The sequence below is a fragment of the Dendropsophus ebraccatus genome, chromosome 1 (genome assembly GCF_027789765.1).
Source record: "Dendropsophus ebraccatus isolate aDenEbr1 chromosome 1, aDenEbr1.pat, whole genome shotgun sequence".
NCBI lineage: Eukaryota > Metazoa > Chordata > Amphibia > Anura > Hylidae > Dendropsophus > Dendropsophus ebraccatus.
The window spans coordinates 21,362,623-21,466,554 of NC_091454.1; the positions used below are offsets into that span (position 1 = coordinate 21,362,623).

At 44.7% G+C, this 103,932-nt stretch overlaps 5 protein-coding genes across 9 annotated transcripts in view; 1 reads left to right on the top strand and 4 right to left on the bottom strand.

The window, feature by feature from the left end:
* Window positions 1–138, bottom strand: part of LSM11 (LSM11, U7 small nuclear RNA associated) — a 5,071-nt gene extending 4,933 nt beyond the window's left edge. Inside the window, exon 1 of the mRNA XM_069953363.1 lies at window positions 1–138. This exon is cut by the window's left edge and continues 240 nt beyond it. Within this exon, the coding sequence (XP_069809464.1) occupies window positions 1–109 (109 nt within the window). The 5' untranslated portion in view covers window positions 110–138.
* A 5,479-nt stretch (window positions 139–5,617) lies between these two features.
* ADAM19 (ADAM metallopeptidase domain 19) lies at window positions 5,618–54,886 on the bottom strand. 3 transcript variants are annotated; one of them, XM_069953376.1, is made up of 22 exons: window positions 54,678–54,886; window positions 47,689–47,792; window positions 47,296–47,366; window positions 36,812–36,890; window positions 27,516–27,592; window positions 26,479–26,662; window positions 23,031–23,096; window positions 20,392–20,463; window positions 19,866–20,032; window positions 18,382–18,466; window positions 18,098–18,237; window positions 15,814–15,991; window positions 15,397–15,486; window positions 15,090–15,285; window positions 13,944–14,052; window positions 12,888–13,089; window positions 12,633–12,710; window positions 10,949–11,057; window positions 10,704–10,854; window positions 9,306–9,366; window positions 8,769–8,960; window positions 5,618–6,858 (listed from the first exon to the last, which is right to left on the bottom strand). In XM_069953376.1, the coding sequence occupies exons 1-22, from the start codon at window positions 54,772–54,774 to the stop codon at window positions 6,784–6,786; spliced, it is 2,583 nt and encodes an 860-aa protein (XP_069809477.1). In that variant the 5' UTR covers window positions 54,775–54,886; the 3' UTR covers window positions 5,618–6,783. The 3 variants fall into 3 exon arrangements, with proteins under 3 accessions (XP_069809477.1, XP_069809486.1, XP_069809495.1); XM_069953385.1 differs by lacking the exon at window positions 54,678–54,886 and adding an exon at window positions 51,524–51,558; XM_069953394.1 differs by lacking the exons at window positions 47,296–47,366; window positions 47,689–47,792; window positions 54,678–54,886 and adding an exon at window positions 40,193–40,268.
* An 8,495-nt stretch (window positions 54,887–63,381) lies between these two features.
* Window positions 63,382–68,126, bottom strand: SOX30 (SRY-box transcription factor 30). Of its 2 annotated transcripts, XM_069953407.1 has the most exons (5): window positions 68,005–68,126; window positions 66,446–66,664; window positions 65,908–66,049; window positions 65,649–65,747; window positions 63,382–63,764 (listed from the first exon to the last, which is right to left on the bottom strand). In XM_069953407.1, exons 1-5 carry the CDS (start codon window positions 68,078–68,080, stop codon window positions 63,503–63,505), a joined length of 798 nt encoding a protein of 265 aa, XP_069809508.1. In that variant the 5' UTR covers window positions 68,081–68,126; the 3' UTR covers window positions 63,382–63,502. The 2 variants fall into 2 exon arrangements, with proteins under 2 accessions (XP_069809508.1, XP_069809518.1); XM_069953417.1 differs by lacking the exon at window positions 65,649–65,747 and having other exon boundaries at window positions 68,005–68,125.
* Window positions 68,127–75,822: 7,696 nt separating this feature from the next.
* THG1L (tRNA-histidine guanylyltransferase 1 like) lies at window positions 75,823–82,296 on the top strand. Of its 2 annotated transcripts, XM_069953439.1 has the most exons (6): window positions 75,823–76,091; window positions 77,669–77,845; window positions 79,342–79,511; window positions 80,906–80,994; window positions 81,518–81,625; window positions 82,037–82,296. In XM_069953439.1, exons 1-6 carry the CDS (start codon window positions 75,919–75,921, stop codon window positions 82,196–82,198), a joined length of 879 nt encoding a protein of 292 aa, XP_069809540.1. In that variant the 5' UTR covers window positions 75,823–75,918; the 3' UTR covers window positions 82,199–82,296. The 2 variants fall into 2 exon arrangements, with proteins under 2 accessions (XP_069809540.1, XP_069809532.1); XM_069953431.1 differs by lacking the exon at window positions 75,823–76,091 and having other exon boundaries at window positions 77,763–77,845; window positions 79,346–79,511.
* Window positions 82,297–84,418: 2,122 nt separating this feature from the next.
* Window positions 84,419–89,757, bottom strand: NIPAL4 (NIPA like domain containing 4). Its single transcript, XM_069955641.1, has 6 exons — window positions 89,661–89,757; window positions 87,457–87,696; window positions 87,099–87,155; window positions 86,690–86,780; window positions 86,276–86,436; window positions 84,419–85,367 (listed from the first exon to the last, which is right to left on the bottom strand). Exons 1-6 carry the CDS (start codon window positions 89,755–89,757, stop codon window positions 84,754–84,756), a joined length of 1,260 nt encoding a protein of 419 aa, XP_069811742.1. The 3' UTR covers window positions 84,419–84,753.
* Window positions 89,758–103,932: the final 14,175 nt, after the last annotated feature.

A 103,932-nucleotide genomic window follows, 5' to 3' on the forward strand; every position in this document is an offset into this window, starting at 1 on the left:
CCGGGAAGGGGAGCGGGGTGCTGGGGCAGTACAGGGCCAGCAGGGGGTCAAACGCCTCCGAGGTGACATCCAGGCTGCACGCCGGCACCTCGTCCTCTTCCTGGGCCATGGGGTCACGTGACGAGGCGGCCTGGGCCTTTCCTGTCTCGGCTTCCCGCCGCCGCTCTCCTTCCATGTAGCTGTAGTACCTGAGAATGGACACGAGATGGCGCCAACGCTCCACAGTAGATGCGTCTATTTATGTATTTATCCAAGTGGATTGAAATGGCGCATTTAAATGTCTCTAAAGTTTGAAAACAAATTATGTCTTTTAAAGTGGATCTGATACAGAATAATGGTGGTTAAAGGCAACAGACAAGCTGAAATGTGATAAGGCAAAATAGTTTGTCTTTATTGATGCCCTCTAAACAGTGTATGTGTTCCATGCTAGTTATAACAGTGTACTCCTACTAGGGATGCCCACAAAACAATGCATTCCTACCATTGATGCCCCCATAAGTGTATTCCTACCTGTGATACCCCATAATAATATAATGTAACAGTATAATCACACCTGTGATACCCCATAATAGTGTATTTATAGGTATAGGTGGTTAGAGTGGTCTATAGCTGTTGGGAAATTATCACTCCCATCATGCAGTAATAGTTACAGACCGTCAGGCCATGCTGGGAGTTGTAGTTTTGGTGGAAGTTGAGAGCCGCAGGTCGGACATTATTGGATAAGAAGGTGACAGATTCATCTGGGCTGTAGAGTTCCATGCAGACTGTGACATCCAATGTACAGTACCTCTTTGTGTTACTTTTATATTCATGACCCTCTTATCCAGACCAGATCACGCTATACCCCGCTTCCTCAAAAATAAGACAGTTTCTTATATTAATTTGACCCCAAAGATGCGCTAGGTCTTATTAGGGGATGTCTTATTTTTTTCTATGAAGAAGAATTCACATTTATTGTTGATAAGAAATGTTCATATCTACTGTACAGTCTGGAGGCAATTTCCCACAGCAGTTCCAGGACCACTTGTACAGCATGGATAATATAGCAGCTTCCGGCCACCAGGGGGAGCTCACCCACAGCACACTCATACAGCACAGCAGAGACAGCGTAAGGTATGGTGACAGGATAACAGCAGACTGTGTGCAGCTCTACATCAGGCAGTAGGGGATGGCGGCAGGCGATGGGCCCCTTGATGCCTTGCCTGCACAGTTACAAGTGACGGCCAGGGAGGAAAACTTTAGGATTGGCGGCAGGTGACGCTCTTTATGTCCTGCATGGCAGCGGTGAGCCAAAAAGAATCACAATTGCGTGCCCTGATGTTCCGTTCAGCAGGCATCCTCTTCCAAGTAAAAACTTTGCTAGGTCTTACTTTCAGGGAAGGCCTTATATTCAGCAAAACCTCTACTAAGTCTTGTTTTCGGGGAACAGGTATTATGCTTAGCAGCGAGGCCCCTATAGAAGAATATCAATGTCACTTTGGGTGTTCTTCCCAAAGGTTTCACCGTTTATAAAGATCAAATAGAAAGACAAATGTGTAAATTTGTTAAATATCTTTATTAAATTTCCAAGAAAATTTGCCACAACGTTGCTGTTCTGTCCCGTAACTAAACGTGTGTGTAAAGCGTCTTGAGGATATGTGCAAAATAAATTACCTGCAAGAAGAGAGGTAAAGAAATACCAGAGTGCAATGTACTGAAGGAAACACTGAGGAGACTACCAGGATATCCCCTCCCCCCATATCACCATCATCAGCGGGGGAGGTCCATAGAGCCAAGATGTTATCGACCCCGACTCTATATAGGGAGTGGGGAATAAGTCGCTGCCATTTAACCCCCCTCTCAGCTTCCTGGACCCCTATGAGGGACACTGACAATACATTTATTTACACCTGAATTTTCAGGATTTAACCCAAACCGTATAGCGAATTCCCCGCTAGACCGACCCGACTGTCCGGTCTTATTTACGGCACCATTTTAATTTTTTTCATACAACTTCATTTAAAGGGGGTTTTCCAGGAATACATGAATGGCCTATTCCTGGAGAAGCCCTAATATGCCCCCTGTCCATTTATATACATAACCTGCAAAGTATCATAGAAGAGAAACCTGTCTACAGGACCTTAAAGAGTTAAAAAAAACAATTTATTAATTCATGAAATGTCTTAATAGTAAAGCTGTGTGACAACCAATACAGATAGTGGTCACTCGGCTTTCTATAATCCTGAATGGCTGAATCTGGCTACATATGCAGTAATGATAAGGGAGATATATATGCACGGACATGTAAGGGAGAGTGTTGTGGGCATGCTCTGTCGCTGTGCAGGGAGACGGAAGGGGAGCTGTCACTAAGAGGGCCCTTACCTTTCATTGTAAATCTGCCTGGGAGAAGTGATCTCTACAGAACAGGAAGTGTGGGCAGACGGCGGGAGTGTTGTGGGCATGCTCTGTCGCTGTGCAGGGAGACGGAAGGGGAGCTGTCACTAAGAGGGCCCTTACCTTTCATTGTAAATCTGCCTGTGAGAAGTAATCTCTACAGAACAGGAAGTGTGGGCAGACGGCGGGAGTGTTGTGGGCATGCTCTGTCGCTGTGCAGGGAGACGGAAGTGGAGCTGTCACTAAGAGGGCCCTTACCTTTCATTGTATGTCTACCTGTGAGATATCTGATGAGAAGTGTCAGCTTACTGCAAGGCTCAGCGGCCTGTGGGAACACTTTATTTTTGCAATGTGCAATTGCACTTTATTATAGATAAGGGGGAAAATTAAAAAAAAACAACAACTTTACCTGATAAAATATTTTACTAAAAAATAAATTAGCTACTATTTCATGTGTTCTTGTCCCTTTCCCCATCATTATATCTGATCACTATGATTACTATTTCCCCCCCCCCCAGATGGGGGTGACCGTGTGTGTGTGTGAGGGGGGGGGGTATAAAAGGAGTTATCCAGGTTAAGAAAAAGATTTTCTTGCAAAAACAGCACCACCCCATAATCAGGATGCGTGTGGTATTACAATTCAGCTCCGTTCACCTTAACTGAACTGAGCTGCAATACCGCACCTAAACTGAGGACATTAGTGGCGCCGTTTCTGGAAGTGAGTGGCGCTGTTTTTCTAAGCCTGGATAACCCCTTTAATGGGACACTACTATGTGATCGACTCAATCGGCAGCTGATCGTTCAATTCTCATGTTTAAAATTCTTCGGCCCACACATGCCTTGGTCGCCTGACATGCTTTGTAAACGAGCGCCGATCTACACTACCTAGATTTACAGCTCCAGTCGTGTAATATGGCCTTAAAGGGAAAACCATTGAGAATCATAAACAAATTAAGGTGCATGTGACTTATATCTCCTATAGGGGGACAGTGAATGGGGGGGGGGGTCACATATGGCTGAAACCTGACAATCACTAAAAATTCAGGCCCTAGCCTGAGGCGGCTTATACCCCCGAGAACAAGGTGCACATTATAATACATCTCCCTATTGACCCTCATGTATAAAAGCAACTAGCCTGCTTCCACATGAGGCCCACACACTGCCACAGTAGTGCAAACCACCTGCAATCCATATGACCAGTCCCTAACAATGGAGGCGATACGAGTAGCACCGTTTCGGGTTGACATCCGGCTGCTGAGAGACCCAGCTCTGTCACATTTATATTACACATAGCAAATAACATAAGACTAAAAAATAACCAAAAATAATAATAATAATAAAACCAGACCTCCAGGGTCTAAAAATTGTGCAAAATAATCCCCCAAAAAACAGATATTTCTTCCATCAAAAGCTACGGAAAAATAAACATATTACTCTCATGATGTTCCAGTATTGTGGTACCGCAAGGAATTAAAGGGGTTATCCAGCTATTTCTTTTTACTTATAGAAAGTTATATAAAGTAGATTTGTAAATTACTTCTATAAAATAAAAAAATAAAAATCTCAAGTCTTCCAGTACTTATCAGCTGCTGTAGGTCCTGCAGAAAGTGGTGTAATCTTTCCAGTCTGACACAGTGCTCTCTGCTGCCACCTCTGTCCATGTCAGGAACTGTCTAGAGCAGCAGCAAAACCTTTCTTGCTCTAGACAGTTCATGACATGGACAGAGGTAGCAGCAGACTGGAAAGAATACCACTTCCTGCAGGACATACAGCAGCTGATAAGCACTGGAAGACTAGATATTTTTTTTATAAATTACAAATTTATATAACTTTCTGACACCAGTTGATTTGAAAGAAAAAGATTTTTCGACGGAGTACCCGTTTGAAGAGATTAAAAACACAGCTACTTTCTTGCAAAAACAGCACCACCCCTGTCCTCAGGTTGTGTGTGCTATTACAGCTCCGCTCCCATTTACAGTGATGGATCTGAGCTACCATCGCCCACTTGTTACTACTGCAAAACTTACACATATAGCGGGTATCTAAATATTTCCAGCATTTCTAAGAATAACCGCTCTAGATCAAGTTGCATTGAAACCATGCCATGCTGGGAGTTGTAGTTTTCCACTAGCTTGTCATGGGAGTCAATGGCTTGGGATCCTACAGCGGTCACATACCTTGACACGGTGGGGGTTGTAGTTTCTCAGAGCTGAAATATGAGCACAGGGATATCATATACTGCAGGGGGAGGGAACCTTGGCTGTCCAGCTAATGCAAAACTACAACTCCCATCATGCCTGGACAGCCAAAGCTAAAGCTTTGGCTGACCAGGCATGATGGGAGTTGTAGTTTTGCATTAGCTGGACAGCCAAGGTTCCCTCCCCCTGATATAGTGACTTCTACAAAGTCCTGGATAAATGGACTTTTACCACTGTAGGATTCTGAACTCAATCTCTTTCAATGTGTAAGGCTAGGTTCACACTGTGTTTTTGCAATCCGTTTTTTGCAAAAAAAAAAACTGATGCATTTGTGTGCATCCGTTTTGATCCGTTTTTCCATTGTAAAAAAAAAAAAAAGACGTATCATAACGGATCCAATTTTTTTAACGGACATAAAATTTGTGTCAGCTACGTTTTTGTGTCAAAAAAAAAAGGGATCCGTTTTGATCAGTTTTTTTTTACAATAGAAGTCAATGGAAAAACGGATCAAAACGGATGCACACAAATATATCCGTTTTTTTGCAAAAAAACGGATTGCAAAAACACACAGTGTGAACCTAGCCTTAGGCTGCGTTCACACTACGTTTTTGCAATATGTTTAGTTTTTTTTGTTTTTTTTGCAAATTGTGTACATCCGTTTTGATCTGTTTTTACATTGACTTCTATTATTTAAAAAAAACGGATCCTTTTTTTTTTTAAGGCTGGGTCCACACTACGTTTTTTTTCATCCATTTTTGCAAATAAACGGATGCAGTTGTGTGCATCTGTTTTGATCCGTTTTTCCATTGACTTCCAGTATAAAAAAAAACCAAAAAAAACGGATCAAAACGCATCCTTTTTTAAAACGTACACAAAAACGTGGCTGACCTTACTTTTGTCTAAGTTAAAAAAAAAGGATGCGTTTTGACCCGTTTTTTTTTTTTTTTTTTTTTTTTTTTTTTTAGTCAATGGAAAAATGGATCAAAACGAATGCACACAAATACATCCGTTTTTTCCATCTGTTTTTTTTTTTATGCAAAAACGGATGAAAAAACGGATTGCAAAATTGTAGTGTGGACCTAGCCTTACAGACATAAAAATTTGGTTAACCAGCCGCATCCTCCATCCTTATACAATTCTGCTGAGGTCTGCTCATATACCAGTGTATCACGCTTGCATTACTGATCCTGTGTAACGTCCAGAGCTGCATTCACAATTCTGTATTTTATTATAGTAGGTAAACTGGCAATAATAACCAGCAGAATTGCGAGTTCAGCTCCGGCTTATAACACAGGGTTAGTATAACGCAACAAAAATACTGTATTTTGTATGTAGGTTACATCTATACAAATTACAAATCTTAAGGCCCTATTACACCAACAGATCTGACGACAGATTACCTGCCAAAGATTTGAAGCCAAACCCAGGAACAAACTATAATCAGAGATCAGGTCATAAAGGAAAGACTGGATTTCTCCTCTTTTCAAATCCACTCCTGGCTTTGGCTTCAAATCTTTGGCAGATAATCTGTCGTCAGATCTGTTGGTGTAATAGGGCCTTTAGGATGAGAAAAAAAAACACAGCTACTTTCTTGCAAAGACAGCACCACCCCTGTCTTCAGGTTGCGTGTGGTATTACAATTCAACTCCATTTATTTCAATGGAACGGAGATGCAATACTGCACCCAAACTGAAGATGAGTGGCGCTGTTTGTGAAGGGAAGCGGCCATGTTTTTTTTTTTTTAAGCCTGGACAACCCCTTTAAGGGCTACAGTCATAAAAACTGGGTGCGTTGACATAATTGCCTCCGGATACACATCACTAATATATATATCAGTATATATCGGCAGATTTCCATGCCTGAGATAATTCTCTACTTATTCTCTTTCAATACAATCTGCTTGGGATAGTAGCATAGCCATATCTGAAGAGACACCTAACCTTCTATCAGCTATTGTTCCCTGTTATCAGCCATTTCAGGCAGCGGAGAGGCTACTGTAGTGTTCTTCAATGGGATGACTGACAGGGAGACTACAGACATATCCCTGCTGCGATGACCAATACTTCATCTCCAGTTCTGAGAACCCCCTAGTAACATTTCTATAGGCGGAAATGGTACTGGCAGCGTGTCAGGTATCGCTGCCCATGGAGAGGTTCACGCTGTCATCTTTCTAGGACATGATGTCACAGATCATCCACAGATGTCCTCTTCTTCACTCCTTGGCCGTCGGTCTCTTCCTGCTTGGGGGTATAGGGGGAGGGGGAGTTTTTCTAGGGGGCTGTAACACCTATAAAATGAGGACAGTCAGATTAGTCACAGGAAATACTTTTATTAATATGCAAGGGGTAGTTCACAAATAAAAAAAACTCCAGTCTTCCAGTACTTATCAGCCACTGTATGTCCTGCAGGAAGTGGGGTTTTCTTTCCAGTCTGCTGCCACCTCTGTCCGTGACAGGAACGGTCCAGAGCAGTAGCAAATCCCCATAGAAAACTTTGCTCTCCAGACTGCAAAATAATACACCACTTCCTGCAGGACATACAGCAGCTGATAAGTTCTGGAAGAATCAAGATTTTTTTAAATAGAGGTTTATTACAAATCTCTGGCACCAGCTGATTTAAAAGAAAAAAAATTGGTGAACTACCACTTCAATTCATCTATAGGCAAGTCAAATGTTATAAAACATTTAAAGCAAATCTAGCACAGACCTTGCACATATGGACTTTTTGGTAAGGGCAGATCGGTGTCGCCACACTGAATCTAGACCTGTCACGCTTTTGAAAATCTGAGATCCGGTTGAAAAGATATGACCGGAATTCCTTGTCGTGCACTGGGGGAGGTCCCAGCACCCATAATGCACCACTTTCCCTGCCCGTTCGTAACGCCACCTAATGAATATGCAGGAGGCCAGGAGTGACATCACTGATTCAGCCTCTTGCATACATATTTAATAGGTAGGTGGCATCACAAGAGGGCACTGGGGGGTGCTGGGACCACTTCAACTGCACCAGACTAGGTCACTGGCATACTCTCCATGGTGGCAATGGACTTCTCTACACAGGTGTAAAGGGTAAATTTTGCAGTTTTCATACCTTATTTTATATTATACATCAGGGGTGTCAAACTCAAATACACAGTGGGCCAAAATTAAAAAATTGGACAAAGTCACAGGCCAACCTTGATATTTAATGAAAATGCATGTGCAGTTTCTGGCAGTGCCTATCCTAAAGTAATTGTCCCCGCATGGTAGTTACCCATTATATCCCTCAAACAGTAGGTAATCCCATATTGTGCCACATGTAGTAGCCCCCCCGCTCCCAATAGTGCCCCACATACTAGCCAGGCCTACTATTAGAGCCCCACATAGTAGTCAGTCCTCCCAATAGTGATCCATATAGTAGCCAACACACCTAATCGTGCCCAATATAGTAGCCAGCCCTTCCAATAGTGCCCAATATAGTAGCCAGCCCTCCCAATAGTGCCCAATATAGTAGCCAGCCCTCCCAATAGTGCCCAATATAGTAGCCAGCCCTCCCAATAGTCTCTTATATAGTAGCCAGCCCTCTCCCATAGTCTCTTATATAGTAGCCAGCCCTCCCAATAGTCTCTTATGTAGAAGCCAGTCCCTAAAATAGTCTCTTAGATAGTAGCCTGCGGCCTACGAGATTATAATATGGGCGGTCTGAGCAGCCATCCGGACCACCCATATTATAATATGCTGCAACGTCAGGAGGGCCAGATTTAACACAGCAATGGAAAAGTGTGGCGGGCCAAAAATAACTTTTTACTGGAAAAAGCAGTTTTCATACCTTATTTTATATTATACGTCACGTAAAATATAAAATAAGGTATGAAAACTGCTACATTTACCCTTCACACCTGTGTAGAGAAGTCAGAATGCAAAAAAAGGGGGGGGCAGTGTCACTTTAAAGTGATTATCCAGGAAGCAGAAAAGATTTTAGATGTTCTGCTTCCTCCCACTGGCCGAAATATATTGTCCAAGACTAAAGGGGGGCTGGTGCACGTGACCATAGTCACCCCCACATGTGATGTCCACTAGCTGCCTGATGTTGTGGCGACATTGGACATCACATGCAGGCGTGGTTTCGCACCTAACACAACCAAGGACAGGTGCGGAGGTGTATCAGGGACAGAGTAGCCATGATTTTATAATCCTGCATTTTATATGTCGTCTGTACCTTAGGGGGTGGATGAGTTGGGGGAGGTGGCGGTGGTCTGCTCGGCGGAGGAATTCTTGTTTGAGTATTTTTCATTGTTCCACCCTCTAGCGGCTTGCTGACTGGGTGGTGACCACCATGCTGATCCTTGGATGAGGACCTTTGTTCACTCGTTCCATTACTGGACTGTAAATTGATCGGGCTGTTCGGACACTGCAGAAAAACAGCATATCGTCCGTTATTAGAAACTGCCAAGCTGCATAGACACATGGCCATAATGTGTATATAGTGTGACATCGGACCACCATCATACATGCGTAAAAATGTAAAATGGTAGACATTAAAGGAGATTTATCCAACATGGTGTAAAGTGAAACTGGCTTAGTTGCCCCTAGCAACCAATCAGATTCCACCTTTCATTCCTCACAGACTCTTTGGAAAATTAAAGGTGGAATCTGATTGGTTGCTAGGGGCAACTGAGCCAGTCTCACTTTACACCATGTTTGAAAAATCTCCACCTATTGTTTCTATACCATAATAAGATGGCGGACAACTTACCACCTGAATATGGGGTCTGGGTCTTGAGGTAGAATCAAGTCTTGCTTTCTCTCCACTCTCACTTGTAAAGTTTAAAAAAAAAAGGGGGGGAAATATGAATGACAAGCAAATACATGCCAACCATCTATAGCTTATACCAGGGGTAGAGTACCTTGGCTCTCCAGCTGTTGCAAAACTACAACTCCCATCATGCCTGGACAGCCAAAGCTTTAGCTTTGGCTGTCCAGGCATGATGGGAGTTGTAGTTTTGCAACAGCTGGAGAGCCAAGGTTCCCTATTATATGTAGAAAATAGCACGTTACATTTAAGCAAAAAGAAAACAGATGTGTTTCCTTTCTTCTTAAAACTTATTCAGGATTAGAAAAAAAAACACAGCTACTTTCCGGCAACAACAGCGCCACCCCTGTCCTCAGGTTGTGTGTGGTATTACAATTCAGCTCCATTCACTTCAATGGAACATAGCTGCAATACCACACCCAAACTGAGGAGAGGAGTGGTGCTGTTTGTGGAGGAAAGCTCGGATATTCCCTTTAAAGAGTGGGTTCTCTTGTACAACCTATAGATTTCAATTGAACAGGGTTTAATAAATGAAAAGAAACATGTTCATGCTAGCCTAAGGCCGGGTATACATTTGTCTGGTTATCCAGCACCATTACTGATGGGGACAACGGATCTCAGTTCAGGTCATCAGGCTGACAGCCAAAGCAAATGCAAAAATGCATCCTGAGTGTAAAAGCAGCCAAAGGGGTATTCCCAAGTGATGTCATACTGCAAGGATATGCCATCAATGTATGATTGGAAGGGGTCCTTCCTTTGGGATCTCTGCTGAAAAACATGGCCACTTTCTGCCAGAGACAGCAGCACTCTTGTTTCCAGTTTGGGTGCAGGTTTTGCAACTCTTCTTCATTGAAGTAAATAGAGCTTAAAGGGGTACTCCAGGCCGGGGGGCATTTTTAAGGATCGCCGGGGAGGGGGTGGAAATTAAAGCCGGAGGTCACTTACCTCCTCCGTTCCAGCGCCCGGATCACGCCGTCTCAAGGCAGCTCTGCCATTCAGCGGCCGAGGCGGGACCCCGCTATGGCCACTGATTGGCAGAGCTGCCTTGAGACATCATGTCTCATGCGGCAGCTCTGACCAGGAAGCGGCTGCGGGACGAGAGTACCGAGCGGCGTGATCCGGGCACCGTCACTGGAATGGGGTACCCCGGAGTACCCCTTTAATTGCAAACCACACCTGAACTGGAGACAAGACCCAAGCTGTTGCTGGAAGAAAGTGGCCATGTTTTTCTAACACTGGATAACCCCTTTAAGGGGACCCCACGTTGGTATAGCAATGCATCTTATTCTGCGTTCTCCCTGTACAGCTTCATGGCCAGCAGCCATGTAATACTGTGCCTACCTCTTGTGCAGAGATCCTGCTACAGCCACGTTGTCCGGATGGAGGAATCTTTTTAAGCAGCCATGTCTGTGGCGGTATGCGACCAGCATGACTATAAACCCAGCTAGTAATGATAGAGGAATAAAGATCCAGAAGGCCACAGACTGAGAACCTGGCAAATACAGAGTCAAAATCAAGAGTCAGTAATCTGGAATACAGTGTATACCCATCTAATCATAGGAAATATGCCGCCTTATAGGACTTACCATCCGCAGGCACCGGCCCACTGTCTATGCTGCCGCCATCACCTGACTGGTTACAATAGGGAGGCTTCCATCCAGGGAGACAATGGCAGTTCTGGTTATTATTGCAAATCTGTGGGTCATATAGTATGTATGGGTTAGAAAAAGTTAAAGGGGTACTCTGGCAAAAACAAAATTCTTTTAAGTCAACTGTGAAAAAAGTTATATGGATTTGCAGTTTACTTCTATTTTAAAATCTCCAGTCTTCCATCACTTATCAGCTGCTATATGTGCTGCAGGAAGTGGTGTATTCTTTCCTGTCTGACACAGTGCTCTCTGCTGCCACCTCTGTCCATGTCAGGAACTGTCCAGAGTAGGAGAGGTTTTCTATGAGGATTTGCTACTGCTCTGGACAGTTCCTGTCATGGGCAGAGGTGGCAGCAGAGAGCACTGTGTCAGACTGAAAAAAATGCACCACTTCCTTCAGGACATACAGCAGCTGATAAGTACCGGAGGACTGGAGACTAAGACTGGAGAGTCATTTATTACAATCAGATAGATCTGTCCACAGAGGACAATATTAAAGGGTAGTCCAGATCTAGAAAACCCTGAGCGTCTTTCCTCCAAACACAGCGCCACACCTGTCTACAGGCTGTATGTGGTATTGCAGCAGTCTAACTTACTTTAAAAATAGCTGCGCTACACTACCACACACAATCCATGTACAAATGTGGTGCTGTTATAGGAAGAAAGCAGTCACCTGCCTAATGATGAAAACTCTTAGACATATACTAAAACATGGAGCAACTACAAGTGCAATTTTTTGTTACGTCTGCGGTGGTGCTGTAGGAATACGAGGGTCCCTCTCACGTTGAAAACTTTTGACATGTCCTAGAGACATGTCAAACGTTTTGTTTGGTCAGGGTCTGGGTTTTCCACCCCCACTGGTTGTTAGGTAGAGCTGGGAGAAGCGCATGGCTAAGAGCTTCACTTCTCAGCTCAATGCAGGAAAGGGGCTGCATAGCCTTACAATAGAGATCATCTCAGGGAGTAAAACTCTTAGCTAAACACTTCTCCTGGTTCACTGTAGTGATCAGTGAAGTCTAACCATCCAGACCGAGGCTAATGAAAACTTTTCACATGTCTCTAGAACACAGGTATCAAACTCAGGCCCTCCGGCTGTTACACAACTACAATTCCCATCATGCTAAAGCTTTGACTGTCCAGGCATGATGGGAATTGTAGTTTTGCAACAGATGAAGGGCACCTTTGCTCTGGAACATATTAAAAGTATCTTAAAGTGACAGACCTATTAGCTGGGCAGAGTTCAGCGACACCATAGACAATGAATAAAGCCTTGGCTGCAGTGGCCATGCCCGGGTGCTGAGCGATCGGGGTTTGGAAGGTCGGGTCCCCAACAATCTGCTTGTTATTTCCTATCTTATGGGGAGAATACCCCTTTAACAAACTGTGTATACTATTGTCTATTTGATAGTGAAGAGTTTAGCCTATGAGCCAGTTACACAGGGGCATTTGTGTCTGTATTTCCATCGCAAGTCCCAGCCCTGATGACCTGACCTGACAGTTCCCAGTATGGGTCAGTAGGCCCGGGGTCAGGCCATGACTCGCGGCTATAAAACAGATGCAAAATTTCATCTGTCTTACACCAATGTGGAACCGGCCTAAGAGAGAGACCAGAGATACTCACCCCATGCCCATTGCATTTCTTAGCACACTCATCCACTTGCAAGAATGAAATATTTTTGCACTGTCCTTCAAAGCAAATCTGGGGAAAAAAAGAAAAGACAATTATAAGATCTGTATTGATGCAGATAGCGAGCTCAGCATCACCACAGTGATGGCATATACGGCATATGCCTGACATGGGGAGGGGGGGGGGGTGCGTTTTATGAAATGCAATAGACAGAAGATATAGGGTACAGTGAGTATTAGAGTATCTGACCTGGTTCTCGCCGCACTTAGTACCAGACAGGACCAGACCTGGATCCATCATATCCTCCTCTTCGGTTATTCTGTAAACATGTGTCCCCCTGCAGAGGATGCGTCTCCCCTGCACGCTGATAGTGGTGTCTATTGCAACCGCGCTGTGTTCTATGGGCTTATAGGCAGGGCTTAGGCACTGGATCTTCCCACACTTGGCATGTCTAGAAAGAAGAGACAATACGACCTATAGAAACTGCTCAAATCCAGGAACGCTGCGGGTACTTTACTAGTAGTAAAGAAACCATTCCTCTTACCCACCATTCAGGCTTAAAGGTGTACTCTTTAAAGCCAATGCATTTATCTTGTCATATTTTGCAAAGTTATAACTTTGCAATTCACCTTCATAAAGTTTTATAACTTTTCTGGTAGTTTTGTACCCTCTGTATTAAGGGTGGGTAACCTCGGCTCTCCAGCTGTTGCAAAACTACAACTCCCATCATGCCTGGACAGCCAAAGTAGTTTTGCAACAGCTGGAGAGCAGAGGTCCCTTACCCCTGCCCTACAGTATATTATCTGGCCGAAGCGCTGTAGTGCACAGAGCTGTGACATGGTCTCTCTACTGCCCCCTCAGGCCATGTTGGGATTGCTACAGTGTCACCTGCCAATGCTATTTTTCACCTTTGCTACATCTTATTTGCAGGCATGTAGCAGAGCTTATCTGCTCCAGCGATCCTCTGTAGACGGGATGTAGCAGAGTTGAAAAATGGTAATATAACATATGTCCACATATAAGAGGCACTCACACATACACTGTGATGATGTCCTCTTGCAACATTGCTAGTTCATCATCGTACTTTACCTACTAACTCAGGGGTAGGGAACCTTGGCTCTCCAGCTGTTGCAAAACTACAACTCCCATCATGCCTGGACAGCCAAAGCTAAAGCTTTGGCTGTCCAGGCATGATGGGAGTTGTAGTTTTGCAACAGCTGGAGAGCCAAGGTTCCCTACCCCTGTACTAACACATCCTTCTTCATGTAGTCCTGTATCACTTGCATTACTACATTACCCACTCACTTGGCTTCACATTTCCTGTATTCACCGTTCATATCTCGCCCGCAGTTTCCGTACTGATCGCCAGCCGAATTTATCCTTTCAAAGCAAATATCTGGCGCGATGCTCGCTCCTGTACAAACACAATGCATGTGTCAGGTATATAAATACATAAAATGTAATATTGCTATGCTGGAGGAGATTAAACATGGTGTAAAGTAAGGAGGGGGGAGCTTGATAAGGGGTAAAAGAGACATTTTTTCTCTGATAAAATATATTAGACATTATGGGGGAGACTTATCAAATATGGTGTAAAGTGAAACTGGCTCAGTTGGGGAAAATAAAAGGTGAAATCTGATTGGTTGCTAGGGGCAACTGAGCCAGTTTCACTTTACGCCATGTTTGATAAATCTCCCCCTCCATAACCCTGTTAAACATACTGCCCACCTACTTTTTGACCACCGTGTGTGTGTATTATACATATATATGTATATATATATATATATATATATATATATAATTGTTGCAGTGAAAGGGAGCAGAGCGGCACACCGCCCCAGCAACCGTATGGCGGCAGGCCGGACAGTGGAGCAGAGCTGCATGCCTCCCCAGCAGGCATACGGCAGCAGGGCGGACAGGACCAGGGGCGGACGGGGAGCAGAGCAACACACCTCCCGGCAGGCATATGGTGTTGGGGCAGACTGGGAGCAGAGCGGACGGGCCAGGGGAGCAGAGCGGACGGGCCAGGGGAGCAGAGCGGACAGGCCAGGGGAGCAGGAGGTGCGTAGCAGGGGAATAGAGAGGCAGCAGAGCGGAGGGGCCAAGGGAGCAGAGAGGCGATACGGTAAGCGAATTCTATGTCGCAGGAGTTCATTCCATCATTTCCCTGAAAGGGGTCAGTGATTTGATCAATACCCTAGGGAAATGATGGAACGGTGTGGTCATTTCATCATGTCACTGCAATATGTATATATATATATATATATATATATATATATATATATATATATTGCACCAACATAATACATGGCCCTGCATCATTGTACTCGTATCGCTATGTGCAGTAGTGCAGCTCAGCTCTGCTCAGTCTATAGTTGCACACAGGAGCTGCAGTACCGCACACGAGGACAGTATCCTATACTGTACGCATCTCTCCATGACGTGACTCACCATTTCCCCAGAGCTGCCGGCACTGTTGCTGGTGTGTAAGGCATCTCCCGTTGTAGCAAAAAGCTTCTCCGTTTTGGCAAGATGTCCCGTCCAGCTGGAAGGAGTTAGGAGGACACTCGGGAGAACGTCCGGTGCAGTACTCTGGAAGGTCGCAGGATCTGGAGGTCTTCCGACATGGGAATCCAGGTGGCCTCAGCTAATGAGGAATTTTACACATTAGGATTAGGCTACATGTGTTTCCTATAAGGCCCCTGGCATCTACACACCATAAATATAACCGTAGTGTCAGACGGAAGAGATGTCTTACTCTGCATTGATGGCAGCATGTCCCGTGGGCACATTCGGCACCTGGCAGTAGCGTGCACGTGGTGGCATTGCAGCATGGGTTATCGCATTGCTACAAAAAGGAGAGAGAACCATGTAATGTCTATGGATTCATGGTCTTCATCCGCAGCTTGATGTCATGCACTTTGATGATAAATATTCTACCATTTTGTGTACACAGCTCCCAGCTTGCAGTAGTTGCAGTAATAAAAGCATATAGATCTGAATAGGACAGGGATGGAAAATCTTCGGCCCTCCAGCTGTTGCAAAACTACAACTCCCATCATGCCTGGACAGCCAAAGGCTGTTGTAGTTTTGCAACAGCTGGAGGGTCGAAGGTTTTCCATCCCTGGAATTGGAGCTGTGCACAGGAACCACTTACACATACACCAATACATACCTCAAGATCCCCGCAGTCACACTGCTCTCCCTCCTCCAAGAAGCCATTCCCACAGCGCGCTCCTCCATAAAGCGTCTTGGTGTCGGGGGTGTTGCTGAGGCACATCCCTCCTCCTGAGCGTAAGAAGCGATCCAGCTCCCGTCTATTACAGGCGTTGAACACTTTGGGAAAAGGATGCCTGAAAACAGCATAGAAAATAATCCGACCTTGTCAATGATTTTTGCTGTCAATCTCTTCTTCTATCAAGGCCCAATGCTATGTCATACCCATAATCACTGGCAGTGGACAAACAGAGGCCTTATTTCTCAGGATGTACCACCCATGAGGATTAGTAAACAATTCGATGCCCTTCTCTACCTGCAGGGGGCAGCAAGCAGCTAGAATTGTTTAGTAATATGTTCAGGGGGGTTTAAAGGGGTGTACTCTGTCAAAAATCTTTTTCTTTCAAATCAACTGGTGTCAGAAAGTTATATAGATTTGTAATTTCCTTGTATTTAAAAAGTCTTCTAGTACTTATTAGCTGCTGTATGTCCTGCAGGAAGTGGTGTATTCTCTCCAGTCTGACACGGTGCTCTCCGCTGCCACCTCTGTCCATGTCAGGAACTGTCCAGAGCAGCAGCAAATCATCATAGAAAACCTCTCCTGCTCTGGACAGTTCCTGACATGGACAGAGGTGGCAGCACTATGTCAGGCTGAAAAAATACATAATTCCCAGCAGGACATACAGCAGCTGATAAGTACTGGAAAACTGAAGATTTTTAACTAGAAGTAAATTACAACTCTATAAAACTTTCTGACACCAGCTGATCTGAAAGAAAAAGTATTTTGCTAGAGTACCCCTTTAAAAACTAATTGGTCAGTAGTCACTAGAGATGAGGGAATTTGAGCACACTTAGGTCCATTCAAACCAGAGCGTGTGGCTTTAGCTGAAAGTTGGATGCAGCCCTAGGGAGTCCTGGAAAACATGAGTATGGCCTATGGGAGTATCCATGTTTTTGTGGCAGCCTTAAGGCTGCATCCAACTTCTTCCACCATCGGTAATCAAATGCCGCACAATCAGGTTCAAACGGCCTGCACTGCTCTAGTAGTCGCACACTTAAAGTGTCCCAGTCACTTAAAAAAAAAAAAAAAATTGACATTCAGACCAACTGATCACATTTTTTTTTTTTTTTTTTTAAAGTGACAGGGACATATCAGACTTTAATTGACGCTATGCTCACACCCAGTATTTTTGCTCAGTATTTTGGTCCTCATAATGCAACCAAAACCAGGAGTGAGTTGAAAAAACAGAAAGGCTCTGTTCACACACTGTTGAAATTTAGTGGATGGACTGCAGTACCAACGGATGATCTTCATTTCTGCTGAATTCGGAATTCACCACTGCACACAATGGCTTCGGACGCACGCTCCATTGTGTGACAAGTCAGTTTTCATGGAATCCCGGCCGGAGCATATACCATGTGCATACACTTCGGCTGGTATTCCATTCATTACAATGGAACGTGTGTTTTGTATAAATCATGGCCGTTGTTGCAAATTGCAACAACGGCCGTGATTTATCCAAAACATACGTTGTGTGAACATGGCCTTAATGTGTATACCCAGTTTATCTCGACAGGATCAACCAAGCATCTAATTTGTATTGTGGCCCCCAACTTTACACCTATAGAAAATGTCAGGGGAGAGAAGGATGAGGCATGTTGGATTTTAACGCTCAGTCCCTCTCTTGTCTCCTGGGTCGATAAGCTGCCAAAGATGTCTGACAGTGGCTTTCCCCTCTTTCCCTATTCCGAATACATGTATGGTCAACCAGGATGAGCGTGTGTGTGTAAGGTGGTGGGACCAGCTAATATGTATGACCAGCTTTACTAAGCAGGCTTTAAAGGGCTTATCCAGTGCTACAAAAACATGGCCACATTCTTTCAGAGACAACATGACTCTTGTCTCCAGTTCAGGTGTGGTTTGCAATTAAAGGGGTTTTCCAGCGCTACAAAAACATGGCCACTTTCCCCCTACTGTTGTCTCCAGTTTGGGTGGGGTTTTAAGACTCAGTTCCATTGAAGTGAATGGAGCTTAATTGCAAACTGCACCTGAGCTGGAGACAACAGCAGGGGGAAAAGTGCCCATGTTTTTGTAGCGCTGGATAACCCCTTTAAGCTCCATTCACTTTAATAAAACTGAGCAACAAAACCCAGCCCAAGCTGGAGACAAAAGTAGTGCTGTCTCTGCAAGAAAGTGGTCAATTTTTTGTAGCGCTGGATAACCCCTTTAAATAGTTACTCACCCAGTAGCAGCAGCCATGATGCATCCGCCATCTTCTGGTTTGGCTGTGCAACAACCGGCAGAGTCATGGCTCATTCCGAAATTATGTCCCATTTCATGGGCCATAGTGGCTGCGACTCCGATTGCATTGTCTGAATGATCCTGCAATGACATAAACAAGTTGTACTGAATACACAAAATAACGCAGAGGGAAGAAGATTGTATATATAGATGAGCCGGGCAGCGGTAATGGGTACACGTAATGCCAGTATACATAGGAATTAAGTGGTCATTGAATACGCTTACCATGTTCACCCCTCCAGACTGGAAGGAAGAGCACATCGCCTGTAGCGGAGCCAGTCCAATTGTTGTACCATGGAAAGTGCGCCCTCTGCAGGATGGAGGGAAATGTTACAAACAAGGCAGGAAATAGACAATTGCCTTCTTCTATATTCACCAGATTGCAATCCTAGGGTAGTGATCGTCTCAAAGAAGATGGCAAATATACATAATACATGGCAGAACAGAAAATCTGGTCTGGATAAGAGGGTAACTAACAAACTGATGACAAGTTCTTTCTCCACTGTCTTGGCGTTAAAATCCTATGCATAAAGTCATGTCCCCTTCCTCAAAACATTTCATGACGCCCCCATGTGCTAAAATTCTTTGCATTACAATGTAGCATGCTAGGGGGGGTTACGGCTCTTAGACAGGGATGCCAAAGCTATTATGTAAGCGGGGAAGTTTCCTTACTTTGGACTAAAGCTATATAAGAGCCCAGCAATGACACAAACATTCGGCAGTATGACGTGCATCTATTCTATAACTCATCACCTATTATTCATATAACCCCAACCTATTCCATAGAGATGTACACAGAACACATCTGTATACGGCTTAATTAAAGGAGTTATCCAGCGTTAGAAAAACATGGCCACTTTCTTCCAGAGACAGCACCACTCTTGTCTCCAGTTCGGGTGTGGGTTGCAATTAAAGAGTCACTGTCGTATTTTTTTTTTTGCAGAAATCAATAGTCCAGGCGATTTTAAGAAACTTTGTAATTGGGTTTATTAGCCAAATCTGCCATTATCTGCATGTAAAAAGCCTTTTCCCAGGTCCCCCCCTCCTTCCTCTTTTTCATCCACTCTGAAAAATCAGAAAATTGTGACTTGTTGCAGGAGACGTCCCCAGTCTGCTCTAGGGAGAGGGGAGGAGGAAGGAGGGAGTTAGCCGGCAGCAGAAAGCAGATAACAGAGGATTACAGGCATGGAGCTGGGTGACAGCTGTAATCCGAGCTCAGACAGGTCACTGGTGATGGTCAGAACAGATAACGGGTGAGGGATTTGTAGATTAACTCTTTGTTGTCCTGTTTTGGTCTTCTCTTTAGCTCTCTCCATAGGAGAACAATGAAGACAGGGGGGAGAGCTTCAAACTGCTTTTTCATGATAAAAATGCATTTTTCGGATCATAAACCCAATTACAAAGTTTCTTAAAATCGCCTGGACTATTGATTTCTGCAAAAAAAAATTTCACGACAGTGACACTTTAAGCTCCATTCACTTCAATGGAATAAAGTTACAGAACCTGCACCCAACCTGGAGACAAGAGTGGTGCTGTCTCTAGAGGAAAGTGGCCATGTTTTTATAGCGCTGGAAAATCCCTTTAAAATCTTTTTTTTTTTTTGGTTGGGTATCTTCAGTGTTTGATCGGTTTTGCCATATGGTCCATACTTGGACCCTAAATGACACTGAGAACTGTACAATTGAGGTCACCTTCATACTTATCCTTACGTTATGAGCTGTGCATTGTCGTGTGGCGTCTTCAACAGGATCTTTCGTCTCCAGGACAGGAAGGCACGTAAGGTGACGTATGGATTCTCGGACACATTGCACTTATCTCCCGCTGTCCAGACCTCTAATCCAACCAGAGCAATACGGATCTTCAGAGCCCTGTAAAACTAGATGGAGGGCTGATATCAGTATAAGGATTAGAACGACAGCCATGTTCTTAGTTATATACACCCAGGACATATATGCTGTAGGGGCCATCGGGACAGCTCAAGTCTTCCCCAATAGAAACTGAATGGGACTGTCTATATTCTTATAATATTATATAAGAGGGACTATCTAGGCCTTGTAATATTATATGAGAGTATGAAACCAGCTGGTTGAATGAACAAGCAGTGGCCATCCCTGTGCCTTATATATGGCAGATATGTGGCGGTATAGGCAGACACATTGAGTGGTTTGTATCCTAGCTTATTAGATGGTGATAATAGTAGTCATATGTTTTGTGTGTATTTATTACGTCTTGTACCTTATCTATATAGTTGGTCACTTCCAGCATCTTGCGCTGAGTTCGCTCCAAGTCGAGGTCGTGTTTCTGGTACTGGATGTGAGAAAACAACAATCAATGTAAATGAAATATATAGAGATCATAGACATGGCTGTCGAGTCTAGCAGGTATGTATGAGTATGGATTACAGAGGCTGGACTGTCTGGATTCCTGCATGTACTGAGAGATGGAAAAACCTCAGATTCATATGAATATTCACTTAGCTTTCCTGTATGAATACCGCCATGGGACTGCCATGACACTATATGCTAGGGTAGTAATGGAGTACAAGTAAAGTAATAGTACTAGAGTAGTAGTCGTACAGCAAAGTAGTAGTGCAGTGGAGTAGATATAGTATTGGAGTAGTAGTATAGCAGGGAAGTAAAAACAGAATAGCAGCAGTGCTGTAAAGCAGAAGAATAGAGAAGTAGGAGTAGTAATAGAAGTAGTAAAGCTGAGTGGCAATAGTAGAAGGGGTGAGGATGAGTAGACGAGAATTACAGTAAAACAATAGTAGAAGAGGAGTAGTAGAGTACAGGAGTAGTAGTAGTAGTAGTAGTAGTACTACAGTAGAATAGTACAAGAGTAAATTGTAGTAGTAGAAGAGCAGAAGTGTACAAGTAAATCAGTAGTGGAGAAGTAGTAGTGTAAAGGAGTAGTAGAATAGCATTTCAGTAGTAGAGGACCAGTACATTGGAGGAGAACGAAGACGAGGAGGTGTATAGATGTAGAGAAGTAGTAGAGTAAAGGAGTAGTAGAGTTTCAGTTTAATAGTAGAGGCCCAGTACATTGGAGGAGGACGAAGAGGAGGATGAGTATAGATGTAGAAAAGTAGTAGAGTAAAGGAGTAGTAGAGTAAAGGAGTAGTAGAGTATCGGTTCAATAGTAGTAGTAGAGCAGTACAGAAGAGGAGCAGTAGAGTAGATGTAGAGATGTAATAGAGTACAGGATTAGCAGAGTAGTAATAGCGTAGTACAGTAGAACAGAAGTAGAAGAGGAGCAGTAGATTAGAGGAGTACTAGTAGAATAGATGTATAGAAGTAGTAAAATAGTAGTAGGGTGTAGTAGTACAGGAACAGTACAATAGAAGAGAAGAATAGTTGAAGAGGAACAGTAGAGGAGAGTAATGTAAAGTATTAATAGAGTACATGATTAGTAGAGGAGTAGTACAGTAGGATACGGTAGAGGAGTAGTACAGTACAGGAGTAGTACAGTAGGGTACGGTAGAGTAGAACAGTAGGGTACGGTAGAGTAGAGGAGTAGTATAGTATAGGAGTAGTACAGTAGGGTACAGTACAGTACAGGATTAGTACAGTAGGGTACGGTAGAATAGAGTAGTACAGTACAGGAATAGTACAGTAGGGTATGGTAGAATACAGTAGTACAGTACAGGAGCAGTACAGTAGGGTACGGTAGAGTAGAGGAGTAGTATAGTATAGGAGTAGTACAGTAGGGTACAGTACAGGATTAGTACAGTAGGGTACGGTAGAGTAGAGGATAGAGGAGTAGTAAAGTATAGGAGTAGTACAGTAGGGTACGGTACAGTACAGGAGTAGTACAGTACAGGATTAGTACAGTAGAGGAGTAGTACAGTAGGGTACGTTAGAGGAGTACTACAGTACAGGAGTAGTACAGTTGGGTACGGTACAGTACAGGAGTAGTACAGTAGGGTACGGTAGAGTAGAGGAGTAGTACAGTACAGGAGTAGTACAGTAGAGGAGTAGTACAGTAGGGTACGGTAGAGTAGAGGAGTAGTACAGTAGGGTACAGTAGAATAGAGTAGTACAGTACAGGGGTAGTACAGTAGGGTACGGTAGAGTAGAGGAGTAGTACAGTAGGGTACGGTAGAATAGAGTAGTACAGTACAGGGGTAGTACAGTAGGGTACGGTAGAATACAGTAGTACAGGAGTAGTACAGTAGGGTACGGTAGAGTAGTACAGTACAGAAGTAGTACAGTAGGGTACAGTAGTGTAGATATTAGTACAGTAGGGTACGGTAGAGTAGGGGAGTAGTACTGTAGGGTATGGTAGAGTAGGGGAGTGGTACAGTAGGGGAGTAGTACTGTAGGGTACGGTAGAGTAGGGGAGTAGTACTGTAGGGCACGGTAGAGTAGGGGAGTAGTACTGTAGGGTATGGTAGAGTAGGGGAGTGGTACAGTAGGGGAGTAGTACTGTAGGGTACGGTAGAGTAGAGAAGTGGTACACTAGGGTACAGTAGAGTAGAAGTAGAGAAGAATAGTAGTAGTATGGGAGTAGTACAGTAAAGTAGTAACTGAGTGGAGTAGTAGAGTGGTGTGGTAGTAAAGTAGTAGTAGTACAGTAGAGTAAAGTAGTAGAATATTAGAATAATAGCAGAGTAGCACAGGAGCAGGAGTAGTAAAACAGTAGGAGTAGAGTGGTGGGGGTAGTATAGTATTAGAGCAGTAGAATACAATAGCAATACAGTAGCGTAGTAGCGTAGTAGCAGTAGTAGTAGTAGAGCAGAGTACAGCAGAATAGAGTAGTGTAGTACTAGAGTAGTAGTAGTAACATGTAACCATATGATATAAGATTATATATCAGAAAATTATTATATAAGGATTATATAAAATCACTCAGTAAGTAACACCAAACTACTTTACCTCAGCGTAGTCAGCGACCAGGTAAAGCTCCACACACCTGTCCCCCTCCGCATCTTCTCTCCTCACCTGCAGGATACACAAGAGCTCTGCTTCCATACTGTGGTAATTATAGGAATTTAAAGATGTACAGGAACAGGCCATGAATATCACAGCACGGGTGACGGATCGCTGATGTCATGTGTGTGATGGATGGCAACACCAGTCCCTGAACTGTCCTATATAACATTTGTATAGTGTCCTAGTGTGTGTGTGGGTATGTATGGGGCCCTGCAGCCTTGAGTTATTATATAGCCATATGTTTAGAGAACTGCTCAGTGACCTTTATATTCCTATAATTTACTGTAAGGGGGAGATGATCCCTTATAAATAATCCACGTAAAGTCATCCAGGGAATACAAGAATCTGTCCGCTTTCACTGTTACAGTATAAATAATAGTCCACTATAGTGTACAGGGCGTACATCACTTCCAGCCCGCAGAGAGAAGACTTAGCCGAGGACATGGAATAACACAGGACGGACAGATGTTCCATCTCTGAAGTATACAAGATCAGAGATCTCCTGGATCCGCCCAGTACGGATGACTCCAAACATCTGCACCAGATGGCGGCCTCACCAGGGGGATGTGATGTGTATGGACACATCTGCAATGTGTGACATCCATATAACAGACATCTGCTTCACGCATCCATCTCTCGGGAGCGTAATGTGAGGAAGAAACTATTTTGACGGAAATCATGACATCCAGGGGTTTATGCGTGTTAAGTCTTACAATAACATTGGCTGCTACTATGGTATAGGCCTGGGTTTTGGCGTGTTTAACTAGTAATTAAAGGGATTATCCAGCGAAAATCTTTTTCTTTCAAATTAAATGGTTTCAGAAAGTTATATAGATTTGTAACTTACTTCTATTTAAAGATTTCAAGTCTTCCAGTACTTATTAGCTGCTGTATGTCCTGCAGGAAATGTAGTTTTATATTCAGTTAGACACAGTGCTCTCTGCTGCCACCTCTGTCCATCTCAGGAACTACCAACAAAACACAGTAATCACTGAACTCAAGGAGAACAGTGAAAAAAACTCCAATGAAGTACTCAAGAGTCTCCACTGATGCCCCCAAAAATTTAAATATGCAAAACAATAGTACATGGAGTCTCGGTTGCGAGTCTCAAAACACGGGATAGCCAGATATCTCTAGCCTGTTGCCACGGGGTGCCTTCATGATGGGGAGAGCACCACACCACCCTGATAAATAGCCCCTTAAGTCCCACTCGTTGCGAGTATTGGAACATAAATCTCGCAACCGAGACTCCACGGACTGTTTTGCATATTTAAATTTTTGGGGGCATCAGTGGAGACTCTTGATTGAGTACTTCATTGGAGTTTTTTTCACTGTTCTCCTTGAGTTCAGTGATAACTGTGTTTTGTTGGTTGATTTGTCATTGCCCCAACTAGCCAGAATCCTGCTCCACACTGACGAGGGGCAAATACCCCGAAACAGCTGTCTGTGGTTAGAAGCCTGCCTTGGCAAGCCCTTGTCATGACACAATACTCATACCTTGCGTTAGACATTGAGGAAAAGGGGCCACCCTGGTATTTCCCTATTTATGTTCCAATACTCACAACCGAGTGGGACTTAAAGAGTCACTGTCGTATTTTTTTTTTTTGCAGAAATCAATAGTCCAGGCGATTTTAAGAAACTTTGTAATTGGGTTTATTAGCCAAATCTGCCATTATCTGCATGTAAAAAGCCTTTTCCCAGGTCCCCCCCTCCTTCCTCTTTTTCATCCACTCTGAAAAATCTGAAAATTGTGACTTGTTGCATCAGATGTCCCCTGTCTGTTCTAGGGAGGGGGGAGGAGGAAGGAGGGAGTTAGCCGGCAGCAGAAAGCAGATAACAGAGGATTACAGGCACGGAGCTGGGTGACAGCTGTAATCCGAGCTCAGACAGGTCACTGGTGACTGTCACAGGAGATTTCCCGTGAGGGATTTGTAGATTAACTCTTTGTTGTCCTGTTTTGGTCTTTTCTTTAGCTCTCTCCATAGGAGAACAATGAAGACAGGGGGGAGAGCTTCAAACTGCTTTTTCATGATAAAAATGCATTTTTCGGATAATAAACCCAATTACAAAGTTTCTTAAAATCGCCTGTACTATTGATTTCTGCAAAAAAAAAATTCACGACAGTGACACTTTAAGGGGCTATTTATCAGGGTGGTGGGGTGCTCTCCCCATCATGGAGGCACCCCGTGGCAACAGGCTAGAGATATCTGGCTATCCCATGTTTTGAGACTCGCAACCGAGACTCCACGGACTCTTGTTTTGCATGTCAGGAACTGTCCAGAGCAAATCCCCATAGAAAACCTCTCCTGCTCTGGACAGTTCCTGACATGGACAAAGGTGGCAGCAGAGAGCACTGTGTCAGACTGGAAAGAATACACCACTTCCTGCAGAACATACAGTAACTGATAAGTATGAGAAGACTTGAAATTTTTAAATAGAAGTAAATTACAAAACTATATAACTTTCTGAAACCAGTTGATTCGAAAGAAAATATTTGCGCTGGATAACCCCTTTAAGGAGGACAAGTATTCTGCTACCCTGATGTTTCGCCAAAACTGGCTACATCAAGGGAGACAAGTAGAGATACCGCATTTGGGGAAATGTTGGGATAACAACGTTCATCCCAAATCATTAAAGGGATTATCCAGGATTAGAAAAAGCACAGCTACTTTCTTGCAACAACAGCGCCACCCCTGTCATCAGGTTGTGTGTCGTATTACAATTCAGCTCCATTCGCAATTCTGCAAACCGCACCCAAACTAAGGACAGGAGTGGTGCGGTTTTTGGAGGAAAGCGGCCATGTTTTGCTAAACCTGGATAATCCCTTAATCCCTATATAGTGTTGAAGGCGGCAAATGAGGTTATGGCTACCAATAAAATACAGATATGTGCAGTGTCTATAGCAGGGGTAGGGAACCTTGGCTCTCCAGCTGTTGCAAAACTACAACTCCCATCATGCTTGGACAGCCAAAGCTTTAGCTTTGGCTGTCCAGGCATGATAGGAGTTGTAGTTTTGCAACAGCTGGAGAGCCAAGGTTCCCTACCCCTGGTCTATACAAATCTAGGGTTCACTACTGTAACACTACACACCTCTGGTTTTATTGGTGCATGCTCTGTATTACAGTAGAGGTAGTAGTATGCATATATAGGGGACGTCCTGGTGCACCCTTCCACCTGATCTGACACAGATGTATAGAGACGCAGCTACATGGTAAATGTCACAGTGCAATGCCTAGTGGGTATCGTGCATGGATCCCATTACAGTAATACCATGTTCAATACTTAGACAATTGCATCTATTCAAGACCGATGTCAGATCAGGCTGGTGTTTATGCCCCAACAACCCCTTTAAAGCACCTATAGCATATAATGCAGATTGCACCACACTTACCCGATGGTGAGGAGGAAGATGATGGTCCGTGAAGTTGGAGACGGGTCTCTTAGAAGAGTCTGTGTGTCCACATTTGCCTTTCTCTATTTGCAGATACTCGGCTCTGTAGATAAGATGTCTGTCCCCATCTCCCAGCAATGGTTCCAGAACATAGCTTGTTCCGTCGCTGAGTGTAATAAGACCCCTGCGGACACAAGGCCGGACATTTACTCATAGATAGGTGAAGTGATTAAAGGGAATTTCTCACTAGGTTTATGCCACCTTAAATGAGGGCAGTATAAACTAGTGACAGAAATGCTGAACAGATCAGTGTATTACTTACATCATTCTGTTCTGCCGTTCTCCTAATATGCAGGAGAATAGGATTCTTGCCACACCCTTCATCTGCTGATTGACAGTTGACTGCCTATACACAGCATGGATAGATAACTGCCAATCAGCAGCTGTGGGCGGAGTTTTCTGCTTCTCATGAATATCCAGGACTACTGAGCACATGCACATAATGGAGAGGACTACTTATTGTCCATGTTATTCAGGAGGATATCTCTGGATCAGCTGCACAGAACAACGTAAGTGATACATCATTCTGTTCAGCTTCTCTGTCACTAGTTTATGCTACACTTAGATAGGACAGCCTAAACCTGCTGACAGACCCTTTAAATACATAAATATCACATTATGTAAATTATACATTATATAGACAACATCCCTAATTCATTGAATGCAATCCCTTAAAATGACACTCCACTGAGAAGATGCAATGGATCGCAACAAAAAAAGGAAAGGTAGCAGCTATTTCCTGACCAAAAACATAACGAAGAGCTCATTTTCTGAATTTAATTCTGTGACCTGACAATTTCAGGCAATTCTTCATTCCAAAATCGTTTCAATTCAAGTGTCCCAAATCTTATAGGTGGTGGCGCTGTTGCTTTTGTCTCTATGGAAAAAGCCTGTTACTGGCAAAGTGGTGAAAAGTGGTACTGCAAGTGAGATTCAGTACATTTATAACATAGTCTTGCATTACTTTCTTTTGTCACCTTATTCCTGAGCAGGTGCTGACGGCCACGCTGGAGTCGTTCTGTCCGTGCACAGCTCCGTGGTAATAGCAGTGGTCCTAGGAAACCAGAGACATCATCTTCACATTTATAATTTACTTTACGGAAAGTACATGAAACATTTAAGTGGAAGACGGAAATGCAGAACACGGACGGAATCTGGGACGTGTAAACCCGGCTTTCTACAGAGTATGGGCACAAGCTGTAGCTAGTCATGTCATACTCCTGTCGCTTGGGTCAGATATATACTAAAGCCACCGATAAGATAGCATTGTTTGCTGTCCCAATTGTAGCTACACATGAATCTTAAAGGGATTATTCAAGCTTAGAAATACATGGCTGCTTTCTTCCAGAAACACCACTCCTGTACTCAGGTTGGGTGGGGGTTTTGCAGGTCAGTTCCATTGAAGTGAATGGAGCTGAATTGTAGTACCACATACAACCTGAAGACAGAGGTGGCGCTGTTTTTGCAAGACAGTAGCTGTGTTTTTTCTATTACTGGATAAACTCTTTATAGGGATTCTCCAGGATCTTAATATCAGATAATATGGGCTATAACAATTAAGGCCCCGTTCCCACTGAGCAAAGCTAGCGGAATTCCGCGACGGAATTGTCCGCTGCAGAATGCCGTTAGCCTCCCGCTCATAATGGGAGTCTATGGGAGGCGCGCGCTCCTGCCCTGTCCGCGCTGAAGAATGAACATGTTCATTCTTCAGCGCGTACAGAGCAGGAGCGCGCGCCTCCCATAGACTCCCATTATGAGCGGGAGGCTAACGGCATTCCGCGGCGGACAATTCCGTTGCGGAATTCCGCTAGCTTTGCTCAGTGGGAACGGGGCCTAACTGTGCAATAAAGTTACCATATTGTTCTGGTCCCTGTCACCCCACTCCTCCACGCACGCTGACATTACATCCATGTGACTATATCTATGACACTACTCAGTAGTGGAGGGTATCAGGACCCAGAACCCCTTTAAAGAAGTCTTCTCCAATCCCCTGATCTGGGTTTTAATATATATACCTAGGGGGCGATTTATCAAACATGGTGTAAAGTGAAACTGGCTCAGTTGCCCCTAGCAACCAATGAGATTCCACCTTTCATTTTTCAAAGAGTCTGTGAGGAATGTAAGGTGGAATCTGATTGGTTGCTAGGGGCAACTGAGCCAGTTTCAATTTACACCCTGTTTGATAAATCTCCCCCCTAGTATATAAATTTTTTTTATTAGTCTTTGTTGTGCCATTCCTCTGTTATTCCTCCTGGAAATATATGAATAAACTGACAAATGGGTGTTACCATTCTACTTGACAACAGGGTGTATCCCTACACACACACAGAGAACATTCCACAGATGGATCGGCTCGAGATCTGGGGGGATCTCTTTTCCCTGTCCCTTATTCCAAAACAATATATGCAGTGTGGCCCCCGGGGCATTATCCTGCTCATAGAGGCCATCGCCATGAAGGGGGCACTTGGTCTGTACAGGTAAGTGTTTTGGTGCGTTTACACGCAGCGATTATCGTTTGAATTTTCGCGATAACGATGGCATTTGAGCGATAATCGGCTCATTTAAACACAGCGAACGATCAAACAACGAGTGAGAAATCGTTCATCATGGTCTTTCAACATGTTCTCAAATCGTTGTTGGCTGAAAATTTGCAGATCACTTTGTCTAAACAGTCTTTCACAGATTCCCCCGAAGTGTGAGATGGGCTTCAGCGATCTTAAAACGATCGCAATAACGATATTTTTCAAAATATTTAAAAACAGGCATAACAATAATAACGAATTTTTCTAACGATTAATCCCTTCGTCTAAACACTGATCGTTTTAAAAATCGTTGCTTCCAAATCGTTAAACGATCGATTGGGCATTATGCTGCGTTTACACGGAGCGATAATTCGCCCAATCGATCGTTTAACGATTTTGAAGCAACAATTTGGTTCAGGGTTTACACGAATAAATCGTTAGAAATATCGTTAAAAGTTTTTAAGATCACTTAAGCCCATCTTTCACATAGGGTGAATCTGTGAGACTGTTTACACAAAGCGATCTGCAAATTTTTTGCGAACGACCAACGACGATTTGAGAATATGTTTAAAAATCAAAATGAACGATTTCTCACTCGTCACTTGATTGTTCACTGTGTTTATACGAACCGATTCTAACTTAAATGCGATCGTTATAGCGAAAATTCGAACGATAATCGTACCGTGTAAACGGAGCATTAGGCTTGCCAATTTTGCCTGCTTCCGCCTAATGACAGGCCCCACTGTCACCCAATATCAGTCTTATTCACGTCACCCATCGGTGGTTTTTATGTTCTGGTTGATCTATATATATATATACAGTGGTACCCTGGTTTAAGAGTAACTTTGTTTAAGAGCGTTTTGGTTTAAGAGCTCACAGTTTTTCAAAATTGTGACTTGGTTTAAGAGCATTGTTTTGGTTTAAGAGCTCCCTGTACTAGATGGGAGTGCGAGTTGGGGAGGGACATGGTCTATATAGCGGGGTATACAGAACTGTACTCTGACCCAGGAAGTCTCCCTCACCTTCCAAATCATAGCAGATCCACTTCAGGCTGGGGCTTACATCAGAGGACAGGACTGTGGAGGTAATCTTTTCATAGCTGTAACCCCTCTCTCCCCGGACAGAGAGCGCTGCATGTATGTGCCCACATCTGTACTGCTCAGTCCTTCATGCTCCCTGCAGTGTCTGTCAGTCCTGATGAGTCCATGCTGAACACACACCCCTTCCCCATTACTGTCATGTGACCACACAGACCTCTGACAGCAGCCCTGCTTCTCTATTCTAGCCTGTTGTACTACGCTACTGCATTATGGGGATCTGCAGTTCCATCCTCTATCTACAAACTGCGGCTGTGTTTCAGGTTTATGCCCTTACTATACATTATACTCCACATGCTGATTGCTATACTGTACAGTAACTTATAATATCACATATTCAGCGGTTTATAAATGTTTGTTTCATTTGTCTTACATGTTATTCAAAATATAAAATCATTATTCTTGGGGAGTGGAACCAATTGTCTGCCTATCAGTGATTTCTTATGGGAAAATTTGCTCGTAATCCAAGGCACCACTGTATATATATATATATATATATATATATATATATATATATATATATATATATATATACACACACACACACACACACACCCCAAAACCATTAGTAGCTATATTAAGAAATTAGCGCACGTCTGCAGATCTATATTGGTATCCTCCCGGAGAACCCCTTTAGTAATGGAAACAATCGGACATTATAAGCGATACAATGGACAGTGGCGTCTCTCTCATACATTCTTACACATCGCTCCTCATATCCGCTTTTTTTTTTACGTATTCCCCCCCTCAATCTCAGCTTCCTGGGTAACTGAGATTGATGATCTCACCATACGAGATTTAACCCTTTCCCGCCCAAACTGACTTCTACATGTGGGAAGATCGTAAGACAAAGACGTAATTGTGTCTATATCCGAAATCTTCCCAGAGACTTTATCGCCGCCTCCAAGTCTCCATATTGGGTTCTCTATCAGTAAGAAAAGCTTTGTACACTCACGCTGAAGATTATAGTGTCGCCTCCTACACCCCTGACTATGCGAGTGTCTTTATACTATGGTGGGATTTACAGTATTGCTGACTCCCATCTATGATCGTCTTCCCAGGAAGGATATTCATTCCAGGGATATCTATTACTGATCGATACACGACTCTCATGGATTCGGTAAATCGCGGCAGGGATCACTTTAACCATGTGTTACCAGTAAGAATTAACCCGTTCAATGCAAAAGAGCTTCCTCTATTTGATCCGTCAAGATTAACACGGTTAAGTGCAAGGAGGATATTGACCTCCGGATATTGTGTGTTTGCAGGAAATCCACATAAAAATCTTCTTGTAAAACAGTTATGAATAATGCAGGTTACAGGGGTTTTATATAAGATGCACTCTCAAAAAATGGACAATTACCCACAGTGCCCCCGCAGGGGAAATTAGGCATTGCACAGTTTCTGCTATTTTAACGTGTCAGCCAATGAAGTTTCCTCTTTGTATAATAAGGCACATGGCAGGCACCACTTTCGACTGTATCTTTGAGATAAAGACATAGCTGAAAATTATGAAAGAGCAGTGAGCCATTGGCTCCCTGCTCTGTCATTTCCACTCGAAAACCACAGGTTGATCTATGTGGCTAATCACAGAGTGGGGGAGCAAAGAGGTTATAATCGTAGTAAGGTGTACAAAGGGGCTAATCACAGTGTGGGGGGTATATAGGTGGACTAATTATAATGTGGGGGCATATAAAGGCTTGGGTCAGTTATGGTGTAGTCACACATAAAGGACTAACTACAGTTTGGGGGCAAAAAAAAAGTGTCAATCACAATGTAGGGGTATATAGGTGGGCTATTTACAGTGAGTAAGTATTAAAAAAAAGCCGGGGCTAATTATGGTGTAGGAGCACACAGTTTGTGGGCACTAAGTTGACCCTATTACTGTGTAGGACATAATTACCATTTGGGCAGGGAGGTTTGCATAAAGGCAAGGAGGTACTGGAAAAGTGAAGACCCTAAAAGTTTTGCCCTACAAATTCGGCAGAGATGGGTCGTAGCTGGTAATCTGGGCTGGATGGAGAAGAGAAGGCAAGTGTGGGGATATATAAAGGCCGGGGCCAATTATGGTGTGGTAGCAGCACTTAAGGGACTAACTACAGTTTGAGGCACGAAAAGTGTCAATCACAATGTAGGGGTACAAGGGGGAATAACAGTGTGCGGGTACAAATGGGGGATAACTGTAGTGTTGGTGTACAAAGGGGCGAGGGGTATATAGATGGGCTAATATAAACACTGAGGTCAATTTTGGTGTACAAGCACACAAGGGTCTAACTACAGTATGGGGGCAAGAAAAGTGGAAATCACAAAGTACAAGGGGGATGACTATCACAGTGTGCTGATTCAAATGGGGGATAACTGCAGTGTTGGTGTACAGAGGGGGGTTAAATACACCGTGAGGGTACAAAAGGGGCGATGGTTATCACAGTGTGGGGGTACAAACGGGGGGGCTAATTACAGTGTGGGGGTATTATTTGTTTAGTAATATCAATGTGATACACTGGGATTAGATAGATAGATAGATAGATAGATAGATAGATAGATAGATAGATAGATAGATAGATAGAGATCCACAGTGCCCCTTCTAAGTCACAGACAGGGCGTCAAACAGCTCCTTCAATCTGAGTTTCCAGGACCCATGTGTGCTGTATTTGGATGGAATTAGAATATAATACAGATACTAATGCAATGAAGCAAATCCTGCTGATGCTACACTAAACACCATCAGCGGTAATGACTCTCTAAGCATCTGCTGAGCACATCTGTATCCAGACGGCATGTCTGGCTATGGCTACATCTGTCCTTCTCTAACCTCGGCCTCGTCTATCATGTGAAGGCGACTATCTGTTGGCTCTATAAATAAATGTGATGTAAGTGCCCAGAGCCGGGACTCCTCACTCCTGACCTACTTAGCCGCGGCGGGCACCGCAAGAAGTGTGTCAGGAAACAGAGAAAGGGATCACTGGTCAAACCCCAAACGCGGCCGGAGTTTATCTGAGGTAGGAAATGGCCAAACAACAGCAGAAAAATACACAACGCTTGCAGTATGGACTGAAGAAGCCGCACGGGATACAGGACGTCCTGTGACCCCAGATTACGGGCGGCCATGATTTGATGTAGACCAGAAGGGGAGCTGCGGCTGGTGATGAATTATCCAAAAACCAAATAATGGCTCGTACAGGATGAGGATGCGGGTCGTGTGGGGTGAACAGACCCAGGGAAATAAACACAGCCAGCACCAGGACACGTGGACATGAGGCAATACACGGCTATGCTGACAGACGACGCTTTGTTATACAACATATGCTCCGCAACGTTTATATATAGAATTAAGCCCCATAAAAATGTGAGATACTCTGCAAAAACAATGGATTATTTTATCCTGTACTGATCCTAAATTACATCCTGTATTATACTCCAGAGCTGCAGTCACTATTCTGCTGGTGGGGTGACTGTGTACATACATTACATTACTGATCCTGTACCGATCCTGAGTTACATCCTGTATTATACTCCAGAGCTGCACTCACTATTCTGCTGGTGGGGTCACTGTGTACATACATTACTGATCCTGAGTTACATCCTGTATTATACTCCAGAGCTGCACTCACTATTCTGCTGGTGGGGTACTGTGTACATATGTTACTTATCCTGTACTGATCCTGAGTTACAACCTTTATTATACTCCAGAGCTGCACTCACTATTCTTCTGGTGGAATCATTGAATAGATAATTTACTTTTCATGTAGTGATCCTGAATAACATCACGTAATATACTCCAGAGATGCACTCACTATTCTGCTGGTGAGGTCACTCAGGATCAGTAATGTAATGTATGTACAGAGTTACATCCTGTATTATACCCCAGAGCTGCACTCACTATTCTGCTGGTGGGGTCACTGTTTACATACATTACATTACTTATCCTGTACTGAGTTACATCCTATATTATACTCCAGAGCTGCACTCACTATTCTGCTGTTTGGGATTAGTACACAATAAGTAATGTAATGTATGTACACAGTGACCTCACCAGCAGAATAGTGAGTGCAGCTCTGGAGTATAATACAGGATGTAACTCAGGATCAGTACAGGATAATATACTCCACAGCTGCATTAATTTGTACTAACCTCAGAGCTGAAATCTCTCTACAATATTTGCTAGCTTAGTGTCTGCACACTTTGATCTGATGTTCTGCATGAAGTTGCTGAATTGTGATTGCAGCTCTGGGCTACCATACAGGCTGTAATCTTTATATGGCAGGTAATGTAATGTTTATTCAACACATCCTGTTATCTTGCACCCTCTAAGATACTAGCGAGCAAATGCCAAGTACCACCCATGTATACCCCCCCACCACCACCACCGTGCCCTGTCCTACATCACTAGTGCTTAGTCTGTAGAAACCCCTATGAGCGATTACAAGGGGAAGCTCCACTGTTCATTATTTTTGGAATGGAGCATTGGAAACCCAGATAATAACAGATAACAGCCCGATTTTGGTTCATTCTCTATTCTATAGGAAACAGGAAAACAAATCTTCCAGACTCACAAACAGGACGAGGAAATGTGGGTTATCTGGGAGAAACGGATGATAAAAGGACGTTCAGATTTTAGAAAAGTGCCATGACGTAGATGAATGGGGATTAGTGATTTATGGGAAATAGGAATATCATCAATATTTACCCTAAAGAGTCCATGAGAACCTCCTCTATGGTGCTCAGCTATTCCACATTCCCTCCATTTAGGGGGCTGGGCTGTTTGTCAGTAGTACACACATAGTTACTTCCTCCCTTACTTTTCTGTCTAATCAGAGCACAGCACTTACTCCTCTCTGCTATGTCATAACATAGTGCTGGTAAAAGTTCACAGGCTGAACACTGGCACTGTACAGGGCTGATGATTTACATGGTAAAGTACTAGATGCAACATGGGGGAGAAGGGGTTCCTGATGCACGGGGCTTGCTAGGTGCTATGTGGGCAGAAAGGAAAGAAACAGCAGCATCACAGAAAGGAAAGGGTTACACTAAGGCCAGGGTTACATTCATAAGGCAGTCTGGCATTTTTTTTTTTTTTTTACAGAAACTGATGACAACTGATGCCACATAAATGCATTGGTTCTCCTATCCTTTTTTTTTCTATTCACTATCAGGCTATGTTCACATGTGAACACGGCCGGTCTCAGAAAAGATCATCCGGGCTGGTACCGCATAGACGACATTCCGGGATTCCATAGACAAGGTAACGTATTTTTTCGTATAAATTGTTGCAATCGGCAACAATGGCCGTAGTTTTATGGATATATACGTAGTGTGAACATGGCCTCAGGTTGTATGTCAGGACGCTGCAAGATATGTTCCGCCGCACGAGCCGTCCGGAGATCCGGTGGGACAACTGAATCAGCCAATAGTTTGAACTGTCCCATTCAAATGAATGGGATCAGTTCAAAGATCTGTTTTCCTCTGACACTTTGCAACTCCGCCGCATGGAAACAGCCAGATTGCTCAATAAACCCACCCTAAGGGACCTATTCCACGGGCCGAGGAGGGCCCGATTAACGATGTAAACGAGCGGCGATCTGCTAGATCGCCGCTCGTTTACTGGGCCTATTTCACAGCCCGATGATCGTTGAGCGAGGGCTGCAAGGACATCGTTACCGATGTCCTTGCAGCATCATACATTACCTGTCAGGTCTTCTCCAGCGCATCTTCATCCCCGGGTCCCGCGCTCTCTATCTTCAGAATGGCTGGTCAGCTGACCGGCCAAACTCAGTCAATCACAGGCCACGGCGGTCCCGGCCTGTGATTGGCTGAGCGCTACGTCAGCTGACCGGCCATTCTGAAGATAGAGAGCGCGGGACCCGGGGATGAAGACGCCCTGGAGAAGACCTGACAGGTAATGTATGATGCTGCTGCTGCAGCCTGTCAAATCGTCGGTCGCCCGCTGCGCACCGCTATTCAACCGTAGCGATGCGCAGTGGGGGAACGATGATTTTAGGTCTGGCAGTAAATGAACGATCAGCCGATGACACCATCGGCTGATCGTTCTCTCTATTTCACCAAATGATAATCGGCCGAATCGGGCCAAATGGGGCCGATTATCGTTACTGTGGAATAGGGCCCTAAGCCCAGAGCTGCTATTGTTGCTGCCATCACTGATAAGCTAACAGCAGACAGACTGGCTCAGCTTTAGGTACATTACCTAAGTGTTCTCTCTCTTGGACATATGCATATTTTAAGCTCTGCCTCCACTTTCTATGTTTTGTCTTGCTGTGTCTGTTACTAGAGACAGATTTGCCCTGACAACAGGCAGTGGACAGCAGATTGCAATAACAAAGCTGGACAATATAGAGAGGTCTGAAATTAAGTTATTCCCATCTTACACTAGGATATGCTTTATAATAAGTGGGGGTTCCACCTCTGGGACCCCTACTAAATCTATGACATAAGGGACCACAGCACTGTGACTCTTCACTGTTTATTCCTGCTCAGCAGTTCTTCTGGATACCAACTGTACAATGAACTGTACCCAGTCCTATTCACTTTTATGCAGTAGTGATGAAAAGCAAATAGTTGGGCACCACGTGGCTGGGGTCACATTGTTTGTTATCCCTTTAAGAGATAGGATTACCCCTTTAAGGAAAAAGCACCTACCGTCATGTTGGGTTTATGCATAATAGGAATGTCACCGGAGCTGTAGTGGACCTGTCTGTAATTCATGTGGATAAGTTGCCTGCAAATAACAATAAAGAATTAATCATAGACCCACGCTAATCCTAATCTCATATACAGTGTAGGGCAGGATATGCAGAGCATAGACTCCAGCTTTTCCCCTGTACGCACACGGTCTCCCTGATCCTGGGCTTTGATGACGAAGATGGTCTGGCGTATGTTACAGAAAAACATGGCTGCTTTTTTTCCCCAAAAAAACAGCGCCCCCCATATCTGCAGGATGCATCTGGTATTGCAGCTCAGCACATACAGCAATTTCTTATCCATTTTTGACCATGTGTGAACAAAACCTTACAGGGCATTGCACCTCAAAGTGGTGGCTACTCAAAGCATAATAATCTGACCAGCTTGCTGATGGTTTCCACATATCATCTTACACAAAAAAAGCAATATGTGATACTGTATATCACAAAGACGCTGGACTGTGCTGACTATACAGCGAAAACATGTAAAAAAAAATATCAGCTATGATGAATGAAGCCACCTGATCGCTTACACACATGGAAAGCCGTGACCTTGTATGCCCTTGGGGATGAATGCGTTAAAGGTGGCTCCGAGGAAGTATCGCTTACTGTAATAAATCTTGTTGGAGGGGGGGGATGGGTGACCACTAGGACCGCGGCAGCTCTAAACCTGAATGTCATGTTATTATGTGACCGATACACAATGAATTAATAGAGGTCAATGGGTCTGACTGGAATAGACAATGACGTGTTAGTATGGCAGCAACACTACCTGCATATATAGGCATTTTATTGATCGGGCAACACCTATTCCTTTATATCCACCAATACATATGTATGATCAGCCCACCTGAGCGTGCACGAACGGGGAAGTTCCCCCCAAAAAATTTTCTTTCAAACCAACTGGTGCCAGAAAGTGCCAGAGATTTGTAATTTATTAAAAAAATCGTAAGTCTTCCTGTACTTATCAGCTGCTGTATGTCCTGTAGGAAGTGGTGTATTCTTTACAGTCTGGAGAGCAGGAGTGGTTTTCTATAGGGATTTGCTACTGTTCTGGACAGTTCCTGACATGGACAGAGGTGGCAGCAGAGAGCACTGTGTCAGACTGGAAAGAATGCAACACTTCCTGCAAGACATACAGCAGCTGATAAGTACTGGAAGACTGGAGATTTTTCAATAGAATTAAATTACAAATTTCTGGCACCAGTTGATTTAAAAGACAAAAAAAATTGTGAACTACCCCATTAAGCTGAGAACGACTTTCCTTCAGATTTAGTTTCTTTGTTGGCAATGCCCCCACCAACTTAACACCCAAGTGCCCACCCAAGTTACACCTTGATGGAAAAGCCCTTAAAAGCTTTTGCACTCGGCATCTGTCACATTGACGAAAGCAAGAAGCTTTCCCCGCTGCCATGGCAGCCTCGTCTCCAGAGGTATACAGAAAGCAGAAGACTCCCATGGGGCCGTACACAATGGCTCACACTGCCTTCTCATTCACCGTATTAGATTATTAGTCCACACAGAGATTCTGGGAAAAATCGTTTAACGGTTTGGTCTAATCTAATCCCAAAAAGATTTTTTCAAATATAATAAAAAGCTACTCTATAATAAAAAGACTCCATAGTCTATAGGTGGGGACGCTTTTATTGGGAGGTGACACTGGTTTGGCCAATATTTCTAGTCTTGTTCAGCCTATAGCTACCTATAGGTGGCGCTAGAGAAAAAAAAATCTTTTGAAAGAACTAGTTTGCATATATTTACCTTGGAGCATTGCCAATAAGTCTCCATATACTAGCTGGATCTCCTCAATGAGAACCAGTATCCCTATTACAGATGCGTTACTTTCATCTAGGCAGCCAATACCCTGTTTTATACAGTTAGGGCCCTATTCCACCGGACGATTATCGTTTGCATAATCGTTAACGATTTCAAACGACCGCTATTGCGAAAGACCTGAAAACGTTTACTCATTTCCATTGAACGATAATCGTTACTTATGATCGTAATTGCGATCGTTTTTTCTTCGCTATTTATTCGCTATTGCGTTCGTATCTATTGCGAACGACCGAACGATGTCTTATTCAATGCGAACGATTTGCGAACGAGCAACGATAAAAATAGGTCCAGGTCTCATAAAGCGATCAACGATTTCTCGGTCGGCCGTTAATCGTTAACTGCATTTCAACTGAACGATTATAGTTTAGATTCGAACGATTTAACGATAATCTGAACGATAATCGTCTGGTGGAATAGGGCCCTTAGGGTACGTTCACACTGAGTAAAAGAAACAAAAATTCCCAGCGGAATTCCTGCCACAGACTCCGCTCGGAATTCCGCCTGCCACGAGCAGAGGCGCCCTATACTTATCATTGAGACACTGAGGACGGTGTAATTCTGAGTAGACTTCGCAGTGGGGATTCAGCTCGGAATTTCCGCCTCTTTTCCTCAGTGTGAACGTACCCATAAGGGATAATATCCCTGATGGCACCTCTAGTTTGCGGCTATCACTTCAATCACAGTAAGAAAAATTACCCTATTTTCCCATTCACCCATTATGTGTAATTAATTTAGAACCCAGCTTTGGATCAGTAGTATCACAATATATTCCATATACTGGAAAAACTTGACTAGTCCCAAAGCTGGTAATAAAAGACTCAACATCGCCCCCAACATGTTTCACCACAACAGCAATGGCATCATCAATGGTCAATGGGGGTTTTGCTGTCATGTGTCACTTGGTCGATCCATGTAATAACGACAACGATCATTGACTGATCGCGTCTTTAGGTCCTGACCTAAAATCATTGGCAACAGGATGTGCATTGCTACAGAGATGCACGGCCACGGCTGATGAACATGTAAAAAAAAAAAACTTATATACATAGCCCTTGCTGCACGATTATTGGGCCGTATATGGGAGATCGGCGCTCACTTAAACCAAGGGTCATGTAATACGGCTCTTAGGAGGGTGGAATTAGAGACACGGGGAGATTTATCAAACATGGTGTAAAGTGAAACTGACTCAGTTGCCCCTAGCAACCAATCAGATTCCACCTTTCATTCCTCAGACTCTTTGGAAAATGAAAGGTGGAATCTGATTGGTTGCTAGGGGCAACTGAGCCCAGTTTCACTTTACACCATGTTTGATAAATCTCCCCCATAGTGTCTACAGGGGAAATTTCTAATGAACGGCCTCGATCAATGAATGAATATTGTAGAGTCAGTATTAATATAAGATGTCATCGAGCTGATACATTGTTTCATTGAAATGTAATTAGACTCCGCATAAGTTCTGGCGCTTGTTGAATAATCAGTTTTCTTCCCGGCGGGTTTCGCTTACTCGTTCATTTTTGTTCCGCTTTTCTTCCTTCCAGACTCACGTCTCGGAAGCCTGAGAAAGATAATGTCATTAGAGATTGTCGTGGAGCAGGCCTGCCGTCCTCTTCCTCGCCTCCTCGGCTGGAGAGGGGGGGGAGAGGTGGGAGGCGTACAGGTTTCATTAAGCTAAAAGCATGATGGATGTCAGAGGGGAATATTCTGGCTAAAAGCCCTTAATGCTCAGACTGCAAAATCTACCACACAATGAGATCAGTGTGAGAAGAAGGGTCAGCGCAGATACCCGTGTGTGATGTCACTGCGATGATCTCATCATTCACACCAGACAAGGGCACACACATGTCTGCTAAGGTCACAGCCGGTATTACATTCTTGGCTTATATTTAATGGTGATGGAGAACGAGGGCAGAGGAGCGGTCGATGTTCATGAATGAAGTGGAGATTATTTCTTAATGGATTTACATCCCAGCAGTGATCGTATTTAATCCCTGTCCCTACACATGAGATAGATGTCAGGGCCCCAGTATCTGTCCCCCAGTGGCCCATGAAAAAAAAAAAAAAAAAAAGGATGGATCGGGCATGCAGCTCCTCTGTCCCCATGGGACGTCCCTCTCCCCTCTTTGTAATAAACAAGTAACAATCCTGGTTTATGGCGACGTTAGAAAAAAACAGCGCTCAAGCGAATATGTGCATTGTCACTGTAGTGCAAAACACCTGCAATATTTGTAAATCAGAATGGACTCCTTAACCCCCCCAAAAAAACAGCTCTAAAGTATAGGCCACTAGGTGTCTCAATTCCCTGTAATCTGCTGTTCACCCGTTGTTAAGGGAATTTTGTCCCTAGTAACAAAGACAGAACCCAGGAAGTGTAGTAGAGTAGTAGATACTTGGAACAAACTTCCTGCATATGTGGTTGGTAAATCTACAATAACAAAATTTAAACATGCCTGGGATAAACATATATATATATATATATATATATATATATATATATATATATATATCCAAAGATAACAAGAAAGGAAATACTAAAAGGGCAGACTAGATGGACCCAGTGGTCTTCTTCTGCCAACAATCTTTTATGTTTCTAGGTTTCTAAATGGAGGTGTGCCTTAGCATGTGCCATGCCCAGAAGAGGGGGAGAGAAAGACAAGGACGCTGGGCTGAGTGTGGATGCAAGCTGAGGCTTGTCCCTGAAAGGTAAATGAAGGTTTCCTTCTCATTTCTGCAGGAGTAGTCAGTGTTACATACAAAATTTACAAAAAAAATATGTCCATTAAGTTCAAACAAGGAGGGGAGATAATGGAAGCAGGAAAGAAGAATAGCTGTGCATCATAAAGGGGCACTGAGGGGCTAAATAACAGTAACACTAAAATCATCTTGCTGCAACTCTGAAGGGTTAATCTGACAAAACTGGTCAGCTTTAAAGGGAATTACCATCCTAACTAGCATAGTTATACCTGCAGGGCTTATAAAGTTAAATATTTTTGCCAATACAATCACGTACAAACAGGATGGAACTGCAGATCACCATAATGCAGTAGTGTAGTACAACAGGCTAGGATAGAAAAGCAGGGCTGCTGTCAGAGGTCTGTGTGGTCACATGACAGCTATGGGGAAGGGGTGAGTTCAGCATGGACCAATCAGGAATTGAGAATTACAGAGCTGTGCCAGTGAGACAGTGACAGAAACTTTTCTATACAGCAGTGTGAATAGCTGAGTGTAAGTGCAGGCACATTAGAGCAGCAATCTGTATAGCTGAGTGTGAGTGCAGGCACATTATAGCAGGAATGGAGATGGGAAACACATGATTTAAAAGGCGCGGGAGACTTCCAGGGTCAGAGTACAGTGCTGTAGACCCCGCCATGCAGACCATGCCCCTCCCCCACTCGCCCTCCCACCAAGTACAGGGAGCTCTTAAACCAAAGCAATGCTTTAAATCCAAGTTACAATTTTGAAAAACTGTGAGCTTCTTGCAAAACGCTCTCAATCCAAGTTATCCTTAAACCAAGGTATTAGCTAGAGATCCAGAAACTTAGTAAATGCTAATGTGCTCTAGTGTAAAGCTGCGCTAAGTATATTGATTCATTAATATGTATATCATTAATATGAGATCGGCAGGGCGCCAGCTGTTTGCCAGAGCATGGAGAGAATGGAACCACAAGCAGACAGCTCCATATATTGTGTAGTGGCCAGGTTGGGTAACTGTAGATCAGTTCCCATAGAAGTAAATGGGAGCTCAGCTGCAGTAACCAAGCACTGCCACTACACAATGTATAAAGCTGTCCGCTCCAGCCCTGTTCGCTGTGTATGCAAACGCCACGACTCTAGCAAACAAGTCATCACCGGACGTTAGCCTGAAAAATCCCTTTATGGACCACCCGCAACAAGGTTCATTTGGTTCCTGCTATTGGCAAAAGGTGCTTATGACGCTGATCCAAGATGGACTTCTGGTCGCATTTGTATTTTTATAAAAGCGCTAAGCTTCTTGAAACCTGCCCAAGTCTATCAGGCCATAAATGAGGATTACTTGGCAGCGAGACGGCAGCAGATTGGAGACGCACAAGGGAACACTTGGACGGATTCACTGTCCCTCCCAGTAAGATGGACACAGATACATATGATTCACCGACTCCTAGATTGGAGCTTTTTTGCTTTTTCCGCACTTCCTTCCTATTATCCTTTAGTCGCTCTCCATAAATTGATCGGAGATTTTCTTTTATCCCCCGACGTCCTCCGCCATAAAACACGGAGTCTGATATTTCACTTCTATGACAGGAGACAGGAAGCTCTTAAGGTCTGAAGACATCTATATCAGTGAGTGACGGCCGCTGACACTTATAGGAACAAGATATTGAAGGATGACTTGTGACATCACTATTGAGTAATGTGTGCTGCAACGTCCTGCCATAAAGTGCTGCATCTATTTACTGCACACAGGGGATGGACAATGGGGTCCCTACGGAGCACGTCACTTCTCTACCTACATTCACATGCATAGGGGGAGATTTATCAAACATGGTGTAAAGTGAAACTGTCTCAGTTGCCCCTAGCAACCAATAAGATTCCACTTTTCATTCCTCACAGACTCTTTGGAAAATTAAAGGTGGAATCTGATTGGTTGCTGGGGGCAACTGAGCCAGTGTCACTTTACACCATGTTTGATAAATCTCCCCCATGGTGTTTATCACAGCACTAAGGGCCTTGAGGAGAGTCGTAGACTTTGTAGTGTCAGTATTGAAGTTTAGTCCCATTGACAGGAATGGGACAGCGCTGCAGGAAGGTGCAGTACCAGGAGTGGCCACTACAAACCTTATGGAGCTGTGCTTGGCGAATGCTCTATCCTAAAATTCCGCACATAACTGGGGTGCAGATCCCCCACCAATCGGATAAAGAAAACCAATAAAAAAAGGGCATCAATATTAATAGAAAACTAGAACAACTTTAATACTGCCACTACACATATAATACCACCATAGTATGCACAAATAATACCGCCATACAGTACAAAAAGTGCTTGCATAATCAAATTTTACCATATCCAACTACATTATGTAAATGCGAGACACTATACCATGCAAGATTTTAGGTGAAATAAAGTGGCGTTGACCCCCTCAATAGTGAAGGCCTATAGGCAGGGCCGTATTTGCCACTAGGCACTCTTGGTCCTAGTTGCTAACCCCCCTCCACCGCCCCGCTGCTGACGTCCGCGACGGGGGGGGGGGGGGGGGGTTGGTGTGGATGGGGAGATGGGTGGGTCGGCTAGCCAGGGTGCCGCTTTGAGGCCGGGGTGAGCTTCCGACGCAGACAGCCTCTCACACAGGCCAGAAGCTCACAGTGCAGCCCCGTACTTCTCTCCTGGCGGCGTGATGACGTCACATCATGTGCGCCGCCAAGCAGAGAAGTTCGGGCATCGCGGGGCTGCACTGTGAGCGTCCGGCCTGTGTGAGAGGCTGCCTGTGCCGGAAGCTCACCCTGGCTCTGCAATGGGGGGTAGACCTGCCCAGACTGCCTCTGCCCGGCCGCCTGTCTGTACCCCCTGTTCTCCCTGACGCCCGTCCGTACCCCCTGTTCCCCCTGACGCCCGGCTATTCCCCCAGCCCCTTAGCTGCTTCCCCTGCCGCCCCATCTTCTCCCCCTGCTGCCAGCCCCTTAGCTGCTCCCCCTGCTGCCACCCCCATCTTCTCCCCCTGCTGCCACCCCCATCTTCTCCCCCTGCTGCCAGACCCTTAGCTGCTCCCCCTGCTGCCACCCCCATCTTCTTCCCCTGCTGCCACCCCCATCGTCTCCCCCTGCTGCCACCCCCATCGTCTCCCCCTGCTGCCACCCCCCCATCTTCTTCCTCTGCTGCCACCCCCATCGTCTCCCCCTGCTGCCACCCCCCCATCTTCTTCCTCTGCTGCCACCCCCATCGTCTCCCCCTGCTGCCACCCCCATCGTCTGCCCTTGCTTCCACCCCCATCTTCTTCCCCTGCTTCCACCCCCATCGTCTGCCCCTGCTGCCACCCCCATCTTCTTCCCCTGCTGCCATCCCCATTGTCTCCCCCTGCTGCCACCCCCATCTTCTTCCCCTGCTGCCACCCCCATCTTCTTCCCCTGCTTCCACCCCCATCGTCTGCCCCTGCTGCCACCCCCATCTTCTTCCCCTGCTGCCATCCCCATTGTCTCCCCCTGCTGCCACTCCCATCCTCTCTCCCTGCTGCCACCCCCATCTTCTCCCCCTGCTGCCACCCCCATCCTCTCCCCTTGCTGCCACCCCCATCGTCTCCCCCTGCTGCCACCCCCATCGTCTCCCCCTGCCCCTAAGTTGCTCCCCCTGCCACCGCCACCTGCTTCCCTGCCTCCCCAGCTTCTCCCTCGGCCCCAGCCACCCCTAGCTGCTCCTCCTTCCCCTGACGCCCCAGCTGCTCCCCCTGTTGCCCCAGCTTCTCCCCCTCCCCACAGCTTCTGCCCCTGTCCCCCAGCTTCTGCCCCTGTCACCCCAACTTCTGCCCCTGTCACCCCTAACTGCCTCGCTTCCCCAGTCACCCCCAGCTGCCCGCCTGCAGACGAGTTGTGGTCAGAGAAGTCTTCATGATGGCTGCGCCAGATAGAGAAGAAAGCAAAAAGTGAGCGATGGCAAACGAAGAAGACGTCACCTGTGAGCCATTAGTATATGCACTGCAATCGCTCCTATAGTGTGCAGAGCCTGTGTACCATTGGGGTCTAAATGGGTCAGTGTATTGTTTGCGGTAGTGTACTGACACAGCCCCGCGGTCACTACAGTACACTAGCGCAAACTTTTAAACTAGAACCCAGCTACAACAGCTGCAGGCACTACAACTCCCAGCATATCCTGAGGGCTGCAGACTGTCAGTACATGCTGGGAGTTGTAGTGCCTGTAGCTGTTGTAGTTGGGTCCTAGGTGCATTATACACTGGATGCTTTGTGGCATATAAGAATACATAGATCTGTGGGGGCTCAGTGCAGGAAAGTGACCCCAGAACATCACTGATAAGGGATAGAACAAAAACATCTCCCCCTATCCCCTATTAGTGATGTTCTGGGGTCACTTCCCTTCACTCAGCCCCCACAGATCTATGTATTCTTATATGCCAGAAAGCATCCAGTGTATAATGCACCTAGGACCCAACTACAACTCCCAGCATGTACTGAAAGTCTGCAGCCCTCAGCATATGCTGGGAGTTGTAGTACAGTGTAGACAGATGTGTTGCTGGACCTTCAGGGCTGATGGTTGTCACCCACAGATTGCAGCCACCAGGAGACTCTGAGCTGTGTAAATGAAGGGTGTTCTGAGAGTTTTAGTTTGACTGAAAATATTATTCACAAGGAATTTGTCACAGATACAGATGAACCCAGGGAAGGAGCGGGTCAGCCTGTCGTGTCTCACTGGTTTTATATTGGTGGGCCCCAAGGATCATTTCCTCTGGTGGACCCAGGTGCCCCAGTCCGACACTGGACAGAACCGGTCCCCAAACTAAGACGTCCCCGGCCTCCTTCCTTCCTCCATTATGTCTGTTTGATGAGAAGAGCGGGTATCAAGCAGATCGGAACCCCAGTACCCAGCCCCCAGTACTACTGAGCGGAGCCCCCCCTGCGCTGACAGCTGGGGGGTACTACTTAGTAGTACTCGGTGCTGGGGTGCCAGCTGTGCCAGGGTATGCACCATGCATGTAACCTGCAAGTGATCTTGGGGGGGGGGGGGGCGCCTAAGCATGCAAAGTGCCTAGGGCAGCATGAACTCTAAATACAGGCCTGCCTATAGGCAATTGACCCATAGTATATATACCTCCCAGCCTACATGTTCTGTGCATTCCCTTTGGACAACTCCAGTCAAACCCCCTATGTCGGTAATAGAGGTTCCTTTTAGGAAACCACTTTTCATTCAATTTAGAGTCAGTCATTGATGTGGTCAGTCATCGCCAGGTAATGAACATGTTATGACAGGGAGGCTGGCGGAATTCTGCCACTTTTGCTCTGTATGCACGTAGCCTTAGGGTATATTTACACTCAGTAATGTAGGTGGAATCCTGGTGTCCCACGGTGTCTCTATGGGATGGCTCGCGTACCATCGCTTTCAGCTCAAAGAATAGACATGTCAATTCGTTGAGCGGAGAGAGGCTGGAGCCATCTCAGAGACAAGGAGAGATTCCCCGGCGGAGAGCTTCGCTGCGGAATTCCGCCTATATTACTCAGTGTGAACATACCCTTAGGAGTGTGTTCCCACATACAGTATCCACAGCACAACTAGTCATTTAGTTACATTGATATCTGCAGCATCAAATATGCGCCATCAAATCTGCTGCAGATCCTGAATGTGTGAATGCACCCTGTAAAGGATTAAAAAAAACATGGCTGATTTCTTCAAAAAAAAAAAAAAAAAACACACCTCCTGTGTCTACTGGTTGTGTGTGGTACTGCAGTTCAGCCCCATTGACTTCAAAGGAATTGATCTGAAATAACATGGTGGACTGGTTAAAAAAAAAAAAAAAAAAAAAAAGCCATGTTTTCCAACCCCTTTAAATTTTCTCCTACACGATCAGTATAGTGTACAGCCATATATGATGATCCGTAAGCTAAAATCGTGAACTCTACAACCATACTCACTCGTTTCTCTGAAGACTTAGAATCATCTTCCTCCCTTCAGCCATAACCATCACTTCTGCATCTGCTGGATACTAAAAAAAAATTACAAAAAATGCAAATTTTTATCCCCAAAAACACATTTAAAGGGGTTGTACAGGATTGGAAAAACATATTCCTCTAGAAACAGCACCACCGCTGTACATGTGTAGTGTCTGGAATTGCAGCTTAGCTCCACTGAAGTGAATATGGCTGAGCTGCAATCTATTGGCAGGAATGTTTTTTTTTTTTTGTTTTTAAGCAGCCAAATAACAAATAACCATATTTGTATTTACTGTAGTTCTGGCATTGTGCTCATGAACCAGGAAGATCAGGATGAACAGTATACGGTCATGACAGCAGTGAAAATCTACTTACTCTGTCATTGATTTTATCCTGTAGACCGCTGGGCGTCAACCATAGCGGGGTGATCACCTCAGAATGAGACCAGATCTTCTCGAGATGAGACTCATAGCTTATTCCTGGAATGAAAAGCATGAAAATTACAAAAAAAGGAAATGAAAAATTCTATGTAAATTACTCATCAACAGATGCTTGATTTCCTGTCCACACCTCAGTAAACCGAGATTTGTGGTGATATACAGGTAAAGGTGGCCGAGCCCTCCCCTGGCACATCTGCTTTAGTATATAGTTGTATTTCTCATAAAACAACAATTCTAGACTTTTTTTCTTTTCATTTTTTAAAAGATGTGTTGTTCCTCCATTATTTCTCCTGGAAATGTACAGCTAAATCATCCATTTAGTCAAAGAGACATGTTTTATGTAAATGTGCATATATATATATAAGCCATCTAATGCATATGGTCAGCTATATAGGAATCCATGATCGTGTGCACTGGCCCATAGACTAGAATGGGTCCACATTGTTCTCCACAATTTGTCATTATATTTAGAGATTTACAGGAGGAGTAACAGAGAAACAACACAGTCATAGCGGTATATATGTATTTCCAGACATGCAAGAATGGCCGACTAGTCCTTTCTAATCCTGGTAAGCTGCCAAGGAGGGTCCAGGAAGATGAGAACTAGGATGCTGTTTGGTAAGGTCATTACATAGACATGGTAAAATAGGAAAGAATTCTTAAAAGGGGTTATCCAGACTTAAAAACATGTCTTCCAAAAACTGCACCAATCTTGTCTCCAGTTTGGATGTGGATTTGCAATTCAGTTCCATTTAGGTGAATGGAGCTGAATTGTAATGCCACACACAACCTGATGACAGGAGTGGCGCTTTTTTTCAAGAAGGTAGCCGTGCTTTTTTTTCTGGTCCTGGACAACCCCTTTAAGAATTGTGTACTATGGAGAAACACCAATGTTGGCCTCTCAGTTTGTTAAGGCTAATAACAGGGAATAATAACACTTCCTTGGGTCAAGACGACGCGATTTCGGGTCCATTGATTTATACATGACTATTGGTCACCGCTCCATACGTCACCTGTCCCTCCTTATCTCTCTAACAGGATGCAGAAGGATGAATAAGAGGGAAATACAAGTCTTCTCTAACCTCTGAGGTAAATGAACACCCAGAGGTTTAATATGATACAGGAAAAATATTTCACAGAAGAAGTGCTTGTCGTAGTCAAAAACTTGGCCGAATAGAGGTTACTATGTTGGGAAGGATAAACTTAGGGATGGCAGCCATTTTGATTATTAAATAAGAAGCCAATATTAGACTAGAATTTACCTTACGCTTTTTTTAAATCTATATGGGCTGAAATAATGGCCGCCTCCAGCTTATACCCAAGTCTGGCCATTCTAAGGAGGAACCTGATACATTGAGGAGAAAACCCCCCACAGAACCTGTCATGGCCGCCAATATATTTTATTGACTTTAGATGGAAAAGTTCTTTCCTTCATATGGTCAGACAGGACTGAAGATCACACTGAGACGTCTGATCGTCTGCCGGATCCTGACAGGATGTGGTTGCGCCTTCCGTGAAACACTTAACACCTTGTGACGCTCCTTAGAGATTTCCGCTAGTAAATTGCAGAAAGTAGACATTTCTGTGAAAAATGGGTTCAGAAATTTTGCAACTCAATCAAAGGATGTTATCTAGTATATGACCTCCACTATTTAGGAACCAAGGGGGCTTCCCATACGCTTCCTGCCCACTCTGGTTCTATCTATCTATCTATCTATCTATCTCGGGAGCAATAAGTAGGTCTTGGATTTGGCGTACTAGGTCTTAGGTCTGATTTGGCGTACTGCAGCCAGGGCGGACTCCAGGACCCTCTTGTGACAGAGCCTTATCGAGCCCCTCATCCATCCACTATGCACTCATCCCGCTGCGAGTATGTAAGTGACAGCCCCTTTAACCCCCCGGCTGGACGTTACGCTCAGCCAATCAGTGCGCTGCCCTGCCGCAGTGGGACATTCAGACGCCGGGAGCCCCTGAAGCGGGGAGTTCTTCGCCACGGAATCCCGCCGTGCTCAGTGTGCCGCTTTAAGCGAATGGGAGAGTGCGCGGCAGAGTATGCTGGTTTAATAAATTTCGCTCCCCTGTGCGCTGTATCTGATAAAGGGTCCATTTACACAGAAAGATTATCTGACAGATTATCTGCCAAAGATTTGAAGCCAAAGCCAGGAATGGAGGAGAAATCTCAGGCTTTCCTTTATGACCTGTTCTGTTTATAGTCCGTTCCTGGTTTTGGCTTCAAATCTTTGGCAGATAATCTGTCAGATAATCTTTCTGTGTAAATGGACCCTTATGCTACGTTTACACGAGGCGATTATTGGCCCGATCGTACGATTAAAGATTTCGCAGTAACGATTTTTTTTTATAACGATCAGCGTTTAGATGGAACGATATATCGTACAGAAAATTCGTTTTGCGATCGCTTAAGCCTATCTCACACATAGGTAAAATCAGTGAATGACTGAACGATCGGCGAATTCTTTGCGAACGAAGAACGACGATTTAAGAACATGTTAAAAGATCAAAATGAACGATTTATCGATCGTTCGCCACGTTTACACGTATGATTATCGTTCGAATTCGTTATCGCGAAAATTCGCCCGATAATCGTTCCGTGTAAACGTAGCATTACTAAGCGTTTGGTGAATCCAGCCAGCCTGAGACTATGCCTGCTCCGGAGAGTTTTAGCATGGGGCCCAATCTATCCATTCATTTATGTCATATCTATTCAGGGATATCATATCCAACTATATATTGATTTTATATCTATATATTATATAGTGGTGCCTTGCATTACGAGCATAATTCGTTCCGGGACTGTGCTTGTAATCCAAATCCACTCTTAAACCAAAGCAAGTTTTCCCATAAGAAATCACTGAAATGCAGACAATTGGTTCCACACCCCAAAAATAGTGAATTTATATTCTGAACAACATGTAAAACAAAACAAACATTTAAAAACAGCTGAATATGTCCCATTATAAGTTACTGTACAGTATGGAAATCAGCATGTGGTGTATAATATATTATAGAGTAAGTGCAGAAACCTGAAAAACAGCAGCAATTTGTAGATACAGAATGGAATTGCTGATGCCCATAATGCAGGAGCGTAGTACAACAGGCGCGAATAGAGAAGGAGGGCTGCTGTCAGAGGTCTGTGTGGTTACATGACAGCAATGGGAAAGGGGGTATTTTCAGCATGGACCAATCAGAGCTGACAGAGACTGCAGGGAGCATGAAGGAATGAGCAGGACAGATGTGGGCACATACATGCAGCGCTCGCTGTCCGGAGAGAGAGGGGTTACAGCTATGGAGAGATTACCTCCACAGTCCTGTCCCCTGATGCAAGCCCCAGCCTGAAGTAGATCTACTATGATTTGGAAGGTGAGGAAGACTTCCTGGGTCAGAGTACAGTGTTGTAGACCCCACTGTGCATGCCAAGCCCCTCCCCCACTCTCCCTCCCGCCCAGTACAGGGAGCTCTTAAACCAAAACAATGCTCTTAAACCAAGTCACAATTTTGAAAAACTGTGAGCTCTTAAACCAAAACGCTCTTAAACCAAGGTACCACTGTATATATATATATATATATATATATATATATATATATATATATATATATATATATATATAGTATTTATGAGCTAGGCCTCAGCCATACAGAACATGTCCCTATAGGGGGAATATTCCTTCTATTCTGCATATTCTGATTGACAGAAAACAACCGACCGCTAAACAATTTTAACCAATTTTTCTATATTTGACAGAAATGTACACCTTTCATTAGATGCCGCCTATTCCTCAGGGACATCTTCTCCATAAAACAGCTGGCACCTTTAATCCACGTACGGCCGCCTTCCCAGAATGTGACACAGGGCCGAACCCTCGGAAAATATCTGTAAAAATCACCTCACGATAGAGACGATCTGTGAGCGGCAAGTGTGGCCTGTGCCAGGAATCCAGCCGCCTCACTGCCAGCCTCTATGAATTCCCCTCCACTCGTCTATATATAGGTGGCTATATATACACACAACGTGACACATCTGCCGTACACTGTGCAGCACCAGTATACACCGATATGTGGGTGACAACCAAAATGGCTGCCATTACAGACCTCCGGAGTGGTCACCCAGCTTTTCTAGACTCCTGAGAGGTATACATGGCCAATAGCAGAGCTGCAAATAAACAGGGAATGAGGCATATCTGTATTCAGGAATCTGGGAAAGCTGGGTGACAGTCCACATGGCTACCATTATAGCCCCTCTTAGTTTTCAACCAGCTTTCTTGGACTCCTGAAAGACATACATAGCCACTATGAAGCAGAGCGAATAAACAGGGGGGAAACTGGCTAGATCTGCCATTCAGGAGTCTGGGAAAGCTGGTTGACCTATCGTGCTATGTCTATGATCATGAAGACATGCCAGAAACAAAAGTGCTGCTGAGCAATCTGTCATTTTCAGTAGCAGCCATAAAGTGAGGCCTTCATATAAATCCATACTATTGATTGTCAGCCATCTGTACAGTATGATAGCCTGGTATCATCCTGTACTTAGGGTCCTATTCACACCATATACACCAAATATATCCACAGGGCTCCATTCACCCAGCAGATGTCACAGTGATGCTGTCCACCTGGCATCCATCAGCGGAGATACCTAGTCTTATATACAGATATACAGAGCCTATAGGGGACGTCTGCCGCTCTACACCTCAGGGCTATGTTCACACATTGTCTTTTGGTCATTGCTTTCAGCCAAAACCTGGAATGGAACCAGCAGAGAAAACTATAAATGTTCTGTGTTTTTCATCCGATTCTAGTTATGGTTGACAAGGCTGGGGGTATACATGAGGACCCCCCCCCCCCCCCCAACACATATACTGCTATGTCCAGGTCCATACAGGTAGTATATAGCCAGCAATATGTACATACACAGTATACACAGCACTACATGCAGTAAACACATACTGTCAGCAGCACTATATACCTAAAATATACACACATACAGTATACAGAACACTATATACATACAATATACACACATACAGTATACAGAACACTATATACATACAATATACACACATACAGAACATTATATACATACAATATACACACATACAGTATACAGAACACTATATACCTCTAATATACACACATACAGTACACTATATACATACAATATACACCCATACAGTATACAGAACACTATATACACACATACAGTATACAGAACACTATATACATACTTCGAGTCAGCAATATACACATGTATAGTATACACAGCACTATATGCATACAATATACACATACAGCCATCGGTATACACACATACAGTACACACAGGCAGCAGTATACACACATACAGTACACACAGCAGTATACACACTTATAACATATACTCATACAGTATACACAGCACTTTATACATATAATATACACACAGCCATAAGTATACACAAAGCATTATATACATATACTGTACAGTACACACAGCCAGAAGTATACAAACATACAGTATACACAGCACTATATACATACAATATACACATATACAGCCAACAGTATACACAGCACTGTACACATACAGCCATCAGTATACACCAAGCAGTACACATACACACATACATCCTGCAGTATAGACACATACAGTACACACAGTCAGCAGTATACTCACATATGGTATACACAGCAGTATACACACTTATACACTCATACAGTATGCACAGCACTATATACATACAATATACACACACAGCTGGCAGTATACACAGCACTATATGCACACATACAGCCAGCAGTATACACACATACAGTATACACAGCCTGCAGTATATACATACAATATACACACATACAGTATACACAGTCAGCAGTATACACAGCACTATATACATACACAACACTATATACATACACAGCCCTATATACACACACAGCCGGCAGTATACCCAGCACTATATACATGTATACCCAGCACTATATACATACACAACACTATATATATATATATGTATACACAGCACTGTATACACACACACACAGCCAGCAGTATACACAGCATTATATACATACACTGCACTATATACATACACAGCACTATATACACACACACAGCCAGCAGTATACACAGCACTATATACATACACAGCACTATATACATACACAGCACTATATACACACACACACAGCCAGCAGTATACACAGCACTATATACATACACAGCACTATATACACACACAGCCAGCAGTATACACAGCACTATATACATACACAGCACTATATACATACACAGCCGGCAGTATACACAGCACTATATACACACACAGCCAGCAGTATACACAGCACTATATATATATATATATATATATATATATATACACACACACACACACACACACACCCACACACACAGAGCCAGCAGTATACACAGCACTATCTATCTATATATATATATATATATATATATATATATATACACACACACAGAGCCAGCAGTATACACAGCCCTATATACACACACAGCCAGCAGTATACACAGCACTATATACATACACAGCACTATATACATACACAGCCGGCAGTATACACAGCCCTATATACACACACAGCCAGCAGTATACACAGCACTATCTATCTATATATATATATATATATATATATATATATATATACACACACACACAGAGCCAGCAGTATACACAGCCCTATATACACACACAGCCGGCAGTATACACAGCACTATATATATATATACACACACACACACACACACAGAGCCAGCAGTATACACAGCCCTATATACACACACAGCCGGCAGTATACACAGCACTAATATATATATATACACACACACACACACACACAGAGCCAGCAGTATACACAGCCCTATATACACACACAGCCGGCAGTATACCAGTATACAGGAGCACTCGCCTGCTGCGGTCCCGGGCACAGGTGCTCCCAGCATCATCACCACCCAGATCCCCATCCAGACTCGGGTCCCCCCGGGCCGGGCAGCTCCGTCCTCCATCCGCGGGACCCCCGGCTTCTTCCCGACTCCACATGCAGCAGTCCCGGAGCATGTCCCCCAGCCGCGGTGCCCGGTGCCGCCCTGCTGGAGCCTCCCACCGAGGAGAGCGGCGATCAGTGACCGGGAGTGAGCGGCGTGTGCGGGGAGCCGCCGCTATATATACGGGGGAGGAGGAGAGAGGACCGGAGCACCGCGCAGCCCCCTCCCCCTCTATAGGCTTCTCTATATGTCCCCCGATCAGGGTACTATCACCTGCTGCATCCTGCACTGCCCCCTATCGTGTACCAGCGGCCGCACTACAACTCCCGGGATGCTGGGGATTGTAGTCCACAAATCTCACAGCTCCTCTCTATATCCTTACAGGACAGGTGGGGGATGCCAGACCCTCCAGCTTTGTGAATTATGGAAATACTAGAAGGACCCCCTTTAACTGTTTAGTTCAGTTATGGAGTTAGACTGCACCCATCCCAGCAAGGAAAGGGGTGACTTAACCCTCTTCCTTGCTGGCATGGGTGCAGTGCGAGGTCAACGTGGACCCAGGGGGTTAAGTGGGGATGCCATGCATCTTCGCTTAACCTCCCCTGCAGCTCAAATTATTCTGTGTGGCACCACCCAAGGGGTAAAGTGCATATTCACTCAACTCCCTGGGGACCAGACTGTAGGCAGCTATTTGTAAAGATGCTGCTTACTGTAAGGAGCAGGACGCCTGTTAAAATGATGGGTGTTCTGCTCCTGCCTTCTTTTTTGTGTTCCTCTTTTTGTTTTTTTCAGATATTGATATCCTGCCAATTACGATGGATTCAGTGGACTACATCGATGACCAGCTCGTTTTTAGATTTAATAAAATGATTAACAGTATTTTTTTTTTTTTTTTTATTTGAATAAAAAATATTTCTTACTTGTATATTGTCTTTTTTTTCTTTACTTTACACAGGCTTGGTAAAACACTGAATGAACTTCCATTGACTTCCAGCTATCATCTGTCCGCTAGCGCTTTTTTTGTGTTTCTTCTAAATTTGGAGGCAGTGTAAAAGCAGCCTCAATCAGGTAATTACTTGGTGACCCCCAGACTGTGGCACCACCTGTAGTTAGACCCTATGCCACCATTAGTAGTTAAGACCCCATACTGCACTCCCATTTTGGATCCCCAGACTTTGCCTTTTTTTTTATCAAGTTATGACATAATACAGTGCCTAGTGCAGTCCCCATAATGTGCCCCCTTCTGTTAGTTCCGCACTTAGTGCCATCTTCTGCAGTTAAGCCCCCACACTGTGCCCAGCTTGTCAATAGGTCTCACAATGTGCCCTCTTATGTAGTTTGGCATCTAATGTGCTCCCCCATCTCTAGATGCCAGCACTGTGCCCCTTAATATAGTTAGGCCTCTACACTGTGCACCCATCTGTAGGTAAGCTCCCCACACTTTATCTCCTTCTGCAGTTAGGGTCCTATTACACAGAGCGATTTTTAACAATTAACGACTAACGATAAACGATCGGAAACGAGATTGTTTATCGTTAACCTGAATTTGTTCACCATATTACACAGAACAATGGTCGTTAGATACGATCGTTATTGTGATCGTTACTATGAACGTTTATTCCTTCTGATCCGAGCAAAACAATGAACAATGTGCAATTACACTGAACGATTAGTGAATAAATGTGAAACTTGAGCGAATGAGTGTGGAATTACAGCAAACGATTATCGAACGATTAATGGTTATTTTAGGTTCAGATCTAAATCAACGACATACGAAAGATTTTTCGATTGTTGCCTGCAGTTACACAGAATGATTATCGTTTAAATTCGAACGATATAACGATTTTATGTGTAATAGGGCCCTTAGGCTCACTGTGTCCCATTCTGTAATTACCCCTCCACACAGCATCACCATGTATAGATAGGGCCCACACTGTGCCCCCATCAGTAGTTGGGCCTCAATTCTGAGCCCCTATCTGTAGTTAGGTGCGACACTTTGCCCCCTTCTGTGGTAAAGCTCTTACACTTTTCATCCATTCCTAGTTAGGCCCCCACACCATGCCCCCTTCTCTAACTATGCCTCCACACTGTGCCCCTTCTGTAGTTACGCCCCTACATTGTACCCTTATCTATAGTTACACCCCCACCCCCCACTAGAGATGAGCGAACTTGCCGGATTTCTGGTTCGTATGAATCAGAAATCTCGGCGTCTGATTCCCGCTGTCTGCTCGCTCTGTGCAGCGGGTGGATACAGCGTAAGGAACGCCAGGAAAACTGGGATACAGCAATTGGAATTGGCTGTATCCCAGTTTTCTAGGCGTCTCTGACGCTGTATCCCCCCGCTGCACGAAGCGGGCAGACAGCGGGAATCAGACGCCGATGTTGCTCATCTCTACCCCCCACACACACTTTGCCCCTTCTGTGATAAGGCTCCCACACTTTTAGTCCATTTCTAGTTAGGCCGCTGCACCATGCCACCTTCTTTAACTATGCCTCCCCACTGTGCCCCTTCTATAGTTAGGCCCCTACATTGTACCCTTATTTATAGCTACCCCACACACACACATACACACACACTGTGCCCTCTTCTGTGGTAAGGCTCCTACACTCTTTATTAATTTCTAGTTAGGCCGCCACACCATGCCACCTTCTGTAATTATGCCTCCACACTCTGCCCCTTCTGTAGTTAGGCCCCTTCTTTGTACCCTTATCTATAGTTAACACCCCCCCCCCCCCACACACACACACACACACACACACACACACACAGTGCCCTGGCTTTGAAGGAAACCAGTCAGGACGATTGTGCTAATATGGTTCCTAGCTGCACAGTATAGATCCACTGTGCAGCTCTTCAAAGCTACCAGTCACGTAGCTTTACATCAGGGAAAAAGTAGTTTAATTGGCCAGGAGAAAGGCAGCGACCAGTCATCTGGGCGGGGAGCCACCCATCACTAGTCATGGCTCTCTGCCTGCCAATTGGGATAATTGAAAGGAAGAGAGGCCACTAACAGGTCTCTCTTCCCTTTTAATCATCCCCTGCAGAGTAACTAGTCACGGGTGGCTCCCCACCCAGATGACTGGTCGCCGCCTTTCTCCTGGCCAATTAAAACTACTTTTTCCCTGATGTAAAGCTACTTCTGCAGACGCGACTTGTAGCTTTGAGGAGCTGCACAATAGATCTATACTGTGCAGCTGGGAACAATATCAGCACAATCGTGCCTATTGGTTCCCTTTAAGAATATGGCAGCTAGTTTATATTTCCTCCATGTTTTAGTAGTTTCCTTCATATATGGCTGCCTCCTTATGCCCATCAATGAGTCAGCTGCCTGATGGAAGGTGCACCCACCTGTCTGCAGCATATGCTGCTCACAATCTGCCGGCTGCGACCACCCCCGCGCACAGTGTACATATGTATTATAGGAATGTAAGGATTTATCTGCGTCTATTCCTCTAAATCGCATTATAATACCGACAAGTCAAAACAAGTCTAAGCGAGGGGCAGCTGCAGGGCCAGAATTAACATAGTAGGGGTGGTGGGGTTTAGAGGGAGGTGTGTACGTACACCAGCTGCAAGTATGCAGGGACAGGATGGCTAATAGGGGCCTAATGGGAACATCCGCACCCGGCTGCTGAGTGATTTCTTAATATTATTATGGTACTAGTCTATACTTTATAACTGATGGCTATATAGCTGTTGCAAAACTACAACTCCCAGCAGAGTGTAGTCATGCAACAGCTGTAAAGCCACAAGTTGGGGAACACTGCTTTATCAAGTTTTAAGAACATCTAAGGATTAGCCAAGCCACAAGATCTGTGGAAAAGAATTAAAGGGGTTCTCCAGGCTTAGAATAACATGGCCACAGCGCCAATCTTGTTCTCAGTTTGGGTGTGGTATTGCAGCTCAGTTCCATTGAAGTTAATATAGGCAAATTGTAATACCACAGACAACCTGAGGACAGGGGTGGCACCGTTTTTGTTTTACAAGAAAGTATGTTTCCATTTGCTAATCCTGGATAACCCCTAGCAAAGGTCTGACCACCAAAGGATAGGGCTAACAGTGACCTAAAGTCACTAGTAGTAAAATCACAGCCCTGGCACAACTTCAATTGTTCTTTATGAGGAAAAGGTGGTGGGAGAAACTTTTACAAAATTACTTTTCAATTGTAGAGTGTGGATAATTCGCCCGATTAACGATGTCGGAGTAACGATTTTTTTTTTCATAACGATCAGCATTTAGACGGTACGATATATTGTACGGAAAATTCGTTTTGCGATCGCTTAAGCCTATCTCGCACATAGGAAAAATCAGTGAACGACTGTTTACACGGAACGATATGCAAATTTTTTGCGAACAACGATTTTAGAACATGTAAGATCAAAATGAACGATTTCTCGTTCGTCGTATGATCGTTTGCAGCTTTTACACGTACGATTATCATTCGAATTCGAGATCGCGCGAATTCGCAAGATAATCGTTCCGTGTAAACGCAGCATTACACAGACAGATTTATCTGACAGATTTTTAAAGCAAAAGCTAGGAAAAGAGGATAGATCCCAGTCTTTCCTTTATGACCTGTTCTCTATTTATTGTCTGTTCCTGGCTTTGGCTTCAAAGATCTGTCAGATAAATCTTTGTGTGAATGCACCAATAGACACTCTTTTAAGGAGAATGTACCACTTCCATTAGTAAATATATATATATATATTTCTACTATCTGGTTAGCACCAGTGCATAGACCCTGTTGGCACCGTCTATTTTTTAGACCGTGATCTGCGATGCTTTCTCTATATGCAAGTGAGGTCCCTTTGGCGCACTGGAGGCGGGCCTACCAATATCTCCTCCTCTGGGTGATATGCTAAGGCAGAGCCAGGCCAGACTTGATTCTGAAGGCCTCGAGTCACCAAGGGGAGGAGACATCTGTGCACTGGGGGCGCCAGGCCCGCCTCCAGGGCACCAAACCTCCCCATTTGCATATAGAGAAACCTGCACAGATCACAGGAATCACAGGAATGGACAGCACCACCAGAATCTACTCGCCGATGCCAACCAGGTCGTGGGCAAGTGCAATGGAGCAGTCAGCTTACAAGTAGGGTTTGAGAACTTCTTACAAGTAACGATTGGGGCCTTTTTAGGACCCTATTACACAGCCTGACCCGGCAGTGTAGATGAGTGCCAATCTCATAGGTCAGGACTCATTTACAGTCTTTACACTGCTCAAGCACCATCGCTGGATCATTGGAGTTATTAGGGGAGATTTATCAATCATGGTGTAAAGTGAAACTTGCCCAGTTGCTCCTAGCAACCAATCAGATTCCACCTTTCATTCCTCAGACTTTTTGGAAAATGAAAGGTGGAATCTGATTGGTTGCTAGGGGCAACTGAGCCAGTTTCACTTTACACCATGTTTGATAAATCTCCCCCATTGTCTATACAAATTCTGAAATCCTCCTTTTGACATGAAGTGGAACCCGGTATGGAGTTTGGTTTCATACTAGGCTGATGATCCAGTAAGGACTCCCAATACACATCAGACTTATAAGCATTATGCTGCGTTTACACGGAACAATTATTATTCGAATTTTTTCGCAATAACGATCGCATTTGAGCGATAATCGTTCTGTGTAAACACAGCAAACGATCAAGCGACGAGCGAAAAATCGTTCATTTTGATCTTTTAACACGTTCTCAAATCGTCGTTCATCGTTCGCTTAAAATTTGAAGATCGCTTCGTGTAAACAGTCTTTCAAAGATTCACCCTATGTAAAAGATGGGCTTAAGCGATCTTAAAAACGACCGCAATAACGATTTTTCTTATGAATCTCCTTACGATTTTTCTACCGATTTATTCGTCTAAACGCTGATTGTTATAAAAAACAAATCGTTGCTTCAAAATCGTTAAACGATCGAATTATCGCTTCATGTAAATGCAGCATTACATTGCAGCATAAAGGTACCATATGGCGTCACACTGCCTATAGGTGCTCCATGTGCCCTATATAGTATGGATCTTCATTCGCTGTAATAAGATGTATATCAAACTGACACCTAAAATAAATGGAGTGATGAGATTTTCAATGATTTATGATGGACGGTGTAGAATTCTTATCATCAAAAGCATTTCTGTCCGGCGCTATTTCTAGTCCTGGCCAACCACTGACAGCTGCTGCCTGAAGGAAACGCACCCAGCTGCCCAGCGCTAAGTATAGGGAGGTCAAGTGTCATTGCCAATAAACAATAACACAAGATGGGCGACTTCACAGGCAGGGAACAAATGACGCCAAAATCTACATAGTCCCTTTATATACTAATCTGCCCAGCAAGTCCTATCATAATGCTGGCAGGTCAGATTGCTGACTTATAACAAAGCAAGAAAACCAACATATATATTCATTTATGTTCCTGCACACCCCTGCCTTCCTGTCACGTGACTTCCCTGTTAAAAAGGGTTTTCCAGGATTACAAAAGCATGTCTGCCTTCTTCTAGAAACAGCACCCTTTAGTCTCAGTTTCTGGGTATATTCACACAAACGGGCTCGCAGCGAGATTCTCGCTGCGAGCCCGGCAGGTCCTGGCAGTTCCCATACACTACATACTTGCTGCGGTCTAAACGACCGCAGCGAGTATGTAATTATACCGCCTTTAACCCCTTCTGCTCCCGCCCGGCTCCCCCGCTGTAAGCATACTTTACCTGTCCTTGCTGCACGGGGTCCCGGCGTCCTGCTCTCCCGTCCGGCCAATTAGTGTGTTGCCCAGCCGCAGCCACTGATTGGCTGGGCCGGAGAGCAGGACGCCGGACCCGTGCAGCAAGGACAGGTACTGTATGCTTACAGCGGGGGAGCCGGGCGGGAGCAGAAGGGGTTAAGGGCGGTATAATCACATACTCGCTGCGGTCGTTTAGACCGCAGCAAGTATGTAGTGTATGGGAACTGCCAGGACCTGCCGGGCTCGCAGCGAGAATCTCGCTGCGAGCCCGTTCGTGTGAATATACCCTCTGTGTGGTATTGCAGCTCAGTTCCATTGAAGTGAATGGAGCTAACGCCACATACAGCCTGAGAACAGGAAAGGTGCAGACATATTTTTCGAATCTTGGATAACCCCTTTAAGGCTTTAGTCACCTGCTGCAATCATTCTATAGTGTTTGGTGCAATTTTGCTAAATTATGTCGGAGCTGCATTTTTTTATATAAATTGGGACCACTACAGGTGAACATACCATAAGGCATTTTTACACGGACATTTCGGAAGATCCTTCTATGATCCATAGAGTTTTTAGTTTTGAGACATACTAAAGTTTTTATCGGTTGGGATCAGATCGTTCAGACTTAAAGGGGTTATCCAGCGTTACAAAAAACATGGCCACTTTCTTCCAGAGACAGCACCACACTTGTCTCCAGTACAGGTGCGGTTTGCAATTAAAGGGGTGCTCCGGTGGGGGGGCACTTTTTGGGGGGGAGGTGGCTGAAATAAAAGACGTCCACTTACCTCCCCGGTTCTAGCGGCGGGTCCCCTATCACGGCGCTCCGGTGCCCGATTCCCGGCCGCTTCCGGGTGTCTGACGCGGGCCCGAGAATTCACGTCTTAGGTCCGCTCAGCCACTCAGTGAAGGAGGCGGGATCCGTTTGAAGTCCGCTCGGATCCCGCCTTCTTCACTGAGTGGCTGAGCGGACCTGAGACGTAGTGTCTCGGGCGGCGTCAGACACCCGAAAGCGGCCGGGAACCGGGCACGGAGCGCCGTGATGCGGGACCCGCCGCTGGAACCGCCAAAAAAGTGCCCCCCCCCTCCTGGAGCACCCCTTTAAGCTCCATTCACTTCAATGGAACTGAGCACCAAAATTTGCACCCAAACTTGAGGCAAGAGTGGGGCTGTCTCTGGAAGAAAGTGGCCATGTTTTTGTAGCACGGGATAACCCCTTTAACATGATGTGATCAGTCAGGGGCTGACCACTCCTCTGAGTCAAGAAATCTTCCAATGACTTGTATTGAAAACTGCAATACTATTGTACGGTATAGGCCTTCAGAAGACCACTGTCCGCCATGAGAGCCAATGGGCAATCCCACAATTCCATCACAGGATACCAAACTGGAGATATGACAGCATCTGCCATGTAACCTCTTAGGTACCATATTTGCTCCAAAAATGTCAAATGACCAGAATCACAGTGTACTCCAATGCCAGACACTGACCAGCAGCGGATAACACATCTGCCGGGTATGGAGTGGGCTCAGTCACTGAGATTATTGCTTTTGGGTTAGGGAAATATGGAGTAAAGGCACAAAAACGTGTAAAAAGTATAGAAAAAAAACAAACATACATGGTAAACCACAGTACACAGTAGTGTATTCTTTCCAGTCTGACACAGTGCTCTCTGCTGCCACCTCTGTCCATGTCAGGAACTGTCCAGAGCAGGAAAGGTTTTCTATGGGGATTTACTACTGCTCTGGACAGTTCCTGACACAGACAGAGGAGGCAGCAGAGATCACTGTGTCAGACTATAAGGAATACACCACTTCCTGCAGGACATACAGCAGCTGAGACGTACTGAAAAACCTGACATTTTTAAATAGAAGTAAACTACAAATCTGTATATCTTTCTGCCACCAGCTGATCTGAAAATATGTTTCCCCTTTAGTGGAATTAAATAAATTTTTATTTTATTTATTTAGTTGTTTTTTTCTGAATACATTTTAGACGTATACTTTTTGTTTAGAATATTTTTTAACTCATTTCCACCATTCAGATTCAAGCTCATTCTGAAGCCAAGTCTGAAAGATCCAGTAGTTCCTGAGAGGATAATTCATCCGCAGGTGGGGTATAAAAGGGGCTTCTTCCTGTGCTGGGACCTGTGTGGGTGTCCTCAATCCTCAGCAGGTTATCACTGTCATTGTAACATGTAAAGTCTCTTGTAAAACCAGAAATCATGGGGTCCCGCGGGGGAGGTGGGTCCTTAGGAGGTCCTGGGTATTTTGTCATCTGTGCACTATGGTCCCCATGGGCAAAATATGTGTTTCTGTAAAAAAAACAAAATAGAAGGAGGTTACCCATTGATATTGATGACCTATTCTAAGCATAGTCCATCAACATTGCAACCCTTCCAGTAATTATCAGCTGCTGTATGTCCTGCAGGAAGTGGTGTATTCTCTCCAGTCTGACACAGTGCTCTCTGCTGCCACCTCTGTCCATGTCAGGAACTGTCCAGAGCAGTAGCAAATCCCCATAGAAAACTTCTGCTCTCCAGACTGGAAAGAATACACCACTTCCTGCAGGACATACAGCAGCTGATTTTTTCTGGAGATTTTTTAATAGAAGTGAATTACAAATCTCTGGCACCAGTTGATTTTAAAGAAAAAAAAGTTTTAGCTGGAGTACCCCTTTAATGGGAGAAGAGCTGCAGTAACCAACCTGGCCACTACACAATGTATGGCGCTGTCTGCTACTGGATCTTTGGCGCCGCAGCTCTGGCCAATTGGTAGTGCTGGGTGTTGGACCCCCCCAATATACTGATAGCCTGTAATGTCACTTCCTGGGTGGGGTCAGGAGCCTATGTGCAGATTAATCCTATACATGGCTAAAATTGTCAAAATCCAAACTAGATTTTCCCTATATTGTGTGAATGTGCCCCAAGTCTCCATCCAGGCCCCAGACAGATGACCGGGGGGATAATAAGTGCAATGTCTTGTGTCGGAGACCTCAGATCCCCCTGCCCACCCAGCAGTTTTTCTCTTATTACTTCAAAGTCTTTGACAATACAATACGACATTGCTCTCTCACATAGAGAACCTACTACTCAGCTGCTTTATCTCAGACGACACATCATCGCAGTCTTATTGATGATCTGCGTGATTATACATCAGTGTGAATGAAGCCTTTCTACGTCTCCTGTGAGTCACCAAAGCTGTCTAATTTTTTATGTCTGGACTGAGGGTGATGTCTCGCTGATAATACAAGAGACCTCTGGGCTATATGACTAGTTGTCCAATGCATCAGGAACCCCATTTTATTCAACTTCTGAAGAGGATGGCTCCATTCAGTGTGTAGTGGCCGTTCCAGGTTACTGCAGCTCGGCTGCCATTGAAGTGAATGTGAACCGTTCTGCAATAACCACTATATAACGAACAGAGCCAACCGCTTCCTCCTCATTCAATGGGGGAGATTTATCAAACATGGTGTAAAGTGAAACTGGCTCAGTTGCCACTAGCAACCAATCAGATTCCACCTTTAATTTTCCAAAGAGTCTGTGAGGAATGAGAAGTGGAATCTGATTGGTTGCTAGCCCCTAACTGAGCCAGTTTCACTTTACACCATGTTTGATAAATCTCCCCAAATAGTGGTCAGCAGGGGTGTCAGGTGTCAGCAACCCACCAATCAGACATTGCCGGCCTATCCTGAATGTAAACCCCTACAATACAGATCCCTGTTACAGCCTCCAATGTCCTATACAAAGGAAAATACACTCCTTAAAGGAGATCTTCAACGAAAACCAACTAGTTTCAAAAAGTTACATAGATCTGTAATTTACTTCTCTTTAAAAATCTCTAGTCTTCCAGTACTTATCAGCTGCTGTATGTCCTGCAGGAAGTGGAGTATTCTTTCCGGTCTGACACAGTGCTCTCTGCTGCCACCTCTGTCCATGTCAGGAAATGTCCAGAGCAGGAGAGGTTCTCTATGGGGATTTGCTGCTGCTCTGGACAGTTCCTGACATGGACAGAGGTGGCAGCAGAGAGCACTGTGTCAGACTAGAAAGAATACACCACTTCGTGCAGGACATACAGCAACTGATAAGTACTGGAAGACTTGAGATTTTTAAATAGAAGTAAATTACAAATCTATATAACTTTAAAATAAGTGGCAAACAACTTATAAAAGGAAGGGGAACCAACTGGTGCAACTCTACCCAATATTTGGAGGTTGTGCGGGTATTGTCCATATTCCCGATCCCGCTTCTGGAGTCCGAGGTGATCTCCAGGTTTTCTTAGGAGATACCATACAGGGGCTGCAAGGAGAATACAGCATTACATACCAGCCATTGAAGTGGATGGGTATTCAGGCAATACAGTACTACATGGATGGAGGGGATCCCCCTCTATGACGTGACGCCCATCAGTATACAGATATGACATGTGACCTGCAATGCACAGTATAATCCCGCCTACCTAGAAGGGAAAAAATATGGTCCATGCAGGAACAAAGGTTGTTGCAATGCCGGCTGTAGAGGTTGTCCAAAGCAGTCGATGAACACAGGAGGACGAGGCGAAATAATACCGTCACATCTGCTGGTACCCGAAACAGCTTCCCCTTTAAAAAGTAAAAAAAAAAAAAAAAAAAAAAAAGCTATTTAAAGGGGCAAATTTCCAGCGGGATAGTGAGAAACCAATGTGGACCACCATATACGTATATAGTATCGCAGGGGTAGGGAACCTTGGCTCTCCAGCTGTTGCAAAACTACAACTCCCATCATGCCTGGACAGCCAAAGCTAAAGCTTTGGCTGTCCAGGCATGATGGGAGTTGTAGTTTTGCAACAGCTGGAAAGCGAAGGTTCCCTACCTCTGCTGTATCGTAATAGTCAGTAGGATAAGGTGTATGGTCGGCTCTCCTTCTACCATCTGGGTGCTGGAGCAGTATTACTATGGCACCCCTCCTGCCCCTTATAGTGAGTACACTCTTTGAGGACACTTCCATTATGCAGGTACCTGGGAACGTTTTGCCACGTTTCCTGGTCAGTTTCCGGGCCGCATCCCAATATGGTTTTTTCTCATCTTCGGTCAATTTACGCCAATTCTGACCTAAGCAGGTGTTGATTTCGGCACTGTTGGCGCTAGGATTGGCTCTTTTTAGGTCTTTACGATGAATTTTCGCCCATATCGTATAAGCGGTCACTGGATGTCTTATGTCTGGTTTGTGGGGGGATTCTGCAAGCAATTATTCAGCAAATAAATATATGACCAAAAATTAAAGGGGTCCAATGGTTACATATGGCAAGTGGGTCACAAGACATGCCATAAGTATAGAAGCCCTTTAAGGCCCACCTAATGCCATATAACTGAAGAAAACACCTTTAGGCCATGTTAACACAACGTATGTTTTGCATAAATCACGGCCGTTGTTGCTATTTGCACCAACGGCCGTGATTTATGCAAAACATACTTGGTATTTGAATGGAATAGAATCCCGGCCGGAGCGTATACACATAGAGGGAGATTTATCAAACATGGAGTAAAGTGAAACTGGCTCAGTTGCCCCTAGCAACCAATCAGATTCCACCTTTCATTCCTCACAGACTCTATGGAAAATGAAAGGTGGAATCTGATTGGTTGCTAGGGGCAACTGAGCCAGTTTCACTTTACACCACGTTCGATAAATCTCCCCGCATGAAAAACTGACATGTCAGTTTTGTGCGGCTGCTATTCATTGAATAGCAGCCACACAGATATGTCAGTTCACCCAATGGAGAGTGCGGCTCCGGGCGCACGCTCCATTGTGTGCAGCGGGGAATTGGGATGCGGGCGCACATGTACTGCAGTACTGGCCGCAATGATCTTCTGGCTGTTCTGGGTCACAGATCGGACGGTGTTTAACGCTGTGGGAGGGATTGCTTACCAAATTTTTTTTTACTTTCATATCAACTGGTGCCAGAGATTTGTAATTCACTTCTATTAAAAAATCTCAAGTCTTCCAGTACTTATCAGCTGCTGTATGTCCTACAGGAAGTGGTATATTCTCTCCAGTCTGACATAGTGCTCTCTGCTGCCACCTCTGTCCATGGCAGGAACGGTCCAGAGCAGGAGAGGTTTTCAATTGGGATTTGCTGCTGTTCTGGACAGTTCCTGGCATGGACAGAGGTGGCAGCAGAGAGCACTGTGTCAGACTGGAAAGAATACACCACTTCCTGCAGGACATAAAGCAGCTAATAAGTACTGGAAGACTCAATATTTTTTAATAGAAGTAAATTATAAATCTCTGGCACTTTCTGGCACCAGTTGATTTGAAAGAAAACATTTTTTGGTGAACTACCCCTTTAAGGATTAAGAAAGTTGACAAGAGACCACAGTGTTTTTTAGACAGCACCCGTAGATCTCTTTCCTGGGCCTCTGTCACTGATGACCTTTGTGTTATCCCAACTAGGACTGGACAGGGGTTCATTGGTGTCCCCTCAATAGTAAAGTCCTTATAGTCAAAGGGGCTGTCCTCTAACTCTCCACCCACTTGGCTGTTAAGCCCCATCTATTACCCTGCATTTCATCCGCCTCACCTCCCTGAATTTGTAAGGCATCAAACGCCATACTGAGACCCTCCTCGGGATCATCCTCACAGCTCCTACTCGCCATCACTGTCAGTTAATACTCTCCTCCCTGGATATCAAACATGCATAACGGACGTGCCACCTGACAACCGAGCATTGCGATTGGCTCTTGAGGAAGTCCATCATAAAAACCCTTTAATAATGTGAGGGACCACTCAAGTACAACCAAGCAGAAGCTCAAAGGGGGGTCTCCAGAATTAGAAAAAACACAGCTACTTCTTTGCAAAAATAGCGCCACCCCGGTATCCTCAGGTTGTGTGTGGTATTACAATTTAACAATATTCAATAAAACTGAAATGCACCCAAACTGAGGACAAGAAGAAAGCTTCTAAGCCTGAATAATCCTTTATTTGTTATACATCGTTTTATCTTTTTACTATCTTATTACCTATTGTTATTGTGGGTACATTCACACGTACCGGATCCGCAGCTGATCCGCTGCGTGTATGGGACCCGGCCCCTTTAACCCCCTGCCGCCATTGCTGCCTGATTGGCCGATGAGGAGCGAGGGGAGCCGGGAGCGTAACACACAGCCGCGCCGCAGAGCAGGTAATGTATGCTCGTGGCCGGGCTGCGGGGGGGTGGGGGGGTGTTAAAGGGGCCGGGTCCCATACACACAGTGTGTATGGAACCCATTCAGCTTTACAGTACAGGATCTGCAGCGGGTCCGCTGCTGATCTGGTACATGTGAACGTACCCTAAGGGTGCGTTCACACCTACAGGATCCACAGCGGATTTTCATGCTGCGCGTTTGCAGCGAAATCAGAGATCCTCTACTGTGAAGCTCAATGGGTCCCATACATGCAGCGGAGCCGCTGCCTGCATGGGACCCGGCCCCTTTAACCCCTGCGCCGCCGCCCGCATCTTACAGCCCCGGCCCCCTACCATACTTGTTATGATCTATTCAGTCTCCTTCCCCCAGTTCTGAGCTGCTGCTTTCAGCTGAAGACACAAAAATCTGTGTGTGAGCTTTTCTCTCTGTCTCCCCCTCCTCCCCCCTCCCTTCCGAGACAGCTGATGTAAACAAGTCCCTGGAAGGCTTTATCTGCAACGTTGTAGCTTCTTTGTATTGCCAGGAGGTTTAATCTGAGGTCAAATTGCTGATGAACTCACTGTGATTGTTCCACCCAGCGTTACTAAGTTGGCTGGTAATTACCTTAAAGAAGGTAAAAATTCTTCAGATCAACTGGCACCAGTAGGTTATACAGATTTCTAAACTATTTTTATTGGAAAAAAAAAAAGTGAGAAAAGTTAACACACGGAAGAGTGCTTACTTGGCTCTTTCCGGGGGCTCTATAGGAATGAATAGAGCCGCGGGTCACGTGACGTATCTGCGTCTCTATTCATAACAAAGAAGCCAGTGGCCCGATATTTTTCCCCTATCCTGTGCATAAGGGAATTATTAATTCAGTACTTATCAGCTGCCGTATGTCCTGCAGGAAGTGGTGTATTCTTTCCAGTATGATCTCTGCTGCCACCTCTGTCCATGTCACGAACTGTCCAGAGCAGGAGCAAATCCCCATAGAGCTCAGTACATAGAGGAATAGAAATGTGTCAGAAGTATTTGTGATAGATCAATAAATAAAGATGTAAGACATGGCTGGACTGGGTCCACACTTTTCAGTGGTGCCTCTGGATTCTAGTTGGTAGGGGAAGAGGTACTCAGGACCCCTTCCTCCATCGCATTTAGTAAAACATTAAAGGGGTCTCCTCACTAATCCATGAATAGTTATAGGTAGTATATATTATCAATTAGTATCGTGGTCATGTGACCTCTGCAGCTTATGGCGCTGTTCTAGAGTTGCCACAACCTCGTTCTTGTGTGTGTGTTAATAGTCTGGATGTAAATATGTAATGTGCACAAGTGTGTGTATCTCTGTAAAGAATCTGTCCATTATCCATGAAGTCCACTGGATCAGACTTTACTCCTAAGGATATGGGTATCTGGAAAAAAAAAGAAAGAAAAAAAAAAAGTTAAATGAAGGGCACTCTTCCCTATTGCACTAACGTAACGTATGTGGTTGTGAATTGTAGACAAGACCCTGACTTACAGGTGTAGGTCCCTCTGCAGTGCAAATGTGGTGAGGTCGGGGTGCTACTGGTTAATTTTGTTGTGAGATAAGCCAATGATGTTAGTTGTCATGATTATAAGTATAGTAGTATTAGTAGTAGTTGCTGTAAAAGAACTCTCCGCCTCTAACTGCATCTGTTCACACTGGGGACTAGTCTGGATTGAACTGGTGGCCTTGGCATAAGCCAGGCCCCGGCTTAGCTTCTGCAGGAACTGTGTTTTTTGTGTCCTCTCTCATTGAGAATCTAAGTAGGACTGAACTGCACTTCCTCCACTAGAAACTCCTCCTTCAGGGTACTGTGTGCCTCCTTGTGAGTGGTGGGGATGAGTGGGTGCAGGGGAGAGAGAGAGAGAGCGAGAGAGAGCGAGAGAGGGAGAGCGAGAGAGAGAGAGAGAGAGAGAGAGAGAGAGAGATTAACTGTCACTGTTGTGGGGGGTCTATAGCTGTCACTCTTGTAGGAGTCTATAGCTGTCACTGTTGTGGGGGTCTATAGCTGTCACTGTTGTGGGGGTCTATAGCTGTCACTGTTGGGGGATCTATAGCTGTCACTGTTGTGGGGGTCTATAGCTGTTACTGTTGTGGGGGGTCTATAGCTGTCACTGTTGTGGGGGTCTATAGCTGTCACTGTTGGGGGATCTATAGCTGTCACTGTTGTGGGGGTCTATAGCTGTCACTGTTGTGGGGGTCTATAGCTGTCACTCTTGTGGGGGTCTATAGCTGTCACTGTTGTGGGGGGTCTATAGCTGTCACTGTTGTGGGGATCTATAGCTGTCACTGTTGTGGGGGTCTATAGCTGTCACTGTTGTGGGGGGTCTATAGCTGTCACTATTATAGGGGTCTATAGCTGTCACTGTTGTGGGGGTCTATAGCTGTCACTCTTGTGGGGATCTATAGCTGTCACTGTTGTGGGGGTCTATAGCTGTCACTGTTGTGGGGGGTCTATAGCTGTCACTATTATAGGGGTCTATAGCTGTCACTGTTGTGGGGTGTCTACAGCTGTCACTCTTGTAGTGGTCTATAGCTGTCACTATCATAGGGGTCTATAGCTGTCACTGTTGTGGGGTGTCTACAGCTGTCACTCTTGTAGTGGTCTACAGCTGTCACTCTTGTAGTGGTCTATAGCTGTCACTGTTGTGGGGGGGGGGTATATAGTTGTCACTGTTGTGGGGGTCTATAGCTGTCACTGTTGTGTGTGTGGGGGGGTCTCTTGCTATCACTGTTTTGGGATCTATCATCCTATAAATGTTTTTCCTCTTTATATCAGACTCTTCATGCTTTACACTGCAGCTCCCTTCATTTTCCTGCTGGTCACCCCTCTGTCATCTGTCTTGTCTGAATTAAAGTTGTTGAGCTGCAGGAAGTGTCAGACATCTCGGAACCTTTCTTGATATTGAGATGATTTCCTTGATTCCCATGAATAGTCCTGGAGTCTGGATGTACATCTGGACAATTGTATTGACTTCTTGTAACCTTACATCAGCCCTATTACAGCAGACCGACGATATCTTCTATGGGCCTTCTGGGCGATTTAAGGATCCAGGCAGCCCCTCCCGCTGCTCCCTGCCCCCCCCCCCCCCCCCACGTCTATGCGTTAAATAACACAAACAGCGAGCGGGGCACCGGGAGAAAACAAGTGCTGAGCTGACAGATCGGTGCTCACTTGCTCCTTAATATTGGCCCGTTTACTAGGACTCTAAGTCCAGCGCTACTGTATACAGCATCGAGAGTGAGAGATACTTGTACTCGTGTATAGACTACAGTCTGACCACTTTCTGCCTTACAGTGTCAAGCTACTTGTCCTAATAAGGTGATACAAGCTCCAGCCGTGGTTATCTGGGTGAAGCTATGCTGCCGAGTCTTGGCGGTTACCTGCACTGCGAGATAGGATGCATAGACCCTTTGGTATCTTTGTATACAAATAGAAAAACACAATGGGCTTAATTCAAAAAATATATAAAGAATTTTTTATTGTATATAATAGGTACCAATACATATAACAATTTTTATCAATGTAAAATGAAGTTTTAATTAAAAATATGACCCCAGTAAAAAATACATATAAAATCGGTGTCAGCAATGCGGTATTATACCCACAACAATTTTCTAATATGGGAATATAGCTATAAAGTGCATAAAGTCATATACTGTTCTAGTATTGCCTCAATATCATTCCGCATGTAAACAAAGAAAGCCAAGTGGCCACTATAGCATTTAGAGCATATTGCACATACCCATATTGTCTGACGCCGCACAAGCCGTTCCTACGTACGTTTCGCTATTGCACGCTTCCCCCCGAGGAAGCGTGCAATAGCGAAACGTACGTAGGAACGGCTTGTGCGGCGTCAGACAATATGGGTATGTGCAATATGCTCTAAATGCTATAGTGGCCACTTGGCTTTCTTTGTTTACATGCGGAATGATATTGAGGCAATACTAGAACAGTATATGACTTTATGCACTTTATAGCTATATTCCCATATTAGAAAATTGTTGTGGGTATAATACCGCATTGCTGACACCGATTTTATATGTATTTTTTACTGGGGTCATATTTTTAATTAAAACTTCATTTTACATTGATAAAAATTGTTATATGTATTGGTACCTATTATATACAATAAAAAATTCTTTATATATTTTTTGAATTAAGCCCATTGTGTTTTTCTATTTGTATACAATTTTATGTGTGGGTAATTTCTAATTGATAGAGTGACATCTAGTGGTGTAGGCAGGTACTACATCCCTTATTTTAAGATCATTTTTTCACATCTATCACAAACCAGTGTGTGTAATCCTTTGGTATCTTTGTCCTATCCAGGCTAGTTCCTCTTGTGTATCAGGATACTGCACCTTTTAGACTGGTTCACAGAGTGGGCTAGGATATTCCCAGACTCTTCTCCCTCTGTAGTGTCTAGCACTGCATAGTAGATATAGTAGGTATACTGAAAGAACTGGTTGTCACTAGCTGCATCTGCATACATGTGTGTCTTAGACTCCGACTAGACTAGACTGACTTGTCCCGGACAAGGGTCCTGGCAGAGCCAGGCCCTGGCTTGGCTACAGCAGAGACGTCCGCTCTGTGTGTCCTTCTCCCACTAGAATCTGTGTAAAACTGACGCTACACCTTCTCCCACCAAATAACTTCCCACAGGGTTATGTAAGGGACCCTGTGAGTGTTGGAAAGGAATGTGTGCAGGAAAAAGAAGAAGAGTGATAGGTTAAAAGTAAAGAGCATCTCCTATAGGCTGGCAAAAGCACATGGTACACATGAAACCGTAACCCTTTACCAACTTCATAAAAGCATACATATATAATACTGACATCTTGTGGTGAAACTACAGACTACTACCTCCATCACCACTGAACCTAGAGTAGGTAGCTTTTGCAACAGGTGTAAGAGAGAAACACGAAACACTTGTGGTGGGACACCACAGAAGCACCCAATTCATCATTTGCGAAGTCGAACAAACAGGTGCAGGCCTATGTCTGGTCAGTACCAGGTGAATATGCTTGCGCAATTTTTACAACTTACTTCAATCACTATGGCAGTGCTACCTTTTAATAAATCAGTCACAATATAATGGAACAAAATATCCACCAATCCCCCTTAGAAGAATCACACACATTAGACCCTTAATAAATGTTCCCCATGGTGTCACCTCTATACTGATCCAGATCACTGGTCACCACATATGGTATATAGTGCATACAGCACCGGGCACCTGTATATAAGAATTTGGGGGAAGATTTATCAAACTGATGTAAAGTAGAAGTGTCTCGGTTGCCCCTAGCAACCAATCAGATTCCAAATGAAAGGTGGAATCTGATTAGTTGCTAGGGGCAAGTGAGACAATTCTACTTTACAACAGTTTGATAAATCTCCCCCCATAGTGTCCTGTATACAGATCACTGGTCAACACACTTGGTTTATACTGTATACAGCTCCATAAACCTGTATATAAGAACATAGGGGGAGATTTATCAAACATGGTGTAAAGTGAAACTGGCTCAGTTGCCCCTAGCAACCAATCAGATTCCACCTTTCATTCCTCACAGACTCTTTGGAAAATGAAAGGTGGAATCTGATTGGTTGCTAGGGGCAACGGAGCCAGTTTCACTTTACACCATGTTTGATAAATCTCCCCCATAGTGTCCTCTATTCAGATCACTGGTCACCACACATGGCAGCATTTCAGTCAATGAGGTGTGGCCGAGGGCACAGAAGCTCTAGGCCACGCCTCATTGTCTCAGCTGCTGCAGATTAAGCAGATCCGCAGCGGATTTGATGCTGCGAGTTAGCAGCGAAATCCGCTGTGGATCCAGTACTGTGAATTTGAATGGCTCCCATACACGCAGCGGATCCGCTGCGTGTATGGGACCGGCCCCTTTAACCCCTGCGCCACCGACCGAAAGCTTGCCCGCCTGCAGCCCCGCCCCCCATCCGCCCGCCGCCCTGAGCATACATTACCAACTCAGCGCTGCGGCTTGAATCAGGCTCCCACACAGCTGGTAATGTATGCTCGGGGCGGCAGGCGGTGCGGGCCGACGGGGAGCGGCGGCGCAGGGGTTAAAGGGGCCGGTCCCATACACGCAGCGGATCCGCTGCGTGTATGGGACCCATTCAAATTCACAGTACTGGATCCGCAGTGGATTTCGCTGCTAACTCGCAGCAACAAATCCACTGTGGATCCGGGAGGTGTGAAGTACCCTTAAGGATCATTTTTTACTCTAAACAAGGCATTGGGAGCATTTTAAAGGGGAACTTTCAGCAGGTTAGATGAATCTACCCTGCTGATAGCCCCCTATTGTGCACAGAGCGCTGAGGAAGACAGTATGTCTCTTACTTTCCTCCTCGGCGCTGTTCCTGTGCTGTTAGTAGAGTAACCCTGTGTCCAGAGCACTGCCCCTGCCCCAAGATTGCCAGTCCAGCTCTGGGGTTGGGGCAGTTCTAATGGTGCTCTGGACCAAGGAGTAAATTGCTAACAGCACAGGAAAAGCGCAGAGGAGGAAGGTAACAATAGGGGGCTATCAGCAGGGTAGATTTGTCTAACCGCTGATAGTTCCCCTTTAAAAGACACAAACAGATGGGGGTGGGGGTGGGTAAAGGACAGATTTTTGAAGCCAAGCCAGAATCAGACTATAAACTGAGAACAGGTCATAAAGGAAAGACTGAGATTTCTCCTCTTTACAAATCCATTCCTGGCTTTGGCTTCAAAAATCTGTCAGATAGATCTCTCTGTGTAAATGCGCCAATAGAGTGTCGTTTTAAGAGCCTTGTCTTTATGGAGAATGGTATTATTCAGCCAATTCAGTGTGGAGAAGCTAAATACTGTGATAGATCAGGTCCTGACTAATAGGGGGATGAATGTTCCAAATAGACAGCTGCTATAGGGCTAATCCCATGACTGGTGAGGACCAGGATCTTCTGAGTTATGGGAAATAGGCAATTCACTATGAAATGGCTAAATACTGGACCTGACCACTAGAGGGCGACAAAGTCCTTCCCAGTTATAGGAAATAGCTGCTCTACAGCCAACAGATCCCCATGACCGGGTAGGACCAGGATCTCCTGGGTTTTGGGAACACAATTGAACATAACTCCGCTCAACACAAGAGGCTGGTCACATGGGAATTATGTCATCACAAGTTCTTCAAACGCTAATGCTGTGTATATCACGTGATCACAGCTCTCCGCGCTCCTCCAAACCATAGAGAGCTGAAGCGCTGGCGTGGCTGTTACCATAGAGACGCGGCGCTGCAGTTTATACAACTACTACTTCCGCTTCCGGTGATGCTGAAACGTGCTTTGGCAGTATTGACAGATTCGTGGTCACCGGTCCGTTTCCAGCAGAGGAGGGAGATGGCGAAGAGCAAGTTTGAGTATGTGAGAGATTTCGAGGCGCAGGACACGTGTCTGCCGAACTGCTGGGTGGTGGTGAGGGTGGACGGCAGGAACTTCCACAGGTGAGCTCGTACTGAGTGGGAATTACCTACCGTGGGGTCCCTACTAGGACCCAGCATCTTCTATGATGGGTATCACCCAGCTTTCCCAGCAGTATGATGCGGTGTCACCCAGCTTTCCCAGCAGTATGATGGGGTGTCACCCAGCTTTCCCAGCAGTATGATGGGGTGTCACCCAGCTTTCCCAGCAGTATGATGGGGTGTCACCCAGCTTTCCCAGCTGTATGATGGAGGGGAGTCACCCAGATTTCCCAGCTGTATGATGGGCGGGCACCCAGCTTTCCCAGCAGTATGATGGGCGGGCACCCAGCTTTCCCAGCAGTATGATGGGGTGTCACCCAGCTTTCCCAGCAGTATGATGGGGTGTCACCCAGCTTTCCCAGCAGTATGATGGGGTGTCACCCAGCTTTCCCAGCAGTATGATGGGGTGTCACCCAGCTTTCCCAGCAGTATGATGGGGTGTCACCCAGCTTTCCCAGCAGTATGATGGGGTGTCACCCAGCTTTCCCAGCAGTATGATGGGGTGTCACCCAGCTTTCCCAGCAGTATGATGGGGTGTCACCCAGCTTTCCCAGCAGTATGATGGGGTGTCACCCAGCTTTCCCAGCAGTATGATGGGGTGTCACCCAGCTTTCCCAGCAGTATGATGGGGTGTCACCCAGCTTTCCCAGCAGTATGATGGGGTGTCACCCAGCTTTCCCAGCAGTATGATGGGGTGTCACCCAGCTTTCCCAGCAGTATGATGGGGTGTCACCCAGCTTTCCCAGCAGTATGATGGGGTGTCACCCAGCTTTCCCAGCAGTATGATGGGGTGTCACCCAGCTTTCCCAGCAGTATGATGGGGTGTCACCCAGCTTTCCCAGCAGTATGATGGGGTGTCACCCAGCTTTCCCAGCAGTATGATGGGGTGTCACCCAGCTTTCCCAGCAGTATGATGGGGTGTCACCCAGCTTTCCCAGCAGTATGATGGAGGGGAGTCACCCAGCTTTCCCAGCAGTGTGATGGAGGGGAGTCACCCAGATTTCCCAGCAGTGTGATGGGGGGGGGGAGGGTCACTCAGCTTTCCCAGCAGTGAGATGGGGGGGGGGAGGGTCACTCAGCTTTCCCAGCAGTGTGATGGGGGGGGGGAGGGTCACTCAGCTTTCCCAGCAGTGTGATGGGGGGGGGGGGTCGCTCAGCTTTCCCAGCAGTGTGATGGGGGGCGTCTGAACTGACAGACTGCTAAGCCAATCACTGGCCGGGACCGCGTGCGGCCAGTGATTGGCTGAGTGGTCTGTCAGTTCAGACAGCTCCACTCCGAAGCCGATGCTGCAGCGTGGGACCGGGAGAAGAAGACCTGCGCCCGGACAGGTAATGTATGAAACAAGGGCTGCAGGGACATCGTTAACGATGTCCCTGCAGCCCTTGTTTCACAATCACCGGGGCCGTGGAATAGGCCCAGTAAACGAGCGCCGATCTAGCAGATCGGCGCTCGTTTACGTCGTTTTTTATTATTATTACGTAAAAAAAATTACAAAATAATACTTTGCTGATTTCCATTCTTCACATTTTTCCATATTTTGGGCTTTTTTTTCAAACAGATTCTCGGAGCGTCACAATTTCACCAAACCCAATGACCCCCGGGCTCTCCGGCTCATGAACCACTGTGCCAAGAGTGTGATGGAGGAAATAAAAGACATCTGTCTGGCATATGGGCAAAGTGACGAGTATAGTTTTATCTTTCACAGGAAATCTAACTGGTACAAGAGGCGGGCGAGGTCAGTGAACTCCTGATTTTTTTTCTTCTCCCCTTTATTATATACTGACCCACATTTACTCCCCATGCACATGAACGTCTATTTGCCTGACAGCTGTCTGTCCCGTTTACCCCATACATGAGCCTGTTTGGCTGGGCCGAGCATTCATAGGGGGAGATTTATCAAACATGGTGTAAAGTGAAACTGGCTCAGTTGTCCCCAGCAACCAATCAGATTCCACCTTTGATTTTCCAAAGAGTCTGTGAGGAATGAAAAGTGGAATCTGATTGGTTGCTAGGGGCAACTGAGCCAGTTTCACTTTACACCATGTTTGATAAATCTCCCCCATGGTGCCTGAATGCAAAAGAAGGGGTGAGCACCTACTAGACAGCACTCACTTCCTCCTCCCTCTTTGCCTGTGCTATCACATGCACAGACAGTGAGCGGGAGGGGCGGCCTTGACAATCCTTAGATCCTTAGAGCAGTGGTTGTTATTGAGATTTTTTTCAACCTGTTGAAAGATCTCGATCAGCAGATGTTGTGCATGTCGACTGATCATGGTCTTTTAACAGGTGCTTTTACACCAAACGATTGTCGGCCGGAATGGCCGGCAAATGGCCAAGTCTGGCTGATAATCGTTTGGTGTAATAGCGCCTTTAGGGCAGTCCCACCAAAATCGCCAGGGTCCCCATATTTCAAGTAATGTGTATGGGGAACTTAGGGTACTATTACTTGACCCGATAATAACTGTAAACGAGCGACGATCTGCTAGATCGGCGCTCGTTTACTGGGCCTATTACACGGCCTGATAATCGTTTAACAAGGGCGGCATGAACGTTGTTACCGATGTCCTTGCAGCCCTTGCTTAAACTGCATTCATTACCTGTCAATGGTCCAGGGCTCACCTTGCGGTCCGCTTCTCCTTGGTCCTGCACACTGCATCTTCAGAGTGGGCTGACCGGCAACTCAGCCAATCACTGCCTGCAGCAGTCACGGCCAGTGATTGGCTGAGCGGCCTGTCAGCTCAGACAGGCCGCTCTGAAGTTGCAGCGAGCGGGACCGGGGGAGAAGCTGACCGCAAGAGGAGCCCTGGACCATGGATGGGTAGTGAATACACTGTGCAAATCGGCAGCCTTGCATCGCTATTACAAGTAGCGATGCTCGGTCAGAGCCCGACAATTATAGGTCCAAACCTATATCAACGATCAGCCGATGATCGCTGTCATCGGATGATCGTTGTGTTTATTACAAGGAATGATAATCAGCCAGATAGGGCATTACACTTATTTGTCAAAAGTTTTGATCGGTCTCCCACCAGTCATCTAGATATAGCTGGGAGAAGCATGTGGCTGTGCAGCTCACCATAAGATTGCAAAACCATGTTCTGGAGTGACTATAACAGGACTAGCCATATGCCATCAATGTCTTACTTAGGATATGTAGGGGGTGCTCTAATATCTAGGTCGGTTTTGTTACAACTGTGAATATCCCTTCTTTTTTCCCTTTCCATTTGTAAGCAAGTTTATGACGCACGTGGTTTCACAGTTTGCCTCCAGTTACGTCTTCTACTGGAAGGAATTCTTTCCAGAGCAGCTGATTCTATATCCTCCAGGATTCGATGGAAGAGTGGTGCTGTATCCCAGCGTGCAAAACCTGAAGGATTACCTGAGCTGGCGACAGGCTGACTGTAAGCGTTCACTAGAGAAACATATTACCTCCATTTAATGAAATGTCACCTAGTGTCACCAGGTATTGGGTTAGACCCAACCATGTCCTGGATGGGTCAAATCCAAGCAGAATTTTACCATTAAATTTAGATGTCGTTTTTTAGACCTTATCCACATGCATTGTGCTGAGAATTGCTGCTGGTATGGGGGTACAGTCTACAGAACAGATCCGCAGCATGTGAAATTACTCTAAATGGCTATAACTGTATTGAAAAGTCAGACTCTATTTGGGTAGACTTGACAACAGCATCACCTGCAGGCTAATAAACAGCAAGCAATGTAATAAAGGGAATCTGTCAACACCTGGGCCCCACCCAAGGTGCTGATAATGTGCTGTAGCTGGCAGTCCCCTAGTGTGCATGTTGCCTTTTGGTAATTTGACAGTTGAGTGGATTATGCACAAGCTTGCGTCTCCTACTGGAATGAAGAGTCAAAGAGGAGTTGTGGCTCAGCATTTGTGTGGCACTCTGGCACACCTTACCACTCCTTCCTCCTCCTCCCTCTTTTTTAAAAAAAAATCTCTGCTGCACGGCCTCGCGCACGCTTCCAGCCAGTGTCTGAGTTTTTATGTGAGACATAAACTGCCTACAGATGGCTGAAATAACCCGTCTAGAGACCAACAACAGTTTTATCCTGGGTTCGATTCCCCTGATGGAAATGAAATACTGTATACTTTTTTTTTCTCATTATTGTATCCTTTTTAAATGTGGAAATAATTCCTAATTAGGTTCAAATTACTTTTTAAATTCAGGAGTTATTTTATTCAATGCTAAGGGAAAAAATAAATAAATAATATATTTCATTTCTATCAGGTGAATTGAACCCAGGAAAGAATCTGCTCCTGGTCTTTAGACAGGTGGCTTACTCCTAGACCACAGCTCCAACACAATTAGGTTTGGAGATTCAACTATATGTGATAGCAGATCAGTCCTCTGTATGAAATAAATAAGAAAGAAAGAAAGAAACACTAAAGGTACAATGGCTGACAGTGTGAATGATCAGAAGACTGGGCATCAGAGATTATTCATGAAGAAGAGGGAGGAGTGTGGCACAAACACTGAGCCACAACTCCTCATTGACTCTTTATTACAATAGACCTGAGATTGTACATAATCCGCTGCACAGACAAATAACCTAAAGGTTCTATACGCACTAGGGGACTGCCAGCTACAGCACACTGTCAACATCTGGTTGCTGACAGATTCCCTTTAAAGTCTGCAGATGTCAAGTGTTTTTGAATGCATCACAATATGGAATCTGATATCTGATTAGCTGTGGCCATTCTATAATGAACCTATTTAATAGCTCAGTTTCTTCTGTCTGCCGTCATTGAATCATTGTTCTATTTCTGCAGGTCACATCAACAACCTGTACAATACAGTGTTCTGGGCTCTGGTACAGAAGGGAGGGTTGACCCCCGCACAGGCTCAGGACCGGCTAAAGGTAGGAAACCACAGTCCCTCATATAGTTACATCAGATATTGCATAAAGGCTCAGCATTTCTTTCAGTCCATTGTTGCTCTGTGTAGATGGATGGAAAGAAAACGAACATTTGAGACCCATGCAGAATAGTGAGGACCCTTCTATATTAGAATCAAAAGTTAAATCATGTCACTCCTCTACAATGGCTTGGAGTAAGAAGTATTGCTTTATAGCAGGGATAGGGAACCTTCGGCCCTCCAGCTGTTGCCAAACTACAAGTCCCATCATGCCTGGACAACCAAAGCTTCGCTTTGGCTGTGTAGACATGGTGGGAATTATAATTTGGCAACACCTGGAGGGCCGAAGGTTCCCCATCCCTGCTTTATAGGAACGTAATGGAATATCCTTCTGCAGTGAGCAAGCAGGACACTTGAGGTTATGTCTAGATAAGGCTTCCATCTTGTTTCCCCTATCTGTATTATGATTGTGTTTGTCATGTCACGTATGCAGGAACCAAACATAGTTATGTTCATTTCCCCCATAGGGCACGCTTGCTGGAGATAAGAATGAAATCTTGTTTTCAGAGTTCAACATCAACTACAACAGTGAGCCCGAAATATACAGGAAAGGTTCCGTCATTATATGGAATAAGGCGAGTTTGAGACACAGCCGGGGGTGGGGGTTGAGTCCTCAATAGCATGCAACTCTTTGCGGCTGTGTATGGAGTGAACGAATTGGATTTTTGACAGTGAAGCGCATTACCACTGGCTGTTTTTCAGGATCACAGTGATTCTCGGGAACGAGACCCGTTGCAATCAGTAACTTTTGACATGTTAAATGATGTTAATACAAGTATGGCTTTAAAGTATACTAAGGGGGTATTCACATCTGCAGAAACCAGTGCGTGCGCAGTGTCCTGTGAACCGGACCTCAGAGCTTTCAGCATGTATTGCGCCCATGTTGGTTGTCACTGACTTGTTGCTTAAAGGGATAGTAGCAAACTTTTTTTATTGTGCTAATTGCCCTTATGATTTGTTCTATTCATGAACTTCTCAATCTTTAGGTCAATGAAATCAGCAAAAAGACAATAAAGTTACCACACGAGACTGAGGAGAAGGAAGTGGAGGTGTGTCGGGTCCGGAACCAGCCCACCATCCTGCACTGTGATGTCATCGGTGACGCATTTTGGCAGGATCACCCTGATATTCTTTCCAGTGAAAGTTGATGACACTCCTTCTTTGAAAGGAGAATGGACCAAAGATCGGCTTTTAGATGACTGTTTTAATTCTATAAACTATTTAATAAAGTTAAATGTTTTTGAAATCCCCCCTCACCACACCGTGCTATAAGAGTGTTATCCAGGATTAGATAAAAGGACACAGCCACTTTCTTGTAGAAACAGTGTCACCCCTGTGTGTGGTATTAGATTTCAGCTCCATTTAACTCAATAGAACTGAGCTGCAAAACCCCACACCCAAACTGAGGGCAGGAGAAGTGCTGGTTCTGGAAGGAAGTGGTCATGTTTTTCCAAGCCTGGATATCCTTTAGTTGTAGACCTGGAATGCTCTTTGACCTCAAAGAAAGGGCTGCAGCAAGTGCATTGTTACTTGACGTTTCACAGGAGCAAGAATTTTCAGCCAGGGTCCCACGGCTGAGACCCCCACCGATTCATTTTCCAGCTCATAACGATCTGTCCAGGCAGCTCTATTATAAAGCTATGGAAGACTGACTGCAGGGAAGTACATTTCCCTGCTCATTCTTGTTATCTGTGGGGATGGCAGGTTTTTGTTTTTTAGTTATTGCAGAGAAAATAAACAACCTATACTCACCTAACATGCTCCCCTGTGGGTCTTGTGGTGTCTTTGTGTCCCTTGCAGAATTATGTGGCCGCTACTTCCAAGATGGTCTCAGAAATGACAGCCCGCTGTCCTACTATAGTCAGTGATTGGCTAAGCGGGCAGTCACTGCCAAGACAAGTTTCTTAGAGGTTGCGGACAGAGTGTTCAGCACATGTTATGCGAGTATTGGTTGTTTAGTTTGCCGAGACCCCCAACAGTTGCTAGAATTAGTTGGGAGAAGTGCCACCTGCAGTATGAGAGAAGTGCTTAGCTGCAGGGTCTATAATACCTGGATCACTATTCTATTGTATTACAATTCAATAGAACCAGTGGGGGATCCCACCGACTATAGCAAACTAGCCATAACCAGTCCACTTTTTTTTTCCTGCTGGTGCAGCAAAACTACAGCCCTCAGGGCATGCTGGGAGTTATTTATCTAGGTTGGAACCAGTGTAATACAGCGTTCATGGCCATGTTGTGTAAGCTCTATAGAGCATGCTTGGGTTCATCTGAACCTGAGCGTGCGGCATTTGATTATCGGTGGCTGAAGTTGGATGCAGCACTAAGACTGTCTGGAAAACATGGAAACTGCCATAGGCTGTATCCATGTTTCAATGATTCCCTAGGGCTGCATTCAACTTCTTCAGCCATTGGTAAATCAATACTTGGGTTGCACTCATCTCTATTGATCTTCCAACTAGGCTTGATCGAATGGCGGAAAAAGCTAGGTTCGATCGAACTCTAACATGGCCAGATCTTCCACATTTGATTCCTGATGCCTTCCCGGTCCCTTACCTAGGCTGAATCCCGGAATTTCAGGCTGTCCCCGGGAGGTCTCCTCCTTCCACATGGTCTGGGAAGGCATCAGGAATAAAATGCGTAAGGTCCGGCTCGGTTCGAGTTCGATCAAACCTAGCTTTTTCCGCTGTTCGATCAAGTCTACTCCCAAACAACATCTGATTGGGGGAGTGAGCCTACCAGAATAATGAATTGAGGACCCATTCATATGCCATAGAAGCTGTTGGGCAGAATCAATGGCAATGTTATGGGGGGCCATCCATATATCATATGGAGGTTGTACAGAAAGTAACATCTATCCAGTGCAATACTTCTATTAGAAAATAATTTCATAATATACAGTGGCACATTTAATGTTGGTTCCCTGTCCTCAGGTTGTGTGTGGTATTACAATTCAGCTCCATTCATTCAATGGAACTGAGCTGAAAAAAAAACAAAAAAAAAAAAAAAAACACACCCAAACTGAGGACAGGAGTGGCGCTGTTTCTGAAAGAAAGTCTAAGCCTGGATGGGCCAGTTCACTCCTAGCACGACCACCGAAAGACCCATGTAGGAAGTCTAGGGCACAGAAGACAACGTTAGGGGCATTTCTTCTAATGCAGTTGTCTTTATTATAGTAGGTCATATAATATACTGTATGTATATATTTAGTTTGTACATAGTGGACTCCCGAATACTCGAGATCACGTGCAAAATCAAATGGACCAGTTTTACCCCAATAGTAAAACACTAAGCTTACTACGTATTTGTGACGTAACGTTTTATAACTTATTAAAATCTCACTTAAAACACAAAAGTGGTGTAACAGAACAAAATACAATAAAATATGTAAAAAGTCCAAAACTCATCAGAAAATGCAGACGAGGAAAAATATAAATACTACTATATGGCAAATGCTACATGTACAAAACGGAAAAGGTATGCCAGACAAAGTCATTGTGACAGTCTATGGTCCTCTATCACTCGATTGGTGGAACCACAGAAGGGTCTATGGAATATTGTACTTGGGAAGGGATGAGAGCTTATTAAACAAGGTTGGAGAACAGGAATGATCTTCTTGGAGGTAGAAGGTATCAGAATTTGGCTTAGGAATCACTCCAGTAGAGTCTTTTAAGAGCATCAAGTCAATATTCAGTGCAAAGTCTTACGTGTATATAACAAACACTTTTGGAATGCTACCAGTGTATTCGGTCTCCATGTTGTCCACCAAGGTTATCTTGTCGTCCTTCTTTGGTGGCTCTTCGGTAGAAACTGGAGCAGTCCGATGAAGTTGTTCTTGGACACTTTTAAGACTTATGTCCAGGTTATTAAAGGCATGGAGCATGAAGACGCCAAGGATGATGACCAGGAATCCACAAACAGCCCCTACACCATCGAACGGAGTCATGGAAACCCATTCCTTAAAGAGGATGAGTGATGTAGTGATGACCACGGTGGTGAATAAGACGTAGTAGATCGGAAAGACCAGGGAAGTGTTAAACACGTCCAATGATTTATTAAGGTAGTTCACCTGCGTAACCACCGAGACTATCAAGATGGGGATAAGGACCCATGGAAGAGGATGTTGGACGACTGGTAGACCTGTGAGAAGACCCTTCACTGCGATCCCCAAGCCTTTCACAGAAGACACAGAGAAGGCGCCCAGGAGAGAACAGATTGCCAGGTAGACAAGGATGTTAAATTGTCCGTAGCGAGGTGACAGATAGAAGATCAGCACCAGGCAGCAGAGGAATAGCACGCTGATGTAGACAATGAAACCTGTTGGGCAAAAAATAAATTATCATTGTGTGCGCAAAAATAACACAATCATGGTCAAAAAAAGTTCCTTAATAGAGATGAGTGAACCAGGTTCAGGTTCGAGTCGATCGGAACCCGAACTTTCGGCATTTGATTAGCTGGGGCTGCTGAACTTGGATAAAGCTCTAAGGTTGTCTGGAAAACATGGATACAGCCAATGACTATATCCATGATTTCCACATAGCCTTAGGGCTTTATCCAACTTCAGCAGCCACCGCTAATCAAATGCTGAACGTTTGGGTTCGGATCGACTCGAGCATGCTCCAGGTTCGCTCATCTCTAGTGATAAGTTATACTGTTGGGATAATAAGTCCTTTAGGGACCCAGCTCTGCATGTTAATAGTGCCAGCTACCAGCCAGGCTATAGTGAGGGCAAAGACGACAAAGGGCTCTCTGCTATTAAATTTTCAGTGACGCAAAGGGGTTATCCAGAGTAAGAAAACACACAGCTACTTTCTAGCAAAAACAGCGCCACCCCTGTCCTCAGGTTGTGTGTGGTATTAGAATTCATCCCCATTCATTTCAACGTAACCAAGCTGCAAAACCTACACCCAAACTGAGGACAAGAGAGGTGCTGTTTCCAGAAGAAAGCGGCCATGTTTTTCTAAGCCTGAACAATTCCTCTTAAAGTCTGACACTTGGCTTGGAACAAGCACCTGAGTACTATTACTCTATATGTAGACTGAAAATTCACACATTAGTAAGCAACATAATTCATGAGAATTGGCAGCCATATTTGGGATCTGCGTAATATAGATTCTGAACATAGCCCCATTTCTTGGCTTAAAAGGAAAAATTTTATATATATAATTTTTTTTTTAATAATATATATTTCAATTTGCCACTGTCCTGTTGAACGCATCTCATACCTGGGTCTTTAAGCTTTGAAGTCATATCTTCCAACGTGGTCACTTCTTGTTCTTCTGGGGAGTGTATGACCAGGACCGTGCTTCCCAACACACTGAGCGCACACCCCAACTTCCCCAAGAGGTTCAGCCTTTCACCCAACAGATAGGAAGACATCACAGCACTGCAGACAGAAAAAAAAAAAAAAAAAAACTTTTTTTTTCTCTCAAAAATGTTAAAACTTGTCTCACCAGTTCAGATAATGCACAATGAGTAATAAAATGGGTCTTACAGGGCAATGTTAATAAAGTAGCCAATAATTTATAGCATTCTGGTGGACTCATGGTTTACTTTAGTTAAGTGATATTTCAAATGAATATAAACAGTTAAGGGACCTTGTACATTTGTCAAATTTCGGCGTCCGTCAATGCAATTACCTTATCAGGACACTGAGGGCTCCAAGTGGTGTGACAATGGTGGCGGGAGCAAAAGCGTATGCTGCAAAATTGGCACCTTCACCTCCTGCCACTGAAATGATAAAAATAAGGCATTAAAGGGGTACTATGAGATCAGGGGGGGGATTATAAATATATCTTGTGATTTCAGAGCCCACCCAATCACCATGCAGTGTATGTATGCCCTGGAGCGCCAATGACATGGACCAGGAAGGAGTTTTCAATATAAACAGCTCCTCCCCTGCAATTTAACATATAACCACCAGGGGTAAGTGGCACAATGCCATTTTGTTGAAAGAGTCCCCTGATAATACGCAGATCAGTGTGAGCAACCTGGCAGGGGTTCCCTGTTCAGAAACACCAGAAGCAGGTTTCCCCGCTGTAAACTTACTTGTAAGAAGTCCGGCCCACCACAACCAATCTTTCAAGTAGCCATGTCCACCAGCACCTAGGACACAAAAATAAAAAGATAAAATTAGGATTACCCTGTTCCAACAGAATTTGCCATAAAACAAATGGCAAGAGTACAAATAATTCAAAAGGGACTATTGTTGTGGGATCAGACTACGCAAGATATGTTTGTAGTCTGTTACCACGGAAACAAGTCTACATAGAAGCTGTAGACACAGAACAGTGGGTGGTTTCATAAAGCCCATATACAAAAACACATTTCAATATCTACGCCACACTCCCTTTTCACCGATCAAACCCAAGCCATGACAGAGCAAGTGAGACCCCGCTTTCCATACCTGCCCGTGTACGTCCTTGCTCTGACAGATGAAGAAGACCTTTCTTTTTCAGGATAACACTGCTCCCAATGAGGATGCTGGAGAACACTGCCAGTACCAATCCAATAATGAAATCATGGTTGGTGGAGGACCCACTTGCATCAAGAGTCAAGTTCTGGTAAATGGAGACCGACGAGTTATATTCCCCCAATATTTGACAGACCACCCGGCGTGAGGGGCAGGTTAGCGTGACCAATGTTCCTGTAGAAAAAAAAAAGCAGAAGTGTTCCGTTAGTATGCAATGTTGTGTATGATCAGAATACAATAAAAACCACAAACCCCTTTTTTCTATAGCACCCAGTGGGATGACGCAGTACAGAAAAATATGTGCCCCCCCAAAAAACTCTACTTTATGGTCAGTTCTAGAAACTCCATTTGCCTTGTAAATAAACACCTCATTGCTGCAGGTCACGGTGTATGGAAGAGTCCTTCAAGTGAATGGAGTCATTTAGGATCAGTGACTCTGGGATTAGCAAAGACATAGAACAATAAAGCTGTAAAGCAGAACAAATACCCAACCATATCATGTCAAACGTAAAATCTGAAGTTACCTACAGGAGGTAAAGCTGTGTAATCCGCAATGAAGTCTGGTATGCGACACAAAGGAGCGTGTCCAGTCCTGAGCCATTATAAAGCTCAGAATAGGTGGATGAGCACCCGGATCATGGAAGCCAAAGGTTCACAAACTCTAGACCATCTGGTCCAATTATACATAACAACTACTGTAGCACAAATAGCAGGAAATATCAGGACATCCCAGCTTGCTTGTATGGGACTTTATAGCTAAGGACTAGTCAGGGTGGCCATGCTTATCCTAGTCCACCAACTACAATGGACACCAGAACTGGACTAGGAAGCCATGAAAGATGGCGGCCTAATCTGATGAATCATGTTTTGTTATGTGGTCCTGCCATTCACATGCCTTAAAAGAAAACGTGTTATCAGGATGCACAAGTGTGATGCCTTAGGCGATGTTCTGCTTGAAACGTCGAGTCTTGGCATCACGTGGATGTAACTGTGACATGTAGCACATATCTAACCATTGTACAGACTTAAATGGATATTCCGGGAAAAACTCGCTTTTCTCCTATTTGGAGATCGCAGGAGGGTTCAGGATTTGAACCCTTCCGCAATCATCTACTTTTTCCCTATCCTGTGGACAGGGGAAAAAGTTAATTTTTCCCGGAATACCCCTTTAAGGTCCCCATTAGAGATGGGTGAACTTCAAGTACGTTCAGGTTTTGATTGCCAGTGGCTGAATCCCTAGGTAGTCCAGGACAACATGGAGACAACCTATGGCTGTATCTATAATATCCAGAAAGCCTTAGGGCTGCATCCTACTTTTTCAGCCAACGGTAATCAAATACAGAATCCGAACATGCTCGAAGTTTGTTCTCTAGTCCTCATACACCTTACACGGCTGAACCCGCATGCTTACGGCGGTTTTGGCTCTCAATCCAAGCTGAATAGGGCTATCCTGAACAACCACCAAGGTGAAAGGGGTCGGGCATGATGGGGAAGTCATGGCCAACCCCTTTGCTTCAGGAGAAATAAGCCACAGTGAGAGGTCAGCCGTACTGAACATACTTGTAGGTGGGGAGGATCCTTTGACCATGAGTTATTGAAAGTATATGTAGGCTTTCATGGCAGTGGCCCCTAAAGCCACCGCAACAATGTACAGGAATATGGAACACGATAAACGATGATGGTGGTGACTCGGCCTCCAAGTTTCCAGATCTCAATCTGATCGATCATCTGTGGGATGTGCTGGAGAAACAAGTCCCATCCATGGAGGCCGCACCTCACACCTAACAGCATACGTTGGCGACATCTAGGGGTCATATACCACCAGGTCTAGTGGCGTCCAGAACTTGTCGGCTCAGAGATGTTTTTTGACGCTAAAACCTATACTATGATTAATTTTATGGCTGTTCGGTGTGTCTACACTCACTGGGGGATGTACATCTCGCCACAAAATACTTGACAAATTGATATGGCTAGATATAGGTTTCGTTTAGGGGTGGGGATAAAAAAAAATGAAAAAGTCTAGAAGTGTAAATAACGAGGAAAAAAGAAAAAAAAAAGTCACACAATACATTCAACAACCACAACAAAAACTCTTGGACCTGTAGATTGCATCTGAGAGACATTCAGGCTCAGGTTACCAGCCCTAGAGTCAATTAGATCCGAAAAACACTTCAAACCGGAGAGACCCACCCAGCAACTTCTCCAAAGCAAAGCCGCCTCTTCCATGGATGTCATCGCTCCCAGCAAAGTATAGTCACGAGAATACCGACCAGTCAACATTTAGCGGTCAGGGCATGATGGGGGTTGTAGTTCTGCTGGAGAACATTGCAGTAAGCCCTCCCTATATTACATACTTGCACTCAGTCTTTAGCATAGCACAATGATAGCAACCAGAATTACGATCACCAATAGCACATTGCTGGGAATTACAATACCACCTTAAATTTCTAAGGACATTCCTAAAACGCAATGGTCCGGGATGAAATCGTACCATGTTATATCCTATAAAACCACAAAACTCCATGTATCCATGCAAATAGACCAGAATGCAATAAAGCAATACATACACAATTTCAGCTATTAGGGTAAGGGTCTGCACTCACCATTGGAACAGTCGGAGTTGTATGAAGTTGCCATGTAGTTATAAGCCAGGACACATGCCAGATCCCACAGGCTCAGAGTCAGTATGTGACTATTGGGCTCCTCTCACCTGGTTAGAGAGGTGGGCTGGTGATCATCCTCCTCCGCCCCTTATATAACTTGCACACACCTCTTACTCCAGCAGTATCGCCCCTCTCCTCTTGGTTTCATTGTTCCTCGCACATACTGTTCTGTATGCCCGCTAGTCACATTGTCACCTACCATGATCTTAATATTTCACAATCTCCCTTGTTTTTAGATTGATATGTGAGACATTTGTGCACCCCTCCTTTAGGGTATGATTCACACGCTGCATAGGTATTGCAGAAAGTTCCGTACAAAATTATAGTCAACTACACTATAGTATACAACAACAAAAAAAAACAACTATATGTGGCAAGTTTTTTTTATTTTTTAATGTAAGATGTGGGAAATGGAGTCTGCTGTACAGAATACAGCTGAATCAGGTCTAGCATTTGTTAAAGGGATACTCTGGCAATTTACTTAAAAATCTCCAGTCTTCCAGTACTTATCAGCTGCTGTATGTCCTGCAGGAAGTCCGGTCTGACACAGTGCTCTCTGCTGCCACCTCTGTCCATGTCAGGATCTGTCCAGAGCAGTAGCAAATCCCCATAGAAAACCTCTCCTGCTCTGGACAGTTCCTGACATGGACAGAGGTGGCAGCAGAGAGCTCTGTATCCCACTGTGTGGGAAAGAATACATTACTTCCTGCAGGACATACAGGAGCTGGAAGACTCAAGATTTTTAATAGAAGTTACCGGTAATTACAAATCTCTGGCACCAGTTGATTTGAAAGAAAAAAATAATTGGTGAACAACCCCTTTAAGTGGTTATCCAGCGAAAATCTTTTTCTTTCAAATCGACGGGTTTCAGAACGTAATATACATTTATAATTTACTTCTATTTAAAAATCTCAAGTCTTCCCATACTGTATTTGTTTCACAAATTACTTGTGATTTACAAATGTGCATCTGAAATTCTGCTCCAAATAAACTAAGAAATAGAGATGAGCGAACCGGGTTTGCGTTCGAGTTGATCCGAACCCGAACGTTCGGTATTTGATTAGCTGGGGCTGCTGAACTTGGATAAAGCTCTAAGGTTGTCTGGAAAACATGGATACAGCCAATGACTATATCCATGATTTCCACATAGCCTTAGGGCTTTATCTAAGTTCAGCAGCCACCGCTAATCAAATGCCGAAAGTTCAGGTTCGGATGGACTCGAGCATGCTCAAGGTTCGCTCATCTCTACTAAGGAACATAAAACAATGGGAGGTAGTTTGCAAGTGGATTTTGACGCAATAATTTGGTTACTTTGAGGAAATTTTGTTCAATTTTTTTTAAGGTTTTCTAGAAAAATATGTGGTCCGGTATATGAGAAAATGCATGACCCTATAGAATTGCATTGCCAGCATATTTGGTATATTTGCAGGAAAATGAAAGGGATAGGAGGGAACATCTGCCCGGACAATCCATAAACTTTTTTTCCTCTGACTTGTTGTTGTAGGTCAGTAGGGAAGAAGCAGGCGACGAAGAACACGCACCAGTAAATTCTTTGCACTCTAATGGTTTATCCATGTCCAGACCAGTTCAGCCAGTCTTTCAGGTGTCACTTCATGCCGGAGAACTGAGGTCGTTCTCAGGATGAGAGAAAACAGAAGTACAGAGCTGCTCTGTACTATACGTGATCATAGACTTGTGTTCACACCTATAAAACCCCTCTTGACTGTATAGATTATTCTTATATGTAGTAGCAGATTATAATAGGTCTGTTTTGGGCAGTAGCCCGGGGCCCTGAGCTCCTGGGGGGCCCATGGACACCCAAAAAGGCTTTTACTTTCAGTAGTGTATTATCTCCTGGCTACAGTTCTGCCGTAATTTGCAAAAAAGTGCTGCTTTTTTACTGCAATTTTGCACAAATCAGGGAATCATGACATTATCTATCCTGTATTATGAACACTACGCTAGTGCCGCCATAGTTACAGTGAGATGGGGGGGCCCAGGCTTAGTGAACAGCCCAGGGCCTATGGTAACGTTAATCCGCCCCTGCCTATATGTAATGAGTATGAGTGTCTTGGTCCCTTGCAGGTACCACTGTGGATATGTAGGATGTTCCCCTTTTTTTCGCTCATGTTGTGGAATCCCTTCCTTCATTCATCAGTGTTGTTACTGGAAAATTGTTTAGTCTGAACAAGAGCAAAGTGAGAATAGGCGGTGATTCACAAGGACTCCGGACAATGGAACCACTGACCATCTTGCTTATTTCTGCTACCTGTGAAGTGATTTGCACATACAAAGCTCTTGTGTACATAGAGAAGTGACACTTCTCACACCAGCATTGTGATATAAGACGGCTTAGTCACGGTTCCTATGAGCACAATGCACGTGAAAGGGACTTTACAAAGCCGCAGTGAAATCCGCTACTAGAGTCACTTAAAATATCCGTCTTCTTGCAAATTTCATGACATTTTTGAAGTGTAAAGAATACTCGCCTTATACCAAGAATTACATGTCGCCCTCCCTGTAATACGTAAGTAAGTGGAGTCCTCCAGAGGAAGAAGAGAAGTAGAGCTATTGGGGAGTTCGAAGTTGGGGGCAGTAGTGGATTATAATAGGGGCGTTTCGGGTGGTAGCCTGGGGCCCTGTGCTCCTGGGGGGCCCATGGCCACCCAAAAATACATACTTTCAGTGGTGTATTGTCTCCTGGTTATAGTTCTGCCATGATATGCAAATAATCGCTGCTTTTTTACCACAATTTTGCACAAATCAGGGCATCATGACATTATCTATCCTGTACTATGGACACCATGGTAGTGCTGTCAAAGTTACAGTGGAGTCGGGGGGCCCAAGCTTGGTCAACAGCCCGGGGCCTATGGTAAAGTTAATCTGCCCCTGGTTGGGGGGTCGTATGTTCGTGAGCCTTGTCTCGACTCTAACCTGTCCTGCATTACACTGAGTTTAATGTCTAATTCTTCATTTTACCTGTGGTGATGCTGCAGGGAAACTTAAAGGGATTTTTTGTCTAAAAAAAAAAAAAATTGATGGTTTATCCATTTCAATGGGAGCTGTTCTGCACTGCATCTGTACATTGTCCGTTTCTGGCATCTGGATCGGTGGGGGTGCCACATCGATCAGCTATTGATGGTCTATCTTGTGAATAGATCGTTTTTGTATGAAAGATCCCTTTAATTCTACCAGGTCTCCTTACAGATGAGGGTCCCAATGGGAAGACACTTTGGGGGAGATTTATCAAAGTGGTGTCAAGTAGAATTGTCTCAGTTGCCCCTAGCAACCAATCAGATTCCACTTTTCATTCCTCACAGATTCTTTCAAAAATGAAAGGTGGAATCTGGTTGCTAGGGGCAACTGAGCCAATCAATACGGTACAGTAGTTTGACAATTCTCCCCCTTTGTGTTCTGTTTATTGACAGGTGATGACAGGTTTATTGACAGGCGTTGTCCAGCGCTTCAAAAACATGTCCACATTCTTCCAGCCCGGGTGTAGGTTTTGTAACTCAATTCCATTGAAGTGAATGGAGCTTAATTGCAAACCACACTTTAACTGGAGACAAGAGTGGTGCTGTCTCTGGAAGAAAGTGGCCATGTTTTTGTAGCGCTGGATAACCTCTTTCAACTGATATGATAAACTTGTAGGACTTGTCAGGTTAAAGGGGTACTCCAGTGGGGGGGGCACTTTTTTGCTGGGATCGGGGAGGAGGTGGCCGAGGGAAAAGACGTTCACTAACCCCCCCCCCCCCCCCCCCCCCCAGTTCCAGCAGCGGGTCCTGCATTGCGGCGCTCCGGTGCCCAGCCGCTTCCAGATGTCTGACGCGGGCCCGAGACGTGACATCTCAGGTGACAAGACACTAACTTCTGGTCTTCAAAAGCCCTGGGGAAAGAAGAGGGGTCGGAAAAGAACTGTTGGATCACCGGAATACTGCAAGGCTGTGGGAAAGCGATCATCATGCGTGAGTATACCAGAAAGCGAAAAAAAAAAAAAGAGAGCTACTTTAAATATTTCTCTTTCTTCCCATTGCTGACAGCTTGTTGTCTAGGTTATTGACCACCACTCTGCTCTAAAAGCAGTATCTATCTATCTATCTATCTATCTATCTATCTATCTATCTATCTATCTATCTATCTAGTTATATAGTTATAGTATACATATCTATATAATATAAAGTGTATATATATATATATATATATATATATATATATATATACACTTTCTATATATACATTGACTATTACACAGGACGATTATCAGTGATAGTCATGATTAGATCTCCTCTGGTAGCTGTCGTACAATGGGCATCAAACAAGTTCTCCGCCTGAGTCTTTATCACATCAATGGCCACATGTCCTGGGTACAAGCCTCATCACATTCAGATCTGGAGACCTCTACATGAATTTGAAAAGACACAGGATGTTCCCTGAGTTTCTGCTCTTTCTGTCAGACAGGGAAGAGGTGGGAGAAGTGACCTCAGATGGAAAGAACGGAGCTTTATGTGCAAAACTGCAGCCAGCTCCAGATGTCTCGAAAGATATGGAGATGCAGCAGGACTGGTTTCTGTGTGTAAAGATCAGACCTGATTTAATAGTCGTCTTCGCTTTGTGGTTTCCACGTCACGTAATCCATTAGGTTCGGTTTTTATTAGGTCTCATTCACAGGTGTACAAATCTATAATAGGGCCCCATGTATGTGAATATATTGGACACGTCCACTTATTACACTTATTACAAATGCTGTCAATACATGCTGATCTCAAAGATTGCCACTCGTTTAAAAAGCCTATTACAAGAATTAAAGGGTTTATCCAGGATTAGAAAAAACACAGATACTTTCTGCGCTCAGCTTGTGTGTGGTATTACAATTCAGGTCCATTCACTTCAATGGCACTGAGCTGCAAAACCCCACACCTGAACTGAGGACAAGAGTGGTGCTATTTCTGGAAGAAAGCGTCCATGTTTTGGATGGATGCCCCCCCCCCCCTGGGACATTGCCCCGGAGGAGCGATCCACACATCTCACAGCGGCTCGGCACTCGATTGCTCTCGGCTGCAGCAGCCGAAAGCAATCCAGTGCCTATCTCATTGATCTATGCAGTATAACTATACTGCATAGATCTCAATGAGAGATCAGTGTGCATATACTAGACGTCCCCCCAGGGGGAATAAGGCTAACCCCAGGGGGAATAACCCTAACCCCAGAGGGACTTCTAGTATATGTGTAAAAAAAATTAAGTGTTATTATTAATAAAAAAAAAAGCCGCCTCCCCTAATAAAAGTCTGACTCACCCCCCTTTTCCCATGTTATAAATAAAAATATATAAATAAACATGTTTGCTATCGCTGCGTGCGTAATTGCCCGAAATATTAATTAATCACATTCCTGATCTCGCATGATAAATGGTGTAAGCGTAAAAAAATCGCGTAGTGGAAAATTGTGCATTTTTGGTCGCATCAAATCCAGAAAAAATGTAATAAAAAGCGATTAAAAAGTCACATATGCGCAATCAAGGTACCAATAGAAAGAACACATCAGGCGCAAAAAATGACACCTCACACAGCCCCATAGACCAAAGGATAAAAGCGCTATAAGCCTGGGAATGGAGCGATTTTAAGGAACATATTTTTGTTAACAATGGTTTGAATTTCTTTTACAGGCCATCAGATAATATAAAAGTTATACATGTTACATATCGTTTTAATCGTGACGACTTGAGGAACATGCATAACAAGTCAGTTTTACCCCAGGGCAAACGGCAGTGTACTTTATGAAAAAATTCTGCCTGTCATTGCAAAGTACAATTAGTGGCGCAAAAAATAAAGGTTCATGCGGGTTTCTAGGTGAAAAAATGCAAGTGCTATGGCCTTTTAAGCACAAGGAGGAAAAAAACGGAAGTGCAAAAATCGAAATTGGGTTAAAGGGGTTGTTCGGGATAATATGGTATTTTACTATGCTGCGGGGGGCATGTCAGTAACAGATACTTACCTGTCCCATTCCGTTTAGAAATCGCTGGCAGCAGAAAAGCACAGGTAAGTATATGTCACTGACATGTCCCCGGCAGCATAGAGAAATATCATTATACCGGACAACCCTTTTAAACTTTGTGCAAAGGAACAGTAGAGCAGTTGCACATAGCAACCAGATTGTTGCTTTAATTTTTAAAAAGGCCTCTATAAATGAAAGCTGCCGGGGCCCCCCCAAATTATTGAGGGGACACACGGAATTGCGCCCCCCCCCCATTTTTCTGGCTATAGTCTCTATGGGGACAGAAATGGTCTGTCCCATTACCTCTCTCTCCCCCCCCCTTCTTATTCCCTAACAGGTGGTGCAGACCGTTTCGAGAATATTCTCTGCTGTCATCAGCTGATTGGTCAACGGTCAAGAGGCAAGGGTGAACGATCAGCTGATTGGCTGTAGGGGAAAAGTGCGGGAAGCCGGTTTCAAATTTAAGGAGCTGTTTGCCGGCTGAAGCTCAGTCGGCGTTTACCCCCCTGTGAGAAGCTGAAGAGATTACCTGGTGCGCAGCTGTGAGGTGAAGCGTCAGCGCGGTCCGGACCAGTGAGCGGCGGCAGCGGCTAGACAAGAGGAGCGGGCGGAGCGCGACGTGGTTAAGCCGTCTTATTCTGGGAGAACGTCGAGGTCAAGCCGTCCCCGCGTTTGGGAAGTGTGAGGCGCGCCGGCATCCAGTTCAGTGATTGGCGGAGGAAGCGGTGGGAGGAGTTCCGGTGGCGTCATTGTTCCCAGCCCCCTTGTATCCGGTCCGGGATGTCGGCAACGGGAGAGCTGCTGGCGGCCCTCATCAGAAAAGCGGAGAGCTCCGGCGGCGAGGCCTGGCTCCGGAGGTGTCTGGAGGATGTGCCCAGAGGAGAAGAGCCGGTCCCTATCGAGTGATCTGTCGGATCCTGCCCCCTAGACCTGACGAGCAAGGTGGTGAAGCGGCCGGTGAGACCGAGATTGGTGAGGGTGTGCGGAGGGGGGAACGGCCGGCAAAAAGGAGGCAGAGGGGTAAAAGAGCTACAAATGCCCCGCCTCCGTCGGCCCCCCCTGAAGCCCGCCCGAGAAGCAGAGAACCTGCAGCTATGGCAGCCTCCGCAGCAAGCCGACAGTCTACAGGTGGTTCCAGATATGGCAGGTCGGCAAGCAGAGGCTCGGGCAGATCAGAAAGGCAGCACAGTAGCGGGCATTCCAGTAGTCACTCCAGGCGCTCTGGCAGACACTCCTCCAGGCATTCTCATAGGCACTCCAGGGGTCACGCCAGGTCTCCAGCTGTTGAGCCATCGCTTCCTACCTCATTCTGTCCAGCACCGCAGCAACCAGGAGCTTCATCTTCAGCTGTGGGTGAGTCGGCAGTTAACCCTGCCGTGTCCGAATTGTCCATGTTAATTGGTAATCCATCAGTTAAGCAGTTCTGCAGTATATTGGCAAAGGGGGCTTCAGTTATGCCGCCTTTGGCCAATGTGTGGGATAATACGGCCATGCCGACTTTGTTACCAGAACGGTCTGTGCCCCCTTCATTTGAAAAGGGTGCCGGTATTTCTGAGATTTGCGCTAAGGAAGCGCTTACATGTGAGTTATCCCCTCTTGGTTACCATTTAAGTGCGGCTGTTAAAGAAAAAATATGGAAAGGGGAGTTTGTTGATATTATTTCATTATTACCATCTGCTAAAGAAACAGTGGTTAAGGCTGATAAAAAAGATAATGATAAAGAGGATGACCGCAGGCGTGCGCCACGGTCCATATTTAACTCGATACAAGGTTTTTCCATTTATAGTGCTGTTTTGGGTGAGAAACGCCCTGAATTGTGTTCGGCTCTATTCCAACATCTGGATAGCGTTTTAGAGGCATACCGTCATTTTGGCGGTATGGCCTGGTACACATATGACGAGATGTTTCGTCAAAAGTTAGCTGTTCACCCTATTATGAGGCTTGGTACTAAAGATGTTGGCTTATGGCTAAACTTAATGTTACCACAAAAATCTGGAACGTTTAAACAATCGTCTAATACTCTAATTTTCGTAAAGGATATTGCTTTGCATATAATGAGGGCCAGTGTAAGTGGGCTGCCAGCTTTAAATACCGCCATGAGTGCTCGCACTGTGGAGGGCAGCACTCCATGGCGAGATGTTTCAAAAAAGCCGCTCAGGCAGCACAACAGCCCTCCACTAGGGAGGCTGTTACCAAAAGTATCGACGCCAGTGAGGCTACAAAAAATGTCCCCATGGCTAGAAATTTACCCAGACAGACGGAAAGCTGAGCTCATATACACTGGCTTCTCGCAAGGTTTTCATGTACCACCTTTTGATGGGTCTGGATGTGTCATAGTTGAAAATTTAAAATCAGTAGCCCGTCATGTTAATATTGTGAGAGAAAAAGTTTTCAAAGAAGTCAGGGAGGGGAGAGTAGCTGGGCCCTTCCCGGCTCCTCCTTTTCCTGATTTCAGGATATCTCCCTTGGGGATTGTCCCTAAGAGGGAACCTAATTCTTACCGTTTGATACACCACTTGTCTTTTCCGTTGGGGGACTCACTGAATGCATTAACAGACAAGAGTGATGCTTCTGTGGGATATGCATCCTTTGAGGACACCTTGTCCTTATTGAGATGCTGTGGTACAGGTGCACTGCTGGCAAAAAGCGACATCAAGTCGGCTTTCAGACTCTTGCCTGTTAATCCACTGGGTTATAATTCATTAGGTTTCTTTTTTGAGGGTAGTTTTTTCTATGACAAATGTTTACCTATGGGGTTTACTTTATCGTGTTTTTACTTTGAAAGCTTTGCATGTTTTGTAGAATGGGTAGTTAGTTTTGGGATGCCAGAGGGTGGGATCATTCATTACCTCGATGATTACTTGTTTGTTGGGAAGGCGGGTTCTGATGCATGTTTAAAGTTATTAGATAGGTTTCGTTTAGTCACATCTGAGTTCGGTATCCCCATAGCGGAAGAGAAGACGGTGTTCCCCTGTACTTGTTTAGATTTCTTGGGTGTAACTATAGATTCAATTAATATGGAGTTTCGTTTGCCGCAAGATAAATTGTCCAGATTGAAAGCGTTATTGTTACAGTTCTTAGTTAAGAAAAAAGTCTTGTTGAAAGAAATGCAGTCACTCTTAGGTCTGTTAAATTTTGCTTTAAGAGTAATTCCAATGGGGCGGGTTTTTTCTAGGAGACTGTATTTAGCTACGGCTGGGCTCAAGTCGCCTTATGCGCACATTCGGCTTAGCAAGCCCTTGAAGGAAGACCTTAGTATGTGGCATGAGTTTTTATGTCGTTTCAACGGTAGGTCAGTATGGCAGGAAGAGTTTGTGGATGCAGAGTCACTAGCTTTATTCACAGATGCAGCGGGGTCTCTGGGTTATGGCGCATTTTGGGATGGTAAGTGGTCAGCGGAGGCGTGGCCTGAATCTGTTGGTGGGTTTTCCTTCCAACACCTGGAGCTGGAAGGTTTTTTACCTGGGCTCTATTGATCGGACCTGGTTCACCTGTCAGAGATCGGCATGGATATATTTAACTCAGATTTACTGTCCATGATTGAGGGTGCTGCCGCGGTTCTTCATGGGGGGGGGGGCTGTGACCTTTGGTCACATGCTTGTGGGTGTAATCGCCCAGTCTTTTCTGGGTTGGATGTTTAGGTCATGGACTTATGTGTTTTAAGATTCTGCTATTTACATACCTCCCAACTTTAGGTGAGAGGAAAGAGGGACATGGACACGCCCCTAACCCCACCCAAAGACACGCCCCTAACCCACCCAAAGACACGCCCCTAAATCACAAGACACACCCCTAAATAAGTCATAAACGCGACGTTTTGGTCGAGTCGATCGCCATTTTCACACTTCAAAATGGTGATAGACTCGCCGAAACGTAGCGTTTGTGACTGTTTGCTGTGCTGCACTATTTGTTAATGCTTTGCATGTTGATGGAATAAAAACTTCTTTCTCTATCTCTCTCCTATCTATCTATCTATTATCTATCTCCTATCTATTATCTATCTCCTATCTATTATCTATCTCCTATCTATCTATCTATTATCTATCTCCTATCCATCTATCTATCTATCTATCTATCTATCTATCTATCTATCTATCTATCTATCTATCTATCTATCTCCTATCTATCTATCTATTATCTATCTCCTATCTATCTATCTATCTCCTATCTATCTATCTATCTATATCCTATCTATCTATCTATCTATCTATCTATCTATCTATCTATCTATCTATCCATCTATCTATCTATCTATCTATCTATTATCTATCTCCTATCTATCTATCTATCTCCTATCTATCTATAGAGATGATGATAGATAGATATAGATAGATAGATAGATGATAGATGATAGCGCATCTGCGAGCGCTCACCAAGAGCAGTCGCAGTTAAAGAGACAGGTATGTTTTGGGAAGCGGGACACTTGAGGCCCGTTCCGGGACAGCGGGACAGAACCCCGAAATCGGGACTGTCCCGCTGGATCCGGGACGGTTGGGAGGTATGTATTTATATGGTTATTTAATTATTTATTCTTATTCCTGTAAACCCTTATGAAGTTCCGCGGCCATAAATTTTGTGTCGTTATTTATTAGGTTAAGTGGGGGGTATGGGGCCTGCACTTCCGGGACACACGGAATTGCACCCCCCCCCTTTTTCTGGCTATAGTCTCTATGGGGACAGAAATGGTCTGTCCCATTACCTCTCTCTCTCCCCCCTTCTTATTCCCTAACAGGTGGTGCAGACCGTTTCGAGAATATTCTCTGCTGTTATCAGCTGATTGGTCAACGGTCAAGAGGCAAGGGTGAACGATCACCTGATTGGCTGTAGGGAAAAAGTGCGGGAAGCCGGTTTCAAATTTAAGGAGCTGTTTGCCGGCTGAAGCTCAGTCGGCGTTTACCCCCCTGTGAGAATAATTTGTTGAGACTGTCGCGGACTTCATAGTGGGGTGTAATCGCCCAGTCTTTTCTGGGTTGGATGTTTAGGTCATGGACTTATGTGTTTTAAGATTCTGCTATTTATATGGTTATTTCATTATTTATTCTTATTCCTGTAAACCCTTATGAAGTTCCGCGGCCATAAATTTTATCCATTTTAAAGGTTGTTGTGTCGTTATTTATTAGGTTAAGTGGGGGGTATGGGGCCTGCACTTCTGTGGAGTCTGGTTGCTATTGGCAACTGCTCTGCTGCACATTTGCCCATGCTTTGAGAACTACCCCCCATGGTTTTTATAACTTGCTTCTCAAAGCTCAGAAAGAGATGTGTAGTAGCACGTCACATGGGCTCATCTTGTGCCTGTGTGAACATACCCTTACGCCCTATTCACACATCCTGTTCCTGTCCGCAATTGCGGATCCGCAGAAAAATAGGACCAATGTATTTCAATGGACCCATATACACATCCGTGTTGTGTACTGGGCTGCTATCCGTTCCGCAAAAAAAAAAAGGACAGGCCCTAGTACGGACAGTAACTGACACACCCAATACAACTCTATGGGGTCCGTATTTTTTTACGGATGCATTACGGATGCAATACGGACTGAATTTGCGGATTGTTACTGACTGAAATTTGCGGATTGGAAAAATATACTGACGTGTGAATAAGGCATTAGGGCTTATGTCCACATTCTGGGCTATGGAACTACGGCATCATGATTTGGACGTGTCAGTACAGTAACGCGGAGATAAGGTCCCGGCATCATCATTCATCCTTACTACTGTCTGAATTTAGGGAATGTGGGAATAAGCCTGTAGGATCATTACCTTTATGAGCCATAGGCAGCCTGTGAGGGGAAAGGAGGGCAACCTCTACAGCTCCCATTGACTTCAGTGTATAACCACGCAGAAAAGAACTGACATGTCACCTCCTTTCTATCGATGAGCGAACCTCAAGGACGAGCGGGTCGTCCGAACCCGGACACTTTAAATTTGACTACTGGTTGCTGAAGAAGTTGGATGCAGCCCTAGCATAGTCCTGGATAACATGGATATAGCCTATTACTTATGGCTGTCTCCATGTTTCCAGGCAGCCTTAGGGCCCTATTAGGCTAGGTTCACACAGCGTTTTTGCAATCAGTTTTTTGCAAAAAATGAATGCCTTTTGTGTCCATTGTAAAAAAAACCGGATCAAAACGGATCTGTTTTTTTTTTACAGACACAAAAACGTAGCTGACACTACTTTTGTGTCCGTTAAAAAGAAAACTGATCCGTTTTTTTTTTTACAATGGAAGTCAATGGAAAAATGGATCAAAACGGATGCACACAAATGCATCCGTTTTTTGCAAAAAATAGATGAAAGAAACGGATTGCAAAAACGCAGTGTGAACCTAGCCTTACATGGGACGATTATCGTGCAAAGAGTCGTTATATCGTTCGAATTTAAACGATAATCGTTCTGTGTAATTTGGGGCAACGATCGAAAAATCGTTAGTAGGTCGTTAATCGTTGATTTAGACCTGAACCTAAAATTATCGTTAATCATTCGCTGTAATGCTGCGTTTACACGTAACGATTATTGGCCCAATCGTACGATTAGCGATGTCGGATTTACGTTTTTTTTTTTACAACGATCAGCGTTTAGATGGTACGATATATCGTACGAATATTCGCACTGTGATCGTTTTGCGATCGTTTAAGCCTATCTCACACATTGGTTAAATCGGCGAACGACTGTTCACACGGAACGATTAGCGAATTTTTTGCGTACGATTAACGACGATTTGATGACCTGATGAAAGATCAAAATGTACGATTTATCGTGCGTCGTTCGATCGTTTGCTGCGTTTACACGTACGATTATCGTTCGAATTTGACCATTATCGCGCAAATTCGCACGATAATTGTTACGTGTAAACGCAGCATTATTCCACATTCGTTCGCTCAAGTTCCGCATTTTTTCACTAGTCGTTTAGTGTAATTGCGCATTGTTCATTGTTTTGCTGGGATCAGAAGGAATAAACGATCATAGTAACGATCGTATCTTATGCTACGTTTACACGGAGCGATAATTTGCCCGATCGTACGATTAACAATTTTTTTTTATAACGATCAGCGTTTAGATGCAACGATATATCGTACAGAAAATTTTTTTGCGATCGCTTAAGCCTATCTCGCACATAGGTAAAATCAGTGAACGACTGTTTACACGGAACAATCTGCGAATTTTTTGAGAACGATCAACGACGATTTATTAACATGTTCAAAGATCAAAATGAAAGATTTTTAGCTAATCGCTTGATCGTTCGCTGCGTTTACACGGAACAATTATCGCTCAATGCGATCGTTATCGCGAAAATTCGCCCAATAATCGTTCAGTGTAAACGTAGCATTAGGGTCCATTTACACAGAAAGATTATCTGACAGATTATCTGCCAAAGATTTGAAGCCAAAGCAAGAAACAGACTATAAACAAAGATCAGGTTATAAAGGAAAGACTGAGATTTCTCCTCTTTTCAAATCCATTTCTGGTTTTGGCTTCAAATCTTTGGCAGATAATCTGTCAGATAATCTCCCTGTGTAAATGGACCCTTAGGGTGGTATTACACGGAACGATAATCGGCCGAATTGGCCCGATTCGGACGATTATCGCTCCGTGTAATAAATGCAACGATCAGCCGAGGACAACGATCTTCGGCTGATCGTTGATATAGGTTAGAACCTATTTTCGTCGAGCGCCGACCGCGCACCGCTGCGTGTAATAGCAGTGCGTGGCCGGCGACTAACGATATACATTACCCATCCATGTTCCCGGGCTGCTCCT

Bases quoted from the DNA above. Each gene is read 5' to 3' on its own strand.
- NIPAL4 (XM_069955641.1), bottom strand. From the start codon at position 89,757: ATGACATCCATGGAAGAGGCGGCTTTGCTTTGGAGAAGTTGCTGGGTG. The intron at 87,697-89,660 runs GTAACCTGAGCC...TTTTTTCTACAG, and splicing joins TCTAATTGACTCTAGGGCTG to GAACATTGGTCACGCTAACC. The intron at 86,437-86,689 runs GTAATTGCATTG...TTCTGTCTGCAG, and splicing joins GCCCTCAGTGTCCTGATAAG to TGCTGTGATGTCTTCCTATC.
- SOX30 (XM_069953407.1), bottom strand. From the start codon at position 68,080: ATGGCGAGTAGGAGCTGTGAGGATGATCCCGAGGAGGGTCTCAGTATG. The intron at 65,748-65,907 runs GTAGGCGGGATT...TTCTCCTTGCAG, and splicing joins CCATATTTTTTCCCTTCTAG to CCCCTGTATGGTATCTCCTA. The intron at 63,765-65,648 runs GTAGAGTTGCAC...TTTTTTTTACAG, and splicing joins GCACAACCTCCAAATATTGG to AAACACATATTTTGCCCATG.
- THG1L (XM_069953439.1), top strand. From the start codon at position 75,919: ATGCTGAAACGTGCTTTGGCAGTATTGACAGATTCGTGGTCACCGGTC. The intron at 76,092-77,668 runs GTGAGCTCGTAC...TTTTTCAAACAG, and splicing joins GACGGCAGGAACTTCCACAG to ATTCTCGGAGCGTCACAATT. The intron at 77,846-79,341 runs GTCAGTGAACTC...TCCATTTGTAAG, and splicing joins TGGTACAAGAGGCGGGCGAG to CAAGTTTATGACGCACGTGG.
- ADAM19 (XM_069953376.1), bottom strand. From the start codon at position 54,774: ATGGAGGACGGAGCTGCCCGGCCCGGGGGGACCCGAGTCTGGATGGGG. The intron at 20,464-23,030 runs GTAAAGTAGTTT...TCTCACATCCAG, and splicing joins TGGTCGCTGACTACGCTGAG to TACCAGAAACACGACCTCGA. The intron at 10,855-10,948 runs GTAAGTCCTATA...TGTATTTGCCAG, and splicing joins TGGGCCGGTGCCTGCGGATG to GTTCTCAGTCTGTGGCCTTC.